General features: G+C 36.1%; 13 protein-coding genes, 1 long non-coding RNA gene and 1 pseudogene across 15 annotated transcripts; 8 read left to right on the top strand and 7 right to left on the bottom strand.

Moving 5' to 3' along the window:
* The first annotated feature begins 1,240 nt into the window (after positions 1-1,240).
* Positions 1,241-10,393, top strand: LOC114524087. 2 transcript variants are annotated; one of them, XR_003687071.1, is made up of 3 exons: positions 1,241-1,357; positions 4,248-4,398; positions 10,368-10,393. It is a non-coding gene; the product is annotated as an uncharacterized LOC114524087 (long non-coding RNA). The 2 variants fall into 2 exon arrangements; XR_003687072.1 differs by lacking the exon at positions 1,241-1,357 and adding an exon at positions 4,086-4,147.
* Positions 10,394-10,403: 10 nt separating this feature from the next.
* On the top strand, positions 10,404-17,208 carry LOC114524086. Its single transcript, XM_028545202.1, has 9 exons — positions 10,404-10,439; positions 10,557-10,709; positions 11,013-11,117; positions 11,724-11,844; positions 15,584-15,622; positions 15,729-15,767; positions 16,297-16,350; positions 16,590-16,618; positions 17,121-17,208. Exons 3-8 carry the CDS (start codon positions 11,046-11,048, stop codon positions 16,595-16,597), a joined length of 333 nt encoding a protein of 110 aa, XP_028401003.1. The 5' UTR covers positions 10,404-10,439; positions 10,557-10,709; positions 11,013-11,045; the 3' UTR covers positions 16,598-16,618; positions 17,121-17,208.
* A 2,600-nt stretch (positions 17,209-19,808) lies between these two features.
* Positions 19,809-23,382, bottom strand: LOC114524012 (zinc finger and SCAN domain-containing protein 12-like). Its single transcript, XM_028545114.1, has 7 exons — positions 23,249-23,382; positions 22,640-22,744; positions 22,121-22,427; positions 21,275-21,514; positions 20,743-21,177; positions 20,304-20,496; positions 19,809-20,124 (listed from the first exon to the last, which is right to left on the bottom strand). The coding sequence occupies exons 1-7, from the start codon at positions 23,369-23,371 to the stop codon at positions 19,971-19,973; spliced, it is 1,557 nt and encodes a 518-aa protein (XP_028400915.1). The 5' UTR covers positions 23,372-23,382; the 3' UTR covers positions 19,809-19,970.
* A 429-nt stretch (positions 23,383-23,811) lies between these two features.
* Positions 23,812-25,140, top strand: LOC114524013 (zinc finger HIT domain-containing protein 3-like). Its single transcript, XM_028545115.1, has 5 exons — positions 23,812-23,931; positions 24,085-24,116; positions 24,353-24,436; positions 24,606-24,683; positions 24,754-25,140. The coding sequence occupies exons 1-5, from the start codon at positions 23,861-23,863 to the stop codon at positions 24,912-24,914; spliced, it is 426 nt and encodes a 141-aa protein (XP_028400916.1). The 5' UTR covers positions 23,812-23,860; the 3' UTR covers positions 24,915-25,140.
* On the bottom strand, positions 25,127-31,677 carry LOC114524014 (annotated as a pseudogene).
* Positions 31,678-32,243: 566 nt separating this feature from the next.
* LOC114523936 lies at positions 32,244-37,610 on the bottom strand. Its single transcript, XM_028545002.1, has 8 exons — positions 37,438-37,610; positions 36,566-36,891; positions 36,021-36,161; positions 35,289-35,617; positions 34,694-35,107; positions 33,574-34,335; positions 33,197-33,485; positions 32,244-32,648 (listed from the first exon to the last, which is right to left on the bottom strand). The coding sequence occupies exons 1-8, from the start codon at positions 37,547-37,549 to the stop codon at positions 32,244-32,246; spliced, it is 2,778 nt and encodes a 925-aa protein (XP_028400803.1). The 5' UTR covers positions 37,550-37,610.
* A 4,573-nt stretch (positions 37,611-42,183) lies between these two features.
* Positions 42,184-44,170, bottom strand: LOC114523935 (interaptin-like). Its single transcript, XM_028545000.1, has 3 exons — positions 43,058-44,170; positions 42,281-42,937; positions 42,184-42,189 (listed from the first exon to the last, which is right to left on the bottom strand). Exons 1-3 carry the CDS (start codon positions 44,168-44,170, stop codon positions 42,184-42,186), a joined length of 1,776 nt encoding a protein of 591 aa, XP_028400801.1.
* Positions 44,171-49,169: 4,999 nt separating this feature from the next.
* Positions 49,170-54,073, bottom strand: LOC114523934 (uncharacterized protein MCAP_0864-like). The gene is made up of 3 exons (XM_028544999.1): positions 54,059-54,073; positions 49,737-51,551; positions 49,170-49,403 (listed from the first exon to the last, which is right to left on the bottom strand). The coding sequence occupies exons 1-3, from the start codon at positions 54,071-54,073 to the stop codon at positions 49,170-49,172; spliced, it is 2,064 nt and encodes a 687-aa protein (XP_028400800.1).
* Positions 54,074-67,308: 13,235 nt separating this feature from the next.
* Positions 67,309-69,594, bottom strand: LOC114523933 (probable serine/threonine-protein kinase DDB_G0281745). Its single transcript, XM_028544998.1, has 2 exons — positions 69,560-69,594; positions 67,309-68,215 (listed from the first exon to the last, which is right to left on the bottom strand). Exon 2 carries the CDS (start codon positions 68,191-68,193, stop codon positions 67,309-67,311), a length of 885 nt encoding a protein of 294 aa, XP_028400799.1. The 5' UTR covers positions 68,194-68,215; positions 69,560-69,594.
* Positions 69,595-74,335: 4,741 nt separating this feature from the next.
* LOC114523932 (probable serine/threonine-protein kinase DDB_G0271682) lies at positions 74,336-77,331 on the top strand. The gene is made up of 4 exons (XM_028544997.1): positions 74,336-74,443; positions 74,845-74,893; positions 75,442-76,622; positions 77,140-77,331. Exons 1-4 carry the CDS (start codon positions 74,336-74,338, stop codon positions 77,329-77,331), a joined length of 1,530 nt encoding a protein of 509 aa, XP_028400798.1.
* A 7,717-nt stretch (positions 77,332-85,048) lies between these two features.
* Positions 85,049-86,578, top strand: LOC114523931 (probable serine/threonine-protein kinase DDB_G0271682). Its single transcript, XM_028544996.1, has 2 exons — positions 85,049-85,993; positions 86,381-86,578. The coding sequence occupies exons 1-2, from the start codon at positions 85,049-85,051 to the stop codon at positions 86,576-86,578; spliced, it is 1,143 nt and encodes a 380-aa protein (XP_028400797.1).
* A 1,464-nt stretch (positions 86,579-88,042) lies between these two features.
* On the bottom strand, positions 88,043-89,770 carry LOC114523930 (probable serine/threonine-protein kinase SIS8). The gene is made up of 2 exons (XM_028544995.1): positions 88,352-89,770; positions 88,043-88,273 (listed from the first exon to the last, which is right to left on the bottom strand). Exons 1-2 carry the CDS (start codon positions 89,768-89,770, stop codon positions 88,043-88,045), a joined length of 1,650 nt encoding a protein of 549 aa, XP_028400796.1.
* A 5,295-nt stretch (positions 89,771-95,065) lies between these two features.
* LOC114523929 (trichohyalin-like) lies at positions 95,066-111,869 on the top strand. The gene is made up of 24 exons (XM_028544992.1): positions 95,066-95,224; positions 96,098-96,181; positions 96,610-96,690; positions 96,795-96,886; positions 97,287-97,389; positions 98,464-98,521; positions 98,842-99,155; positions 99,590-99,650; positions 100,281-100,551; positions 100,989-101,115; positions 102,636-102,693; positions 103,012-103,292; positions 103,727-103,787; positions 104,403-104,722; positions 105,072-105,132; positions 105,764-106,077; positions 106,511-106,571; positions 107,202-107,472; positions 107,930-108,032; positions 108,619-108,676; positions 108,964-109,280; positions 109,705-109,765; positions 110,054-111,546; positions 111,672-111,869. The coding sequence occupies exons 1-24, from the start codon at positions 95,066-95,068 to the stop codon at positions 111,867-111,869; spliced, it is 5,007 nt and encodes a 1,668-aa protein (XP_028400793.1).
* Positions 111,870-116,284: 4,415 nt separating this feature from the next.
* On the top strand, positions 116,285-118,855 carry LOC114524105 (probable serine/threonine-protein kinase DDB_G0281745). Its single transcript, XM_028545222.1, has 2 exons — positions 116,285-116,975; positions 118,650-118,855. The coding sequence occupies exons 1-2, from the start codon at positions 116,334-116,336 to the stop codon at positions 118,842-118,844; spliced, it is 837 nt and encodes a 278-aa protein (XP_028401023.1). The 5' UTR covers positions 116,285-116,333; the 3' UTR covers positions 118,845-118,855.
* Positions 118,856-119,589: 734 nt separating this feature from the next.
* LOC114523928 (tyrosine-protein kinase transmembrane receptor Ror-like) lies at positions 119,590-123,003 on the top strand. The gene is made up of 5 exons (XM_028544991.1): positions 119,590-119,621; positions 119,763-119,918; positions 120,639-121,412; positions 121,819-122,098; positions 122,548-123,003. The coding sequence occupies exons 1-5, from the start codon at positions 119,590-119,592 to the stop codon at positions 122,926-122,928; spliced, it is 1,623 nt and encodes a 540-aa protein (XP_028400792.1). The 3' UTR covers positions 122,929-123,003.
* Positions 123,004-128,233: the final 5,230 nt, after the last annotated feature.

The raw sequence follows: 128,233 nt of genomic DNA, 5'->3' as shown, positions 1-128,233 counted from the left end.
CTGGACTCTGTCGAAGCGAGCGTAATTCACCTTCCGGCGTTTCGGTGAAATTATTTTGCATCTCTGTGATTTGATAAACAATAGAACGGATGCAATTGTCTCACTTTCACACAAAGCTTGTACATTTTATCGGTATCTTGTCAAGTATATAGTCACACAGTAGCGTAGCCAGCCTGTCGATTTGTCCCGCTATGCTAATATTTTTATGTTCACTGACTGTGAAAACAATAGATTTCTAAAGACATGAATAATCATAATAACTCGAAATTTACATAGCGGGACAAAATCGTCAGGCTGGCTACGCCACTGTAGTCACAAGCGATAAGCTAGAGCGATTGGAACAGCTCGTTATACGATGTCAACAACCTGCCAATGTGTCAACAAGCTTGAGCGATCAGGCACACTCTTTTTCCCGTTGAAATGAAAGTGCATGCAATGCTTTGCTTTGCTTTCACCCACTTCGGATCACTAAACTTGCGCGAATCACCTCGTCTACCGAATTACACTTTCTCAGTATAGAAAACAAATGTTTCGGTAAAACAATCCTTTCTCTATCGGGATGAATGAGAAAAAAACCATCTCTCTTCAAAATAATTTATTTCACTGTAAATATTACGGTATGTTTTGTGAGGGTGAATCTCGCAATAGAATAATAGTAGAACGAAATATTCTGGCCTGTCAAGTCTAATTGACCGTTTGGGCCAACCTTAATAATGAATATAGAAATATACTCAAGGAACTCAAAAAAAGTATTCAGATCTATTGTACGTGGTCTGCCAACTACTAAGGCATGCTACAGATACTGCAATGCGATAATTCAGATAATCTCTAACGGTTTTCATACGCGTTTTAAAGCCTGGTTTTCATATGTTATAATTGATCGGCGATGTTCTATGGTCTATTGTCGGTGATGAATGAAGTAAATAATATTCTTCGATAAACAAAAGGATTTTATGCACCAATGAGCACCGACAATAGCCATCGCCGATGAATTACGACACATGAAAACCAGGCTTAAGGACTCCCAAATCATTTATCAAACCGCAAAAGAACTGGCGAAAATGATGAAAGGCCAAAATCAGAAATCGGTGCAAGTGAAGTCTGACTAGTCGGTGTAAAGCACTGAAAACAAATCAAAGACAAATGAAATTTTCGCTATCAAAATTTAATGCACATCAAGAGATTGAGGTAGACCGACCCTTGACTGTAGCCCATAACTGTCTACATGTCTACGAAAGCCAAAAACAAGTGAATCGCGATTGGTCCAAATTACTATAAAAACGTGAAAGAAATTCTTGCGATATGCCATTACTGCGAAACCTTGAAAGTGTTAACAGTCCCGTGCACATAACAAAAGGTGAGTGAACAAAGTCAATCGATTGTTCCGATATTGAATATTGTAACTAATATAACACAGTTCATAATCAGTCGACCATCAATTCATATCTTTTAACAAACGCGTTAATCCTTTTCTGTTGTTTCAAATCAACTCTGAAGAGCTTTTTTTGTAAAGGATTTGTTTCTCGAAGAGGATAAAACCACTACCATCGACTTTGGGACGCCAGTCTTTTTTCATGCTCTTTATTTTTTCTCGTCTTAATTGTATTAAAAAAATGGAACAATTTGAAAATTACCACGCTTGTCAAAAATGTTCGCAACGGTTCAAAACAGCAAATACTGCAGGAAATTTTCATTTTTTTATTGCGCGTTGGTCTGACGAAGGGTAACTGGTTACACAACACCCAAAATATTGAACAACATGTATAAACACCGAACATTGTCTTTTCCATTTTTCTAATATTTATCGACAATGCTTCACTTGGGCGCGGTTGAAAAACAAGCAATACACCTAAATACAATATTAATCAAGTGGGTCAAAGGTCTTCTGAAGTGTTGTCAGAAAAACATAGTGTTAATAGACTTAAGTCCAAATATGTTTAGATTGGGTGTAAACTGGGTATAATTCGAGGTTAATGCGATCATCCACCCCAATAAGTGAGTTACGATTTTTTTTTATGAAAACTGTCAAAGAATAGTTGTCGATTTAAATATTAGGGAGATTTGGTTAGGGCACGTCGTCAAAGACGAGAGGAAAATGTTGTTATCCACAAAATTCTACGAGTTTGCCTGCCATTTCAGTAAAGTGTTTCAAGTCGTTCAACGCTTCGGTAAATCTCTCTGGTATTGCAATGAACGACTATAAGCCTCCACCAAGTTATGAAATCTACTTGAAATGCAGAGAAAAATATTTAATAAATAATTCTATAAGTTTAAACAACACATTATAATTCCTTGCATCACTTGAGAGTACACCGTCTGGTGTTGAATAATACTAAACATGTGTCTAGACAATTTGTCTTCCATTAAGCTGGTTAAGAATTGTTTACAAAGGCTCAGGAATGTTTTAATTATAAATATTTGCCCATTTTAATATTGAAAAGGAGAAAAAATTGGGTTTAAAAAAGCGCTAACTTTTTAATTAACATATATAGAGAAGACAACAAGTCTGGATCGAACCAAAAACTATTGTGATTTTTCGATTTCATTACAAGAACATCGCCCCGATATATCCCTGCTTGCCGCCGACGACGATTTTTCAAATTGAATTGAAACATCACAACAGAAACTGTCCACATGTTCAAGCCTAGTCTCCATATGGCGCTGATAGCTGATTTCCATTGTCGGCGAAAACTGATATAGGGCAAATCTTTTGTTTTTTAAGCCATTTGAATGATCTTATCGCTCTAGTGCGACTTGAAGCTAGTGAAAAACACAGTGGACTGACTTGTGTATGTTCGAAAATTAAACGTGCCTATGCGTTACCCAATTTTGAACCGTATAACATTTCAATATATTTGTGATTCCTGCGCTCTGAAAACTGTGGAACATCCAAATACATAACAGACTTCATGAATTCAGTCAATAGGAGATCGAATTTTTTATCAAAAGTATTTTTTTCACCAGTCTTATTTATTCATCATCAATCCAAGTTTGCCAATCAGTTAGCCTGATAACGCAACCGACAGCGATAATTGATGCATGTTGGGTTGCATGTATGTACAACGATTTTGATGTTTCTAGTTTGCAAGTCGGTTAATGGCAACACTTCGAGCCTTTCCTAATGCGACTTCTACCTATACAGGTTATGCTATGATCTAACCACTCTAGTTTACACATTGCTTTAATGCTTTTCAATTGGGTTTGTTTGGTAATTCACTTTCAACCCACCCTTATGTCGGTACTTAGGTCATCATTGAAATACATATACTGCTAGTCTGACTGACTGCATGTTGAAGTACTGGTAGCCTGTCTGACGGTTGATATAACCACTAATTGGCTGGCTATAGTAACTTACTGCTTTCCAGTCGATTCTATGCAGTGTTTAAATTTTAAACCTCTTCAATGTCCCGATAATTAAGAGTTAAGTTATCGAGTAATGCTAACCTGACTGACCACAATGTAATACGGCTAGCTGCGAATTGCAAGCATGACTAGTTTAGGCATTACTACCTACCAGTGCTTTATTCATTGTGCCTCACTTTAAACATTTCTTAATGCCGATTACCCATATTTACTTTTATATTCAGAATGCTGCATGGTTCTAATACCAGCCTTGGTAGAAAGTAGTTTCTGCTTTGCCATGCTTTATTTAGTGTTTCATTTCAAACATTTCTCAATGTCTGTTGGTCACAAAAGTCCGGATAGTTTGACAGACTTTGTATTGTTCGTAGTATCATATTAACTAGTTAAAAAACTCTGACCCGGTACATTACAGTTATACATATGACTGCTGTAGAAAGTCAAAAGTGAGTGATTCACACTGAAGTGCAATGGTTCACCCATGTGCATTGTAACCTAACCTTTGCGAATTTTAACGAACAGTTTGTTTGGAAATAAGCATGTGTGAACACAATGTAAATATGCATGAGTGCTAAAATTAAATTTTAAAAAATATAAAAAATGTTTTAATCCTACATCGCCACAACCAAATATTTTTGATGGAACACTTAGTGTCGTGGGATTGAACTTGAGGGATTAGTTCTCTCTTATATATATTTACAGCGCGTATTAACATATCGAGGTTACATCACAAGACGCGACAGAAGCCATATCATATAACTTTCAACCTTCAATCTTTTCCAACAGTGTAGGTGCACATCATACGCCGAACATTTAAATGTTCGCAATTTATGCAAATTAGTTGCGAGTTGGAGCAACCAAATTGACGTGTATCTTATGTTTTTCAGCTTGCCCATAATGGACTCTTCAAAGGTGTTTCTGCTGATTTTCCTCATCGCGAGAGTTGCAATTTGCGTCACTCCTGATCCAATGATCGCCCGGCTAAAATTTCGTGCCGAATTAGAATACAAAGAGATTGAGAGCCTGACAAAAGAATACGTAAGAACTTTAGCAATATAAATTACCGCGTTAATTAGCTATTTTAGCGTGTTAGATAGTGTTTTTGTCACGGCAAGGGTATAACATGTGCAGCGAAGAATGGTTCGGTCAAATGTTCTCAACAGCAGGTATGTTAGGGAAGCCTCGAAAACCAGCAAATTCAACGGGGTTTTTGTTAGACCAAATAAAAATCTGCAAAGCGTTTATACCAAAATCGCACGCTGGTCTGCATGCAAACCCAAGTTTAATTAAAGTTTAGACCTCTCGTTGTATTTACATTGTTGATCGGATAAAAAGCTCAGCTTTATGTGCGAGATAGCTATTCTCTATAAATAACCACCCGGAATTATTTAGGTTTTAAAGATATTTCTTGTGTCATAATACAGGATATATACATGCGACTGTTTTGTATATGAAAAATCGTCAATGAACACGGCGCTGTTATAATCACCTTAGGCTATCGTACGTCATGCCTAGGGTCTAAATTACCCATGGTCGAATAATTTAAACATTTTAGGACACAGATATAACGTAAGGATATGTTAAAATGAAACTAGGTCAGTAAACGTCAGGTTAAACCGTTTGGTGGTATGTAGGCAGATTGCAAGCGTTGATCAAAAATGCATGCGAATTTTCGAGGCCCATATTCATTTCATGACTTTGTCAGAATAAACGACATGGCGTTGAAAACCGATTTGGTGACCTCTTCACCTGGCTTAAAACAAATAGGCTCACTGCAAGTTTTAAATATAGTTCCTTTTAAGGTCGGACCCTCGGGATTTTTTGTCTTTGTCAAATACCTGTAGCGAGCTATACAGTCCTCCATGCATGCAGCGATGAATAACATCGTTTGAACTTCCTGCTACCGAAAAAATATAAGCGCGAGTTTATATCTTCCACGAAATTTCGACCAAAAATATCATTTCTATTTCTCAAATCCAGTAGTTTGAGAAAATCCAAGCTATATAAATGACAATGATATTAATAAAAATGACTTTTTAATAATGTACATATATATATACGCAGTCCCTATTACGGTTTATCTATGTACCAAAGAACAAATATATGGATGTTGCTTTCTAAGGTTCAGTTTACATTATCAAATTTTCTGTGATCACAGTTGGAATTTTCAAACGTCAAATCCTAAGTCTCAAAGTATTTGGTAGAAATATTCAAGGAAACAAAAACAGGGAACTGGGAACTTTAATTAACGCTGAGTAAATTCATCGTGGTACTCGCTTCAAAACGTTTCAACTTGGTCTTGGGATTTACCAATGTAAATTTTCAACTGTGAACGCAGGAACTTTGACACTGGTGTAAATCGAACCTAACGCTACAGACAAAACAAGAAAACACTGTATTCAATTATTTTAAATAAATTTCTTATTTTGCATGAGAAAGGCGATGTTGGATATTTTCGAATTTCTTTCACGGCATAAGTGCATGATAATACTGCATGCATGCGGTGAAACACAACAGTTTTTCATGATTTAAATACAAACGGCAACTTTATCGATAAAAAAACAAAGGAGAGGCTTTAAAGAAGCTCAAATCAGTTTATAAGGTCTAAAGATATTCCAAGAATAATAGAGGACAATATGCATAGAGAATATTATCAGTAAAAATATTGGGAGTAAATATTGTTGAGGAACTCTTATCCCTGTAACCCATTTTGGTTTATTTAAAAAGCCTACAATATATAGACAGTCGCTGGTTTTTGCCAACACGGCGGTATTGGCGCAGATGCATTTAAGAGTCAATGTATCAATCTGGGGTCGGTTGTATCAAGCCCGTTTAGCTTAAACGGCGGATAAGTTTAAAATAGAAATCAAGTCTATTGTTTTATTCAACAAGCAAACAAAATGTTTTTAACCTTAATACAAAGACACTGTTTACAACTACATATTCAGCGCATAATATTCAAGTTGACTCATTCAAGAGAGATGTAAGAGTGTTATTTAATTTTGACTTATCCGCCGTTTAAGCTAAACGAGCTTAATCCAACCGACCCCAGCAAAAGACAAGATAAAATAACTAAAATTTGGCTACTCTCCATGTACCACTTAACCCATTAGCGATCAGGGAGAGCCTTGTGTAAATGGCAAGTATAAAGGCTATGCTCATACACACCCTGTCGAGATGCGGCAGACATATATGCGATATGGCCAAATTATCAACCATTGATTGTATCCGTGTATACAACAGGGGACACATACTCCAGAGGTGATTTCCGTTCGTTTTTCTTGTCATATGAATTACTGAGCGTCAACTTTTACGCGTTTAACGGAGCAAAACGAGCAATTCAACGAGGATATGTTTTGTTGCAAAAGCCACAAATTCGGGCTAGAAAATGATCGAAAGTAGGTCATTTTTGCAACGATTCACTTTGACCTTATAGCCTAAACGAGCTTAGCAACCATGAATGTTGTCAATCTGCGCGGATAAAAACACAAATCACTATCGGATTAACGATATAATTGCCCACTTGTGAATTGTTAAACACTGTTTTGTTGCAACAACGTCTTTTCGAATTTCCAGATAAGTCTATATCGCCTTTCGAATTGTTTACCGCGATAAGAGAGGCATGTTTTTATCCATGTAATGTTCAACTGGATGTTTCCAGTCGCTCGATACAATTGCACGAGTTTTCATTGCAGTGCGCAGTAAAAAATCTCATTTTATTCATTGAAATTATCAATCAAAACATGGTACGGATTTAAAATGAAAATGTATCTTAAATATAGCCAGTATTTTTGTGACATTATTATGCGGACAGTAAATATTGACGATTTTAAATATTTTTCATGTAAGAGGTTTGAGAGTCTCAAATTTCAAGGGTTCTCCCTCTTTCGATTGACGTCGGAAATTGCTTTGGGCTATAGCATGTTGCTAGTTACGGACAGTCATATTAAAGCTGAATATATAGTCTAAACAAAAAACGCGAAAGGCTGAGTATAAATATTTTAAAATTTATACCAACCTTCATATAATGTTACCTAATGCCAACTACAACAAATGGCATTTTAATTCGACACGGCGATGTCAACGTTTTGAAAACAATAATACCATCACAGATTATAAGATTTTTGCATTCTGCGCGTAGATGATTTGCATATTTAACGCGGAAACCTCGAGATGTTTTGCACAAGTTCGAACACTCGACGAACGAGCGTGCGAAAGCCGCAAAAAAGAGAGAGAAATATATACACTTGTTAAATAATCTAAAATGTCAATGGAAAATTTATTGCATGAGGTAACCCGGTGCTATTTTCGACCCAGACAAGTACATCAGGCAATGATAGCGTTGAAAGGAGTGAATCAAAGCAGTAATTCGTTCTGACAGATTCAATTGTCGACCGGTTTACACTTTGCACCGGCAATAACCACAAGACATTCTGCACGTTCTTCGAGAGGTCGCTAATGCTGCTTCGCACAACACACACGTGTAACTCAGCATGTCTTAAGACTCTTCTCCACTCATCGCGAAATGAACTCGCAAACTCGCTCCTAGTGCGTGCAAAATAAACTGTCGAGCATTGTAATAAACTGTCAAGCATTATTATTGGACGAAATTACTCGCGACGAGGTTGCCAGTTGGTTTTTGCGATGAGCGATTGAGAGCCTTTAGGGAAGTTTTCACTTCAACGTGCTGTAGCGACACGTACCTATCATTCTTTCCTTGGCACTCGGGTAGAGGTAGAACTAATGGCTTTGAAACAAAGAAATACGCTACGGTACGAATGAAATAGAAAACAGGCCTTAGTTCAGTATAATTCGAGATCGTCACTGAGAAAATTAAAAATTTTTTAGGAACTAACTGCGATGAAACACTATTCAGCCATATCAAGTATTTCAGTGTAGCTTTTTTTAAAGCTGTTTTGGATATCGAGGTTACCGCTTAATCACGATTCAAAACGCTATGTTTATGTATACCGACTTTTCGGTGGAACGAAAGTTTTCGCTCGATTTTTTAAAAATTCCGTCTTGTGGAAAACCGCCCTATGGAAAAAATCCGGTCAAAATAAACATAATTGGAATTTTAGCCTCTTAAGTGGAGCTATGGGTTGAAAGTTTGATCCCTAAAGATCTGTTCACACGATCCAATTTTGTTGGATCCAATTGACTTTTGATGGATGTTTTATAAGCTGTTGACTTGCAGCAAATCAACTAAAGCCAATGCAGTACTGCTTTATCAATATCAGACTACATACCATACGTCAGAGGTGTTGGATCCGACAAAGTTGGATCGTGTGAACTAGCCTTAAATACTCCAAAGTCCCGAGAAACGCGTGTGTCGAATCTCGCAGCTGCGTTAGGAATACGCGTTCTAGTTTCCATCTGAAAACTATGGGATAACGCATATGAATGCACAATTCAGTTAGCCTACTGTTTCTGGATGGCTGTTTTGTTCAAAGCCTAAGAAATAAACTCTCTCTATCAAACCAGTGAGGATCTCTGAAACAATCCTGCCAACTCGATCAATAGCTGTCAGAAAGTATGATTTACGGATTTGTATAAGCGCCCAGGGTTCCAACCGGCTTTAGAACAACCGGCTCCAGGTTTGAAAATGTCGGTTGCTATGAATCTCAGTTCTGAGTCCAATCAATTAAAAAAATTGCGTGATCTGGTAGTTTACAGCTAAGTGGTAGCAGTCTGTATTCACACGCATGACTACGACAAAAATTAGCTCCAATCCTCCGGTCGGAGATAGCGCTCTTTATCATTCAAACGGCTACAACCGAGACATTGGGATCAAGCCATTAATCGAGCCTTAAGGTGCAAAATTTGCAACTTACAGCTATAATTATAGCAGATGTAGGCGTGTAGCTAATGTGCACTCAATTAACAGCCAAGATATGCATATTCTAATTTAGCACTTTTGAAAGTGATGAAGGAAACATTTTAATTGTCTAAACACTCTTTTAAATCTATTTATATTCTATTGTTGACTCTACCGTAATTGGACCCAGGGCGCCATTTACGTAGTCCATAGGTGGGAGAATAACTGCTTTTGACCAAAAAAGGTAAAATAGGTTTCTTAAAAATGAAGGGCCATGATGGGTTGGATTATATAGGCAGACATTATAGTGCTGACGTATTACACATCAGAGGATTGCTAAGATTAAAGTCACCCTATGGGAGTTCTCAGGCCTAAATTTCTATCCCATTTAGTAAATTACGTGGTCTATTTCAAACCAATATATTGGTAATCTAGTTGTACCGGGTGTAAAAAGAGTGAGCTCAAAGCGGGTAATTTTTTCATGATTTGAAACTAAGCTGTCGGGACACACAACAAATTTTGCTCGCCCACGCAAACTGTATGGCGCTTTCAAAGGCATTGATCAATATTCTTTTGCGCTCTACCATCAATATGGCCGAATTGCAAGTCAAGAACTAATGTTCTTGAGAGAACTAATGACTAGTAATGTTCTTGAGAGAACTAATGAACTTCAAGAACTAATGTTCTTGACTTGCAAATTTCTGATTTTTTTCACAGCGATGTTTTTCTTGCAGGCCGATTGTTAGTTGCGATTCTCTACTTTGGATAGTTGTGCTTTAGGATATAAGTTACGGGATGTTTCTATTAGATACATCAGAGCATTCAGTTCACTCGTTCGCATCTGTCAAAATGAGAAAATCTTATCTAATCAGTCATAGCAAAAAGCGCCTAGGTAACTGGGATGGCAGACCTTTAAATAAGAGTAATTAATTATACCTCAGACAAAGTGAACTGGCATTAGTAATTTTAAAAAACAATTAAAAACATTCCTTTTTGAAAACGCTTTTAACCTTCAGTAGAATAGGATAGCTTTCAGTCTTAGTAGAAATATTTAGAATATGTATTTATGACATTGTACAGCGCTTTGAATATCTATATAATCAAGCGCTATATTTAAATAGTAAATATTATTATTACCTGTCACGCAAATTATAATAACTAATAGATATCTTTTCACTGTTCATCGCAGGGGAACTTTTGTACTTGCGTGGACCCGAATCACGACTTGCACGAAAGACACTCCGTTATACAAGGAACAAAGGTTTGTTATATGAGTTTCTGAGCCGGATGCAATATTTCAGAGAGTTTCTGCCGCACACGCGGTGCTCGACGAATTTGTGCGAATGTACCTCACTAAATTCTATTTTTGCTTTTATAGGATCAAATTCTGAAACAGATCAGTCACTATGCGTACTTTTACGACAATTTACTAAAAAATATCACAGATAACGAAAAACGGACAGCCACCAAAGGAAAGTTGAAAGACATACGGGATTGGCTTTTAACTACACACAAACGAACTGAAAAGCTGGTAAGTATAGTTACTCGTGTTAAAAGACCTTAAACTTTTGATGTATTTAAAAGCCGCAACCATTGTATAGGCTGTTTGATTTATTTTACATCATAATATCGCGTTTGCAAGTCAAGGTATACGCATGCGCAATCAAATAGTTATCGTACGCAATCTGATGTGATGCAAATCTACGCTATTTGTACCGATAATTATCTTAATGTCCCCTGCCCCAGGCACTGAAGATCATCGCGTTTTGCAAATGTTAACAAAACTGGAAAACAAGTATTAAGTAAATCCTTTTAACACACAATTCGTTCTTAGATACACGGCCAAAACAGCACCGGCCAAGATCCTATGTCGTATAACGTTCCAGGGTCGAGTGTTGTGAAAATCCGTATTTCAAGTTGGTACAATAAAAATATAAAGGTACGTTGATAGAAAAATACGTTGTTTTATATTTAATAAAGATGATGGCGGTACATTAAAAATTTTTTGCATATTGAAATCAGTTAATTTAAGGACAATTTTCGTAAACAAAGGCATAAGGCCTTTTTTCCACTCATCGCAAAACCAACTCGGAAGCTCGCCGCGAGGGTAGAGTCGCAGCTCCTCGCAAGAATGATTTTCACTGGCTGAACTTTACAATACATTTCTGTTTCAACCAATAGCATAGCTTCGTTCTATAGAAAGCATAGAGAAGCATTATCCAATTGGACAAAAGCTTCCGAGCGCTGCGACATGTGTTTGCCTGTAATTAAATTCAACCCAAAGGCATTTTCATTGGATGAAAACCCTCGCAGCGAGTGCGCCATTGCGATGAGTGGAGAAGAACATTAATCTAACAAAAAACTGAGATTTGTGACATGTTAACATTAACACGGTATTTTTGCAAAAGAAATTTTACAAAATTCAAGCGACAAACTTTACTGGACATTACTGAACATTGAACAAATTAAAATTTAATCAATTGTCGTAAACGTAGCTAAATTCGCAATATTTTTGGGGAATTGACATATATTTCTGGTATTTTAGAGAGCAACTAACTTGACCGCAACTACCCGCAATGACATGCTGGCCTATATCACACTGTGTGCAGTGAAAGTTGCCAACAAGAACATACGACATGGTTTGTTCCAACTTTCCGGCAGTAAAGGTAAATGAAACAACCCGAAACTGAAAACGTAGTACTTTTAGTAGAACTATCTTAGTAGAACCTTTTAAGAATAATACAAAAGGGTAGAACCGGATATAGCCTGAGGCATCTAATTTGAGGTCTCGGAATACGCATGCGCAATCAAATAGCTACCTTACGCAATCTGATACGACGCAAATCCACACTATTTGTACCGATAACTATACCCAGCTTGGTAAAGAATATCGTGGATTTGCATGGTCAGATTAGAAATATTTTTGCAAACAAAAAAATACCGACGACGTTACGCTTAAAGCGAGTCTATTTATTTATAGAATATTTATTCCTGTGTAGCAAATTTATTTTATAGAAGTATCTATTTTTCTGTGTATTAAATTTATTCTGTGGTACCCATGTGTGAAGTGGATCAATTCAGTTTTGTTGTGGCACATATGTGTGTAGTGTATGTGGTAATATTTTTCTGTGATTGTTGTGTACGTGTCAACGTCAATCCACTGTATAAAGAAGAGTGTATGTCGGGTGTTTATTTAATTGTCGAAAGATGTTACCTCGGTTCAACCATTAAACAAAGACGTAGTTTTGGGAGGTCAGCGGAAAAGGAGAACTGACAAACGTTCCAGTTAAAGCCGGTACTATTTGAGAGATGATACTGTATACAATTTATCACAAATGAAAGTTTTCCGGGTTTGGAGAAAAACTCTTTAATTCCATCAGTCCAGAACTCGTAAATTAGAGTTATATTTCAGAATAAAAATTTGGGAACTGAATATTGACTATATAAGTTATAACTTTATAGTCAAATCTGTTTTTCAAATTAAGTATCAAATGAAATTAGACTATATAGAAAATAAATGAAAAGTATTGTATTAGTATTGTGTCTGTGTTTTGTATGTCACATGTTTTATGACATGTCGCAATGTAATTCTGGTTGTAGTTGTCACAATATTTGTTGAGTTGTCGTCCATGCAATGTTAGGAGCTCTAAAACATGCACCACGACAAAGCCAATGAAAATAAATGTTAATTTATTCCTAATGGACCAAAGAACTCCCTCCCTAGTTCTAGTCGTAAAATAGAATTATTTAATTCAAAACAATCAACAATTATTCGCCGAAAGCGAGGTGATTATCGGGAAACAATCAATCGAGACGAAAACGAGGCGAATACTCCCCGATAATCGGCACCAAGCCTAAGGCGAATAGTTGTTTCAGTATTTTTGCACTAGTGAATTGACACAAGAACTGCATTTGTTCGCTTATCTCTTTGTAAGAAAAGTCCACAAAACGCCTAGCCGCCATTTTGAAATTTGTTACATTCATCTGAAAGTGAATATAAAAGCATAATACGTCAAATCAGACCAATCAGAATGTAGGATTTGATATATTCACTTGGGAAAAAATACTAAGCATTAATGCCGTTCTCAGTTTTTCCCAATATCGTCTCTCGTATTCCTGATATTCAATTTTCGAACGTACGCAAATTAAGCGTGTCTGGACGTTATCTTACTTTAGAATAATAAATTTATAACAAACTTAGGAATCTTACGAAGCAGAACTGTGTAGGACTACAGTAATTAGAAAATAGTTACTCTTAATTGAGATTGTTTTTTAAAAATTTAAAGGTTTTGGAATGATTACCACTCGACCTGATAAGCCAAATGTAGCACTTAATTCTTATATACTCTTCATGATGGTGGCATAAAAAAATTATTGTTTGAAATACAGGATTTACATGTAATTACAACTGTTTGTTTAACTGCAGATACCCAACGCCCTTTAGATATATACTTGAGAAATAAGCATTCGGCATTTCCTAAAAGGACGATATGCACTGACCACTTAACTATTTTCCCGCCAACAAAATAATTGTATCAACAATTATTCGCCGAAAGCGAGGTGATTATCGGGAAACAATCAATCGAGACGAAAACGAGGCGAATACTCCCCGATAATCGGCACCAAGCCTAAGGCGAATAGTTGTTTCAGTATTTTTGCACTAGTGAATTGACACAAGAACTGCATTTGTTCGCTTATCTCTTTGTAAGAAAAGTCCACAAAACGCCTAGCCGCCATTTTGAAATTTGTTACATTCATCTGAAAGTGAATATAAAAGCATAATACGTCAAATCAGACCAATCAGAATGTAGGATTTGATATATTCACTTGGGAAAAAATACTAAGCATTAATGCCGTTCTCAGTTTTTCCCAATATCGTCTCTCGTATTCCTGATATTCAATTTTCGGATACCCAACGCCCTTTAGATATATACTTGAGAAATAAGCATTCGGCATTTCCTAAAAGGACGATATGCACTGACCACTTAACTATTTTCCCGCCAACAAAATAATTGTATGCTTTTACTTGTGTACTACAATTATCGGCAATATTTGAAAAAAAATCGGCGGTTTCTATCAGAGATGCACATAATTTTATAAATGTAATTACTATTTTTTGTGCAAATGACGTTACGTCACCTACGTGTAGCCTAATTTCCAACTGAAATCTAAATATCTTGGAAGCGAGAGAGAATATTGAAAAACTGGGAACAATAAATATCAAGGTTCATTTTGAAATAATGTGACATTTCCACAAAAATTAAGTGTAAGGTTCATTCGTTGAGGAAGCACATTAAAAGCTTATTTCTAACTGCAAATTTTAGGTCTTGTGTAGTGCGGTCTGCATTTTAGGCCCCTTTCAATATGGGCTGCACAAAACAAATGTTTTCATCTCAATTATTTCTTCACTAACATGCATATATTATACGTTTTCCACATGTCGTGTTGCTGTCTAACTTATGCTTTTGTTTCTTTATTTCTATCTTTGTGTGCTTTTTGATGCGAAAAAAATCGCACAGAATACATTAAAGATTAATATATGATCTATTGATATATAGGTGCTGTGTATTTTAAATGTGATCGGTTCATTCGTAGTCACATGACTTTAAAAAAATGCAATGTTTCCCGGGAAACAAGAGAAATTGTTGCCCGCTTCTTGTCATAACAAAGTAAAGTGTGTTTTTTTAATGAAATTGTTGTTTAACATGTATGCTTTTGTTCTTATATAACAAAACACTTAATGTATACAACCTCGGGAAATAGTGAGTTTTGTTTTCCCTCGAGTCTTAATGTTTCCCTCGACTTCGTCTCAGGAAACATTCAGACTCTTGGGAAAACAAATCTCACTATTTCCCTCAGGAGCATACATTAGGTGTATATTGATATTACATTACTATCTCTGTGATCACCAGACTTTACTCGTCAGGAGTAGGGTAGTATACCATTTCATTATCGAGGAAATGCGCTATCACTTTGCAAACAGATAGTGACCTAGCTTCTACTTCAAAACCAAAAGAATGAAAATCAGTATAGCTTTTATTATAAAACTAGACGCGAAAATGTCATGTATAATTCTCCCTTTATTAGACCCCTTAATCAACGCACACTCAATGTTAGAAACTAACTGAATGTTAGAAACTTACTAATGGAAACATATAGCGAATATAATCAGCTGCAGGAAAACTGCCTAATTCATGAAATGGGTGTACACTGTCACTATTTTTAAGACCATCTTTGAACACATGAAATGCTAAGTTTGAAACTGACAAACAGAGAAAACAATAAAAAAATCCTTGTTCCCAGCGTCATTCTATCATTCGTACTCCATGAAAACATTGTAAAATCGTCGGGCGTTATAGGGCGTCGGGCGCTAAAATATTAAATGTGCGTTTATTTTTTCTGTAGGAGCAAACTCGGCGCCAACGGAGAACTGGTTTAACAATGGTGAGTCCTTCAATTTACGTACCATAAAATGCAACAGTCAACTCACCACAAAAGAGACCCTCGATATTTTCTTAACATTTCATGCACATTTTTTTTTATCTTTTAGGAACAAAGAAAATATTTTCAAGAAAAAAAAACACTAGAGGTACGTTTAACAACAATAACTACGTATATTCGCTGAAAAATCATTCACTATTATTACTTATGTGATTAATTTGATATTGGTGTGCATCGGAGATAAACTTTTCATTGTAACTATTAATAGTGATTAACTTGACATTGACGTGTCTCTGGGATTTCGTATTCTTGCACAGTATAAGGTTTACGGTACATGAGTGCTATAGGAACAAGTCAAATTTGTTAGTAAAAGGCAGTGAAGATTTTTTTATCTGAGACCTGAATATACAAATAAATAAGAATTTACTATCAAACCTTGCTTTATATAATGGAAAAGAAGATGGCGTGAAGATCGCGTATAATGGAGTACGGCGTTTAAATGAAAACGAAAAAACATTTTTCTGCGGATTTCGTTTCATCGCATAATGTATTATTCGTGCGGGTTTCGCTTTTTTCTTGGACACCCAGTACAATAGACCATAACAGGGTCAAAATCATACATAATCCTGTCTAACCACGGATGAATAAGTGAATATCTCATTTTTATTTCACCATAGTTTCTAAGATGAAAATCAGTAAAGTCAACTCGATGACAATTGGACAAAATACTGGTATGGCTGTTTCAATCTAAAGTCGCTTATAAGTAATTTATAAAGTTTAGATTTTGATTACAATTAAGAACCTTTAAACCCTAGAATTTACGTGCATCGAGTGAAGTGCCAAAAATCACAATTGATTTACAAACAACAATATATACATTATTGCAACGTAATCCTTTTATACATTCATTCATTATATTAGTCCAATTAAAATGTTATATAAACGACTGATTTGAAATTATTTTTTATAGGTAAATAAACTGGGCGATGTCATGTAACGGTAAGCTCGCCAGATTAGATTAAGCCAAATTGACGGCAAAAAGATATATAGCAAAATTTTGGCCAATATATGATACATAACTACCGTTTGACACAGTTGTTCCAGACAAACGTACAATCTTTTATGATACGATTATTAAATACCTTACAACATCACCTTCTGAACTAAAACGACACGGCCCCTCGACCTTAGCAATGGCGTAGCAACGGTGAATATAGAGCATTCGGGTAAAGCGCTTGGCGTCTATGGTGTGTTAAATATTCTTCCCCTGTCATTTTAAAAAAAATTTTGGGGAACATGATAACAATCCTTCTGAAATAAATTGAAAATTCAATTGATTATACTACAGCAGTTATCATACTTTCTTCCTGAAACCCACTGAAGAAGTTCTGTAACACAGTTGTTGCCTCGCCTTGCTAAAAAATTGTTCTTAGGTCTTTACACTGTTTGGAATGTAACCGCGATATTTTTTTTCATTATTTTATATTCTCCGCGATTTCAGGCAAACCCAGGGAGAAAGTTCAACTTTAAGATTTGTGTTATTGTTTGTTTGTAAGCTTTAGAAAGCCATGATATTAGGACGAACTAAATAAAATTTAGTTCGTGTAAGTTACATATAATGTAGCCTAATGGTTTTCCAAGAAAATCATTATCGTTGTTAAGATATAAGATTAAAACGTATACCAGAACTGGCTTGTTTATACATGTTTTGTATATTTGCAAAGAAAAAGTAGCAACATACCACCAGCAACATTTTACTATGTTTTAAAAAATATTAGAAAAAAACCTCTTGATTTCCAATTTGCTAACTTTAAATGCAAATCATGCAGGACTGTTCTGAGATTTATTGATGTATTTTGAATGAGTGAATTAGGTCACATGTGCACCCCCTGTTAACCATACAAATAAGATTGATAAATATGTAAATCAGTTAGAAACACTAGTGGTTGTATTTTTTCCAATACAGTCACTAGTGTTTCTAACTGATTTACGTATTTATTAAAATCTTATTTATTACAAAATTCGTTTCACAAGTTGTTGTATATTAACTTGTGAAAAATACTCAAAAAGGATAAATGTGAATGCAAATCGGTCTAACAAATATCACAACAGTTTTCCGTTCGGCAGGAAAGATAATTTGAGTTGGATAATATTTCTGCAATGATCGAATTCATATGTATACAAAACATTAAACAGCCAGTTTTATGGGTATGTTTTTAGTTGCTATATTATGACAGCTTGCAAAAGCATAAATATATTAAGGACATATAAAATGCAGTGTTTTCGAAGAAAAAATAGTTTGACAAGATTTCGACCCAACGTCAGTTCATCTTCAAGCAAAGCAATAAGTTACAGATTACAGATATTACCATACGATATGTATGGGCGATAAACTTTTCATAAAAATATTGATTCATTAAGACTAACCACGGATGAGATCAATGCATATTTATGCAAAATTACTCAAATGAACGTTTAAACTTCAATCAAGTTAAAGAGATGCTGCAGGTTCATATCTATAAAACAATGCGATATTCACAGCAGAAGATGGCCAACGTTGGGAACGAATATTGTCCATTAATTTTTTTGTCAAATGATAGGATGAAATCATTTTCTTAATTTTAGAAATATGATAATATATAAGTTTATACAGAGTGATGCACCACCGATCATTGGAACTTCCTTTAGCAAAGAGCACAACTCATAGATTTGAAGATAAGGTGGATTAATACACCTCTGACAACTCATTAACTATTACTGTCCAAGAACAGGTGTGTGTAAAAGGTGGCTCCTATCTTGATACACGCTCAATTTTACATTTCCCTAAATAAACAAAAGCGATGGCCTGAATTTTCTGTTGATATTGCAAAACAACTTGCTAATTCAAACATTGCTTTTGGAAGATTTAGAGAAAATGCAAAAGACAAGTGCCAATGGTCAAGTTAGGAACAGTCTCTTTTGCCAATGTACACCTAGATATAGTTAATGAGAGGTATTGTTTACTTCCATCTTGTCTTCAAACTATGTCAATTACTGTTGCAGAATTAAGCCCTGAAAGCCCTAAAAGCTTGTTTTCTAGCCCAAATTTCAATTTTTCGAATTTGGTGACAATAATGATTAGGTTGAGAATGAAGACATTTTGACTTCATGCCCTTAGCCAACATTCTTTGATTTACTGCTTTTGGCAAAGGACTTTTCATTATTGGTGCCTAATTAGGTTGTCATATGATGGCAATTAAGAGAATTTGATATCATGTTTGCTTATGAAGTGATATAGTAGCTTTATAGTTGGAAAATATATCTAATATATATAAAAGTCATGCTTGTAACTTTTAATCACCAAAGATTTAATAAATCATTGTGACATCAGTCACTGCATGCAATTGTTGTTTGGAATTCAGTTTGCACTCAGTAATTCAAGTCATAAATAATTTGGTGCTTTTTACTGGGATATATCAAAACCATTTGATGTAAGGAATAGAATTACCCAATCGATTTGTAAATCCACGATACAAAAAGAGTGGACAATTTTCAACATTTGAACCAAAATGAATTAAAGAATATTTTGTCCAGATTCAAAATAAGATAGCTTTTCCTTTGGCTTTGTGTTACACATCAAATCATACGATCATAGTGTGTAAAATCAAAAACAACTGTATGACTTTAAATAATTTCACCGACGGGCGGGCGACGTGTTGAATTGTCTCCTGTCCTGACCATTAAATAACAGCAAGTCTTCCTGTCCTTTACGTCAAAAAAGGTATGTCAAGCTTTACACAATTTTCAAATGATAAGTGCAAAAAATCACTTAAAAGTTGTTCAAAAGGACGTACGCAAACAAGTTCATTTGCTGTAGTGTTTTAGCTAAAAAGTTTAGCATTAGCCGCCATGTTGAATTCTTTCGTTTGCCGAAACGGTCCAAACCAGCCGCTTAGCGCATCTTTAAATCTAAACCAGTCATGCCGTTGTGTAAACGCTAGCATTTACTACGACAATACTAAATATAAACACATAAAAACACATGCATTTTTATTGTTCAACTACCAATGTAAAAAAATATATAAATTTACCTTGAATTCATTTTCATTTTCCCGCCGAAAGCCATGCTGGCGCCGGTGATAGTTTTGACAAGCGGCTGCATTGCGCGAAACTTTATTTAACACAATCAATTTTAGTCTTTTACCTCGTTTATTTATATAAAAGTTTAAATCACAATGTTCACAGAATGACAGTAACTGCTCGTGTTAACATGACATGGACAAGTCATATAACGATACCATAATCTATTGCTACTCATTCAAGCATTAATTAAAGCACCAGTCAAAACAGGTGTTTGACATGAGAAATTTTGCTACACATCCATGCTTGATTGTTGTACAGCAATAAGCTGGTGTGCAACAACCAGATCAGCAGGTAAAACTATTTCTTGGCCACCTTGCCCGGCCGCAACAGCTGTGATGGTAATTGCTTCGCCCTGCTCTCCGTCACCAGATTCAGTGATGTATCTGCAAAGACATGGTTGATTATTTTTTCAAAAATTCTGGATCCTAATTAATTGATCGTCTTTGTCTTTCTACTCTGAATCTTAATAAATAGAAGCTCTCAAAAATATCTCCAAAAAAATATTGGGGAGAGAGACGACCACACCCAAGAGTCTTCCCCTGGTTCAAAATAATTCACTTACGCATCATGTAGGCTTCTCTCGGCCGCAACTTGTTCCCTGTTTTCAGTGTCTTTGTTTTCAGCACTATCTTCATCACAATGTTGAACAAGATGTGCGTTGCTGACCATAGTATGTTTTACTGCACCATTTTCCAGACTATCATCGACCATGTGACCATCGTCATCAACCATGTGACCACCATCATCAACCACACCTTCAAAAACGAAAAAAATGTCGAGGTTTTGTTAATTCCAAAATGTAAGTTTCTAAGAATGCCTAAATGTTTAATACTTCATATAAAAAGGTAAATGATGTTACTTTTTACAGAAATTAATAAAAAATTATGCATTCTGATTGGGTTACTGAAAATGTAAACAAATTTGCTGATTGGTCTAAAACGAGATCACTCCTTTTACCTATGCATGTTTTGCAGAAATCGTTTTGGGAGAGTTCAACCTACCTGTACCATCTTCATTTTCAAGCTCTTGCTGTTCCATGTCAAGACCACTGCTCTCATCGCCTTTTTTCAACTCCTCTAACGCGATGGTTCTGTGATGAACAGAAGCCATATGAAGTACATATGGATCGTCCTCACAGAACGACATATAGCATACGTCACAGCGATGTCGGATGTCGATGTTATGTCGTTGACGCATGTGGGTGATAAGCGGAGCGGTCTGCCTGAATGCGCGCGGGCAGTGCGGGCAAGGCCGCGGCTTCTCACCAGTGTGCGTCATCGTGTGCCGACGGAGAGCCGAACGGTCGCCAAAGGCTTTTCCACACGTTTCGCATTTGAAAGGTTTTTCACCCGTGTGCGTGCGCATGTGCACTTTGAGGTCAGTTGATCCTCTAAACGCACGGTTACAAACCAGGCAGAAACGTGGCTTCGTAGCACCTAGTAAACAATGAGAGGTAGGCTGTTAATGCATTTTATATGTTTGTAAAAGGCATAGATTTTTTGCTCGTGATATATGGAGTGTTTTAAGACAAACCTGTGTGAATTTTGGCATGGCGAAGCAACAGCCACTCTGAAATGAACGACGCAGCACACTTATCACATTCGTATTTCTTCATTTCGTCACGTCTTGCGTGAGCAATTAAATGTTGACGCAATTTCCAAGACTGTGTGAATTTCTTGGCACACTGATCACAGCTGAAATCCTTCTTGCCATCCTTGTCATCAGACTCCTCACCATCATCACCCTCGTCAGAGATGTTGTTACCATCATTCCCTGCAAATTATTCATAACATTTGATTATGTGAACCTCAATCAATGACTAAAACAGCAAGCTGATGTAAGGATGTTGGGAGGTGATTGTGCAATGTTTGAAATGCTCAACAAGTAGTTTCACTAAGGATTATACTAGGGAGCTTATATTGCAATAAGTAGCTTGGTAACCATGCATAGCTGATAATTTCTTAATAGTAGCTTAAAGTATTAAGTGGTTACATTATGGGTGATAAAGTAATGCCACACTGCTCCCCAGTTATTGCTGTGAATCAATCAGCATTTGATAATTACTGTTTTTAGGTTTTTGTTTACACATATAAATTGTATATAATAAAAACAAATGCTTAGCTTACATTTTTAAACTATGAAATATTTGCTTAAAATATGAAATATTGCTTAAAATATGAAAAACTGTTTGAATATCAAACAGAATATTGGTTTGCTATGGTTCGATCCAAATGAACATGAACTAGAGTTTGTATCCTAATTTGTGTCCAACATTGATGTGAGCAGAGCCAACGCTCAAACTTGACAGGATATTACCTTTGAATTAATCTAAAATATTTTGTAAATAAAACACATTTGAAGAGAAGAAAGTTTATATACCTTGAGTGATGGCTGGAAGTTGAGAGGCATTGCTGGTTGTGTTCACTGGAGTGACTGTTGTAGTTGATGATGTTGTTGGCAGTTGTTGTTGCTGTGACATACTCTGCTGTAACATTGACATTATTGCGTTACTAAACATTGGCGAGAGGTTTGCCAGGTTCCCACCAGAGCCCAGTTGAAGCGAGCTCACAATAGAATCTGTACTTTGAGAGCCATCATTGTTGATTACAGCCAGAACAAGCTGTCCATTGCTTGTGTTAATGATAGGGAACTGTGTTTGCAAAGGCTCTTCCAAAACTGCTGTGAACTGTAAGAGTTTAAGTAAAGAAATGAAATACAAATGAACTAAAGAGAGCATTAGTATACTGCTCATTAAACAGGTACATAGTCTGACTCTGCCTCAGAAAATTGAGAAAAAATCATCTGTTTTCAACCAAGGCAAAATAACAGCAAAGGTTTTAGTTATAGACATAATTGGCATTGAATTATTTTATAATGTTCTTACTAATCCATACTTACAATTTCTTTATCTTCAGCAACATTGGCAACTTTGTCATCAGGGTCAACCATTGCGCCTTCTGATTGAGTTTTAAGATAGGATATCTTGATCTCTTCATCTGGGCTCTGGACAGATATAATTTGGCTACATAAGCTTTATGATAACATTTAAGTTGAAGCCTGAATAATTCAAATTATTTCTCGAATCATTAAGCTCTTCTAGTTCAGTATCAGCGGGCATATCTGACTCATGAAAGTTCCGAAATTTTACCTATAATATTAGTACTATCGATTGCATTAACGTAGAAACACTAAAGTTGAAAGCATCTGAGGATTTATATAGCCAAATTTACAAGCCCCAATACGATAATGTGTACAGGATCAAGTAAGATGTATTCTAGAAGTCGACAAATTACAAATGCAAAAATATTACACCGAAGCATGCAATATACTAGAAAAAGATTGCGTTTAAAATCACAAATGGCATCGACAAAACCATAAAATTACAATTAATTAGTGCAGTACTTGATTTTATACAATCATCGGTACAAAAAACCTTCTTAACGAAGGTGATATGGGTACTTCGAGAGAAATTTAGTGGTCATATTAGGATAATGGCGTATTACATACCTTGTTGGTGACTTTCTTAAATTTGGTCACAGCTATTTCGCTGAGTTCTTTCACTGTCATATCTTCGCCTGCATCGCAAGGAACTAGAATGCGCACCTCTCCGAAACATACTATCACTTTCATCGTGAATTTCGGCTCGAATCCTTCGGAAAAAAATTCAATTTCTCGCAAATCGATAACAAGACCTTCGCAGACACAAAGGGAGGAACGAGACACGCGCTCGAACATCGCGGGGAGCATCATGGGTATTCTTGGGACAATTTCAATAATAAACAATTAGATTCTCATCCAGTTAACTATGTATAGATCAGCGTCAAACTTCCATTTTTCCTCGTTGAATACTTTTGATTTGTGAAATATCACTTGAAATTTTAAAGCTTTTCACAGACAAATTCTGCCTTTTACTATGCGTCCCTGATTTTTTCACGTCCCTCATGTTTTTTTTCAACAAAACGATACTAAGCGATAAAAAATTTCCGTTTCAGAAATCAGAATGATTTCCCTAGACATAGCTTCTAAATTTCAAGCAAGGTGGAAGCACTGATCACTTCGTATTTCGTAAACATAAATATTAGCACGTGGCTATTCAACCAGACGAGAAAATACAATTGGATGATGAAGAAATGCAATGTTTGTAATCTAACCGAAAGCAAATACAGATGTCCGAAGTGCCGGATTTTATAGTAAGCAACTTGATTGAAAACAATTTCGATTCCTTATGGTAACCTGACTGAAAATGTTTATATCATATATATTATTCATATATATATGATTTATGGTACATAATAATCCATATTATGTAAACAATTTGCTTACGTTTGTTTTTTCTGCTTTAGTTGTTCCGTAACATGTTACAAAACACATAAAGGTGTGTAATATGTTTCATGTAAAGTGTGTAATATGATTTATGTAAAGTATTTAATATTTTGAAAACAGATATAATTATATATAGAAGGAAGCACTGCATGCATTACCTACATATTGGTATAATTTTAACATAATATACCATGTGTGTCACGCATATAACCTGCTAAACACACACAGTAACTATTTGCCCATCTGTAAACAGTAAAGTTCTCTGTTATTTAACCTTGTTGTATATAGACAATTCATGTGAGGAATTCAAACAACCCGAAGAGACTATTTTGCGCAATACAACTATAAATGGCAGTTCTCTGATCACTAAAGGTATGCTAAATGATTCACATTTAATAGTTTTGTAGTAATTTCACCATGCCACAGCTTGCTTCTTCATACAGTGTCTATTTAAAATTTTCTTCATGAAAACATAAAAGTAACACACCCCACAAAAATTTGGATGTTGGGTTATCATTATCAAACTCCACCATATTTGTAGAAGTGGAACCTGGTGAACTGACAGATGAAGAATTAGATGTTGAAGACAAAGTCAGTCAGGAAAAGTTGTCTCTTCTTGGTAAGGTGAAATTTTTTTTCAGATGAGGTAGCTGGGCAAGTACTTTGTATTCCTCCCTTTTTTGATAAAGAAAACTCGCAAAAAATCAAGGACATGCTATTAAACAAACATCTGCAAAGAGTTTTGAAGACTATTGATGAAAAAGACAGTGAACAAGAACTTGAAGCTGCTATGAAGCTTCCTCTGTTTGTGGAATTTGCCAATGAATGTTTAAAATTGGTAGATGACTGAAATTTATGACTTATGGGAAAATGGGGTGAGTTTTGACCACCAAGATAAAGTTAATTTGAGTGGTTTACATGATGAAGTGGCAGAATTCATTGTATTATTGTATTACAAATATGTAAATTAACACGCACACTACAATTTTACAATTTACAAATTTGAAAAGTATTTTTTGCTACAAATATCTGTAGAATATTACGTAAACATATTGTAAAGTAAAAAAACTAAATGTCAACTATTTCTATCACTCTATAAAAAGTTTATGTAGTTTGTTAGTTCAAACTCATACTAGTTTCAAGAAACAAACAACTATTTATCGCTAATAGACACTTTCTGAATTTTCCATCCCCACTTCTCGGTTTAAAAATTCACGATTCGAAAAATGGGTACTTCTTAAACCTGAATTTAGCAGTCCTAAAAGTTCCATCCAAATGTTGGATTCCCAAACGTGATATGAGTCAACTCCTCTCTCAGTGGAAACGCCGCCCCAGATGCCTCAATTTCGCTCATTTTCTTGCGGGGAATTCACCGGGTACCCTCGGTCTATAACGGATCTCGAAGCGGCGAGATATGAGCAGTTTCTTAGGACAACCCCATGTAAAACAGCTTTATTGAAGTCCTACAAATCTTTTTAAAAAATGGCCTGTCTCGAAACGTTGGAGATCTCTTCCAATTTTTCAGGTAGTTTGCATCTCATCAAGTTACTCTGACAACTCCATATTCGACCCAACAGGATGAGAATTTCCTTCGATAGATTCCTGTGCTTGATTTTCGACACATTCCTGGTCTTTAAACAGTTCCTCTAGCATGAATTCAGGGGAATTCATTTGATTACGATAATCAGTCACTGTAAGCATTGTTGCATCCATGAAGCCTGGCTCTAGTTCACCTTCCCCTGTATCTGCTGCATGTGTTCTTTGATGCTTCAGTAAATCGGTCGACTTGAAAAATCTCCTCTTGCAAACTTCGCATTCATAAGGTCTGTCACTGCTGTGGGTTTTCTTATGTCTCAACACGTTATGTGCTTTCGAGAAGGTTTTCTTGCAAACGTCACACTCAAATGGCTTTTCCCCGGTGTGTGTTCTTTTATGCCTGCTTAAAATACTCGACTGAACAAATCGCCTTTTGCAAACGTCACATTCGTAGGGTTTGTCTCCTGTGTGCGTTCGCTTATGTTTAGCCATATCGTTCGATTGGGAAAAGCGTTTCTTGCAAAATTCGCATTCGTAAGGTTTCTCACCAGTGTGGGTTCTTTTGTGTTTTCGTAAGCCACTTGTATCGTAGAATCGTTTCTCGCAAACATCGCATGCATGAGGCTTGTCTCCGGTGTGAGTTCGATAATGTTTTTGTAAATTGCTTGATTGCAGAAATGTTTTCTTGCAGACGTCGCATTCAAATGGCTTTTCTCCCGTGTGCGTTCTCTTATGTTTTATCAACCCTTGCATTTGGGAAAGTCGTTTCTGACAAACGTCGCATTCGTATGGCTTTTCACCAGTGTGGCTCATTTTATGAGCGGCTAATGCACTTGGTCGTCGATAAACCTTATCGCACTCGTCGCACTCGTGCGATCTTTTTTCTTTTAATTTTGTAAAGTTTGGGGATGTCTTGATGCAAACATCATCTTCATAATCACCATCGTCATTATCTTCATTATCTCCATCAACATCATCATAATCAACATCATCATTATCATCATCACCCTCATCATCAACACCATCATTATCATCAAGATGATGATCATCATCCTTATCACCATCACTATTATCATTATTCAAGTGCTCATGATGTGTTTCTTCAGCGTGACGGGTCTCTTCACCTTGTACTTCATGATCATTTAAATTGTCATTATAGGTTTCTTCAGAGGGTGTATTAACATCAAATAAGTGCTCACGATGGGTTTCCTGAGCGTGTACTTCAGTATCAACCAAATGCTCTTGATGGGTCTCCTCTGCAAGAATTTCATCATCATCCAAGGTCTCATGATGAGTTTCTTTCGCGTGTATTTCTCGTTCACGCTCGCAATTTGTTTCCTCGCATTGTACTTGATTTGAGGTCACGTTTTCGTGACGAGTTACTTCGGCTTGGGTTTTATTTCCCCCCAATTGCTCACGGGTTGCTGCAGAGTCTATTTCAATACCATCCATGTGCTCAACATTGTTTATTTCAGTATCCTTTACACTGTCATCGGAATGGCCATGGGCATGGCGGGTTTCTTCATTGTCAGTTTCATCATCGTGACTTCCAGAGCCATCCAATTGCTTATGATGGGTTTCTTCGCCACTTTTTGCATTGTCATCTAAATGGTCATGGTGGGTTTCTTTAGCGTGAACATGTTCATCATCTATGACCATGTCTTTATTATTACTTTCTGCAGGATGGATTCCAAAATCGCTTAAATGAACGTGACTTTCACAGCCACCTAAATCCTCATGATGGTTTTCTTCAGGGTGCGGTTTATTTGTGGTGTCAAGGCAGCTAGGTCCGGCATGATCGCACTCGACAGATTTCTCGTGGGTGGACGTAACCTGATGCTTCACCAGACCAAATGATTGCAAGAAATTCTTTTTCTTTTTGCAAGCCTCACATTCATGGGATTTTTCCTTTATGTGTGTTTTCTTATGTTTAGCGAGACTACTCAACCTCGAAAATCTTTTCTGACAATCATCACATTCGAAATGTTTTTTCTCGGGTCGACTCTCGTCTCTTCCCTTTTTACGTTTTTTTGCATTTCTGGGTTTCAGAATTCTTTTACTGCGTGCATCAGATTCATTACTCATTTTCTAGGGCAATTTGGTTTGCGCTTAGTTGAAAGACCACGTTTTAGTTGTTTTCCTATAGTCCGTCTCTTTGCAATTTTCCGTTTAGAAACCTTGCGCGCATCAGATTCTTCGTTTTGCTCCTTCGGACACGCTTGTCTATGCTTTCTCAAAAGACTCGACCTTGAAAACGACTTCTCACAAACCTCGCATTCAAACGTACTTTCATCTAGACGAGCCTCCACCCGTCTTTTGCGCTTCTTTGAGCTTCTTGGCTTTGCAGATATTTCAATTTGTGCATCAAAAGTATCTTTTCTTCTTTTTCGTGTCCTTAAAGTTCTTATTCCTACATCCTCTTCATCGGGTGCATCAGATCCCCCAGTTTGCTCTTCCACACAAGTTTTTTTATGTCTTGTCAAAAGACGGCTTTTTGAAAACGACTTGCCACAAATGTCACATTCAAAAGCCTCTTCTTCCAAAAAATCTTCTTCATTTCTCTTTTTACGCTTCTTCCTAACTTTCTTTCTTACCTCATTCTCAGTTTGTTTCCTAGTTTGTTTTCCACATGTTTTTTTATGGCTTGAAAGAAAATCTGGCCTCGCAAATAACTTTTTGCAAAGATCACACTCGAATGGCTTCTCCCCCGTGTGTGTTCTTTTATGACGTACTAAGGTACTCGACTGCGCAAACCTTTTTTCGCAAACGTCACATTGATACGGCTTCTCTCCCGTGTGCGTGCGTTTATGTTTGATTAACACGTTCAACTGGGCAAAACTTTTATTGCACAAATCACATTCGTATGGCTTTTCACCAGTATGCACTCTCCTATGCACCGCCAGGGTGGTCGATTTGGGAAAGGTTTTCTGGCAAAACTCACATTCATGTATTTTCAGGCTATTATTCATCAATTTAGCGTCATGACACTTTTTGTGGTTAACTAAACTACTCAACCTTGAAAATTGTCTATTGCAAAACTCGCAATCAAAACATTTCACTGCGTCGTGAGTTTTTCGATGCTTTTTCAGACCGTTAGGTTGAGAAAATCCTTTCTCACAAACTTCGCATTTGAACGGCCTCTCTCCGGTGTGAACTCTCTTATGAGCAACCAGAGTACTCGCTTTTGTAAATCGCTTCTCGCACATGTCACACGCGTGGGGTTTGTCCCCCGTGTGTCCACGCTTATGATCCGCCAGACTACTTGACTGCGTGAACCGCTTCAAGCAGATATCACATTCGTAGGGTTTTTCACCAGTATGCGTCCGCTTATGTCGCTGTAGACTACAGGATGTCGAGAATCTCTTTCCGCAAATATCGCATTGAGGCTTGTTGTTGAATTCCTGCTCGGCTACTACAGGGGTGATGATTATTTCCAGTTCATGAAAAATATCCCATGCTTCATCCATGTTGTGAAAAAGCACTCAGGAAAATATACCAAGAAAATCCTACCGATATAAAAATTGATATCAAATCCTCTGTAACTTCATCTAATTCGATATGAAGATATCGGGTGATATATTTGATAGAGTAGCTAATGGTAGTATATTATATGATGATGAATAAGAAATATCTATGTTGGCAATTATATTTGGTGGTAAACTGTGGTGGTAAACTGTAAATGGTAATGATATCAAATCCGCTTGTGAATTCGATATGGAGGTATATTTGGTGATATATTAGATATGGTAGTCAATTCTATATGGTATAATTCTTCATGGTGACAAATTCTATTATATATGTTAGTATATATTATATGTGTTAGTATATATTATATGTGTTAGTATATATTATATATGGTAGTATATATTATATATGGTAGTATATATTAAATATGGTAGTATATATTATATATATGGTAGTATATATTATATGGTGGCAAATTTTATGTGGTGGTAAACTGTAAATGGCAATGAATTATTCTGTATACTGCTGAATTTTACATAGTAGTGAATTCTACAATGGTATGTCTTTTCTATATAGCATTTTGAATTTGGGAATTATCAAATGTTTCATTTGCTGGTTGAACAGGTGCACCACAAAGCATGCACAGATTTTCTTCATAATTGAAGTGCGTAATTTCACTGCCATTTTGTATAATCTGCTTATAGCAGTAAACTCTATATGGTGGCGAATTTTATGAATGCATATGACAATCTACAATACAACTGGAAACATTTGACTTTGTAGAAGAAGAATTTCATGAGCATCAGTCACCCATCATTATTTTCTATGGTCTATACCCAGATAGATATAGAACCATATCATCTGAGAGCCGTGTCCTTTTTCAACGTTTTCACAGGGACTATTATAGTTAAATAAAACCACACCTGATTTTCAGTTCCGATTAAGCCACACTAATTCCCACCAGATTGTATTAACTTGTATGGCATCATGTTGGCTTTATTAATAGGCACCAGAAATTTATGTTTATTGTTTTGACTTGACATTTGCCACAAAATTTCTTACAACATTTTCCCTGATTGAACCACATATTAAGTGGTTATATTGATACTCAGATTGCCATCAGACTATGATAATGTTACTCTGTGGAGCAAAATACCCCATGCAAACTGCAAACACCAATGCCATATTTAAACATTTCGAGATGAAAATCAAACTGATAAAATACCAACAGTTTTTTGGACAACACCTTTCCGTTTGTTTGGCTCAGATCAAATCAAATGGAATAGTCATATTAAATCACAAAATGACTATTTATGATATGTTACTGTAAAAGAAAGATTGGAAGGGCGATGTAGCCTCTCTGGATAAATCACATTCATAACTGTTTCAGATTGTATGATATACCATTATAAAGGCTAAAACTGTTCATTGTAAGTGATTTGAAAGCCAACAAGTATGTAATCTGATGCACATACTATTATACACAAGCGAACAAATATGTCATCTCAAATATTTGCTGCAATTTGACTGTTAAACGTCAACCATTCTAGCAAAGTTTGGTCAACTTCTTCATGTAATATTCGGTTATCCATCTACTGGTGATTCTTTGCAATGCATCCTTGTGCTATTGTCCATTTAAATCAAGATATTTACAACATGCTTTGTAATTCTTGGTATAAATTCCATAGTATATCATAGGTATAATAATTACATAAAAATATTCAAAATGGGTTTTACTTTACATGTTGAGAATCCTATTCTACATTCTATTCATTGTGTCAACATCTCCCCCATAACCCCCCATAATCAACCTTGCATCAGTGGTAATAATACATAACATTTAATACTGAAAGCATGTTGCATGACAAGCCCTCTCATAACAAAGAGAAAATAATGATTCATAAACACTGAAATGGATGTCAAACACATTCTTCCATAGACATTTTAAAATGAACAATACATAAGAGACATGAAAGATAAACCATCCATCTAAACATTTACACACCCCAAAATCGCTGAAAAGCTCATTGATTGATACACACGGCTAACACTCATCCATATATTATATTGTTTTATGAACGCGAAAGCTTTATATTTTATCGTGTTTTGAAATGTGAAAGTACAATTTAAAAGCGAGAATTCTTCATGGGCAGCATTTACTACCCTATGAGTGAACTAGAATGAGAAATAGCTTTATTATTGCAGCCGTTGGGTTTCAACATGCATATATTCATCACATCGCGACTATTTACTTCCAAATAAGATATAACAACCTTCGTATTTTACGGTGTAAGATATATCACAATAAATATAAATATTATAAATTTCACACAACGTGATACATACCACTGAATATATTCTTCGAAGTTGAAAAATTCAAGTTCTCCTTGCTGTACTTTTAAGCCGAAAGTTCATAAAAATTTGAATTCACATTTCAGAATACAGAAATAGAAATCGCCGTTTGCGGCAATGGCGCATGCTCAGAGCCAGATATGTCGGCATGAAAATACTAAAGTGGCCAAACATCTTTAACTATGCCTGAATCTGATTGGTTTGTACTGCATGTTCGATGCTCTGATTGGTCAGTTAGCGCGGGAATGACACACGAGTTATTACAGGGCTCGAGGAATAAGACTAAACTTAAGTTTCCGCCTTTGCGAGTAAGCTGGAAGGATGACAATAATTTATAGAGCTGGAGAAATTCGATGAAATATTGTTCCTAAAATGGCTATACTTCATGTATCATCTCAAGGGGGTAATATTTCATCGAATTTTCCAAGCGCATGTTTCATAAATTATTCATCACATCGGAACAACGTGTATTGTACTTTTTATCAAAATTTATGCATTCTGATTGGGTTATTGAAAATGTAAACAAACTTGCTGATTGGTCTAAAACGAAATTCCCCCTTGTTTGGTCGATCTTGCTTTGTGCGAGACACCCTCGCGTGGTACGCGCAACTGATACCAACGTCCAACGGGGAATGACATTTTTGTATGATATAAAATATGAGGGAAACTCGCTAATGTTTAGGTAATGTGCAGTTGGATTTCCTTGCAGGATATTTTGACTAAATTTTAGCAAAGTGGGCTTGGAGATGATGCAGGTTCACCGTGGTCTCCATTTTTCCCTCTTTGCCACAACTGCGTTTCCGGGCGTTTCTAGTTTAGAAAAGTCCTAGTCATTTTCTTCTGTTTGAAGTTTTTCCTGTGCAGTCACAAGATAACTGTAACAGCGTGATGCTGTTATGCGCATGCCTATTTCTCCCGACAAGCATTGATCAATTATATCTTTAACTTCAGGCATCCTGATCTTGCAGCCGGGTTTTTGAGGGCGATATCCGGAGATTACCTTTTCCATAAAATTGTATTTGTTCAGAGGCAATATTTCCGAGAAAACCTGGCTACCATGCCACATTTCCCAGAACACAAGACCCAGACTGTAAACGTCGCTTCCAGCGCTGTATACGTAGCTGTTGGATTGAAGTACTTCCGGTGCTGTGTAAATCATATTATATTGGGTCGGCTCGTTTCGACCGATAATCCCAATGTCAGAGACCTTAACACATCCGTCTGGACCGACCTTAAAATAAAAAGATTATATGAAGAAAAATAAGAATAAGAAAAAACATGTTGGATACCGGAGGAAGAATAGCTGCCCTTTGCAGGCTATCATTTACGTGTTTACGTCGCCAAATGAAATGGGGGGGGGGGGGAAGTCCAATGCCCCAGCTACCAACTATCAACTGATATTGATATATTTATTGCGTTCTTTTCTGGATCTAAATATCCATGTCGACTTCTTATATGGACGGATGAACAGGTCTGTTCACCCGATCTAATTTTTTCACTCCATCCAATTCATTGGTGTATATGGAATGTACTCCGTTATTGATAAAGCAGTATTGATTTTAGTTGATTTGCTAACCATATACTGATATACATTGCAAGTCAACACACTATAAAACACCCATCGAAAGTAAATCGGATACTACAAAATTGGATCGTGTGAACAGACCTTAATATCATTGATCCTTCAGGTTAGAATGTCCATTGAACACTCCAGATATTCACTAGGTCCACCGTCGCCATGGGGAACATACTTAGGTAAATCTACTTTAAAATACTAACCAATATGTTTTCCAGTGTCAGATGCTTGTGGACTAATTTCAGGCAATGTATGTAGGTCAGTGCGTTAGCGATTTGCATCGCCCACTCAAGAAATTGCATGATTGTAGAACGTTTCGTCGCTATGGCGTTAACCGGTGGCGTAAAATTACGGCTAAAGATCACACTTCGAAGATTGTGTTGGTACATGGTCATGACCAATGCTATCCTGATATCTTCTACAGCTTGTGAAGTAGGGTCCTTTAAGATGAAAGCTCCAAGGAACTTGCAAATGTTTTCGTGTTCCAAATCCCTAGACAAGGAAAAGCAATGCGGCATGGAATCAGAATTTACCTATTTGAAGTATAAAAAGGGTGTAGTATGCATATCATTCTATTTACCTTATCTTTGCTTCATTTTTCAGAAAATAATTCGCATTGGCGCTATCAAGCGGTTGTTTAAAAACTTTAATAGCCACGATCGCTGGACTGCCTTCTTCGGAAATACCTGGGTCGATTTTGGTCAAAATACCCGTGTATACTGAGGAAAATTCCCCCAGGCCAATACAACAATGTTCATCCTCACTCCAGTTGAGACGCTCGGCTCTGACCGTTCCGGACCAGATGAGGATACCGAATAAAGATAACATTCTTTGCAATTCCTTACATTTTCTAAAAATGGGCGAGTTTGCCCGCCATACCTCATCCTTCGATCTAGTTTCATTCATCAGTTCCAACGCCATCCTTCTGTTTGCTTCGAGGATTCTCGGAATTCTGGAGACGTACTCTTGCAACATGGCTTCTGCCAGGTGCATCTGTTCTTTAACGAAGACGCGTACTTGATCTTTATTCGCACATCTCGAAGCTAAAAATTTTTTAGACCGTTTTATCAAATACGCCATTCTATCCTTTCGGTACGTGTCCATCCTCATTTTTTCACTTATGCTTTGCCGCGCTTTCTTTACGACATGCAAGGGCATCGTCACAATCAAACTCGCAACACCAACAGTGATCCACAGCGGAGATTTCTTGCCGTTTATAAACTTTGGCGTGACATCGAATTCAGGTCTTTCTCCTTTCTCGGTCGATTCTGAACTAGCTTGTGATTGTCGGGTGTGTATCACTTCCTCTATGTCCTTTATTTCTGCCTCCGCGAGCCGAAATCTACCGGAGAAAAGAAGGAATAGTGACTATTTAAACAATACAGAAAGAGGGAAATGATTCGTAGCTTCAATGTCACGAATCTTGATAAAAGCAAGGGCCCTGATTTGCGGGGGGGGGGGGAAGGGTTCATTTAGGGGTGTTAGGCGACATCTCCACCATGGGCTTCTAAAATTCTAAAAATAGGGGTTCTTCCATGCTGATGATTTAGCAACGTTTTGACTTTTGAGATTTGTTCTTCTTCTAAACTGGTCTTCTTTCACCATGAGATAAACCCTCTAGATCTTTCTAGCCAGATTTCAACGTTTTAGGAAAATGGTTTCTTGGACGATTGGCGACCGCCCCCGATAAAAGGTCTTACTTGGTTTGAAAACATTCGACGAGCTCATCGTGTACTTTAGCGTGGACACCATTCGCTTCTTCCCAATTTGCCAAAAACGTTTCAAATCGTTTCTCTAAAGCGCTGACAATCATGGCTTTCGTCAATATCCACGTTTTCTCATCGCCAGGAATCTCGTCGTCGTACCAAGAGGTAAAACTCGCTTTAAATTCCGGACAAGAAAGATATTCGTAGAGCGCATCAACGAGGATTTCTGTTTCAGCTGCAAACTTCTTCTCCAGCTGAGCAATATCTTCCTGACGTGCGTTTTGCAGCGTCGTAATCTGTCCGTGAATTCCACTCATTCGCTGGATAAGTGCATCGCGGTTTTCTAACATCGATTGATTAAATCCCTCAATCCTGAATATTATTCGATTCAAAACCAGATTCATCCACCTAAGAGAAATAAATATCATTGTTGAAGTCCAAATTTGCCGTAACCGTCGTAAAAAAATCATTTTCTATGATGTAGGATAGTCTGGTCGTAGTTCCTCCCTCGTGTCTCGTAAAATACCCCCTACTTCTTTTTATTGCAAGCATTGCAAGTTCATTACTTTGTTATAATATGTGCACTTACGCCCAATGGTTGATTAGTCTGCTGTTGATTGCTTTCAAAACCATCGACTTGATCCCTTCAATCAAAGCATCGTATTCTTCGCTTCTTTTACCTTGCCTTCGCTTGTCTAGTGCCTCCTTAGTGGAGACGTAAACCGTTTGTTCAAGAGGATTACCGTCTGGCCAATACTGCTTCAGTTCCTGCACAATATGTTGCTTCACCTCAGCCTGTTCATCTTTGTCCACCTGATCCCACTTGTTGGCAACGAAAAGAGCGCACTCGGCCAAATGATTTGAATTCATTTCGTCAGAAGATTCAAGACTTCGAACTTTATCCAATATTCTTACCAACTGAAATGAACAAAGCCAGTATTGATTTTTTGACACAATATCAACACTTATCCTTTTCTTCAAAAAAGACCGGGAACTGGTAAACTTATCCAGGATAATCTCTAGATCTCAGACTTTCGACGTAAGGAAAGTTGGTGTGGAAAGGAAAAAAGTTTGCATTCGGTGAATGGGCCTGTGTTGTCCATGCAGTGAATTAAAAACAGGCGACTATATTATTGTGAACTGGAATCCGCAATGATGTTGGGCTAGCCTTTGTGTTACCTGCCTTGTCAGTTGATAAGTGAAAAATAAATTGGAAGATGAAAAAAGGATATTCAGGAAAACTACGAGATCATGTGTTTCAGTTGTTTTCTACGGTGGGTGAAACAATATTAATTCAAAAAGAAAATATGGCAATACCCACCCTGTCTTTTTGTATTCCACCAGCATTTGTACTATTTATGACATAGATGAATGCAAAAGCATTTGGCAGGTAACTCATCAAAGTTTGATCCATTATTTCGGATTCGCCAACACCTGGGCTGTCGATTATGACAACGCCGACCTACAATATGTGATAACTATTATGATCAAGTGTCTTTTCTAATTCCCACCCCTCTCCCCACTTTCCGCATGATTTCACTTTACTATCAACAACTAGAAACGTATGAAGCCTCTTTAGACCTCCCCACAATAGCAAATTAGATTGCAGTCGCAACCTGCAACCTCGCCACATACACTCATCGCATGCTTTTTTTTCAAACGCTCAGAAATTGCCCGTTGTTCGTTATAACTTGCGTTAAAGCTTTGTATCTTTAAATTGGGGTTGTTTTTAAAAACGTTTAGCTCAAAATTTGTAATTTTACTGCTTTTCAGGCATGTTTACAACGGTTGAAAAATTCCCTATCCGATGGATAGCCGCGTTATCCAGCTTTCATACAACTGGCCCTAGTACTCTTTTCTTCTAACCTGTAACAATTCATTCGGCCAGAAAATTTCCACTTTTTCATACGAGGTTCCTTTCCCCCTGTCCTTCTTCTTGTGTACGTAAGGAGCAATTTGTGCTTTGTAGCTTTTATCACAAACGTCAGGCTCTTTCAAACGCACCGTTTTCGGCGGCAAAGGTGGATAGGATTCTGAATCGTTGCTGGTACCTTTGCCGTGTGCCACAAGTTTGGGATCGATTCCGTATTTTATTTCGCATATTGTAGATGTTGTACTGAGACAGGAGTAAGGAAGCAGCTCCACGCCAAGCAACAAGTTTATCAGACAGCTTTTTCCCGAACTTGTTTCTCCTATAAAGGAGTCAAATTGTCATCTTTCCAAACTTTCCCAAATTTAATCAAACAAATCAGTTGAAGAAGGACTTGGTTTTCGAAGGTCGAATACACCGGTATATAATATACTCGACCTTGGTAATACAAAACTAGTGAAGGTCGAATATACCGAAATATGGTATACTCGATCTTGGTAATAACAATATAGTGAAGGTCGAATATAACGGAATAAATTATGACATACTCGACTTTGGTAAAATTACGGACGAATATACCGGCAATATTTGGTATACTCGAGGGGACTATATATAATTAAATAATTATTGAAGGTCAAATATTCTGGTATATGCCTATATGGTATATTCGACAGTCGTGGTAGAAAAGTTAGTGATAATAGAAATACGGTATATAGTATATTCGACTGGGTAATAAAATATCCACTTCAATTGCGGGTTAATTGTCACGACAATTTCAGTAAGAGGGAAAATACGGAGCATTAAAAAAGAAATTATATCTCAATGGTTGGATTCACACAGGCGGGGAATATTGAGATTATATACATACCAGCCACCAAGATGTAATAATCTCTTTGCTGTAGTCTCTTGATTCGTTCTTCTAACGTTTGCATAACGTCAGGAAAATCTTCATTAATGATTGACAAAACATTATTTTCCATTCCATTGAGGCAGACTGCTGTTTCCGATAACAATTGCTCCAGACGAGTTCTTTTCAACCCATCCTCTTCTTTCGCATCCAAAATTATCGAAAGACCCTGCATGAAAAACGGAAATTGTTACTGGTTCTTCTATTGACGAGTTTGCTTGTCAGTTGGAACTACAGTTAAATTATTAATCACACTAAAAACAAACAGTCACTTGTAGGATAATAATATTTTTAAGTGTTTTAATTGACAAGTTATGCATGCATGAAAAATTGTGAAAATCACGACGATGTGGACGGAAGTATTGCCACTCGTCGCCAATATAGGAATGAATCAATAGTACTCGACTAAGTTTCCTACAAGTTTAAAATATTGTTAGTTTAAGAGTACACACATAGCTACATTATATTTATGTATTATACTATACCAAAATAGCTGAATTCCGCATAGCTAACATTTATATGTACTGATATAATTATTCAAAAGCCTTTGTAATTGATATTATTGGTTTAAGATATCTCAAGTTCAAGTTGTCTCAGCTCAATTCATTTCAAGATATAACTTCTCTTACGGGTTTATGGCTCTTCTTAACACCATACATATGCATTCTGGGCATAATTGACTTCTATCAGAAAAATTGACTCCTATAGTATGCTGATAACGCGTGGTGTATTTATAATTCTTTAAAATCTTTCTCTACAGTGGAATGCTATGAGAGTTTGAAAAACACCTTTGACAATTTCCACTTCTCAAATTTTGATAGATGCGAACGAGTTGCTGATGCTTTCAAATGTAGAATTAAGTAGAATTACCTAAATACAATTAAGTGAGCATTTACAAATATTCACGAATGCATCAATTCGAAGACAAATATCGGATGAAAATTCAAAGGATAAATGGTCTTATGTCTTTCAATGTATACGTCGTTGACATACATGTATAACATGCATCTCTTTGAACTGCATGTTTACTCGCTGTAAGATTTATTCAGAGTCCATACACAAGAGTCATATGCATTGCATCGCATATTACATAACAATTGTGTGGACAATGACGTAATAACTTTGAAGCCAATTTTCATGAAGAGTTATCCTAATTTTGCGAGTAGTATTGCTCATTGGTTCGGCTAATTTATCTAGTTTCATGTATGAGCAATATCATTGGGATCATATTCCAAAAAAGCAAATAAATACCTTTTGAAAGCCATTAAAAGTCGCTTCTCTTGAACCTCCTGAGGACATTTTGTAGACGATTGAGTAATAAAACTAATGTTCGATGTAGTTGTCCATTTCGTGGCCTCGCAATTCATGATATTAATACATTTCAAAAGATTGACACTTCACCAAGACCAAAGTCAGCCAAAGGCAATATCTATTTAACTATATGATATTTTGATTATACCCACTGCACTAACAAAATCATGCAGGAATTTTAACACAGATTGTTGAAGAATGCTACAATAGTCTTTAGTGCGAGTTCACGCTGATAAAATTCTATGGGTTTGCAACACGAGACATAATAATAATTAAATCATCATCTTGAAGTCTATAATTTCTTTATAAAATATGCAGTTCATTGCCTTTCAAATCCGTCTCCGTGGTTCCGTTCATGGGCTGCTTTGTTTATGTAACCTTTTGAGACGAAAAATTTGACGGGATTTTTTTTACTAGCTTGAACGGTCTTCATTGTATAAAACTGCGTAGCGCCGTGTTAATGGAGTTTGTTTAGGCCTACTATGCCTACACTTTGCGATTTGTCGCGTATACGATTCTTACCCTGGCGTACATGTGAATGTATGAACACACGTACAAACGTGACACTTTAAATTCCACCATGAACAAAATGAATGAATATTGTGGCATAGGCCTTCTTTTGCATTCGTCAGAATGATAATTGAATACAACTTATCTCCAGGGGCCGGTTGTTCCAAAGGCGTTTATCTTAAACGGTGGATAAGTTCAAAATGGAAAACAAAATTATCTATTTATTGAACAACTGAGCTGAAATATTTCGATATAAATGGTTTAATTGTCAATAGAAGTACATATTAAATGCATACAATGTAGGTTCAGTCATTCACAAGATCTATGAAAGTATTTTTAGACTTTGGCTTATCCACCGTTTAAGCTAAACGTCTTTCGAACAACCGGCCTCAGTAGTCTAAATAGGCCTTTTGAGAGAAACAGAGCCCAATAGTTAATTTTAGTTCATTGAGCCTTGCCTTTTTCTTTCTAAAACGAAGAGATTGTCGGCAGCTGGTGATCTTAATCAGTCGGCACCCGGCTTTATTATCACCTAATTATTCAACTGAATCGATTAATAACAGGCAGTTTTCCGGTTAGGATTGGCGTTAGGATTGGGGTAAGAATTACGGTTTAGATTAGGATTACGATTATGCTAGAATTAGGGTTGAGGTTGACCAGGTTTTAGGCATAAATTATACACAGGAAAGTACGCATCCAGTTTGGTAACGCATTTTTGGTGCATATTTCATACAAAGTTTACCTGCATTTTTCCAGGACAACCTCCATTGAATTTCCTGCATGCTATCAAAGGAAAAGTAGCATGAAGCAAGAATAATTACAATTGAATATTACTGCAGTTTAAAAGTCCCAAACATAAGCTAATTAATTTAGAACATCTTATACACAATCTTTTCTCAGGTATAAAAGGTATTAACTAGTTTGTTTTTTCCTGAAAAAGAGCAAGTGCATGCGCGTAAAAATTACCCCGGATCAATATTAAGACTTTCATGCAACTATAGAACTAAAACGGCCGCATTTTTATCTTTGTATTATGACAACGGCTGAGCAGAATCAACAAACCGAGCTTATATGTAGACGACCCTTGCTTTTTAGGATGATATAATTTTGCATTATTTAAAAAAAACACGATGCTTTGACAACTTTAGTAGCTGATTTTTATAAGCACAAGCATAAACAAAGAAGAGAAGTATGCAGTGGCGTTATGCAGGGAGCCAAATTACAATATACAAGAACGAGTGCAAAATACATCATTATCAACTAAAGGCCTGTTTACATGGAACGAGTTATTCCGGCTAAGCGAGGTAAAAAGCGCATCACATCAAAGGCTTAACCTGATTAGTCTTTCATTATATGCAGTTTTCACCTCGCTTATAGCCGGGATAACTCGCCCCATGTAAACAGGCCCTAATTCCCTTTTATTATTCGTTTAAAAACTATACGCTCGGTGCAATCTCAGCCTTGTAATAAGACAATTCATTCTTTCTTTCATGGTCCAGTGGTTCAGGATATTTAACGGCCGGCCCGCGATCATTACGTTTCCTGCTGGGGAAAAGTGCAACTGATCACACTGACAGCACTAATTGCGATACATATAAAGATGGTTTATAAAAGGTCGTGTCTATTTTATAGCGCCGCCAACTTAGCAAAAATTTGAATGTGAACTTGAACGATAACCACTGACGATAACTCGGCCGCCATCTTTGAAGCCGAAGCAGTCCCTTTCGGATTGCTTTTGTCTTCACGGTTGACGATCGCGCTAAAAAAAAGGCAACAGAAAAGGACTGGCACTGGTATCAATTTCGGCTTCAAATTGACTTCAAAGATGGCGGCTAAATAACCCTCAGTTATCGTTCCATGGTTTATAAAGTTCGCTGTATGTTATTACTGAATATATTGAAATGAAAGACATAAATTTATGATGCTGTGATATAGGGTGGCACTGATTACATCATCTTTAAAAATTGATAACTTATATATTGCAAAGAAATGCAAAATTAATGTAAGAAAATGTGAAGTACCTTTAACTAGAGTAACATTCTACGATTGTAAAAAAAATGGCGGATGTCTGCGGTCTGAAATGAATTATTACTTCCTTGAGTTTGAAGGACAGACATGAGAATAGAGGCTGTTTTGCTTTGGTTGCCTACACCGCTTCCACTCTTTTTGAAATAATAGATTGCAGGCTCAAGTTGTTGTCGTACAAATGTCGGTGACTACGCCAGCTATGTTTTTTGGGCAAGAGACGAACCCAAATTCTAATTATATCCTTCATTTCCGGTCTTGCCTTAGGGTCTTTTTTCGTACACGCTTTCACAAGCTGTTTAGCATTCTCATATGGAATCTCTTTCATTTGATTTCTTCTATTTTCTGGATCAGGCAGTTCGCAGATGGATATCTCACATACAAGAATCCCATAGCTATAGACATCTATCTGTGTAGATAAAGTTAATCGCATTAATACAAGTCAAGTAAATTAAAACATTCGGCTTCGATACCATCAGAAATTAACCACAGGAAGCCCTCTAATTAAGTGAACGTATGAAAAAGTCGACTTAAATTTTATTACCTTTGGGCCGTGCCTATCTTCGTTACCTTCAGGTGCGGCATAAAGGACCGCCCCTGGATTTGGTGTGTTGCATATATCCATGTAGCTAGCTGAGCCATAATCTGATATCTTCGCTCTTCTAACTTCATGATTAAAAGTGTCCATCCATAACAATACGTTGGAACTGCTAACATCGCGATGGACTATTGTGTTTTGTTTTGAATGAAGGTAGTTAAGACCACACGCAACGTCCAAAGAAATTAATTTAATTTGCTGATAATTCAATCGCGATTGCTTTTTCGCCCGTTCCTCGAGAAAACAATGCAAAGTCATATCCATCAGTTCTGTCACGATTAACAAAATATTTTGATCATTTCTCGTCGCGCATATGAACTGAAGTAAATTCGGATGACGACATTGCGATGCGATATATACCTCGCGTTGGAGAAGTTGCAAGTTACAATCAGATATAATAACTTCGTGGTATTCTCTAACCGCTACTTTGGATCCATGAAAATCTCCCTTGTATACAGTGCCATAAGCCCCTAGTCCGAGTACATTAGTTGAAACCACTACGGCACCTTCTTCAACCCTAGACGTAGCGTCTGATGTCATATTGTCGATATGTCTTCGAAGTTGCTGAATTTCATGCTTCATCCCATTTCTTTCTTCCTGAAGACGCTGTATCTCATTACTCATCTCCTTCTTTTCTCTCTGATGTTGCTGAATTTCATTGCTCATCCCATTTCTTTCTTCCTGAAGACGCTGTATCTCATTACTCATCTCCTTCTTTTCTCTCTGATGTTGCTGAATTTCATTGCTCATCCCATTTCTTTCTTCCTGAAGACGCTGTATTTCATTACTCATCTCATTCTTTTCTCTCTGGTGTTGCTGAATTTCATTGCTCATCCCATTTCTTTCTTCCTGAAGACGCTGTATTTCATTACTCATCTCATTCTTTTCTCTCTGGTGTTGCTGAATTTCATTGTTCATCTGGTCTATACTGTCCCAAAGTTGCTGAATTTCATGGCTCATCTCATTTCCTTCTTCCTGAAGTAGCTGAATGGTAATCTCCGTTCTGATCTTATCATCCTGAAGTTGCATAAATTTACTTTTCATTTCATTCTTTTCTACATCTTTGTTCTTGTTTTTTTCACAAAGTTCATCAATTTTTTCATTCATATTTCTGTTTTCTTGACGAAGTTCCTCAACTCCTTTATTCTCATCGTTGTTTTCCTGACGAGGTTTCGTAGACTCGTTATCGTTTTTGATGGCGTTTGTTTCACGAATTTGTTTGATTTCCTCGTTCTTTTTATTGTTTTCATGACTAAGATTTACAATTGCGTCATTCAATTCGTTGATAGATTGACGAAGTTTCTCTATTTCTATGTTTTTGTCTTCGTTTTCACGATCAAGTTGCTGGATTTTGTCATTTTGGTTTTGGTTTTCTTGGCGAAGTCCCGTAGTTAGATCAACCATTTCCTTAATTTGTTCTTGTAGATGACAAATTTTCTTGTTATTGCAGTTGTTTTGCTGACGGAGTTTTTTAATTTCGGCGCTGTTTTCCACCTTAAGTTGGTCAATTTCGGTACTTTTGCTTATGGTTTCTTCCCTTAGTTGATCAATTACTTTATCCATCATTTTGTTAATTTGATCAATGTTTTCAATTTTTTTACTCTTGTCGTTATTTTCTCGACGAACTTGTTCAATTTCGTCTTTTTTGTTGCTATTTTCTTGACGAAGTCGCATGATTTCGTTATTTTTGTTGGTGATCTCATAACGAAGTTGCTCAATTTGGTCATGGCTTACGCTTTTATATTTACGAAGTTCCTCAATTTCGTTATTTTTTTTGTTGTCTCCTTCGCGAAGTTGCTCGATTTCCTTTTCTTTTTGGTAGTTTTCTTGACGACGCTCCTCGACTTCTTTATTCTTTGTGTTGTTCTCTTGACGAAGTAACGCGATTTCATTATTCATGTCACTATTTACCTGAAAAAGTCGTTTGATTTCCTTGTTATTGTCGCTATTTTCTTGGAGAAGTTGCTCAACGACGTTGGTTTCGTTGTTGTTTCCTTGACAAAGTTCCTCACGGATTTTTTCATTCTTGTTGTTTTGTCCACGAAGTTGTTCAATTTCTTTTTTTCGGTGGTTGTTTTCTTGAAACAGGTGAAGTATCATGCTGTTTTTGTTCAAGTTGTCTTGTGTAATATATTGCATCTCGGTGTTCATGCCGTCATTTTCGTTTTGAAGTTGCTGAATCTCACTGTCTTGGGCTTTACTTTTTTGTTGAAGCTCATTGATTTCATCTCTTATTCGCTTTCCGTCCATTATTTGAAGACGAAATTCTTCGGCCTGCTCTTCGTCTTCTTTATCATGACTTATTACGCATTCTGTATAATTAGAAGGCAAACAGGAATAAATATTATATAAAACATAAAGGAAAGTATACAATGTAGCTGTGTTCTATATGTGTGACATTCACATTGTGACGTTTTAATTCGTGGTTTTTGCCTTCTACCATTTTCGGTAAACAACTAACTACTCGTATGAACTAATATAACCAGGGAGCAGCGTAGCAGCGTCTTCAAACAACTTAGCATGAAATATGGTATAAAAACTGCCTAAAATAGACAACCCCCTCTCGACGTTTCGACCTGAGGGCCTTTGTCAAGGGTCGGTACGTACCTATATGAACAAGCTTTGCTATTAGTTGATGATAAAAATAAAACAAAATGAGCTATAGAAATTGATTTTTAAAAGAACGAATCATGAACACTGTTCACTTTTGTTACAAAAAGCCAAACACAAAACTCGTTCATACTAGGTAGATACTTACTGTTCGTCAGGAGAGTTAGTGTGAAAATAAATAGGGAAGAATAAATGTTTTGTATGTGGAAACGCGTGATAAACACGTGGAAACACGTGGCCCGGATATTTTTAAAGAGACTAAGGGGTTATCGGTGAAAGTGGAAGATGTCTCGGGATAACGCTGCAGGATATGAAAATTCCTAAGTATGACATCCCTAACAGTAACAGCAAAATTGAAGGGATGACGTGTCAGAACTAATTAAGGGGGTAGAACTAATGCTAGGGGTGGTAGAGACAGGGTTTCTAAGGGTGTCTAAGAGGGAAATGTCGGAAGCCTTAGAAAAGACAGTGCCAATAAGTGAGGAGGGATCACCCGATAAAGAATGTTCAGTCTCATCTCCAGACACTTGGCTTGGATAAAATGAACCCAGTTTGAGAGTTGACCTAAATAAGCCGGAAGTACTTGCGAATTGTTTGTGTTGGAACGTCCGGGAGAAAAATGTTCAACTTCAGCTTGGAAGATCTTTCCTCCAAAAAGAGAAAAATTTGATTAATTAAAGATATGCAGAGGAAATCTGTCACAAAGAACCACGTCTTTTATTCTTATAAAAATTCGTTTCGCCAAATTTTGTTCACATTTTTCTTTTTCCTACAAACTATCGTCTCGGGAAAAATGAAGGTAACCATATAAGTACTTGTTAAACTTCGTTGTTACAATAACTTATGTGGAAAGCTGGATTGTGCCTTCGGTTTGTTTACTCGTGCATGTTCAATGCTTTTTATCCGTGTACACGCTGTGAAAACCCTGTTTAATTTTCCATGTAGTTATTACTTTCAATTTTTTATATGGTTATTACCTTCATCTGTCTTTCGTTCATTTCTGACCTTTTTCCTGACCTAAATGAATGATCGTACAGCTTTTGTGACATAGAGTTTACAATTTAACCACCGAGCGCGTACCCAGACGCTTAATTGCCTTCGCCAATATTCATTGCGGCAGAATATAATGAAAACTAGCACTTTTGCTCTCCTGCCTGGAGTAAACTGAGTCCTCTTCTAACAATAAATTAAACTGATTTATGTTAAACTGATGGAGATAACTATGCATGCAGTTTACCTTTGATACATCTACACTTGGTTGGGCTCTTTGACTTGACACGGTTGGTGTTCGAAAAATGGGTCTGAAAACTCGATGCCATATTAAATCCCAGGGCCCACGGTAATCAAGACTATCGCTCCCAGACGAGGCCATGTTTGTATGCTACACAAATAGTGTAGCTTCATTCCATCTTCAATAGTAGACAATTTTTCGTTGTATATCTAAGTATTGCTCTCTAAATTCAAAAAATATATGTGCAAAGATGTAAGGCTGGTTCCCAGTAATCTGTTTTCATACAAAACACAAAACATGAAAAGAAAAATACTAACAAAATTACATTAACAAAATGTACACAAGTATAAAGTAAAACATTAAGTCCACATTTCCCAAGCAATCAACGAAGAAGAATATTTACTCAGATGGGAAAAGTACATTGCGAATGTTTGGGATGGCTGATGCCGTAAATTCTAGTTTAAAAGGAGATGGTGCTCGATTAGAAAAGGCTCTAAATTGTCAGGTCATGTGATTTATGTATAATAATAAAAAAAAAACATTGCAAGTGACAAAGATAGAACAATCATTGGATATATATTGTGTTTTAGAATATTTATCTCACTGAATAGTTATTGACATGCAAATTAAATTGGTCACATTAAAATGGGTATGTATATAGCTAATTTATTTACATTGCTTAAATTTTTCCGCATGTTTTTTTTTATATCGAAAATTTTATTGATTATACCTACACTACATGATATTAATCATATTATATAGAACATATATGAACTAAAAATGTAAACAAACTGAACGAATTGTTGCATTTATATTACGGACTGTAAACAACTTTCAAATCACCATGCAAATAGCATCCAATCTTGGTTTCACTTTCAATTTACGGCACAAAAATCCATAGTTCTGAACATATATGAAGCAGCCTTGTCGCAAGTCTGATAGCTTAACAGTCAACATGGCAGACAGGTTAATTTAATACACTGCTATCATACGACTATATATAAACCCCGATTCATACGGCTACTTCCTATAGTAATAGCTATAGACGAGGGTCTTCATGCATGAAATTCTATACGTTTGCCCTATACGTTTCAAATGTGCTGCCCAAATGTAGCTATTATTTTCGTATAACAAACGAGAGCTAAAAAACTGAGACTCAAGAAAAATGTCTGCACGAATGAGTTATCGTTTTGATAACTTAAATTGAGTAACTCAGTTCGTTCTCGTGTCACGGGTTAACCATAAAGAAGCACAAGATATAACCTTATACCTGACAAAGTTCGTCAACAATGAAACTTCGTATATTTTCACTTCCTTCCGCCTTGTAAAAAGCAAAATCTATCCGTTTTCCATTTTATATTCAGTCTATATCACTCTCAAATGTTACGGCATATGTCACGTATAAAACATGACGAAGAAATAACGCGTTCCTTATTTCTGTCAAAAACAACAATCACAAAAGCGGTTGAAAATCAACAGCTGTGGCAAACTAAACGGCAACACCAGCTGCTTTCAACGAGATTCTTCCATTACGTTGGCGGTGAATATATTTCCCACGGATTCATGCTGTTCTATTTCTTTAGAATTGCTGCTGTCAGATAGCAAGTTTACAATTAATTTAGCGAACGGAGAGATAAAATCTTGTCGCGGGTCGCGGGTTTTTTGTCGCGGGTCGCGGGCTTTTAGAGAGTAGCGTGCATGAGTATATCAGTGTTATTAAAGTTATCTCTTTATATATACCAGAAACTTTTTAGTCAATTATATAATCAAATACGAATCATTATAGATTATATTCTTTAATTATTTCTTAAATTATATTTCATATTCATTGCTCATGATTTGAAAATGTAAATGAATTGTACATGCATGCAAGAATTGTTTAAACAGCATATAGTAGGACGCAATAATTAATGCCTTTTGCGTAGAGATATTTCAAATCCTTAGAAATTAGACTTTGTTTTCAAGTACTGCACGATTAGATAACCATCTATGGAGAATACTGGAGAATACTGCTTCGATAGTAGCTACTTTTCAAGTTTCTGAAGGAAAGATTCGATTCAGCAGGTATGTTCGAAAACTTGTAAAGAGTATACATAAAACTCTTGCTATTTTCCGTGATGTGATGATGCGCGTACAAAAGGCATTAATGACAAAATCATTGTAATTTTAGTGTCTTGACATGGTTAATAATTCAGTATATAGATATTCTATAGTTTCGGTACTGTGATAGATTATTTTTCAACCATTCATATGCAAAAGTACCATCGATTTCGGTACATTTTATTGACAGGATCGACTAATACGTGTTCGAAAATGCTACGATAGAAATGACGACATGCATGTATTTATTATAGCTGATCACCGTCAGTAAATGCAGGAAATTGTGAAAACATATTCCAGTTAGCTCGAGACTTTAAAACGAAAAGCACGCTGTTTTATTTCGATCGGGCGATGATGTATTTCGCGTCTCTCTGCTGTGACAATACATATCCTACTTAAGCAATAATTAAGAAATAGAAAACATTTTCCGCGTTTTTATACAGTTATAGAAACACGCGTGGGAGTTTAGGAGTACGAGAAATAATCTGTTCTCCACGTTATTTCTATTTCTTTTATAATATAACTCAATAAAAAGATTTTGTACAAATTTAATATTTCAATTCAATTACAAATTCTCATTACATTACTGCGCTTGTCACGTTCGGCGGGAAAAGTCCCGTGTTTCTATACACAGTTATAGAAACACGCTTCTCGACCAATCAGCACGCGCGTGCTATAAATGTTATATTATAATCAAAGTCGGTGGTGGCTTGGAAAAACGAAGGTAGAAACATACGATTATTGTTGTAAAATGTCTTAAAAAGGTGAAATGTTCTTAAATGTTTAAACTTACGTTGTTTAAAATCATTCTCAACACTTAATTTCATGTTAAAATGAAACAAAGGTATAACAAACAATTAATAGCGACTACGCTTTATTTAAGAAACAGTTTTAACTAAAAAATGTTGCCTATGTTTGTCTATATTTTAACTCATGTAATAGATATTGCTATACATGCCGTGGTCGTAGCTATATTGAAACACTTTGGATCCTTCTTATAGCTAGTTGATATAAGAAATATTTCACGATTTACATCTTTTAAACGATCAGTCATGATCATGATCTCCGTTGATTACAGTGTTGCATAAATTGAGTACAGTGTTTTGGCTGTAAACTATTCACTCTTCGACTTCGTTGTTTAGCTATCGGTGGCCGAATAGTTTTAAATATATCCTTATAAAGTTAGTAATTGGTTGCTAGAATTCTAGAAAAAAATTAAGAAGAAGATATTATCTATAAGATTTTTAAATTTTTTTGGTTATTTTTCAATATAATGGCATTTACGTTACCGTTACACAAAATTTCACTTCACTTCCGCAAAAAGGGAAAACGGCCCGTGTCTTGAGACTCGTAGCGTTTCCAATGTTCAATCACATCCTGCATCGTTGGTCTTGCTGGTGGTTCAGCTTTCGTGCAGGTCTTCACCAGTTGTTTCACATTCCTGTTTGGAATTCTTTCTCTTTGATTTTCTCTACTTTCAGGGATAGGTAGTTCACAGATGGACATCTCACACACCAGAATCCCATAACTGAAGACATCGATCTGTGTGCGAAAACAAAAATATGCCATAATAAAAAAGAACGGTAAAAAAGTTTTTTACTGCCTAAATTAAACAAGGAAATCATTTCAAGGTTTCGATTTAAGGACCTTTGCCAAAATATCAAGACATTTTCGCATCCATTTTAAGTAGTTTTAAAGTAAATGGTCTATGTTAGTTAATTAAAACTACTTCTCAAGTCTCAACCACGTCACTCTTATCTACCACGTCTCAACTGAACATGATTACCCAGGTTATAAAAAAATTCAAACAAGTTGGCTTTATAGAGGGCACGACAATAAATTGATCTCTGAAGAATTTGGTTCTATTCTCATTACCTTAGGGTCCTGTCTAGCTTGCCCGGCTTCAGGTGCGGCGTAAAGAACTGCTCCTGGATTTTTAGTTTTACACATATCCATGAAATTGGCTGAACCATAATCTGATATCTTCGCTCTTCTTGGTGAACGATTTCCAATTTCTAACAACACGTTGGCACTGCTGATATCACGATGGATTATTGGCCTTGGTTTCTTTGTATGAAGGTAGTTGAGACCACATGCCACGTCCAAGGAAATTAATCTGACTTCCTCGTAATGCAGCCGCAAGGTTAGACGTCCCATATATGTACGTAAATTCATATCCATCAGTTCTGTCACGATTAACAGATGGTTATGATTATTTCTCTCTGCGCATATGAACTGTAGTAAATTCGGATGACGACACTGCGATGCAATATACACTTCACGTTGGAGATGCTCCAGATTATGTGGAGATATGATTAGTTCGTGATATTCTTTAACCGCTACTTTAGATCCATGAAAGTTTCCCTCATAAACGGCACCATAAGCCCCTCGTCCGAGTTCATTAGTTGAAACCACCACATCACCTTCTTCGATAGGGGTTCTAGACATAGCCTGTGATGTCAAATTGTCGATTTGTTTTTGAAGTTGCTGTATTTCATATCGCATAGCATATCGTTCATCCTCAAGACGCCGTATTTCATTACTCATCACGTTCTTTTCTATCTGATGTTGCTGAATTTCATTGTTTATCTGGTCGATACTGTCCCGACGATGCTGAATTTCACCTCTCATTTCATTCTTTTCTTTCTGAAGCTGCTGAATATCAACCTCCATTTTGCTGTTATCGCCCAAACGTAGCCGAATTTCACGGCTCATCTGATTTCTTTCTTCTTGAAGACGATGAATTTCATTGCTCATTGCATCATTTTCTGCCTGAAGTTGTTGCTTCTTACTGTTCGTCTGGTCCATGCTGTTCCGAAGTTGCTGATTTTCATTTCCCATCTCATTATTCTTTCTCTGAAGCTTCTGAATGCTGTTCTCCATTTTGATTTTATCACCCTGAAGTTGCTGAATTTCATTTTTCATCTCATTTTTTTCTGTCTGAAGCTCCTCAATACTGTTCTCCATTTTGGTCTTATTGGTCCGATGTTGCTGAATTTCAATTTTCATGCCATTACTTTCTTTTTGAAGCTGCTGATTACTGTTCTCAATTTTGCTCTTTTCACCCTGAAGTTGCTGAATTTCAATTTTCATGCCATTGTTTTCTTTTTGAAGCCGCTGAATACTGTTTTCCATTTTGCTCTTTTCACCCTGAAGTTGCTGAATTTCATTTCTATCCCGATTCTTTTCATTTTTAAGTAGCTGAATTGTATTCTCCGTTTTGATCTTATCGGCCTGAAGTTGCTTAATTTTACTTTTCATTTCATTTTCCTCGTTCCAGAGTTGCTGAATTTCATTTTTATTGTCAACGTTTCTTTGCCGAAGTGTTTCCATTTCATTCTTTAGCGCCTTCTTATCTTCTCGAAGCTGCTCAATTTCATCTTCCTTACCAGCGCATTCATTGTTGATTTTTTCCACTTCTTTTTCCGTTTGATCGATATCTTCTTCAAGTTCCCGTATTTTCCTGTTCTTACTTGCGATTTTCTCTTGGAGTTCCTTCATTTTATCTTCCTGAAGTTGCTCAATTTTGTTGCTCTTGTCAATATTTTCTTGCCGAAATGTCTCCTTTTCCCTTTCCGTCGTCTCGTTTTTAAGTCGCAAAGTTGCGATTTGCTGGGAAAGTTCTTCGGTTTCATTCCCCTTTTCATTTACAACTTTCTGGAGTTCATGAACTTCTTGTCCTGAATTCTTCTAAAAAAATCATGATAAAATTTCTCGAATCAAAGAAACACAATTTATAAACTATGTATAACATCATAGGGTTACGCTATAAACTGCAATTTATTGGTTTCATTGCGGTCATGATAACCTGAACACCATCTAAAACACGAGTTTCACAGAATCTATGTAGTAATCTAATGAAGTATGTATAATCTAATACTTTTCCAATATTTTAGATCAAAATACTGTCAATTTTTGTAAATACGAGTCCGCAGTCTTGTTCAAAGTCAATAATAATGCAATAAAACAAGGAGAAAATTCAAAATAATTCAACGAAAATGGCGCTCTTAATATAAAAAGGTCCCTTTGAGTCAAAATACCGGTTTCAGTTGAAAATGGAGATGGCTAATCTTTTCTAGGATCGTAATTTGGCATCGACACGTCTCCCGAAGCAAAAATATACTCCGTTGCTGCCCAAATGTAAAAAATAAAAGCATATTGAAAGTTTACAAGCTTCAACGGGGCCTTTTCTGAGTGGATAACGGTTGACAACCTTGGTATGTGTTGATTTTAATGTTTTCTCACTCCTCGAAAGCTCAAGACGCCATTTTTAACTACGATTTGGAAAGTTAACGATGCCCTTGAGGACAGTTAACTTTAACTAGGTTTTAACTGCAGTTAAGGCTAACTACACTTTTATACAACCGGCTTAACTATGTGATTAAAGTTAACTACTTTTTAACTACTTTTTAACTGCAGTTAGCGCTAACTACGTTTTTATACAACCGGCCACTGACGATGACATAGTCGAAGCTATGCCAGTGCTTTGAGCGCGGGTGCATCCATGTTGTTTTTTTATGGGTAAGGGAGGCGGTAAGGTAGTGTTTGTGATCAGAAGATCATGCTCTGCACAAGTCTGGAGGAGTAGTAGACCGTTGCTGTTATAGCTGCCAGCCCCATGCTTTACGATCACATCTTTCCAGGTGGTAATCAATAACGATGAGCTTGTCGAGTGTGAACGTCAAGAGAACGTTTTAAGAGGCTGTCTCCGTAAAAACCGACCGATGATCCAGAGGTAAAAATTGAAAGAAGCTTAAATCTCGATTACTGATAGCTATTTTATAGCTTTGCTAAAATACGATTTTGTGACGTTCTGGCACTCTGTTTTCTTGACGATTTTTAAACCTATTTTTATCATAATGACAGAACCGGAAATTGGCGGCAAAATCAGGAAAAAATTCCCGTAAAACTATATATTCGCTTGCTCTCCGCTTCTTTGAACTTCCCGATAAATCACTCGATTTTGTGAGAATATTTAATTGTTTAACTGGATCGTAATAGCCGTATTTTGTAAAATATACTGATATAGTTATAAAAACATTCGGTTCCAAAAACTGTACTGGAATGTCAAACTATAACATATGCTATTTATAGCAGATCTTTAATACCGAATTTTGCAAAAGTTCAGCGCACCTAGGATTTGTGCCTTGTATGGTTTTTGGTACCTAGGTTTGGAGTTTTCGTTTCAATAATAAAAGTTTGCTGCACAGCATTTTCGTCTTTAAAATCTGTTATAATTTATATTGAATATTTCGGCGATGAGGATATTTTATACTAATCAACGAATCAAAGCACTTTGTCAACACTTGCCAATGTTATCGTGGAATACGTTAAGGAATGTAAAAATGTCTTTATAAACTCTTCTATAAACAAACGCTTACAGTTCTCAGGTGAATGTATACTATTTTGCAAGTCTCTATAAAATCAAAATGAAATTTAAATTGCATAGCTTTGACCCTAGAGCGCGGGGGTTCTGTATATATATAGAGAAACGTCGCGCATTATAACTTTGTGCATAACCTAAGAAATGTTGTGAATCAAACTAAAAATGATGGGGAAAAAACATCAATTACATTATTCAGTGAGGCAGTGCCAAGAATAGGAGGTGTGTATTGCTGACGCTAATTTGTTGACATTTAATTAGCACAATCAATTAATGTCGATTTCAAGTTATGAGTCTTATTACATAGTGTGATAATGTCATGCCATGGAAGGCGAGGAAAGAAATACATGTTCGTTTGCTGAAAAAGTTACCTTCCCTTGTGGGAATTCTCGCGGTTGCACCGAAACTGTTAGGCTTGTAGATTGTTGTGATGATGTTTCAGCACATTTGAGGAAATATCACTTGTCAAAATCTAAAGTTACAGAATCTGAGTTAATTTTAACACGTGCCGGGTATTTTGACATCAACGATGCTCAAAAAAGGTGTATGTGGATATGTCCTAGTCATCGACATGGCTTGGGAAAATTCTGGCGTTCGGCGACACCTTGTCAGCATCCACGTCACAAGCACGATGTGAAGAAAGCATGTAAAGGACGGGAAGTAATCAACCTTGATCGTACAAAGGATATTTTTTTGTTATATGGTGTAGTTGTTCCGCTTGGATCCCGTTAGTATTCTTGTACAAAATATTCAAATTTTTATCCACCCTGTAGTTAGTAAAAACGCCATCGTATAAAAATGAAAGATATTGTACCTGCGACCTTGCCATTATTAGTGAGCTTAAGCAAGTGACGTTTCTGACAACACGTACGGCATGAGCAACGTAAAAAGACTGGGTCAAGATTGTTGATTCGCGAATTCGATTGTGATGAAAAAGTCACTTGCTTAAGCTTACTGTTGCTCACATGTGGTGACGTGGTGAATAAATTACGCGAACTCACCTGGACACTGAAGGGATATTAATATTTGAACAAGCACAATTTTCAATTTCTTGTGTGGGAAATTGTATGCTGATGCATGAAATTTCTACCTTTGCTCTGGCCTCTTACCGTTTTAAATGCATGACGTGGAAGCGCGCGTGTGTTGGTAAATGCAATAATATACTACAGTATTTGGGTTGTCAATGTTTCCCCATTCCCATATGTGTTTATTCAATCATATACCTTATGGTAAGAATTGTAAACGATTATAATGTAGATAGGCCTTAATTAATCCTATAACTTTTTAGCTATTTGTACACAATGCTTAAAAAAACACTGAAAAAATGTCTGGAACTGCAAAGTGGGTCAAATTTGATGGGCGTGCAGAGGCTACACAACCAGGTGAAGAACTTAATGAGGAGAAAGTTCAAGAAGAAAGGTAACTATCGTGCAAAAGGTCAAGCTGAAAAGAAACAAGTTTATTAGCTTTTTTTGCAACTTAGATTGGCAAAGCAAATGGCAAAAATTGCAATTGAAGACCATTTGGAACACTCAAGTGCTGCCACTCCCATTAACGTAAGGCCTTCCAGCGAAACAGCAAAGAGTCCTAACTGGATGCCAAGCTTTTCGCAAGATATGTCAGATTTTGAATGTGATATACCACAGATTCCAAAGACTACAGAAGCCGTGTATGCTTACAACAACGCTATGGAAGACGTTTCCCGTCATGCTCCCAAACATCAATTCACGCCTTTGACGTATCAGCTGAACAAGTCTTGGGAGGATACATCTGAACATGAACGTTCTGAATGCATCGAAAAAGCAGAGGAGGGAATGAAACTTATTTGTGAAATAATTGCTCCCGATGATGGTGAAGCTCTTTTTCAGTCCGTTTGCAATTTGTCGTCAGATAGGAATACCACAGAGCCAGTGTCGGATGATCTTGTCGCGCTAATGACCGCATTCAGAGACGCACCCACTAGAAATCTGAAGACTCAAATACTAAGCATTTACGCTTATGAATACTCTGCTCCCAAATTGCAGAAATTGCATGAACCATATTGTAAAGTAACGATGTGGCAAATAAAGCGAGCAAGGGAACACGCAAAAAATGTTGGCCCGGGGACACCAGTTGAGAAAGTGCATCGCCATCGCGTCCGCCTCGACATGGGTAAAGTTGATCATTTTGTCAGTTTCGTAGACAGGCCATACTTTTACCAAGACACTGCTTATGGTACAAGGAAATTAAAGTTTGATAGCGGTGAGAAAATTATCATCCCAAACGTCATTCGTACAGTGACAAGATCGACGATGATTGCCCAATACCTCGAGTATTGTAAAGAAGAATCTTTTGTTCCTCTGAGCCGAGCGACTCTATACCGTATACTTGAAGTCAGGGAAGCAGCCCAGCAGAAATCTTTAGCTGGCATTGATAACACTGCCGCGGATGGGGCAGAGGCCTTTAGCGTCCTTTCCCAGATTATCGATCAATTGCAAAAAACTGGTGTGGAGAAAAAATGGTGTTTGGATGTGAAGAAGCGACTGAACGATGGAAAGCTTTATCTCAAAACAGATTACAAGGTTCACTGCAATGAGGAAGAAAGTCCTTGTGGCGATCATTGTCGAAGATATGCCTTGAGTGATCCAGATGACAAGCACTTTAGAGAGAAATGTGACCATCAACATTCAGTCATATGCGAGCAGTGTGAAAGTCTATTTGATACATTTCATGATATTGAGAAGATGATTGGTCAACAAAAGGACAAATTCGAATCTGAGGAACAAAAAGAAGACATGCTTTGGGACTTCAAAAAATCCCGAGATAACATTTTTCGTTGGAAAGCTCATGTACTAAGGTCTGTGAACCAAGAACGCGCAAAGCAGGATGTCATAGCCAACTTGCAAAGCAACTCCGTTCTGATTATTATGGATTGGGCAATGAAGTTTTTGCAGTTGAAGCACCGAGAGAAACAAAGTGACTGGTACGGTAAGAGAGGTTTAAGCTGGCACATAAGTAGCGTGGTGTTCCGAGATCGTATTACATCCAAAATAAAAGTCATGTCTTTCGCCCACCTTTTCAATTCCTGTACACAGGACTGGTACGCTGTTACATCAGTTCTTGAAGATCTTCTGCATAATATTCGAAAGCAAGTACCAAATATCTCGGTGGCTTATCTAAGGTCGGATGAAGCTGGTTGCTACCATAATAATTATCTTATTCCAGCTGCAAAGGATGTTGGGGAAAGAGTTGGGATACGTATTGAAAGATACGATTATTCGGAGCCACAACAAGGCAAGGACATTTGCGACCGCATTCTTTGTCCTATGAAGCAAGCCATTCGACAACACTGTTGTGAGGGCCATGATATATTGACTGCATCGGATATGAGGGAAGCTCTCCTCAAAAAGAAGATAAAAGGCACAAGTGCCTCGGTTAACATGGTAAACGAAGCAAAGAAAACCATAGAAGTTCATAAGATTGACCAAATCAGTTCTTTTCATAACTTCAAAATTGAAAAAGATGGAATACGAATGTGGAAAGCGTTTGGAATTGGTCCTGGAAAGTACATTAGTTCTAACGACATTTATGTTAATCACCAACAACCAACTGAACTTGAAACTCCTAGCAATGAGGATTTCTTTAAGTTTTCGGATTTACGAGAACTAAAACAAAAGGACGGAGAGGCTGGGCACAGCGGCGTTTTTGAATGTTCTGAACTGGGATGTATGGCGATTTTTGACACATTTTCGGATTTACAACTCCACCTGGATGTTGGGGTTCACTCAAGCGACTATAGGAACAGCGAAACAACATATGATACTATCCGACGACAGTGGGCCGAGAAACTTTCGTCTGTCGTAGAATCAGATGTTATTGGTTTATCTAGCAAAGTTACAAAATCATCCAGTGAAAAGCACTTGTTCCAGAGAGAAGGATGGGCGTTGGCCAAGGGAAGAAAAGGATCTGCGCGATTTGAAGAACACGTGCGTGCTTATTTAACAACGAAGTTTGATGTTGGCGAATTAACGGGAAATAAGTCTGACCCAGAACAGGTTGCTGTCGATATGAGAAATGCAAGAGACGAGCGTAACATGCGCCTTTTCGAAAGAGAATGCTGGTTAACAAAAACCCAGATTCAAGGATTTTTCTCGCGTCTTGCTGCTTCCCGCAGAAAACGCCAGGTCGCATCTGTGGAATCGAATGTTGGTGAAGACAGTGATGAAATTCTGGATTGTTTGGCGGAAGATGCGCGACATACTGATTTGATAAACGAAATAGAAAATAGTCTGAACTTAAAACACCCTATTATTTATGATATTTATGATTTATGTTGCTACGTTCGGGTTGATAAACTGAACTCTTTCAATGTTCCAATGCTTAAGAAGATGTGTGCATACTTCGAGGTCGCATTTCGCTCTACGGACAAAAAGGCTGATCTTCTAAAAAAAATACAAGAGATTATTTTTTCATGTCAGTGTTTTACGGAAAGATGACATATATTAGGCAATTTTCTTAATTTTGACTTCAACAGAAACTGATGAAAATAAAAGTTTTTCTCAGACACCTATAAGTTGTTTGATTTATCCGACTTACAACACTATTAAAACAGTAAATTAGCAAATAGTAATTAGTAAATAGTAATATATATATATATATATATATATATATATATATATATATATATATATATATATATATATATATATATATATATATATATCGACTTGGAAATTTTTCCACAGAAAAACTGTAAGCGTTTGTTGTAGAAGAGTTTATAAAGACATTTTTACATTCCTTAACGTATTCCACGATAACATTGGCAAGTGTTGACAAAGTGCTTTGATTCGTTGATTAGTATAAAATGTCCTCATCGCCGAAATATTCAATATAAATTATAACTGATTTTAAAGACGAAAATGCTGTGCAGCAAACTTTTATTATTGAAACGAAAACTCCAAACCTAGGTGCCAAAAACCATACAAGGCACAAATCCTAGGTGCGCTGAACTTTTGCAAAATTCGGTATTAAAGATCTGCTATAAATAGCATATGTTATAGTTTGACATTCCAGTACAGTTCTTGGAGCCGAATGTTTTTATAACTATATCAGTATATTTTACAAAATACGGCTATTACGATCCAGTTAAACAATTAAATATTCTCACAAGATCGAGTGATTTATCGGGAAGTTTAAAGAAGCGGAGAGCAAGCGAATATATAGTCTTACGGGAATTTTTTCCTGTTTTTGCCGCCAATTTCCGGTTCTGTCATTATGATAAAAATAGGTTTAAAAATCGTCAAGAAAACAGAGTGCCAGAACATCACAAAATCGTATTTTAGCAAAGCTATAAAATAGCTATCAGTAATCGAGATTTAAGCTTCTTTAAATTTTTACCTCTGGATCATCGGTCGGTTTTTACGGAGACAGCCTCTTAAATGACTTGAACATGTGATTATTGTACTTATGCAAATTATGTTATTTGTTTGTCGTAGCGAACATTGAAAGGAGTGGAAATAACTCAGTCGTAAGTGTACCTTTTCTGAGTCTGTATGCTTTGGAGTAGCTATTATGGGAATTTATTTGTGTTTTGACATTTCGTTATAGTCGAATCGCATTCGCGTGTTTACAATAAAGATGATATTTCAATTCCGTGGGTCTGTGAGATATATTAGATTGTAACTGAAACGAATTCGAGACGCCGTAGACAGTGTTTGGTACAACAAAGAAAATACATATTTTACAAACGTAAACAAATATCCTGACAATTTTACGGCCATTCAAATTAAACAAACCTTTTTTGGTAAAATTAAGATATCATCGCAAGGTTCTTCAACTGATCCTTTTTCTTCTAGCCTTTGCTTTTTGTTTACTTCTTTGCCTTGTTTGATTCTGTTAAAAAAATAAAAAATAGCTCATTAATTATAGGAGCCCTAATTGGAACTAGGAAGCCCATAGAAATCCCCCCTTAAGAACAAACCAGCACCAAAACTATCTACAATGCATCACAAGGCAATTTTAACACCCACCCTCACAGCAGTTAATAAACTTTTTTTTCTCATTTTTATAAGTTTTGTCACAATGTATATTTTACAAGTTAAATACTATAATAATTCGTAACACTATTCGAGCTATCCTTGCATATTAAGGGAATTTTTTGCATGAAAAAACAAATCTGTTGTAGAAAAAACATGTTTTACAAACGTAAAAAAAATATGTCGATAGTTTTACGGCTATTCCATTTCGCATTTCGCTTTTCATGAAACATCATCCACATATCAAAACGCTCTAAGAAAATGCAATTATAACCACCAGCTTCAATACATGCAGACATGTACCTTTTCATTATTGCTTCCTCCGTTTTATTGACTTCATCCATATTCATTATCTCAATCTCCATTCCTTCCACTGTTACTCCAATCAGCGAAAATTCCTTCAGCAAACACTCTTTTAGTCTTCCAGATTTAAAATCATCCAAAACCTCGAGAAACCTTTCATCTGTAAAACAGTGAAGTGGTACAAGAAGACTTCCTTTTTTAAACTTTTTAAATTCTTGGTCATCTCGTTCATCACCAAAACCTCTCTTCGTAGCTTTCTGGAAAACCGCTGGGTTAATTATCTCCAATGCATCGATAAGTTCACCAAGAGTAACATCAGCGATGATCTTCATATCCGTAATTACTTGCACATGCTTGGCGGTAATACGGAACACAAAATCACCTCCGTCACTGCTCAATCCGGAACACAGGGCATTAATTGCCAAAAGTTTCTCCAGCCCAGTTACTGTCAATGAAAATATTGGATTAAAAGCAGTCGTTGAATTAACATTTTAAGTATTTGTATAAATTGTATTCAAAATCTAGCCCACGGTGTATTAAATTTAGAAATATTACTATGTAAACTGTGGGATTTTAAAAAGCTAATGATAGATTTGAAAAACGCAGAATAGATTAGGACAAGTCGCCGGCATGTAAGTGTAATGAAATGGTGTGACGAAGGTTAAAAATATGTAATGAAGAATTTAATTTTACAAAAGGGATTATTAGTGAGTCACTAGATGTGTTATTATAGCGATATACAAACAGCAGTTGGTGAAATTTTTAAAATTAATGTTTTAATACCTGTCTTATTATCTTTCTTACTATCCTGGTCCTTAGTATTCTTTTCAATCTTATCAAGTTTTTCTAAAACAGATTCTTGAAAGAGATTGCTTTCATCAATATGCGTTGTTATCATTGCCTCTAATTTTTCTTGAAGAAACTTATTGCTTCCCTGAAGATCAGCCATAATTTTTTTACTCAACTCATAAAATTTTTTAGTTGGAAAGTCTTCCTCCTCAAGAATTCCAATATCATCAATTTGAGATGTTGAGAATTTAACTGCATCAAAAGCGTCCTTAGCGAGTCGGACATAATTATCGAAATCATTTTTTGTTACTCTTGACTCGGACATGTGACATAAAGTGTTTCTAAGCAAGCGAACTTGGTCGATTGCTAAAGCTATCGTTTCATCATGGTTTCTTGTAGGACTAATCAAGGAGAGATGAAAAGAACTGGGTTTCTTCCTCTTTATATATTGATCACTGAGTGTCATGATGGTTGGCGTCTTTTTGGTGGTCGGTGAAGTCATGGAGACTCCAAAGCTCTTGGAGTAAATAGTTGCCTGAAACAACGCTGTACAATCCCATTTCTCGAACGAATCACGGATTGGTATTTTAGGTGCCCCCCCTTCGCGTGCCAAAAAAAGTTGTCGTACTTCGGGTGTGTCGTCCCACTCGTGGTAACCTGGCAATGGCGCAATCTTAGTGTCCCACAATGTCACAAATGTCGAACGTAACATTTTTGGAAATTCATCGAGGACGATGGACGCAAATTTAAAGAAATTCAATTCTTCCTTTGAAAAAGGTTTTGCTGCCATTTAGATGTTACTTCGCAGTGCAGACCAAAGGAACGGAGCAAATTCTTTTATTCCTTCAGCAAAAAAAAACACTGTTGCCAGAATCATTTATAATGATGACAGGATTTATTTCGTCTATTCCATATATATATATATATATATATATATATATATATATATATATATATATATATATATATATATATATATATATATATATATATATTAAATCCTGAACTAGAAAAATTCGCCGGTTCTATACAGATGGAAAGAGCATCCTAAAATTAATAAAAAATACAAAAAATATCGCGGTGTAAAATCATAGGCAGCCCAGGAAGCATGCGAAAATTATGTATGTATGTTTATAATTATATTATATATATGTTTATATACTATATATATTATATAAGGTTGTCAACTCTACGAGCTCTGACGAAATATACGGTGTAAACAATAGAAAAATATACGCACAAACGCTGATGAAAACTAAAAAAATGTTAAATAACGAAACTATGGTAGTTTTCCTCAATTCTCATGAAAATTTTTTGTTCAAATAGAGTAGATAAGTGCGAAAATATAGGCAATTTATAAAGCATTTGCGATATGATATGACTTTTCAGGTCAATCATATTGCGTGTTGTATTTAAAAAAACATGACGAGTACCAGCACCCTTGGCATCCAGCATCGAGACAAGAAATTTTGGCAGCAAATGCTTTAAAAATTGCCTATATTTTCGCACTTATCTACTCTATTTGAACACTTTTTTTTCATGAGAATTGAGGAAAACTATATCATTGTTTTGTTTTTTAACATTTTTTTAGTTTTCATCAGCACAATCCGCACAAACGCGCGTATATTTTTCAATTGTTTACATCGTATACTTCGTCAGAGCTCGTAGAGTTGCCTACCTTATATAAATATATATAGTATATAAACATGCATACATAATTTTCGCATGCTTCATGGGCTGCCTATGGCGAAGTTAGCAAACTAGTATTAAGTTAGCGTTTTTGAACGTAATATACTTGTTTATACAAAATTTACCAACTTCGCATGCTGATATTCTTCACATTTTACAATCTTTCGCTTCCAATGATTTTGGGATGTTCTTTCCAGCTGTATACCTCAGAACGGACGAATTTTTCTAGTTCAGGATTTACGCCCGTATTCTAAAACCTGACTTACACTCAAACTCATCGAGTGTGAGATCTTTTAAGATAAAAATCTTCTCATAACGTTTCAATGGCGGTATTTCCAGCCGAATAGGGGCTTGATTTTCAGTGATTTACTTTATATCTTTCCATCTATTCAGAAAAAAACTTTCTCATTGATCAGCATTAACAAAAATTATATGTCACACTCGATGAGTATGAGTGTGAGTGAGCTTTTTGAATACAGGCGTTAGTTTGAATAAGGAATAGTCCAATATCACCTCATTATATCAAGGTTTACATAGACAGAAACGTTTATTGTCCCAATAGAAATGATATCAGTAATCCATGTATCCGTAGCATTTCAAGTTTTAATAACAAACATATATATATCAAATTATCATCGTCGCGTTGTCCGGGAGCAGAGCACCGTGCGAGGGTACTAATTCCGCTGGGAGATTTATTACACTCCATTTATTACACAATCGTTTTGCAAATGGACGATTTGCGCCTTAAACGAATTTCTTGCCTCGGCTTTAAAAAGGACATTTTCTAAAAGGGCTTACTAAAGTTAGTAAAACTACCAAGTTTGGCTGCGAATTGTTGTAAATTACGGAAAATATAGCTATGCGAAGTTGTCAATTTTTGTATACTTTTGTATTACGACCGGAAGTTTGTAACTAAATTAGTTAACCAAACTTTGCATTTGCACTAATTTAAGTACGCTCTTTTTAGCTGTGGTGATTTATTTTCTTCTTTTTACTTCGATCAAAAGTTAGTCTAAAGCGCAAGTGGTCCATTAAGGCATAAACGACTACGAAAAGCTATCACACCATTGCTAAAACTTCGAAAGGGTTTATATGCGGGTAGCCTTATATTTGTATCATATCATGGATTTTTCATACGGCTGAATTGCGTTGCAGTCAATTATGTCGAACATTCTTCACGGAACAAATTTATCTTACAGCATACAATTTACAGTACTGTCCAGAAATAACCTAACGCTGCGGTCCGGTTGCAGTCGACCGATAGAAACCGCAGACGCCCGGAAGGGAAAAATACGATCGCGGTTGCCGTTCGCTCCGAACGGAATGTTATATGAACGGCTAAGAACGACAAGACAATAATCATATCGAAAACATCTTAAGAAATGTCTGTCAGACCGAGTTAGACCGAGGTTCAAACCTCCGTCTCACCGCGGTTCGACCGAGGTCTGCTATTTACATTTACTGATGTATTTTTCGTGTTCAAAGTTATTTCTTTTAATTAATCTCATGGAGTCACCAGCCTCTTTAGTTATACTATATAGAATTAAAGGGTTTAAAGGGTCTTAATAATAATATTTTCGGTCTTAATATATAGAATTGAGTCGGATTATGTCTAGAAAGAAAGATGATTGGTGTGATAATTCGTCTGTGTATTAATGCGGGTATAACCATACAGTTTATAGCATGAACTAACACAAATTCGAACTATCTGGGAACTTCGCTCTTCGATCTTGCCCGTCCAGACAGACAGATTATTCGATTGGTCAATCTTTTTGGTCTGTGAAACTGCGTTGATTTTAAAACCATGCATAGCAGGTTACTTCACATCCGCATGGTATAATATAAATGTGGTATAATAACTGCCTTAACCGACAAAAACATTCATCGTTTCGCGAAAAAGCCTTCGTCAGGAGATGAGTCGAGAAGTGTTACGGTGTATTTTGAGCGGTTAACTGTTAATACCACATTTGATGCGGATTTTTTAGAGTGAGACGCTGCCACTTTGCTCCTTTGATATATTCACACGTAGCCGTAACATTCAACCTTGAAGTTAGCATATGACTGAAAACTAATGAGTAGCCAAGGTATGGTTGTACTTACCAACTTAATTAAGAACGCCAATGCTATCATCTGTCTGCTGGTTCGCTTGCTGTTGATATTGGAATGGTGAGTGTATATACATTTTGTTGTATTTAATACATTAATTGATTTATATGAGCTAAATAGTTTCTATTTAAGTGTAGTTTTACTGCCCAGCTGGACGTCGTTTTTAAATTCCATAGATCAAATCAAGCATTCCCTCGTGTTGTAATTCACAGCGGAATACTCTTGCAAACGCTATCTTTGGTGTTCCTTATGGTGTTTTGGTTGGTAAAAATGCATCGATCGATTTCTGCACATTTATACATTTACACACATATATGTAAATGCAGTGAACTTCTGTATGTTGAATTTCAATGCTTTTTAATTAAAGTACGATATGCTGTCTATATACTATATAGCTACCACCTTGTTTGTTTATGCCAAGACCTAGCATTTGTCCACTTTAAATCGACTCTATATCCACCCTAAATCACTCTTAATCATTTTTAATAATTAAACTATATTCCGCCTTTGTATGCAACTGTGGCGTGTCCATTTAATAAGGAAAATATATGGATACCTATTGTCCATTGTCCACTCGTGAAAATTTAGAAATTGTAATTGATTGTAACGAAAGCATTGGAACAATTTCGTTGCGCGTTTGTCTTTTTATTCGTCTTTAAAAACGTTAAAATATAAAATTGCAAATCCTTACGTACTCCTTAAGTGCAGGCCTATTTTTAACAAAAGCACGAATTCCGGTATTTCCAGAAGTGAAAGTCATGTGACATATGTCCGTATGTAAGCATTTAGTTTATTGACATTTTTTAACTTCTATACCTTTTAGGCTTTTAAACTTTAAAATACGATATGCTGTCTGAATATCGAACAACATTTAGGTTCGCAAGGCTAAGGCATCCAAATGAATATGAACTGTAGTGTTTATGTTCAGAAGCTTTGTATTGAAAAGACTGGCACGTGCGCGGCACGCCGGGGTTACGCCAGAACAGGCATCTTGTTGTATATGTTATGTTGTAATTGCTCAAGTGTTCGTGTGTAATTTAACTCCGTCACAAAACGAAACCAAAGAGCAGGTATAAAAATAATGAGGATGACCCTATCGCTCAGTTGACATGCAAGGTTTCTGTTCTTGCCATAGTGAAGGTTAAGTGGTTAACTATATGAAATACAAGTAATATACAATGTATACCAGGCGAAGTACGTTGTTAATGAAACCATATACCACCTTGTTTATGCCAAGACCTAGCACTTGTCCACTTAATATCGACTCTATATAGCCACTCTAAATAACTCTTAATCACTTTAAATAATGAAACTATATTCCGCCTTTGTATACCACTTGCACTTGTCGAATTTATATCGATTTTATAGCCTCACTGATTACAAAGGCAGCAGATAAACGGATATAGCAAACTAAACGGCAACACAAACTGACTTTAAACAGTTTTCTGCTTAATGATTTCGATTAGAATGACGTGAATATTGCCACGGATTCTTGCTGTTATGAGGTGTGCGGAATTTCCTGTGGTCAAAGTTTACATTATTTTCCCGAAAAGCAGGTAATGCGAGTGTAGACTGTGCTTTCACAATAGACTGGAGTGATCATTAGATACACGTGCAGAAGGAAACCAGAGTTACTGCAAGGTGGTACTTTGAGATGAATTTTGGTTTGAGAAATCGGTACTAAGAAAGATAATTTTTCAAATTTATCAACGGCAGCGGAGAAAGCATTTTGTGAGTGAATTAGAAAATTCAAATTAAAAAGAGGCTGTCAGTCAGTTGAATTGCGGTAGATTTGTTTACATTATTGAGCCATGTCTGTAAATAAAATATATTATATGATGTTGGGACCATCGATATCCGGCTCTATGCTTCAATTACCATATCTTCAATTTACCAACTGGTAACCGTCGAAATTTGCCGTTTTTTCCCCATCATTCTAGCGAAGATGCGAACAACACCGCACTTTTACATAATTATACCTTCAAGAATTATGCACATTCCAAATTATATTTTGTACGCTTTAAATATGCAAGAATGCTTTAAATTAAAGAAATTAAAACTCTATTATAATTAGAAAAATATTTCATTACAGGTTGAAACTGAAGATGTATTGAAACTTACGAATTAAGTTTCTATTTTTGAACATTATTGATGTTTGTTCAAATGGAAAATAGAAAAAATAGAAAATAGAAAATACGGTTGCATGCACGTATCGAAATTACGTTCAAAAGTCCTTATTACTTAGCTTCTGCCAAAAACGATACTGGCGGCCGGCGTTTTTAGACACGGTGGGTTGCCAGTTCTCAATTAAATCCTGCATTGTAGGCCTGTCTTGGGGTTTTGATTTTGTACAGGATTTTACCAGCTTTTTGATATCTTTGTTTGAAATACTTTTCCTTTGATTTTTTCTATTCCTGGGATCAGGCTGTTCGCAAATTGCTATCTCACAGACCAGAATTCCATAACTGAAGACATCGATCTATGTGGAAAAACGAGAACATTACCCTTTTAGCTGCTGAAAAAAACAAGGAAATTTTTCAAGGCTTTGCCTTATCGACCTGCGTAAGAAGAGCGAGTTATTATCGCCTGGTTTATTTGAGAACAAGACTGCACATGCTTCGAAATATTCTATTACATCAACCACCTAGTTAAATCGTTTGGTTTGTGTAGGTAGAACGAGTTCTTTGGTACACATAATGTACAAAACGTTTGTGGAAAACGCACGTAACAAATGTATTCTGTCCTATATCACCTCAAAAGGACTCGTTCACAAACATGGGTGACTTGTAGTTCATCTCATTTAAAAAAAATAGGTATAGCATTTAAACCTTCAAATCCGATTTTATGGTGATTTAAAATATTTCACTAACGACGGGCGTAAACCTCTTGAAGACGCGTCTACCAAGTGTAAACACTTTTCGATACGTCAGGTATACAGTATATTTACTTACTCTTATGAAGAAAAGAAGACCCTTAGGTGAAAACGTCATGAATTTTACGTTTCTATTTTAGGCAGGCGATGGAGCAATTATGCTGCTGAGTGTCATTTGAAAAAGCAGCCACGATGCGACTCGATAAAAAAGCCGTACGATCGATTATTCCGTCAAAACAATCCTACGAAGCCATGAACGATTGTCATATGCAGCAGCATGACAATGAGTCATTAATTTAGTTCTATTTTTGTTACCTTTGGGTCTTGTGACGCCTGGCTTGCTTCAGGTGCGGCGTAAAGGACCGCTCCTGGATTTGACGTGTTGCACATATCTATGAAGTTAGCTGAACCATAATCTGATATCTTCGCTCTTCTTGGTGAACAATTATCGATCCATAACAATACGTTGGCACTGCTGATATCACGGTGGATTATCGGGTTTGGTTTCATTGAATGAAGGTAGTTGAGACCGCAGGCCACGTCTAAGGAGATTAATTTAAGCTCCTCGTTCTCTAGGCACGAACCATCTCTTGCACGTCCCTCAATATACGCACGTAAAGTCGTATCCATCATTTCTGTCACGATTAACAAACGATTTTGATCATTCCTCGACGCGCATATAAACTGTAGTAAATTCGGATGACGACATTGCGATGCGATATATACTTCACGTTGAAGAATTTGCAAGTTATAATCAGATGTAATAACTTCGTGGTATTCTTTAACTGCTACTTTGGATCCATAAAAATATCCCTTGAAAACAGCACCATAAGCGCCTTTTCCGAGAACATCGTTAGTTGAAAATGCCACAGATGTTTCTTCTATGTGGTAGCGAGACTTAGCATCTTCTCGAAGTCGCCGAATTTCATTATTTATCTCATTCTTATCTTTTTCAAGTTGGTGAATTTCATGGCACTGGGCAGCAAGATGTTCTCGGAGTTCTTGAATTAAATCGCTCATCTCGTTTCCTTCGTCCCGAAGTCGCTGAATTTCATTGTTCAAATCGCTGTTCTCTTGTTCTAGTCGATTTCGCCGCAATTTTCGTTCTCTCATTCCGGAAAGAAGTGGTAAGCGCCATACACCATGACTGGGTCCCTCATTTTGTGACCCTGACATAACGTCCGTGGTATACGACGGTCTAAATGAAAACATCAGCATGCATACAAAATTCATGCAAATATATTGCTTCGGTCATATATATTTGTTCTTCACACAGTAATACAGACTTTAGAGCCTGTTTAAAGTGTGTGTGTGTGGGGGGGGGGAGACTACAACTGAAGGAGGCCATGATGCCCCCTATAGTTTCTTCTGCTGTGCGATCCATCTAATAATGAGATCATGGTCACGGAATCGTTGAGGTGTCCAGGTTCGTTTCAAATATTTCAAATATTTTGGTGTTCCTCCACCTTCGAATTACGTAACGCTTTTTCGCACGTATAATTCTAATTTATACAAAATTGGCCAATTGAAATTCGAATGGCGATACTTTTCAGACTTTGCAACATTTTGAAATCTGGATTTTTAATTTCTTAGTTTCAAATTTAGTTTTATAGTTAGAAGCTATCTAACTTTCTGACAAATATATTTTTTCGTGTCATAATTAATGGCTAAAAATCACCAGATAATCCTGTGTTAAAATTGCCCATGTTGTGTATGGCTAGCGTGGTTAAATAAATTTTATGAATGAATGAATGAAAATGAAAAACCACATTCGATTCTTTCAATTCACCACTGAGAATTGAATAGACAATCTTTTTTCCGCGTATACACGCATTAAAACTCAAATAAATTTAAATTTGCTTCATTTTCCCTTTAATCAGGCAAATTTTGATTTTGATCACTGATTTTAATTTTAAGAATATTGCTGGTATGAACTGAAGAAAGGTCTGTAAAGGTATGTTTTTAATTTTATTTCGTGTTTTTCTGAGACACCCTGTAGAGGGGCGATATAGCTGAAATACGCGAATTAATCAGAACAAGATATACACTGGTAAACCAAAGAAGACCTGTGTAGTTTTGCTTGTTTTTTTCACGTCATCAATGTATTTAAAATGATTATGTTCAAATGAGGATAAAAAAATCTGGTAAAAAATTGCCCAGACAGGCATCAGATCTATTTGTTAGTTACTCGCTGTTATTCTTCTGTTAATTAAGACGTTTTTCAAACATTATAGAAACATAATTTTGTCGATAAACTCATCTTTTACTCTCATAAAACGCATTGAAAAGACTGGCACGTGCGCGCCTGAGTTACGTCAGAGCAGGCATCATGTTGTTTATGTTATATCATATTTTTAGAATTGCGCAAGTGTTCGTGTGTAATTTAACTCCGTCACAAAACGAAACCAAAGAGCTAGTATAGAAATAATGTTTTGAAAGCGAACGAGGATGACCCTATTGCTCAGTTAACATGCAAGGTTTCTGTTCCTGCCATAGTGAAGGTTAACTATAACGAAATACAAGTAATAAACAATATGCATACCTTGCGTAGTACGTCGATAATGAAACTATATACCACCTTGTTTATGCCAAGACCTAGCACTTGTCCACTTTATATCGACTCTATAGCCACTCTAAATCACTTTTAATTGTGAAGAATAACGTAACATAAAAGAATAACCCGAGAGAATAAAAAACAACCCGTTTCAGATCTGTCAAGGACAGCAATTAAAAAGGCAGCAAACTAAACCATGCAGTGCTTCCACAACTATTTTATGGAAATTTCCTAAATGCTTTGTTGTTTTCCTTTTTTTAAGGACATTTTTTTCCCAAGCTCTTGAAATATTCTTGCAAATTCCTTACAAAATAGTACTTTTTGATACGTCCCTATGTCCAAAATATCCCCTCAAATATTACACTTAATTCATTGACTGAAGTGCACCCTACTCGAAAGGCAAGATCGATTCTATCCACCTTTATTAAGCCAAACGTTCACGGTCTTTCCCTTTAATTTTTTCCATTTTTGGGATCAGGCTGTTCACAAATTGCCATCTCACAGACCAGAATTCCATAGCTGAAGAGATCGATCTTTGTGGAAAAACGGGAACATTATCCCTTTAACGGATTAAAAATTAAAATAAAAACAGATTTACCATGGCTGAAAAGACAGCCACGCTGGAACTCGATACAGAACGATGAGTCAACTCTGATTTAGTTCAGTTATACTTTGATTACCTTTGGGTCTTGTGAATTTTGGTTTGCGTCAGGTGCGGCGTAAAGGACTCCTCCTGGATTTGATGTGCTGCACATATCCATGAAGTTAGCTGAACCATAATCTGATATCTTCGCTTTTCTCTGTGAACGATTCTCGATCCATAACAATTTCATTATTTATCTCATTCTTATCTTCTTGAAGTTGGTGAACTTCGTGGCACTTGGCAGCAAGACGTTCTCGGAGTTCTTGAACTAAATCGCTCATCTGATTTCCTTCGTTCCGAAGTCGCTGAATTTCATTGTTCAAATCGCTGTTCTCTTGTTCTAGTCGATTTCGCCGCAATTTTCGTTTTCTTATTCCGGAAAGAAATGGTAAGCGCCATACACCATGACTAGGTCCCTCATTTTGTGACCCTGACATAACGTCCGTGGTATACGACGGTCTAAATGAAAACATCAGCATGCATACAAAATTCATGCAAATATATTGCTTCGGTCATATATATTTGTTCTTCACACAGTAATACAGACTTTAGAGCCTGTTTAAAGTGTGTGTGTGGGGGGGGGGGGGGCATACTAAAACTGAAGGAGGCCATGATGCCCCCTATAGTTTCTTCTGCTGTGCGGTCTCTCTAATGATGAGATAATGGTCACGGAATCGTTGAGGTGCCTCTAGGTTCGTTTCAAATATTTCAAATATTTTGGTGTTCCTCCACCTTCAAATCACGTAACGCTTTTTCGCACGTATAATTCTAATTTATACAAAATTTGCCAATTGAAATTCGAATGGTGATACTTTTCAGACTTTGCAACATTTTGAAATCTGGATTTTTAATTTCTTAGTTTCAAATTTAGTTTTTATCGGGGAATGGTTCATTGGTAAAATAAAAATAAATAAAATAAATAATGCAGCAGTTAGCATTACAGAAAATTTTAACATAGGTCACTGGATAAAAAATAAGGAGATACACTGATTCACCACTGTTTCATTACGTCAATAATTGATAAATTCAGTTGACCTTTCATATTTAAACATTGCATATTTGGCCGGTATGTTGCGAAAATGCGAAAATCCGCTTACGTTGCAAGTTTTTAATATAAGCATGCACAAGTTCCAGCAGTGAACTTCCGTATGTTGAATTTCAATGCTTTTTAATTAAAGTACGATGTGCTGTCTGAATATCGAACAACATTTAAGATTGCAGCGCTTCTAAATGAATATGAACTGTAGTGTTTATGTTCATGAAGCTTTATATTGAAAAGACTGGCACACGCGTTACGGAGTTAACGCCAGAGCAGGCATCTTGATGTATATGTTATGTCATATTTTTATAAGTTTCCGCGTGTAATTTAACCCACAAAACGAAAGCTAAAGAGGTAGTATGGAAATGTTTTGAAACCGAACGAGGATGACCCTATCGCTCAGTTAACATGCAAGGTTTCTGTTCAGGTTGACCATAAAGAAATAAAAGTAATATACAATACATACCTGGCAAAGTATACGTCGATAATGAAACTATATACCACCTTGTTTATTATACCAAGACCTAGCACTTGTCCACTTTATATCGACTCTATATCCACCCTAAATCACTCTTAATCACTTTTAATAATGAAACTATATTCCGCCTTCTTTATGCCACTGTGGCGTGTCCATTTAATAAGGAAAATATATGGATACCTATTGTCCATTTTCCACTCGTGGAAATTTAGAAATTGTAATTGATTGTAACGAAAGCATTGGAACAATTTCGTTGCGCGTTTGTCGTTTTATTCGTCTTTAAAAATGCTGAAATATAATTCTTGCATTATAAAACTGACAAGATTGCAAATCCTTACGTACTCCTTGAGGGCATGCCTATTTTTAACATAAGCACGAATCCCAGTATTTCCAGAAGTGAAAGTCATGTGACATATGTCCGTAATGTAAGCATTTGGTTTATTGACATTTTTGAACTTCTATATCTTTTAGGCTTTTAAACTTAGTACGATATGCTGTCTGAATATCGAACAACATTTAGGTTCGCAAGGCCAAGGCATCCAAATAAATATGAACTGTAGTGTTTATGTTCAGAAGCTTTGTATTGAAAAGACTGGCACGTGCGCTGCACGCCGGGGTTACGCCAGAGCAGGCATCTTGTTGTATATGTTATGTTATATTTTTATAATTGCGCAAGTGTTCGTGTGTAATTTAACTCCGTCACAAAACGAAACCAAAGAACTAGTATAGAAATAATGTTTTGAAACCGAACGAGGATGACTCTATCGTTCAGTTGACATGCAAGGTTTCTGTTCTTGCCATAGCGAAGGTTAACTATATGAAATACAAGTAATATACAATGTATACCAGGCGAAGAACGTTGTTAATGAAACTATATACCACCTTGTTTATGCCAAGACACTTGTCCACTTTATATCGACTCTATAGCCACTCTAAATCACTCTTAATCACTTTTAATAATGAAACTATATTCCGCCTTTTTATGCCATGCACTTGCACTTGTCGAATCTATTTATTTTTATTTATTTATTTATTGAAATTCGCCAATTGTAACAATCAATTGGCAGGGACACCACAACAGTGTACACCAATTACAGTGGGCCCTTATATATATATCGATTTTATAGCCTCACCGATTACCAAGGCAGCAGATAAACGGATAAAGCAAACTAAACGGCAACACAAACTGATTTCAAACAGTTTTTTGCTTAATGATTCCCATTAGAATGACGTTAATATTTCCACGGATTCATGCTGTTATGATTGCGCGGACTTTGCTGTGGTCAAAGTTTAGAATATTTTCTTGAACAGCAGGGAATTTCAGTGTAGACTGTGCTTTCGCAATAGACTGGAGTAATCATTAGATACACATCCAGAAGGCAACCAGTAAAGTGAAACTACCTTGAAATTGGTACTAAAAAAGATAATCCAGAGACTGTTTTCTTGTGGTACTTGTGTCATTGTGTGTGTTTTTCCTTCCCTACATCGTTGCCAGAGTTTTCGCTCTGCCAACACGAGAGCAAAGTTGCCTGGTACGGCCTGTTGACGCATTACCGAGATTATAAGTGAAACCAGGTCGAATTACCTGCGAACAGGCTGTACATTAAAATAGTCACCCCCATAACCTTATGAGTGTTTAGCGTGACGTTCTCAGCAGTGCAATAATTGTACAAATATCTTTATGCTTTGGCTGCCAGGTTACTTTTCCTAATAACTCATTGATTTACCTCTGTCTAGTTTTAAAGTATAATATACACGTAATTCTACTAAACTATTATTTACATGCATAGCTTCATACTTTATTTGCACACACAAACTCTAATAACCCGGTTAACTAACCCTAACCCTAACCCTAACCCTAATGACAAGTCGATTTTCAGGGGTAGGCAGTCAACCGTATTTCTCCATCATTCTAGCGAAGATGCGAACAAAATACGCTTTTACATAATTATACCTTCAAGAATCTTGTACATTCCCAATTATATTTTTTTCCACTTTAAATATGCAAGAATGCTTTAAACAGCACAGTGTGAAATCAAAATTAGCACTGCCTTTTGTGTTGAGGTATCTCAAATCCTTAGAAATTAGACTGTGTTTTCAAGTTATGCATGATTAAACATTTATCTGCAGAGGGTACTGTATTTGTAGGTAGCATCTTCGACAGTGCTTCTTAAATCTTTAAAGGAAACTTTCAGCCAGGTATGTCCCTCGCTTTTGCTATATCCAGTGTATAAGGGATGAAACATGTACTTCTGTAGGTCAGTTTGATAGTGAAACTCACGGATTTTGGTATATGCTGGTTTTATGATTGATTTAGAATCTTGTATAATATCGAGACTTTGAAAGATTACTTTCAACAAGCAAACATGCATGGTTGAATGTTTTTATTTTAAGGTTTAAAAGCTATGCCAGGCATACACGTTTCAAATACTAGCCTATACTATAGTAAAACGCGACACTAATGCAATTAGCCGACGACCGCCTGTAAAGGCAGGAAATCGTGTAATTAAAACTGTATTTTAGTTTAATTAAGTATAATCTCTTCGTTTTTCGAAAACTTATAGATCAAGCGGTTATCTCGGAGTAAACAGTGAAATTAACAGTATGTCTTCGCCAGAAAATAGGCCGAAGGGTATACCGTCAAGCAGGATATCAGGTTTAATCAATCGTTTTAACGACGTGCCAACAGGAAGTGATGGAAAACCAACTAAGGTCACTGCTTTTACAACATTTTATTTTAGTGAAATATTTAATACTCCATAATAACAATTAGAACCAGAACTTAAAAACCAGTTTGAATATTTTAGAAGCAAGTTGATTCCAATGCAATACAGCTTTTTTGAAGATCGACTTTCAAATTTTATCAAAAAGATAAATAGGCTCAACATATCAAACTTGCATGGCCTCTGTTTGCTGATCTCTTGATAAATAGAGGGGTGCTTCTAAAAACGTTTCGTCGGTAATTTTTAGTGAATGTGTATTTTCTCAAGCAACTTCTCTGTTTTTCCGTTTAGTTTTCCATGTTTTCTTACGTTTGTTCTTCACCTCTTTCGCTCTTTTATTGTTTTAGTGTTGTGTTTAGTTTTTGAAATAAAAGTGAATCTTTGTTTTAGGATTTGGAGAAGAAAAAACCTAAGCCCAAACCAAAACCACCCATTCGAGGTAAAGTTATAGTTAACTTCCGGTGCAAATAGCAAAAAATATAGGCACACATGATGAATTATATTAGAAAAATATAACGAGAACGTATATACTTTTCCCAAGCAGTCCTGCGTTTGAAGGTATAGCAAAGTATAGAAGATACTTTAAACGTATATTTTGGTCTATAAAAACCTTTATAGTTTGATATTAAATTATGTCTATCGTAAATTCGCCCAATTTGGGCATGGCTCACGCATAACCGGTAAAAGTTCTCTGTTTAGCCATTAACCCTACAGGGGCCGGTTGTTCGAAACGCGGTTGTTCGAGACGGCGGATAAGTTCAAAATGGAAAAGAAAATTATCTCTTTATTGGACAAATAAGCTGAAATATTTCGATGTAAATAGCTTAATTTTCAATGAAATAATGCATAAAATGCAGGTTCAGGCATTCACAAGAAGCATGAGGGTATTTTTAAACTTTGGCTTATCCACCGTTTAAGCTAACCGCCTTTCGAACAACCGGCCCTCAGGTTCCCAAGGTTTATAAAATTGTGTATTATTATACACAGCAATAGAAAATGGGAAATTGTTGAATGAAACGTTTGTAACCTACCCTGAAACGGAGATACGGATATTACGATGTTTTGTAGGCGATCTGCTTCGTCAGCTTCAACAAGAGAGAAGTGAGATGGCAACCCCGATTCAACAACGTAAACAAGAAAAAACTGAAATGGCCAACGAAATTGAGAAACTTCAACACGAGAAGAGTGAGATGGCAAACCAGATTCAACAACTTGATAAAGAGAAAGCTGATATGGCTATCGAAATTGAGCAACTTCGAGAAGAGAGAAGTGAGATGGCAACTCAGAGTCAACAACTTAGTCAAGAGAAAACTCAAAAGAAGAACAAATTTGAGCAACTTCAACAAGAAAATAAAGGGATGGGAGCCCAGATTCAACAACTTAGTGAAGAGAAAACTGAGATGGCCAACGAAATTGAGAAACTTCGAAAAGAAGACGCTTTCAAGGAAAAACAGATTCGCCAAAACAAGGAAGAAATTGATGGAATGAGGTTTCGAATTCAGAAAATCCAGGACGAGTCTAAGAAACTGAAAGAAGAAAACGACACCATGAAAATTGAAATTCAACAACTTCAACATAGCAAAACGTCAAGCTTTGTAACAGAAAGTGGGACAGTAATAGTTTCAACTGGTGTTGAATTAGGAAGAGGTGCTTATGGAGCGGTGTACAAAGGAAATTACCACGGAACAGAAGTGGCAGTTAAGGAATTTTATGAAATTCTTATATCTCCGCATAATATGAAATTGCTTGAACGAGAAATTAACATCGCAGCACTATGTCGTCATCCCAATTTACTGCAATTCCTATGCGCAACGAAAACTGGTAATAATCGATTGTTAATCGTGACAGAGCTGATGGACACTTCTTTGCGCTCATTACTCGAGGAACAAACAAGAAAAAAATCGCGGTTCAATTATCAGCAGATTAAATTAATTTCCTTGGATGTCGCACGTGGTCTAAACTATCTTCATTCAAAGGAGCCAAGCCCAATAATTCACCGTGATGTCAGCAGTGCCAACGTGTTGTTAATGATCGAGAACCACGCAGTAAGAAAAGCCAAGATATCAGATTATGGTTCAGCTAATTTTATGGAAGCGTGCAATACAAAATGCCCAGGAGCAGCCGCTTACTCCCCACCTGACGTCGAACAAGGTCAACATAGCCCAAAGGTAAATAAAGGAACATAAAATATTCCAAAAGTAGTACAATCTTCGAGTATTTCATTTAAATAACGGAGGTGAAAATATTGCATTAAAAATATTCCATTGAATATATATCACGCAAATTACCCAATTCTTTTATTAAGCTATGTTTTCCTCCCTGTCATATCCTTAGCGAAGATTTGATATCTGCGGTAATTATTTTCAATTGCCCCTAAACGGACGAACTGGTAAATTAGATTAGACTGTTAAACTGTTGATTGGGCAATAAGCAATGTTTAACGACCTCTGAAACGCCCACCGAACGCAACTACGACTAGCTTTATTTGCATGGCGATACATGCAGAAATTGGCAAAAATTTTATTGAAAATACTGAATCAATATATGAGAACAATTAATGTAAATCAAATTAAGGTCGTCCCCTGACGCCCGTACTCAGAACATATATGTTTGTCCGTATTTTTAGATGCAATCGTGCCTTAGTATTAATATACATATATTATACTATCTTCCTTTATGTCACAGATTGATGTATTCTCTTATGGTTTACTGGTGAGCGAGATGTATACTCGTGAGCTTCCCTCTCCACGCGAAATAAATAAAAAATTACGGAGAATTAAGGATGCTGATATCAGAGATCTTGTAAAACAGTGCACATCTCTGGATCCAAAGCAAAGACCAACAATGCAACAAGTAATTGAATATTTACAACAGTGACAATAGCTTGACATGGTTTTGAAGACTATTAATCGGAGAACTCTGCACATGCTACTGGCTGAATGTTTCTGCACTCTGCATCAGTGATTATTAAATAACCTCGAGTTGCTCAGATACACGTATACGAATGTATAAAAGTTTTAGAGGTTTTGCAGCCGACTACGTTAACACATTTCCCAAATTTGCATACTGTCTGTGACTCAAAAAACATGCACTTGCGTATTAAATTTTCTAGCCAGATATAGCGCATTCCTTGCATAATTTAGATGCATATAACTATGTTAATTTAGAGACATATATAAACACTGATATTTCCCTACTTTTGTTAGTGAAAAATAATTGTATCTGAAAACCAAGTAAGTTTGAGTTCCTTCTATGTAGCTATATAAGGAAATATGATACAGTGAATAAAGGTGTGTTCAGGTGATTCAATTTTGTCAAATGGATGTTTCATATAGTCTGTGTCTTGAAATTTATATACGCAGATCAACTAAAGCCAATTAATGCAGTTCTGCTCTATTAATGACAGATTTCATTCCAAACGTCAGATATATGAAAAATTGGATCGGGCTATAGACTTGAAGTATACTGCAAAATAGCAATTTATGCAATACGCGATCTAAATTAAAAAGGAGATCGAACCATGTAGTAATGAAAACTACGATTAAATTGTTTACATTTTTGACCCCATGCACTACTAAATTAGTTTGTATCCATAACATCGTTTCGGCTCATTTTATGCCATTATGCTGTCGAGGTAGCACGAAATTTGGGTTTGGAGTTTTTACATCATTTTGACCAGTATGGCATAACGGACTGCACACTTTAAAAAGTGAAGTTCCTAAGAAAATATTCATTGTACAATAGAACAAGATTACAACAAGAATAAGTTTTTCATTCCACACATAGTTATGAGACAGTTCGTAATTACCTATTTTCTAGCAAAAACGACGAACACAGCGGCATGTCTGTTCACGAAACAAAACTCTGATTATTTCTAAATATGCAAGAATTGTTTAAACAGCACAGTGGGGCGCATAAATTACCACTCCCTTTTGTGTTGAGGTATCTCAAATCCCCAGAAATTAGACTGTTTCCAAGTATTCTATGACTAGATATGTATCTACGGAAAGTGCTGTAGGTTGCAGCTCGAAAGTCTTCCTCAAAGTTCTCAAGGTTACTTTCATTCAGGTGCGTTCGAGGGAACTAAGAAGGTAACTAGCTATATTGTAAGACGAGAGTGTAATTTTAAATGAATTTTAAATATGGTTTGTTATTCAGTATAAAACATAAAGGCATAACTTCGACGGCACTAAGAAGATAACTAGCTATATTCTTTATTAATTTAAAGTACTTCTGCAGGTTTTGAGGCAAGGCTGTAATTTGAAATGAATGTTAAATATGGTTTGTTATTCAGTATAAATCATGAAGGCATAGCTTCGTCACTTCGAAAAATAACTGTTTATCAATTAATACGCAGACATGATCACTGATTTACTGCTGTTTCAATGCATGGCATGGTGAGGCTATGAGATGGCACACGTTTCTTATTTGCTACTAAAGTGCGTGAAATCACAGTTGTGAAATGCAATAATGCCTGTTAGTTGATGCCGACCGCCCTTACAAGCAGGAAATGCTTAAAATCCAGTTCAGTTATAGGAAGTATAATTGCATGTCGTCAGAAAATTCCAACGGGTCCACGATATCTAGTGCTGAACTTAGGTATTACGAGAATGGAACACCATCATCTCGATGATGATATATTTCATATTTATGTATATATTATCATTGGGCTATTTTAGTAATAGGTAGAACTAATTTAATGCGATTATATAATGCAGTATACTCTCAAATTCGAGTTACATTAAAATACCAATTATGTTATAGAGTAAGTTCAAGAACCCGAGAGAAAAGAAAATTTTTCAAAACCAAATAATCACAACAAAACACCAATGTCAAAATACCTCAATTTACATCTTTACAAAATCAACAGAATCCTTGCATTTCCTGCAACCTGATTGGCTAAAGTAGCAAGCGGAATTTGCGATATTTGACCACGTGGGGTCACAGTCACTGATCTGAAATAAGACATCTATAGAAGGCAAAAGTGAAGCCGGAAGTGATCCGGCTGCCACCCGATTCAAAGGCCCCACTTTCGTATCATTTAATATAGATTTCTATCACAGAACCGTAGTTTTTTGCGTTTTTTGCTTTCTTCACGTCTCTATCCGAGCCAATTTTACAATCACAAACATAGAAGCATACAAGAAGAGATTTGAGCAAAAATGTTATGAAGTCGAAATATTCCAAATTTTTTGCTCAAATTTCTTCTCATATGCTTCTATGTTTGTGATTGTAAAATTGGGCCGGATAGAGACGTGAACAAAGCAAAAAATGCGGATCACTTCCGGCTTCACTTTTGCCTTCTGTAGATGCGTTATCCAGTCTTATTTCAGATCAGTGGCCACAGTATATTGCTTTATATATTTATCACATGCTTTCCGTTTTATATCACAAAAAGAACAATATAAAACCCTTTGTTCCAAGGCATACCCTAGAAGCTATTTATAAAAGTCTTATGCAGCCCTACTTTGATTACTGCTCGCCCCTTTAGGATACTTGTGGTAAACTGCTGAGAGACAAGTTGCAAAGATTTTAGTTCCGTGTAGTAAGAGTGGCTTAACAGTAACAAAATATGATATTTCATTTGGTGTCAAGTCAGTATTAATGTACAAGATACAGAAGATACTTAATGAGCACACTGCGCCGGGTCTTCGAGAGTCCTTCGTGAGAAGAGAAATAGATTAAACTAATTATCACCTCCGAAGTACTGCAACAGGCATAACACTGCGGTTGCGGTTCGGTTGCGGTCGACCGACAGAAACCGCAGACGACCGTCGGAAAATTCCACCTAGTGGAAACTGGAACTTTCACTTAATATATTGCCTTATTTTTAATATTTTTTATAGTCAAATAGAGCAGATTTTTGCAATACATTCCTGATTATTTCCTATGGTTTATAGAGCTGTTCTCTGTGAATAATTACAAAATTGACCTTATGAGTTTGCCAGAGGTTCAAGAGGAACGTGGAGAGCCAAAGGTGCTTGATTTAATCAACTTCTTCAGCGGAGCAGCCATCAGGCGCCATCCACCAGATGGCGAAACAGCTGAAGAACTACCGATAGGTGTTGAGGTAAATGCAGCCAAATCAGTAACCTCATTTGAATTTAGCATTCAGATTAATTGAAAACAGCTTAAAATCCTTATATAAAAAGGATCTATAAACACTTTGAGAAGGTCAATGGACAACACATGTAGTAAATAAAAATTGATATTTGAAGTGCATGTTGGCGTATAGTTTTGAACGAGCGATGACTGTCCCTGGACGATGGCACTACCTATCTTTCTTCAGCTTCTATAATCTATACATAAATCTTGTACTTGGCCTTTACAATTTTGTATTTTCAATTGTATAAGCAATTCACGCAAGTGGAAGGATCCAAGATTTGGCATTGTTATATAAAAAGAACTATCGTGGAGTAAGTTTTTGAAAAACAGGAAAAAATAAATTAAATGCCAAAAACCAATAACCGCCCAAGACATAAGGACTATTCCACGATGGGAACAGAATTCTATTTTGTACGTTTGTTTATGGAAAAAACCCATAAGTTTAGTTTTTCAGAGCTTTCGGTCCGCAAACCCGGACCATGATCAGTGCAAGAGGACTTGCCCTCTTCTATGATGGTATTGTGCTTTTCTATTTCGATGAAAAAAGCATATATGGTGGTCAAGATTAGCTTGGCGAATATGCATGACTCTCGCATGTTGCTCAGGGTTTGCTTAATTCATGGATGCTGTTACTCCCCATCCCTGTGCAACAACAGGAGATTTGCAAACAATTTACAATTATCACCCGAGGGTGCCACGGTGGAAAATTTAAATTTTTGAAGTTTAGGACAGTAACAGGAAATATTGAACCACGCAGTCGCACACGTACAAGCATACAAATCTTTATCACAAAACATTTTGTTCGAACTGTCATTACCGTTACCATTACCATTACCATTACCATTACCATTACCATTACCATTACCATTACCATTACCATTACCATTACCATTACCATTACCATTACCATTACCATTACCATTACCATTACCATTACCATTACCATTACCATTACCATTACCATTACCATTACCATTACCATTACCATTACCATTACATTACCATTACCATTACCATTACCATTACCATTACCATTACCATTACCATTACCATTACCATTACCATTACCATTACCATTACCATTACCATTACCATTACCATTACCATTACCATTACCATTACCATTACCATTACCATTACCATTACCATTACCATTACCATTACCATTACCATTACCATTACCATTACCATTACCATTACCATTACCATTACCATTACCATTACCATTACCATTACCATTACCATCACCATTACCATTACAAGTATATATCATTGTACTGAAGAAGAGCTGTTATTTCTCAATTTCATTTAATGGCAGGTAAATGATAGGAATTCAGAAAATAACGCTAGGGACGACATTCGGGATACGTTGGGAACAGTGATACTGGAATTAATAAGGTAGGTAATCTCGTTGTTTGCATTTGAATATTTAGTAAATCAAGACTTGAAAAAAATACTTCTTCTCCCAAGTCGAATTTAGAGAGATCTTTCACAGTATCACACGCTCCACATTATAATTACTTCTTAGGACAAATTATGTTAGTTAAATTAGTTCACACCTACTGAAGAAGTCTATCCTGTGCAGCAGATATCTGAGTTTTATTTGTATTATTTATTTTTATTTATACACATGAGAATTACTCACAAAACATTTGATACCTGTTAGTTAGGCCAAACAAGGCCAAGGTCATATTTTTTATGCGTTTTATCAGCGGAAAATTTATTCAAAATTTATAAGCATTTGTGCTACATCTAACTTTACACTCCATTTTTTAGAACACAACAAGGCGAAGAAATAAACGAAAAGCAAGAGTTCCGATCAGTTAGGGAGTCGTCTAATAATATTAAGGAGTTTACGATCCACGACGCGGTTAGCTCGTCGTCGCTAGTAAAATATTTTGTTTGAATTGTATTACGGAAAATTAATTATTCTGGCAGGACTTTGAAATAATCTTGTGAAATTTATGGATAATTAATGAATTTTATACTCGGCCGAACCAGATTTCGTGAATTAGGTTACATACACACCCTGTACACCCCATACAAATAAGATTGATAAATATGCAAATCAGTTAGAAACACTAGTGTGGATCTAGTGTTGTATCGGAAAAATAAAACCACTAATGTTTTGACTAATGATTTGCATACCTTTTAAAATTTTATTTATTACAAATTCATTGTATATATATATATATATATATATATGTATGTATAGGTTATCATATGAGGGGCGAGGTGATATCAGTTTTATCGCTTGAGGGACGATATCATAAATGTCACGAGTGAGCGCAGCGAACGAGGGACATTTATGATATCGTACTGAAAGCGATAAAACTGATATCACCTCGTCCCGAGTGTGATAACCTGTTTATCACATACTTCTTTTTCTTCTATAAAGCAATCGACATCGGTTGAAACAAACCCCGAACTGCTCGAGTCAGCCATCTTTGTTTTGACAGCGGCAAATGCAGTGGGACAAAAAGCGATATCAGTGACAAAAAGCGATATCAGTGACAAAAAGCGATATCAGTGACGATATCGTTTTTATGTCACCCTGTTATCGCCCTGATAAAGGCACAAGTATGTGATAAATATATATATATATATTTAAATATTACATACAAACGTTTCCATTGTGCTTAGAACTTCCGATGTCTAGATGATGCAGTTTCATTTAAGCTATCAAACAGCTATCACGTTGCCGCTGCTTTCATGTCATCGAGAAGCCGTATTAGAGGGCGTCGTTAGAATGACAACGCTGTCATTGGACCACAAATTATGCATACCTATTGTCTCGCGTGTGGAGTTCTTTGTTTTGCAAGCGGTTCGTCGAGCTGCTGCGTCGTGAATCGTAAACTCCGTAATTTCGCGACTTTATCAAACATTTGCAGTACTTAAAAAACAAATGATTATAGGGTGAACATGCAATGAAATTTTGAGTGTTTTGAGGAATCCTTGAAAACCCTTATAAACATTGTTAAATTCCCTGTACCAGTCTAGATCATTTGGAAACTCCTTTAGTGTCATTTTTATAAAACTATGTCACGAAGTGCTGTACATATAAAATGTGTTTCTTTGATTCCATAAATTTTTATGTGTTTCTTTGATTCATGATTTTTTTAGGACGCTAATGAGGAAAAAAAGGGAGATGAGAAACAGGACAAATCAAAAGATCCTGAAGGTAATTTCGTATAGAGAATCGCTTAACCTGCTGAATATTGTTAAGTTAGGTCACAAGTTGACAATAAAGTGGACCCAACCAGACGCTTTCGATTCAGTAGCGGGTATCTCATCATAAGATTCTATAGATAAGTGAAAAGTAAAAATTAAAAACAACAGAAAAATGAAAGCTTTGTTACAAAAATTCGTGACACATGTCCGTTTATCCACTACAAGAACAAAAAAAGGAGTCACAAATATTTTTTTATTCCCAGGCCCTCAAGATAAGACACAATACCCACAGGGGAGCCAATTACGTAAGCCAGAGATTAAACCAAAACCGGAAACCCTCAAATCAGGCAACATTCGGAGCAATTATGGAAAGGAAACTCCTAGAAAAACTCATGGAGAGGTAAACCACTTTACATTTTGGTCCATTTTTATTAGTTAGTGTACAAACGTATGCACTTTTTCAGAACAACCGTCTTTGAATATTGTGATATCGCCATGGAAAATGACATAAGGAATATTGTTTTTGTATTAGTTCATTACGTTATTCTTGAGACAAATGTTTAAATGTAAATGTTTAATGGAACTGAATAAGCTAATTATCGATTGAAATGTGGCAAAGGCAAACTTTTTAGATTGTTTATAGTAAATGTACACAAGGCGTTAGGCCTGAGTTCACCGCATAAATATTTCGAGATTGCAAGATATTGTCGTCACTTTCACTATGTTATATGGAATTATGTAATAAGCTGTAGAAATTTACTATAAAACTTCTTTATTATAGCTATTAAATCAAACTATCAGTGACTTTCAACAAATTAACCTTGAGATAAGCGAACAACTCCAACAAGGAATACGTACGATGGACTCCAAGGTTGAACAATTTTGTCAAGACATGAGAAAAAAGGCGAAAGATATTGACCAACTTCGACAGGAATTGGAGCAACTTCGACAAAACAAAAGCGGGATGGTGGCGCAGATTACACAATTAGAACAAGAGAAAGTAGAAAGTGAAAACGAATTTGAGCAACTTCGTCAAGAGAAAAGTGAGATGGTGGCGCAGATTAAACAGTTAGAACAAGAGAAATTCAATTATAATAACTTGTAGGTACACCACGTAAGTATTAAATACTGCAAAGCTTTCGGTCCGTTAACCCGGACCTTCATCAGTGCAATCAATGATGAAGGTCCGGGTTAACGGACCGAAAGCTTTGCAGTATTTAATACTTACGTGGTGTACCTACAAGTTATTATAATTACTAAAGTCGCCATGCAATCATACAAGAAAATTATATAAGAGAAATTCAATCAAGCTAACGGAATGAAACAACTTCGACAAGAACAAAGTGCAATGGCGACGAAAAATAGAAGATTAGAACAAGAGAAAGTCAACCAAGCCAACGGCATGAAACAACTCCGACAAGAAAAAAATGCAATGGCGACGAAAAATAGAAAATTAGAACAAGAGAAAGTCAACCAAGCCAACAGAATGAAGCAACTTCGACAAGAGAAAAGTGCAATGGCGGTGCAGATTCAACAATATAAACATGACGAAAGTGATATGGCCGACGAAATTAAGCAACTTCAAGACGAAAATGCTACTCAGAAAAATATTATGCAAAAGTTGGAACAAGAAAAAAACAACATGAAGATCGAAGTCCAACAACTTCAAGATATCACAAAGTCCAGCTTCATAACAGAAAGTGGGACAGTAGTAGTAACAACTGGTGTTGAACTAGGAAAAGGTGCTTATGGAAAAGTGTATAAAGGAAATTGTCACGGAACAGAAGTGGCAGTGAAGGAATATTTCCAAGTTGTTCTAAATCCGCATAACATGAAACTGCTGGAACGAGAAATTAACATCGCTGCACAATGTCGACATCCAAATTTGTTACAGTTTCTATGCGCGACAAAAAATGATCAAAAAAATTTGTTAATCGTGACAGAGCTGATGGACATTTCTTTGCGCTCATTACTCGAGGAACAAGCAAAAAATGAGTCGCGGTTGGATTATCAGCAGATTAAATTAATTTCCTTGGATGTCGCACGTGGTCTCAACTACCTTCATTCAAAGAAACCAAGCCCAATAATTCACCGTGATGTCAGCAGTGCCAACGTGTTGTTAATGATCGAGAACAATGCAGTAAGAAAAGCGAAGGTTTCGGATTATGGTTCAGCTAATTTTATGGAAGCCTGCAATACAACATTTCCAGGATCAGTCGTTTATGCCCCGCCAGAAGCCAGACAAGGTCAACATAGCCCAAAGGTAATGAGTATTAAGTATGGTTTAAGTAGAATATTATATGTTATATAAAACTGGTTCAACAGACAATTTAATTGGCTAATGCACTTGCGTCTTGAGGCGATGATGCATGCTACGAGATTCGGAATTTTTGCGTAAACTGCCGCTTGCGAAAAAATGTTAATTAATTTAAAGTTAAAACAATTAGCTTGTAGGAACACCACGTGAGTATTAAATACCATCCGTTAAACCGGGCCTTCGTCAGTTCAATAAGGAAGACCCAGGTTAACGCTTTGCAGTGTACCACCACGCAGCATACAACATACCACGCAGTCGCAGAAGCCAGTTGTATAGGCTTATAAAAAGGTAGATAATTGAAAGTATATCTTCTTCCCTTAAATCATCCTACAGATCGATGTCTACTGCTTCGGTTTATTGGTATGTGAGACGGACACTTGTGAGCTTCCCGACCAAGCAGGAATCCAGAATCAAATAAGAAGAATTCAAAATGCTGAGATCAAAGATTTGGTAAAACTTTGCACAGCAAAGGAACCGCGCCAAAGACCGACAATGCAAGAAATAATTGAACATTTGCAACAAGTGATATAAATAGGGACCTTTTCCATGGATTGATCATAAGAGTAAGAAGTGTAATTTTATTTTAATGAAACGTATACTATGCACCTTATATTCTGTTGATATAGATCTATATAATCTCAGTACAAAATATTGTTAAAATAATAGTAATTCATAGCGATTTTGGAATGAAAACATTACCTTTAGGCGTTCAATTTCAAACTATTATTGCAAGCATTCCGAGAACCATATACCTACACCACTGTTTGCACGTTTGTGTCACTTGATAAATGGTAAAACGCGATGATCATGTAGACTTGCCAAAATAAATCAACTTTATTAAAGTTGTGTAGCTTTTGTATACGTATCAAAATAAATGTCTAATGCCCAGGTCGCGTCGAATGTAATTCAAATCATAGGGTGCTTTCCTTTATACGGTAAAAACGGCCAGACCTGTCCTGTTGTATTTCAGTACAGACAGATTACTGGAATATTTTTTTTTGAACGATCTACTCTATTTCAATTCAAAATACGACCGGTCTGACTATTTTGGCCCCTTAATGGAAAGCGCCCATAGACGAGTTGATAATGAAGTTTATCATCTCATGAGGCCTGGTTCTCATATGTCGCCGACGGTTGGCGATGTATTGTTGTGGTCGGTGACGAGGAAAATTTATTCAAAATAATGAGGACTGAAGTTGTACGCTACTCGAAAGCGAGATGGATTAGAACTTGTCTTTAATAAGCGAAGATGATTGTTTTAGTGAAAACTAGACAGAGAACGGCCGGTATTTCCAAACGTTTTGTTTATTTGCAACAGAGAATCTTGCCGGACAACAATCGTGAGGATAGAGACGATTATTCCTCGCTATATTCACAAGCTCGTAGGTAGTGAATAGCCAATTAGAATGCAACATTCGCAATAGTACTCGACTAATTTTTTACCAGGAATAAATAGGTTATACAGCAACAAAATCTGTAGAATTTTTAAAATGTAATAATGGAAATTGAAACACATAATAGGAATTTAAATTTCAAAACATTGTAAAATATTGGTTAAATATGTGGCTGTTCTATTATTCAGGTGTTCATCTTCTACGTATTTGTATCATTATCTTTATATATGAACTGATACCAGTGTTCTAACAAGGAAAAATTAAGATGCGATTGAATTATGTAAAATTACGAACACCTGCATCGTTAAGTGCATGGCATTAAAATGTACGACAAGCTTTGTTTTTCCCTAGGTATCATGCGCGTACCACGTGTATGCTTAGGCCCGATTTACACTACTGTCGAAGTTTCTGTGATCACAGTTGCAATTTTGCATTGTTAAATCCAAAGTTTTGAACATTTTGTACTGAATATTAGGATGAAATAACAGCGGAGGTTGTGAGCTCCTCCGCAAAACAGGAAAACGCAAAAAAATTCTTGACTATAATTATCATCGTGCAGAGAAAGACCCTCATTTGCCCACAGTGACCAGGTCTGTTTCCCTCATCGGCGAAAACTTTTCCGTTTGAAGTTATCAGCTAAGAGACGTTTCCAAATTTCAATTACTTCCTGCATTGCTGGCCTGACTTGCGGATCTGGTCTAGTACAATTTATCACCAATTGCTTGACGTTATCGTTTACTATTCTTTCCTTCTGATTTCTTCTATCTTGAACATCTGGTTGCTCACAAATGGAAATCTCACACACTAGAATGCCATAGCTGAAGACATCCATCTGCGTAAAAAAAGAATATTATATCCAACTTATAACATTCAAATATTAAAGTCAATCCTACCTGCATATTTTCATTACCTTAGGATCTTGTTTGGCTTGACTTGCTTCAGGGGCAGCGTAAAGGACCGCTCCAGGATTTGGTGTGTTACACATATCGATGAAGTTAGCTGAACCATAATCTGATATCTTCGCTCTTCTTACTTTTTTTTTCTCCATCCACAACAAAACATTGGCACTACTGATATCGCGATGGACTAATGGATTTGGCTGTTTGGAATGAAGGTAGTTGAGGCCACATGCTACGTCCAAAGATATCAGTCCGAGCACCTCGAACTCCAACCTCGAACTATCTTTTGCATGTTGTTCAAGAAATGCACGTAGAGACACATCCATTAATTCTGTCACAATTAACAGACGATCTCTAACATCTTTCGACGCGCATATGAACTGAAGTAAATTCGGATGGCGACATTGAGATGCGATGTTAATTTCCCGTTGGAGAATCGTCAAGTTAAACGGGGATAAAATTATGTTGTGGTATTCTTTAATTGCTACATTTGTACCGTGAAAGTCTCCCTTGTAAACAGCACCCCAAGCACCTCGTCCTAATTCATTATTGGTTGAAAATTGAACTGAACCTCTTTCTATAGTGAAGCGTGACATGGCATTTTGTCGAAGTCGCTGGATCTCGTTACCCTTGTTAGCGTTGTCTCGTCGGAGTTCTTCTAATTCATTGCTCAACTCATTCTTATCTCCCAGAAGCTGCTGAATTTCATTGTTTTTACCATCAATTTCTCGTCGGAATTCTTCCATTTCATTGCTCATCTCATTCTTATCTCCCAGAAGCTGCTGAATTTCATTGTTTTTACCATCAATTTCTCGTCGGAATTCTTCCATTTCATTGCTCATCTCATTCTTATCTCCCTGAAGCTGCTGAATTTCATTGTTTTTAGCATCAATTTCTCGTCGGAATTCTTCCATTTCATTGCTCATCTCATTCTTATCTTCCTGAAGCTGCTGAATTTCATTGTTTTTACCATCAATTTCTCGTCGGAATTCTTCCATTTCATTGCTCATCTCATTCTTATCTTCCTGAAGCTGCTGAATTTCATTGTTTTTACCATCAATTTCTCGTCGGAATTCTTCCATTTCATTGCTCAACTCATTCTTGTCTTTCTGAAGCTGCTGAACTTGACAGCTCTTCACGGTGTTCTCTGTTCGAAGTTGCTCATGTTCACTTTCCAGATCAAAGAATTCGTGCTCGATTTGATTTATCATGGTGGCCATACCTTTGTGATTCTCTTGCAATACTTGTTCGTTTGTGTTGTTTAACCTTATATTCTGCTGCATTTTTTCATTTTTCTCGCTTAAGATGTCGTTCTCCTCTCGAACTCGCCGCAACTCGCTACGACTTAATATATCGATATCGGTAAGCAGCTTTCGGAATCTAGCAAACTTTCCGATTTTATCAGAACCAGCATTTTCTGCAAAAGCCATAACTGTTTACATGGAGACAACACAATTTTAGGATCTGAATGAAAACATTACAAAAATATTGTAAATTGTTTTATTTGCTATTTTTTTGAAATTGACGCAGTTATTTGTTTTATATGAAACCAAAAAAGATCACCTGAATGAGTTATTTTTTTATTAAGTAAACATATTGCAAATGATGCATGTATAATATTACATTAATAAAGAGTTATATAAATAGCACTAAATTTCATAAAATAATCTTGCATACTCGTCAAATGTACGGTAAGTAATAAAGGAATGTGCAAAAAGTGGTAAGCCCCTCCCATTGCTAATCGTGGCAGCTTCCCGGCGTGCAAAAAACTCCACCATCTACCACATATCCTACTACCTGAAAACAGACCATTTAACACGCAGGGCTTGGTTTTTGCGTGAAGAAATTTGATTTGCTAACTAATTTGCGAAGTTCTGAAGACAATCAATAACCATGATTTCATAAAGAGAACAGATTAATTTATCGACCAACAAATGCCTCCAAATGTTCTCCTAGAGAGCGTTTAAGCTGTGTGTGAGCAGTCAAGCTCAAGAGAAATGAATCATTAGTACTTCCATCTTGCAACGATTGAAGTGTTATAATATTAATTGCGAATAATCGAAAATTATATTTATACCTATGAATTCTTGTGGCAAAAATCAATAATTTGTGACACCTATATCAATTACTTTCGATGTCATGCTATGTGTTATATTTTCATTCCATTGGCTTTCGCCGTAACGCATTAAACATCATTGAGTTAAACGATTTAATTTTTACACAACAAAAAAGAGAAACGATTAAACTTTCTAACAGGTATATTTATTCGTGTCATTATGGCTAGAAATAGCCAAATAATCGTGTGTTGAAAATTGTAGGTCGAAAACCGGCCCATTTTTTCCATCGCCTTGGATTGAACAGAGAATCTTATTAGCGCATCGTGTTTACCGTGCATTGAAAGGATTAAGTCCTCAAATTCAATAATTTCATTTCGTTTTTCAAGACACCCTGCAGAGCGGATAGTTAAAATACGCGAATTAATTAATCATAACACATTTAAAGCCATCTATCCGATCTGCCTGTTGCTGTTATTCTTCTAGGGCGGGTTGTATAAAACTGTTTAACTACACTTTGCATAGTAAAATCCTAGTTAACTCACAAAAACACAATTCAGATTGGCCAATTCTTGATGTCCTTAAGTACAGTTAAAAGTTTACTAGTCTTTCATACAATAACTGCATGGCCCCCGTGAAGTAAAACGTTTCTGAAATATTATATAAACATAATGCTGTCGATAAATTCATGCGTGTTATTCCCATGTAACCAGTGCTATTATTACTTCTACACAAAAAACCCCAACCGCTGTGTAGGGAATGTTGTATTGCACAAGACATGGATACATCCATGCATCTACGCGCGATAATGCAAGAGAGAAACAAGATTCAAATTGAAACCGTTCTCCCTGATTTAATCTTACTTTTCGGAAAATAAAACATTTATTAAAGTCACGTAATATTGAGAATAATTATGAATTCAACAGTTCGTGTTATTAGCTCTAGCTTTGCTTCGACGGAAAGCGAAATCTCGTTCTTGCTAATTTATATTACCCTCCATGCACTGCACCGTCAATTTTTTTTACTATCACGTCTCACAAGCTATATATAGTATTATTTATTCGCAATCACAATGCAATAGTACTAATAAAGCGTAATACAGCTGAACCATCTCGAGATTATTCAAATACAACATAATAGTTAAAATACCTGAAATTCGTCAATGATGATCCAATTCTTGAAAATTGTTCAATTTAAGTTTCTACATCACTCTTATTCATGACACATAAGTCATATAAAGCATGTTAAAAGATTCCCTGCCCTTATATTCTCTCGAACCATTATGCAACTACTGTTCGATGCAAAAATTCCAAACTATGGAAATGCAGAGTAGTTACCATGATTTCACGGGAGTGTTCATTCAAGCATTTATATTTCCGCCTACACTACATTTGTCTATAACTCGGGAAAATTCGGATAGTAGCCATGTTTATTAACAGTCCACATAAAAAGAAGTTATAAAAAGAAAATACAAATATAATATTTTTGCTATCTTTTTGGGAAACTTCGATTTTTGGCACGTGCGGGAAAAAACTTTGTATACTTCAATAACAACTATAGCACAGCGGGATAGAAAAATTCCACTGTCTTTTACACTGAATTATCTCAAATCCTTAGAAATTAAATTATGTTTCCAAGTATTGCATAATTAGATATGTATGTTTATAACATAACATTTAAAGTACGCGCGTGCTGATTGGCGAGAAGCGTGTTTCTATAACTGTGAAGAAACATGGGACATTCCGCCGAACTTGACAAGCGAAATAATGTAATGAGAATTTGTAATTGAATCGAATTATAATATTTGTACAAAATCTTTTTATTGAGTTATATTATAAAATAAATAGAAAACATTTTCTCTGTGTTTCTATACAGTTATAGAAACATTTGTGGGAGTTTGGGAGAACTCGAAATAACGTGAAATAATCCCACTGATTATTTCTCGTTCTCCCAAACTCCAACGCGTTTTTCTGTATAGAAACACGGAAATGTTTTCTATTTTTTAAATAGATACTAATGCAGGTAGCAGCTTCGACAGTACTTGTCGAATGTTTGACATAGGGAATATTTAGTCAGGTATGTAGATAAATTTATTTATCGATTCTCTTCGGCTCTTAACCTCCATCATACTATCATCCCAGCTATGCACCACTGAGATATGTCAAACGTCATGTTTTATCTACCTGTGTGTCAAATATCGAAGAGCTTTATTCGTTCGAATTTAAAATTGTTCTATCACAAATGTTGAAATTCGATGTTTAATAGGACGTATATATAAGACCGATTATAAGACCAAGTTATAACTTCTTCGCATTTCTATAATTTATAGGGGGGATATTTCTTGGCTATAGTTGTAGAATTCACAACATGTCTTCACCAGAAAAAAAGACGAAATGTAAAAGCACAAAGATGTTGAGTTTAATCAGTCGTTTTGACGCCGGTCCAGCAGGAAGTGGGAACGAAGCAGACACTGGACACTATTCCCCAGATAACGAAACATCTGAAGAAATAGCAACAAATACCAAGGTAAATACTTGTACATCATCGGATATTATAAAAATACTTTAAATTCCAAGCATGCATTTGGTCAATTATAGGCGATATGTACCGATTTAAATTACTGGTCAATTTAACGACGTCAAAAGTCTAAAAATGTATTTGAAGCATTTTACTTATTAATTTACAGCTTAGCCTAGCTAAAAATGTAAAAAAATTGTCGATTAGTTTAAAACAAAATTTCTCATTCCTGGTGTATATAAGATATCTCAATTAATGGGATCCTAAAACTGGACTCCGTTCTAGAAAGGAATTCGTATTGAAAGTGTTGGTAATGGTTAAATAACATTGGGGAAACTTTTTATATTTTTCGAATGACGACCAAATCGTGACATGAAATATGAAGAAATTTGATTATATAGATATACAATGGAGGACTCAAACAGCGAACCGACCATGTCATCACACAAATGTTATCCCGCTGGTGTAGTAATTAATTTTTAAGAGCCATGTTGATATAACTCAATGGGAACACGTAAATTTCCCGTCCGCTCTTTAAAGTTGATATAAATTGCTCTGGCCGCACCGATGAGTCGGCTCCTTCAGATTAATTTGTATTTTCTATTTTGTATAGGAAGAATTCATTCAAGCAACGTTTGAAAAGCAAGTTGGAAGAATCCAAGATTTTAAATTCTATTTCGAGAGGAACAATCGTGGTGTAGGTTTCTGAAAAACGTCTAGAACAAAATATTTAAATGCAGGCTATCAGACTAGCTGCATGTGTGTATACTTGCAGGCTCAGGATATACTTGAAGGCTAGATAAAAATAGCTCAGTAAAATATTAAAAAGTTTAACAATAATATTCAAAACAATTATAAACTATAGCTGAATTATTGTGTTTGATGACCACATCAGGATATATTCCCAAAAATACTTTCTACTCAAGCCGACTATATAAGTTGAAAAAGCGTGAACACTTTAATCGAGATTTGTTTATGAATTATCAACTAATTAATTTCATTTTGATTAATTTACAGTACTTTAGTTGCTACATAAAGTAAAATCGCACTGAAGTCTTGAAATTTATACGTCTCCTATCAATACTTAATATATAGTTAAATGAGAGGTTTGCAAACAGGGAATATATGGTATAATTCATATAATAAAGTGGAACATAACCTACCCTCGCAGGTTACGAGTTTGTTTATTCGAACAGTTCTTTACAAAGTCCACGTAAAATTTCATATTTTCACCGGGTGTGACGTCATACCGAGGGATATTAATTTTTTTGGATCGGTATCGAACTTCGAATTCACAATTGCAAAAACAAATATTATCATGCGTTCAGTAGATTCGCCACATTAAACGAGGAAGAATTAAAATGTGTAGTAAAACAATTATTGGATGAGGTTTTTGTGATATGCAGAGTTATCAAGATCGAGGTAACATAGTATTAACGAATGAAAAACCTTATTTAATAACAACATCCAAAAATACATCAATTGTTAATACATAAATACATTCAAATGAATACCGCTTGTTAACCACCGCAGGCTCACTTGCAGATAACTCAGTTATCTGCTAGCAGTAACTGAACTTTGCGTGATTGCGCGATTTATCTGTCAACTATCAGCCAATCAAATTGCTTTTACTGGTATAATGTATAATAACAAGAATTATTCAGACATATATAATTCTTGATATATGCAAAAACAGCTATAGCACAGCGCGACAGAAAAATCCCACTGTCTTTTGCACTGAATTATTTCAAATCTTTAGAAATTAAATTGTGTTTCCAAGTATTGTATGAATAGATTTGTATGTATAGATAATACTGCAAGTAGCAGCTTCGACAGAACTTGACAAATTTCTGACATAGGGAATATTTAGTCAGGTATGTAGATAAATTTATTTATCGATTCTCTTCGGCTCTTAACCTCCATCATACTATCATCCCAGCCATGCACCACTGAGATATGTCATGTTTTATCTACCTTTGTGTCAAATATCGAAGAGCTTTATTCGTTCGAATTTAAAATTGTTCTATCACAAATGTTGAAATTCGATGTTTAATAGGACGTATAAGATCGATTATAAGACCGAGTTGTAATTTCTTCGCATTTCTATAATTTATAGAGGAGATATTTCTTGGCTATAGTTGTAGAATTCACAACATGTCTTCACAAGAAAAAAAGACGAAACGTAAAAGCACAATGATGTTGAGTTTAATCAGTCGTTTTGACGGCGGTCAAGCAGAAAGTGGGAACGAAACAGATACCGAACACTATTCCCCAGATAACGAAACATCTGAAGAAATAGCAAGAAATACCAAGGTAAATACTTGTACATCATCCGATAATATAAAAATACTTTAAATTCCAAGCATGCATTTGGTCGATGCATGCAAATTATAGGCGATATGTACCGATTTAAATTACTGGTCAATTTAACGACGTCAAAAGCGTAAAAATGTATTTGAAGCATTTTACTTATTAATTTACAGCTTAGCCTAGCTAAAAATGTAAAAAAATTGCCGATTAGTTTAAAACGAAATTCCTCCTTCCTAGTGTATATAAGATATCTCAATTAATGGGACCCTAAAACCAGCCTTTGTTCTAGAAAGGAATTAGTATTCGGAAAGTGTCGGTTAATCATTGCCAAAACTTCTTATATTTCTTGAATGACGACCAAATCGTGACATAAAATATGAAGCGAAGAAATTTGATTATAGATATACAATTGAGGACTCAAACAGCGAACCGACCATGTCATCACACAAATGTTATCCCGCTGATGTAGTAATTAATTTTTAAGAGCCATGTTGATATAACTCAATATCAAAGTTAAAAGCTACTTTTATAAAACATATGAACACGAAATTGTTTCATAGTTTTGAAATATCACAACGTATTGCGCAATATCATTTTTCCAAATATAATTTTTCCAAATCACGAACATTTTAAACTTCTCTATAGAGAAGTTGTATACAAACATATGATATAAATTGCTCTGGCCGGCGTGGCCGCACCGATGAGCAGCTCCTGTAGGTTAATTTGTATTTTCTATAATTCGGGAGAATTCGGATAGTAGCCATGTTTCAAATCACGAACATTTTAAACTTCTCTACAAACATATGATATAAATTGCTCTGGCGGCACCGATGAGTTAGCTCCCGCAGATTAATTTGTATTTTCTATTTTGTATAGGAAGAATTCATTCAAGCAACGTTTGAAAAGCAAGCTGGAAGAATCCAAGATTTCAAATTCTATTTCGGAAGGAACAATCGTGGTGTAGGTTTCCGAAAAACATCTAGAACAAAATATTTAAATGCAGGCTATCAGGCTAGCTGTGTGTATACTTGCAGGCTAGATAAAAATAGCTTAATAAAATATTAAAAAGTTTAACAATAATATTCAAAACAATTATAAACTATAGCTGAATTATTTAGTTTGATACCACATCAGGATATATTCCCCAAAATACTTTCTACGCAAGCCGACAATATAAGTTGAAAAAGCGTGAACACTTTATTCGATATTTGTTTATGAATTATTAACTACATATTAAAGTAAAATCGCACAGAAGTCTTGAAATTTATACGTCTCCTATAAATACTTAATCTAGTTAAATGCATGAGAGGTTTGCAAACAAGCTAGGAATATATTGAATAATTCAGATGATAAAGTGGAGAACATAACCTAAATATTCTTTTTCGCAGGTTACGGGTTTGTTTATTCGAACGGTTCTTCCACAAAGTCCACTTGCGGGTAAAATCGAAAGTGGCGATCAGCTAATAAAGGTATTACTTTATTCATTTGTTTTTATAAATAATGCATGTTAAAAAAAATGTTAATATTAGGCCAAAGTTGTTCTAATTTATCATTATAATTGCCATGCATGCAGGTAAATGACACAGATGTCAAAAATTCAGAAAGTGTCGCTTTCAATCGGATCTTGGATAACTTATCTGGAACAGTGACGCTGGAAGTCTCGAGGTTAATTTTAACCCATTTAAATTTGCCTTGTATATATTTAGTAATTATTATACATAATGTATAATTTGTATGGTTTGCAAAATGGCGGTCGCCACAATCAGAAAACCGGGACCCAATTCTTCGAATCTTCGTAACATATCACTTTAATATCCAGTAAAAAAGCTTAGGTTGACCAAATGGGGATAACCTTAGGGATAATTTAAGATATGTTTCCTCTAAAAATATGAAAAGAAGAAAATATGATCTGTATCTTGATGATTGTGGCAATTTCCCTCGAGCACGCACACCAGCTATATAGGAACATTATGCATGTTGATTTAAAATAATTGACCGAAAAGCAGAAATCATACGAGCCAATTTTGCGAATTATATGCAGCTAGTTTTTCACTGCAATTAATAGAATCAGTCAAGACAAAGAGGTGAACGAAAAGGAAGAGTTAGAAGAGAAGGAATTGGTTGAAAGGATGCCTTCTAATACCGCGACGATGATTATATCAAGAATTGTATGTTTATTATTGTATTGCTATATCATATATGAATTTTGCAAAACATTCTTACGAGACTTCCTCGGTAGCTGCGACTTTGTATATGATGAGAGTCAAGGGAAGAAGCATGTAATAAAAGAGCTTGTGCTGGCAAAACACAGCAAAAATGTAGCATAACTTTGGTTATATATATATGTATGTATATATATATATATAATATATTATATATATATAATATATATATATATAATATAATATATATATAATAATATATACACCCATTTGCAAAAACGTTGGCCGCAGATAGATAGATAGATAGATACTCGAAGTCTAATTAGAAATGCATATGACTAGATTTGCATGGGATTTCAATCATATTACACAAGATATGCAATTCTAATTAGATTTCGAGTATCTATCTATCTATCTATCTGCGGCCAACGTTTTTGCAAATGGGTGTATATATATATATATTATATATATATATATATATAATATATTATAATATATATATATGTGCTTTTTTTGCTCTTAATTGAGCCATGTGTTCACTTGTGGATATATATGTGTAAGGTGTATTTTGTTCTTCTACACAAGCATGACCAACCGCGCAGTTGGTCATGCTTGTGTAGAAGAACAAAATACACCTTACATATATATATATTAATATAATTATATATAATATAATTATATATTATATATATATATTATATATATATATATATGTCTGTGTACATGTGATTTTGGGACAACCAACATTCACCTGTTTTTGATGGTAAGGGTGATGTTACAATTTTGGGCAATTACACCAAGAATGATATTGCACGGATAGGCACCTGGGGTATTTTTGCATGCAAAATAACTCAAAATAAGTTCCAATGGACACATTCCTATTAAAGGTTCTCAAAGTAAAGTATTCTGCGCAGGCTACTTGTTGTTTTGCCCAGTTCCCGCGCCATCTTGAATTTATCACATGTCACGTCTCCGCGATAGGTTAAAAACGGCATCTAATAAATTACATTAGGTAAAATCTACAGCTGTATTTTGCATAACATAATAAAGAACATTAAAACTGCGTAACGATACCTTTAGGACGCTGAGAAGGAAAAAAACCGGGATGAGATCGAGGGCGAACAAAATAAAACCGAAGGTAATTTTTGAAATTTCGCATGAGGAAATCAAAACTGTTCGTCCTGTAGCAGAGTAATTTTGTCAGTTCTTGAAGAAAAAATTAATTTTACTATTGGTGTAGAGCGCAATATAAAAAAACTCACGCAGAATATATTCAAAATACCACAAATTTGCAATCATGCAGTAAAGTGTTATCTATAGACCAATAGGCAAGAATTAAACTTAATCACCTTCCCAAGTGTTACATCTGCTCAAAATCTCTTTAAACATTCTTTCCATATCCTTAACTGGTGCACTTTACGTGGAAATTATTTGAAGAAATAATTGTATATTTGTAAGGAATGGAAGGTAATATTGAGAAAGCTTCCGGGAGAGAAATAGAAGGAGCCCGACGACAGGAAATAACACCAGTAAAGGAAGATAATGGTAAACAAGAAAACGTTGATAGTGAAAGTGTCATGCAACGTCCTCAAGATGGGAATGCTGAAGTGATCACTAACGTGATACGCCCTGATGATGATGTAAGCCTGAACGGAGACAGAAAGGAGGGAAAAGGAACGCAGAAAAGGAAACCCATGCCAAAACCAAGAAGTGTGGGCGATGGATTGTTTTGGTTAGAGAGAAGAAGACGTTCTAGAGCAATTGGGCTAAAGGTAAACGACTTACTGTACATATTTCGCTTTATGGTAACATAGACTAACACGGGTATATGAACTATTCATATGCTTATATGTTGTACAGTTCAAGCGGAACTGTTCAAATGTTTCTGTGGTTGTAAAAATGCAGGTTTAGAACACTATACATGCAGCTACAGCATGTATATTTTTTTGCAATTCTAGGAAACATGATTTACCTATACACCAGCATTCACTGAGAACGCCAAAATCTGTGCGTTTTAAGCAGGCAAAGAAACTTTTTGCAAACATTGTATTAAACATTCGACACTTATGCCCACAATTTGTGAGAGAATTTAGGGAGAGAGGATTTTCATATTTAAGTTCTTGCATTTGTTTTTTATGTTTATTCTCTCGTTCTTCCCTTTATTCGATATTGTACTTCTCTGTTTTAAGAAATAAAACTGTTTTAGGAAGCTAGGGAGAAGGAGGAGCACAGGCAAGAGATTGAAGGCGAACAAAATGCTTTTAAAGGTAAGAGTTACAACTTCGGGTATATATGTCTCTGGTTGAATGACCTTCAAAAATATATAGTCAGGTATTTCAAATCTTTGAACACATGCACATAAAACACCAAAACGAACATCGTATTGATTTATATGACACTATGAAACAGATTTTGGTAAAGAAACAAGCCTTGCATGTAACAATAAGTAAGCATATTACACCTAATCCTTCCACGAACTCTCCATTCATCATCAATGTATTTCATGTATTGAAATGTATTGTAGGCAATCAGTAATATATTTTTTGTAATACATGAGATCGAGGGCGAACAAAATAAAACCGGAGGTAATATTTGAAATTTCGCACGAGGAAATCAGAACTTTCCGTCCCGTAGCAAAGTAATTTTGTCAGTTCCTGAAGAAAATATTTACTATTGGTGTACAGCGCTTTATAAAAAAACTCACGCAGGATATATTCAGAATACCCTAACTTTGCAATCATGCAGTAAAGTGTTATCTAGAACGACAGGCAAGAATTAAACTTAATCACCTTCCTAAGTGTTATATCTGCTCAAAATCTCTTTAACATTCTTCCCATACCCTTAACTTGTGCACTTTACATGGAAATTATTTGAAGAAATAATTGTATATTTGTAAGGAATGGAAGGTAATATTGAGAAAGCTTCCGGGAGAGAAATAGCGGCCCGACGACAGGAAATAACACCAGTAAAGGAAGATTATGGTAAAAAAGAAAACGTTGATAATGAAAGTGTCATGCAACGTCCTCAAGATGGGAATGCTCAAGTGATCACTAACGTGATACGCCCTGATGATGATGTAAGCCTGAACGGAGACAGAAAGGAGGGAAAAGGAACGCAGAAAAACATCTTGGATAACTTATCTGGAACAGTGCCCCTGAAAGTCGTGAGGTAAATATGACCTCATTTACATTTGTCTTGTACATTTAGTACTTATTATACATAATGTATAATAATGTATAATGTATAATTTGTATGGTTTGCAAAATAGCGGTCGCCACCATCAGAAAACCGAGACTCAATTCTTCTGATCTTTATAACATATCACTTTAAAATCCAGTAAAAAATCAGCTTGGGTTAACCGAATGGGGATAACCTTAGAAATTATTTAAGATATATTTCCTCTTCGTTCAATAATTTATATGATTTTTAATGTAAAGTTATTAAAAAGAAGAAAATATGACCTGTATCTTGATGATTGTGGCAATTTCCCTTGAGCACGCACACCAGCTAGAAACATTATGCATGTTGATTTAAAATAAATGACCGAAAAAAAAATTCATTTCAGAGCAGAAATCACACGAACTAATTTTGCGAATTATATGCAGCTGGTTTTTCACTGCAATTGATAGAATCAGTCAAGACAAAGAGGTGAACGAAAAGGAAGAGTTAGAAGAGAAGGAATTGGTTGAAAGGATGCCTTCTAATGCCCCGACAGTGATTATATCAAGAATTGTATGTTTATTTTGTATTTCTATATCATATATGCATTTTGCAAAACATTCTTACGAGACTTCCTCGGTAGCTGCGACTTTGTATATGACGAGAGTCGATGGAAGAAGCATGTAATAAAAGAGCTTGTGCTGGCAAAACACAGCAAAAATGTGGCATAACTCTGGTTATATATATATATATGTCTGTGTACATGTGATTTTGGGACAACCAACATTTACCTGTTTTTCATGGTAAGGGTGATGTTACAATTTTGAGCAATTACACTAAGAATGATATTGCACGGATAGACACCTGGGGCCGGTTGTTCAAAAGCAGGTTAAATTTAACCCTGGGTTAGTGCTAAACCTGGGTTAAAATCCTTAACCCTAGGTTAGCTAAACCTGGGTTAAAATTGTGTTGTTCAAAGCAGGGTTAGCGGTAGGGTTAGTTAACCCAGCCTTACCCAGGGTTAAAATATTTAACCTAAGATTAAATGTATTTTAAGGACTAAATTGGATATAAGAACGTTTTCGATTGGTCAATAAACGAGCGTCAAAACTTTACCCGATGAGGATATATTGTCAGTCAAAAGTTTATATGCCGTGAGGGCAAGGTCACAGGGACGTTGTTTTGAATAGCAATTTCCGTGCATGGAATTTTGGAAAGATTCGAAATGAAAGGCCATTTTGTATGATAAACAATGTCGATGTGAAATAAAATTAAGCAAATTATAAACAATCTATTTTAAAATTTCAGGCACTCTTTGATTATTCAAAATTCAGGAACAAACGTAGCCTTACCACTTGCTGCCAATCAAAAGAATCGAATTTTGGCATCCGAAACTAATATTTCGATTACGATGCTTCAATTTGTATGGTTGTATTCATTTATCGTGTATTGGATTGAAGCGAAGATAAATAAATCAATACATCAGCTGAAACCGAACGAAGTCAAACTTTAATAATTCTTTGCTGTCGAAATTATTCGTAAAACCTTTCAAAAGTGTTTAATTCATGACGAATTATACGTGTTTACGTCTTTCAGTTCCTTATTCATCCATTTTGAATCGAAGTTAACCCAGGATTAAAAAGTTAACCCACCTAGCTAGCAGGGTTAATTTTTTTATCAATTTTAACCCAGGGTTAACGCTAACCGAGCTTTGTGCAACGCAAATCAACCAAGGTTTAAAATTTAACCCTGGGTTAGGCATTTTTAACCCTGGGTTAGCGTTAACCGGCTTTTGAACAACCGGCCCCTGGGGTATTTTTGCATGCAAAATAACTCAAAATAAGTTCCAATGGACACATTCCTATTAAAGGTTCTCAAAGTAAAGTATTCTGTCCAAGCTACTTGCTGTTTTGCCCAGTTCCCGCGCCATCTTGAAATTTATCACATGTCACGTCTCCGCGATAGGTACGAGTCTGAAATCGAGACCTTCCATATCAGTTAAAAACGGCATTTAATAAATTACATTAGGTAAAATCAACAGTAATTCGCATAACATAATAAAGAACATTAAAACTGCGTAACGATACCTTTAGGACGCTGAGAAGGAAAAAAACCGGGATGAGATCGAGGGCGAACAAAATAAAACCGAAGGTAATATTTGAAATTTCGCATGAGGAAATCAGAACTGTTCGTCCTGTAGCAGAGTAATTTTGTCATTTCTTGAAGAAAATATTTACTATTGGTGTACAGCGCAGCGCTATATAAAAAAACTCACGCAGGATATATTCAAAATATCACAAATTTGCAATCATGCAGAAAAGTGTTATCTAGACCAACGGGCAAGAATTAATCTTAATCACCTTCCCAAGTGTTATATCTTCTCAAAATCTCTTTAAACATTCTTCCCATACCCTAAACTCGTGCACTTTACGTGGAAATTATTTGAAAAAATAATTGTATTTTTGTAAGGAATTGAAGGTAATATTGAGAAAGTTTCCGGGAGGGAAATAGGAGCCCGACGACAGGAAATAACACCAGTAAAGGAGGATAATGGCAAACAAGAAAACGTCGATATTGACAGTGCCATGCAACGTCCTCAAGATGGGAATGCTGAAGTGATCACTAACGTGATACGCCCTGATGATGATATAAGCCTGAACGGAGACAGAAGAAGACGTGTGGGCAATCGATTGTTTTATAATAGGTTGGAAAGAGGAAGACGTTCTAGAGCAATATTAATTGCGCTAAAGGTAAACGACTTACTGTACATATTTCGCTTTATGGTAACATAGACTAACACGGGTATATGAACTATTCATATGCTTATATGTTGTACAGTTCAAGCGGAACTGTTCAAATGTTTCTGTGGTTGTAAAAATGCAGGTTTAGAACACTATACATGCAGCTACAGCATGTATATTTTTTTGCAATTCTAGGAAACATGATTTACCTATACACCAGCATTCACTGAGAACGCCAAAATCTGTGCGTTTTAAGCAGGCAAAGAAACTTTTTGCAAACATTGTATTAAACATTCGACACTTATGCCCACAATTTGTGAGAGAATTTAGGGAGAGAGGATTTTCATATTTAAGTTCTTGCATTTGTTTTTTATGTTTATTCTCTCGTTCTTCCCTTTATTCGATATTGTACTTCTCTGTTTTAAGAAATAAAACTGTTTTAGGAAGCTAGGGAGAAGGAGGAGCACAGGCAAGAGATTGAAGGCGAACAAAATGCTTTTAAAGGTAAGAGTTACAACTTCGGGTATATATGTCTCTGGTTGAATGACCTTCAAAAATATATAGTCAGGTATTTCAAATCTTTGAACACATGCACATAAAACAACAAAAGGAACATCGTATTGATTTTACATTTCGGTAAAGAAACAAGCCTGCATGTAACAATAAGTAAGCATATTACACGCAATCCTTCCACGAACTCTCCATTCATCATCAATGTATTTCATGTATTAAAATGTATTGTTAGGCAATCAGTAATATATTTTTTGCAATACATGAGATCGAAGGCGAACAAAATAAAACCGAAGGTGATATTTGAAATTTTGCATGAGGAAATCAGAACTGTCCGTCCTGTAGCAGAGTAATTTTGTCAGTTCCTGAAGAAAATACTTACTATTGGTGTACAGGGCTATATAAAAAAACTCACGCAGGATATATTCAGAATACCCCAAATTTGCAATCATGCAGTAAAGTGTTATCTAGACCGACAGGCAAGAATTAAACTTAATCACCTTCCCAAGTGTTATATCTGCTCAAAATCTCTTTAAACATTCTTTCCATACCCTTAATTCGTGCACTTTACGTGGAAACTATTTGAAGAAATAATTGTATATTTGTAAGGAATGGAAGGTAATATTGAGAAAGCTTCCGGGAGAGAAATAGAAGGAGCCCGACGACAGGAAATAACACCAGTAAAGGAAGATAATGGTAAACAAGAAAACGTTGATGATGAAAGTGTCATGCAACGTCCTCAAGATGGGAATGCTGAAGTGATCACTAACGTGATACGCCCTGATGATGATGTAAGCCTGAACGGAGACAGAAAGGAGGGAAAAGGAACGCAGAAAAGGAAACCCATGCCAAAACCAAGAAGTGTGGGCGATGAATTTTTTTGGTTAGAGAGAAGAAGATGTTCTAGAGCAATTAAGCTAAACTTTAAGGTAAACGACTTACTGTACATATTTCGCTTTATGGTAATTAACATACACTAACACGGGTATATGAACTATTTATATATGCTTATATTGTGTACAGTTCAAAGGAAACATGATTTACCTATACACCAGCATTCACTGAGAACGCCAAAATCTGTGCGTTTTAAGCAGGCAAAGAAGCTTTTTGCAAACATTCTATTAAACATTCGATACTTATGCCCACAATTTGTGAGAGAAAGTAGGGAGAGAGGATTTTCATACTTAAGTTCTTGCATTTGTCTTTTATGTTTATTCTCTCGTTCTTCCCTTTATTCGATATTGCACTTCACTGTTTTAAGAAATAAAACTGTTTTAGGAAGCTAGGGAGAAGGAGGAGCACAGGCAAGAGATTGAAGGCGAACAAAATGCTTTTAAAGGTAAGAGTTACAACTTCGGGTATATATGTCTCTGGTTGAATGACCATCAAAAATATATAGTCAGGTATTTCAAATCTTTGAACACATGCACATAAAACAACAAAACGAACATCGTATTGATTTATATGACACTATGTAACAGGTTTCGGTAAAGAAACAAGCCTTGCATGTAACAATAAGTAAGCATATTACACGCAATCCTTCCACGAACTCTCCATTCATCATCAATGTATTTCATGTATTGAAATGTATTGTTACGCAATCAGTAATATATTTTTGTAATACATGAGATCGAGGGCGAACAAAATAAAACCGAAGGTAATATTTGAAATTTCGCATGAGGAAATCAGAACTGTCCGTCCCGTAGCAGAGTAATTTTGTCAGTTCCTGAAGAAAATACTTACTATTGGTGTACAGCGCTATATAAAAAAACTCACGCAGGATATATTCAGAATACCCCAAATTTGCAATCATGCAGTAAAGTGTTATCTAGAACGACAGGCAAGAATTAAACTTAATCACCTTCCCAAGTGTTATATCTGCTCAAAATCTCTTTAAACATTCTTTCCATACCCTTAATTCGTGCACTTTACGTGGAAATTATTTGAAGAAATAATTGTATATTTGCAAGGAATGGAAGGTAATATTGAGAAAGCTTCCGGGAGAGAAATAGAAGGAGCCCAACGACAGGAAATAACACCAGTAAAGGAAGATAATGGTAAACAAGAAAACGTTGATAGTGAAAGTGTCATGCAACGTCCTCAAGATGGGAATGCTGAAGTGATCACTAACGTGATACGCCCTGATGATGATGTAAGCCTGCACGAAGACAGAAAGGAGGGAAAAGGAACGCAGAAAAGGAAACCCATGCCAAAACCAAGAAGTGTGGGCGATGGATTGTTTTGGTTAGAGAGAAGAAGACGTTCTAGAGCAATTGGGCTAAAGGTAAACGACTTACTGTACATATTTCGCTTTATGGTAACATAGACTAACACGGGTATATGAACTATTCATATGCTTATATGTTGTACAGTTCAAGCGGAACTGTTCAAATGTTTCTGTGGTTGTAAAAATGCAGGTTTAGAACACTATACATGCAGCTACCGCATGTATATTTTTTGCAATTCTAGGAAACATGATTTACCTATACACCAGCATTCACTGAGAACGCCAAAATCTGTGCGTTTTAAGCAGGCAAAGAAACTTTTTGCAAACATTGTATGAAACACTCGACACTTATGCCCACAATTTGTGAGAGAATTTAGGGAGAGAGGATTTTCATATTTAAGTTCTTGCATTTGTTTTTTATGTTTATTCTCTCGTTCTTCCCTTTATTCGATATTGTACTTCTCTGTTTTAAGAAATAAAACTGTTTTAGGAAGCTAGGGAGAAGGAGGAGCACAGGCAAGAGATTGAAGGCGAACAAAATGCTTTTAAAGGTAAGAGTTACAACTTCGGGTATATATGTCTCTGGTTGAATGACCATCAAAAATATATAGTCAGGTATTTCAAATCTTTGAACACATGCACATATAACAACAAAACGAACATCGTATTGATTTATATGACACTATGAAACAGATTTTGGTAAAGAAACAAGCCTTGCATGTAACAATAAGTAAGCATATTACACCTAATCCTTCCACGAACTCTCCATTCATCATCAATGTATTTCATGTATTGAAATGTATTGTTAGGCAATCAGTAATATATTTTTTGTAATACATGAGATCGAGGGCGAACAAAATAAAACCGAAGGTAATATTTGAAATTTCGCACGAGGAAATCAGAACTTTCCGTCCCGTAGCAAAGTAATTTTGTCAGTTTCTGAAGAAAATATTTACTATTGGTGTACAGCGCTTTATAAAAAAACTAACGCAGGATATATTCAAAATACCACAAATTTGCAATCATGCAGTAAAGTGTTATCTAGATCGACAAGCAAGAATTAAACTTAATCACCTTCCCAAGTGTTATATCTGCTCAAAATCTTTAAACATTCTTCCCATACCCTTAACTCATGCACTTTACGTGAAAATTATTTAAAGAAATAATTGTATTTTTGTAAGGAATGGAAGGTAATATTGAGAAAGCTTCCGGGAGAGAAATAGGGGCCCGACGACAGGAAATAACACCAGTAAAGGAAGATAATGGTAAACAAGAAAACGTCGATAATGACAGTGTCATGCAACGTCCTCAAGATGGGAATGCTCAAGTGATCACTAACGTGATACGCCCTGATGATGATGCAAGCCTGAACGGAGACAGAAAGGAGGGAAAAGGAACGCAGAAAAGCATCTTGGATAACTTATCTGGAACAGTGACGCTGGAAGTTTCGAGGTAAATATGACCCCATTTACATTTGCCTTGTACATTTAGTAATTATTATACATAATGTATAATAATGTATAATGTATAATTTGTATGGTTTGCAAAATAGCGGTCGCCACCATCAGAAAACCGAGACTCAATTCTTCTGATCTTTATAACATATCACTTTAAAATCCGGTAAAAAAACAGCTTGGGTTAACCGAATGGGGATAACCTTAGAAATTATTTAAGATATATTTCCTCTTCCTTCAATAATTTATATGATTTTTAATGTAAAGTTATTAAAAAGAAGAAAATATGACCTGTATCTTGATGATTGTGGCAATTTCCCTTGAGCACGCACACCAGCCAACATTATGCATGTTGATTTAAAATAATTGACCGAAAAAAAATTCATTTCAGAGCAGAAATCACACGAACTAATTTTGCGAATTATATGCAGCTAGTTTTTTACTGCAATTAATAGAATCAGTCAAGACAAAGAGGTGAACGAAAAGGAAGAGTTAGAAGAGAAGGAATTGGTTGAAAGGATGCCTTCTAATACCCCGACAATGATTATATCAAGAATTGTATGTTTATTATTGTATTTATACATCATATATGCATTTTGCAAAACATTCTTACAAGACTTCCTCAGTAGCTGCGACTTCGTATATATACATCATATATGATGAGAGTCGAGGGAAGAAGCATCTAATAAAAGAGCTTGAGCTGGCAAAACACAGCAAAAATGTGGCATAACTCTGATTATATATATATGTCTGTGTACATGTGATTTTGGGACAACCAACATTTACCTGTTTTTCATGGTAAGGGTGATGTTACAATTTTGAGCAATTACACTAAGAATGATATTGCACGGATAGACACCTGGGGTATTTTTGCATGCAAAATAACTCAAAATAAGTTCCAATGGACACATTCCTATTAAAGGTTCTCAAAGTAAAGTATTCTGTCCAGGCTACTTGCTGTTTTACCCAGTTCCCGCGCCATCTTGAATTTATCACAGGTCAAGTCTCCGCGATAGGTACGAGTCGGAAATCGAGACCTTCCATATCAGTTAAAAACGGCATCTACTAACTTACATTAGGTAAAATCAACAGTAATTCGCATAACATAATAAAGAACATTAAAACTGCGTAACGATACCTTTAGGACGCTGAGAAGGAAAAAAACCGGGATGAGATCGAGGGCGAACAAAATAAATCCGAAGGTAATATTTAAAATTTCGCATGAAGAAATCAGAACTGTCCGTCCCGTAACAGAGTAATTTTGTCAGTTCTTGAAGAAAATATTTACTATTGGTGTAGAGCGCTTTATAAAAAAACTCACGCAGGATGTATTCAAAATACCACAAATTTGCAATCATGCAGTAAAGTGTTATCGAGACCGATAGGCAACTTAATAGGATAACTTAATCACCTTCCCAAGTGTTATATCTGCTCAATATCGTGCACTTTACGTGGAAATTATTTGAGGAAATAATTGTATTTTTGTAAGGAATTGAAGGTAATATTGAGAAAGTTTCCAAGAGAGAAATAGAAGGAGCCCGACGACAGGAAATAACACCAGTAAAGGAGGATAATGGTAAACAAGAAAACGTCGATATTGACAGTGCCATGCAACGTCCTCAGGATGGGAATGCTGAAGTGATCACTAACGTGATACGCCCTGATGATGATGTAAGCCTGAACGGAGACAGAAAGGAGGGAAAAGGAACGCAGAAAAGCAAACCCACGCCAAAACCAAAACGTGTGGGCATGAGATGGTTTCCTAGGTTAAATAGAAAAAGACGTTCTAGAGCAATTGTGCTAACGGTAAACGACTTATACATATTTCGCTTTATGGTAACATGCATACACTAACACGGGTATATGAACTATTCATATATGCTTATATGTTGTACAGTTCAAGCGGAATTGTTCAAATGTTTCTGTGGTTGTAAACAGGTTTAGAACACTATACATGCAGCTATAGCTTTTTTGTAATTCTAGGAAACATGATTTACCTACACACCAGCATTCACTGAGAATGCCAAAATCTGTGCGTTTTAAGCAGGCAAAGAAGCTTTTTGCAAACATTCTATTAAACATTCGATACTTATGCCCACAATTTGTGAGAGAATTTAGGGAGAGAGGATTTTCATTTTTAAGTTCTTGCATTTGTTTTTATGTTTATTTTCTCGTCCTTCCCTTTATTCGACATTGTACTTCTCTGCTTTAAGAAATAAAACTGTTTTAGGAAGCTAGGGAGAAGGAGGAGCACAGGCAAGAGATTGAAGGAGAACAAAATGCTTTTAAAGGTAAGAGTTACAACTTCGGGCATATAGGTCTCAGGTTGAATGACCGTCAAAAATATATAGTCAGTTATTTCAAATCTTAGAACACATGCACATAAAACAACAAAACGAACATCGTATTGATTTATATGACACTATGTAACAGGTTTCGGTAAAGAAACAAGCCTTGCATGTAACAATAAGTAAGCATACTACACGTAATCCTTCCACGAACTCTCCATTCATCATCAACGTATTTTATGTATTGAAATGTATTGTAGGCAATCAGTAATATATTTTTTGTCTTAAAAGGAAAAGGAAAAGAAAGTAAAGTTATGCAAAAATACACGGAAAAAATAGTCCAACATCTTGGTCAGGAAGAAAATAGTAATGTGGACAAAGTGTTGGGCACTGACTTGGCGAACAATACGGATTGCTGTCAAATTGAGAATAATATCGAGGTGAGTCAGGGGACCATCGAAATAGACCGTTCTGAAGCTGAGAATGCTGGTCTAACTGGTCAAATACAGACAATACAAAATAACGGTCTGGATCTCAGAGTACAACTCTTAGAAAAGGAAAATAAACATTTAGAAAAAGAGAACAGCGACCTAATGTATATTGGCGCACTTCTTCAAGAGGAAAGCCGTCGATTCCCGTTAGCAGGATTCCGTGGATTCTCGGAGTTCCACGACGAAAGACAACTTCGCCGAGAAATACAAAGGAAGGACGTCGAAATTCAACAACTACTTCAAGAGAAAAGGCAGGGAACCAATGAAATTGACCAACTTCGACGAGAAAAAAGTGAGATTGAGACTCAAATTCAGAAATTTAGTAAAGAGAATATGGAAATGGCGACCCAGATTCAACAATCAAGTGAAGAAAAAGGTGCAATGGTGATCCAGATTCAACAATATGAGCATGAGAAAAATGAGATGGCGATCCAGATTCAACAACTTAAACAAGAGAAAAGTGAAATGGTGACACGGATTCAACAATTAATTGAAGACGAGAGGGAGAAGGCCAACGAGATCGAGCAACTGAAAACGGAAAGCGTTACTAAGAATAACAATATTCTACAATGCGAGGAAGAAAAAACTAGAATGAGCAATGAGATTCGGCACCTCAACGAAGAAAAAGATGAGATACGAAATGGTTCGCTAGAACTTCAACAGGAAAACCACAACATGAAAATTGAAATTCAACAGCTTCAAGAAGAGACATTGTCTAGCTTTATCACAGAAAGTGGAACAGTGATAGTTTCTAATGGGTCTGAGCTAGGAAGAGGAGGTTATGCAGCTGTGTACAAAGGAGACTTTCACGGAACGGAGGTGGCAGTAAAGGAATATTATCACGTTATTATTTCCCCGCATAATATGAAAATGTTGGAACGAGAAATAAATATCGCTGCACGATGTCGACATCCCAATTTGTTACAGTTTCTATGTGCGACAAAAAATGATCAAAATCATTTGTTAATCGTGACAGAACTGATGGATATGACTCTGCGTTCTTTCGTCGAGGAACGAAAAGAAAAGTCGCGACTAAAAAATCACGAAGTTAAATTCATTTCCTTAGATGTCGCATGTGGCTTAAACTACCTTCATTCAATGAAGCCAAGTCCAATAATTCATCGTGACATCAGCAGTGCCAACGTATTGCTGAGCATCGAGCATGGCGAAGTGAGAAGAGCCAAGATATCAGATTATGGTTCAGCAAATTTCATGGAAGTTTGTACTACACCGAACCCAGGATCAGCCGTTTACGCCGCACCAGAAGCAACGCATGCTCAACATAGCCCAAAGGTAACCAAATTACGACCCTGTACGCTGTACATTAGATTAGTTCAGTCAACATAAATTTAGGAACCTTGTTCGACAAGACATTAGTTTATTTGTTTATTCATACAATTTTGTTTATATCATGTCAGATTGACGTATTCTCTTATGGCGTGCTGGTTTGTGAGATGTTCATTTCTGAGTTTCCCGATAAAAAAAGAATTAGTCATCAAGTGAAGAGAATTGACAATGATAGGATCAAAAAATTGGTGAAACATTGTACAGCAGAGGATCCACAGGAAAGGCCACCGATGTCGCAAATAATTAGTTTATGGCAACAGATAAAATGATGTGACCAATAATCTTGATGAAACTTAATTTACCTACCACAGGTTGTATAAATATGTTGAGCGATAATATCTAGTTTGCAAGACTCTCAAATCTCAAAAAAAGAAATCACACGAGCTAGTGAACAACAATAACAAACGTTAGAATAACATACAATTTTGACCCGCTAAGAAAATTTCGACCTATCATTCATTGTTTTCACAGTCAATGAACACTGAAATATTAGCATAGCGGGACATATTGTCAGGCTGGCTACGCTACTGCTAAATTAAGAAGAGTTTAGGCACCAAACCAAAGATATTCGAGATTTGAGAACATTGCAAGTTATCTTTTATGGTAGTCTAGTACTTTGTAGCTCCGCCAACAGGGCAGTGCAGAGTTTATGTTGCTCTCACGAATAGCTATCGCGGGCGCACGGTAAGAAATATAGAATCAGGGTGAGGCCAGCGGTTAAAAACCATAAACGAAAGTTTCGCTTCTCACCTGTAAGTTTGAGGGCAGAAAATCATACGGCTGTTTTGGACATAGTCGAGGAGCATAATTAATAATTAAACTATTAATTTGAATATCTCAATAGGATAATTCTTTATAACAAACACTTTGACCCGTTCTCAAGTGCGAAGAGTTTATCGAGGTATCATATTCATACGCTGACGGAACAGACACTAATGATACCACAGTTACCACTTTAAAGAAATGTTTTGGTTATAGGCTGATGATGAGACCGCGAAAGCTTTCTTTTTACTTTTGTATTTGACCTTATGTATCTGCATGTCCGAAATATTGTGTTAGTATTGTGTCTTTGGTCGAACTGGAGATTTCTACAGTTATTTTCGAGAGAATCGGAGAGATTACTCGCTTATGAAAATCGAAGTTGGAGTTCCAGAAGGGCTTATGACCCTCTCTCCCGATATAGCATGCACAGATTTTTAAGTATCCTTTGATAGATGGTGCAATAAAATGAATAAATACTATTTACGGTTCAGTATTGCTGTTTCATGCATAGCGGCGAATACCTCTCTTGACAGAAAAGATTAACATTTGGGTTATAGGTTTATGACATAATGGAACGTTTTGTACATTTGATCTTTACCGTTAATTAACGCGGCAGTCCAAGTCTGGGAAATTCGATCGCATTTCCAAGTATTTGTCACATATATTGTGTTCGTAGTGTAATCATGGTTGACCTGGACGTGATTTATTTCAACAGCGATTTCTATTAAATTTATGGTAAAGCCGATTCGTATATTCTCAGCGAGTCAGGTACGTGCACATTCATCGTGATTAATATACTGCTGTTGTTATTTTATCTCTATCAGACAAGGAATGTCGGTACTGAGGTATTGCTACATGTATCGACATTAGCCTTGTTACCAAATTTCAACTCTTCCCCGGAATACTAGACTTTTTCAGAATTAAAATAGCGTTATATTGCAGCTAAATATGGACAAAAAACCCCACTAAAAATACAGATAAAATTTATACGGATAAAATGAATCATTTCGGATCTGAAGTTTCGTTTGCATATAGTTATAGTCTGATAGATTTGCAACTTCAATTTCGTATATCTTTCCTACTCGCCAAAGCAGCGCAATTCGCGTCGAGTAGCAATGTCTGCGATGATGTAGTACAATCACGCACGACATATATTTATTCCTGCCTCACATATACTGTATAGATCAAGATCAATGATTAAACTAGCAGTATACTGCTTCTCTCATTCAAAATTCTTGAAATCGAAAGTAACTGCCATATCAGTTCAATACCAGGAATTGTAATCGCTGAGGTCTATATATATCTGGAGTATTATGCAGCGTAAAGTGAAACCAAATCAAGTGGGCGTCATTTGCAAAGTGAAAGCTGCTATATTTATATATACAAATGCAGTTATCCTCAAAATAATACGTTTTTCTAATTTTTGGAAGAATGTTTTTGGGAACACATTAATCATCGTGTTATTATATTTACTTTATTCGATAAGCATTGTTAATAAATGGATTTAAATAAGCTTTACGTTTGTATATTTCGGGAAAAAAGGAAACTAATTGCGTTTTAAATACAGTTAAGCCCCGTACAGACGGGCAAGTTTTCTTTGCCAAGTTTTATTTGCTCGTGTGTACGCGAAAAAAATGACAAGTTTTCCTTGATAGGGAGCCTTGTTCAAAAGCTAGTCATACCAGCTTTTCAAGTAGGAAACTGCGCAACAATATCTTCGAGGCAATTGCGCGGTTTTTGAAAGTTTTATCATTTCTGTTTGTTTTGAGATTCCATCGTATACTCATTTTATCATATTGTCGTAAATATACTGAGCATATATATTATCGTAAAACTTGTCAAGGAAAACTTATCAAGGAAAACTTGGCAAGGAAAACTTACCCGTCTGTACGGGGCTTTAGTATTAAAAACGGCAATTAATCTTTCGTTTAAATAGATACATGAAACTGTCTGGAAATGGCCTCGTCAAGAAGCAATGGTTCTAATGAACATGGTCGCGGAGTATCAATATGGCGTCGAATTTCCAGATTGTTTTCGCCACTGACGTCAGTTGCTTTGAATCAAAGAGCTCATACCACTTCAAAGGTATCTTAATCTAAGATGGTATATTCGTTTTTAGCCAATTTATACCCAGTTCTTTTAAACGTTTGGCGAACTGACGTTTTGTTTTGTACCATTTGATACTCTGTGCATTTCATCCATTTGCTCGCAACGCGATGCTAGGATATGTCGAAAAGAGTTCGCTATATAAGATGCTGTATATTTGCATGGTTCTTGAAACGTGAGAAATAACAATAGGTCTGCATCATTCATCTAGAAAACTGAGGAAGAAGACAGACAAAAGCTGAAGAGCGAACAAGAAACAATTAAAGGTAAAAATGATAATTTTTGCTACTGTGAAAAAATCATCGGTAATCAGATGTTGAAAATATTAACAAAACATGAAGACATTGTCTTACACAATCAGCGGACTTGCATCGAGCCGGAAAACTATGTTCATGATGGAGGGGACCACCAAAATTTGTTTTCGTTCCGATTTCCAAATTATGTTGAAACATGTACCAAATGTTGCAATACCAGAATATAAAATATGTACCTTAGGGCTATCAATTTATGTTTCGGTCAATAATACGTTATTTGCATTCTTCTCTTCCGCTTTATGATATAGAAGAAGATCTCATCGACGTTGATATAACAGATGAAGGGCAGAGTGAGGAGCTTCATCTGGATTTAGAAATATTTGAAGATGCAAATGACGAGATGAATGAGCCAGAACAGGAATGGAAACCAGCTGAACCGGAGATACAGGAGGTGAAGGATGAGACTAGTGACCATCGTGTCCGGGAGAATATTGATGTTACAACGAGCATGCAGTATTTGAAAGATCAAGGAATGCAAATAAGAAATAAAACTCGCGAACTTCGACAGGAGAATGCCAAGAAGGATAACAGAATTTTTCAGCTTGAAGAAGAAAGTAGGACCAAAGATGTGAAGATTCAGCAACTTCAAAACGAGCAAGTTAACATGAAGAACGAAATACTGCAGATTAAACAAGGCAATTGCGACGAAAAACCAAAGAAATTCACGAACTGCAGGAAGGAAAGACCAATCAATCTAACGTTATTAAACAACTTCGACAACAAATTGCACAACTTCAACAAACAATCAACGGAAACGAAAATAAGATTAGGCAAATCCAAAACGAAAACACTATGAAAAATAACGAGCTTCTGCAACTTCGTGAAGAAAACAGTAACAAGAATAATACAAACGAGCAACTTCGAAAAGAAAACAACCACAAAAATGACGACATTGAGAGACTTTTTGAAGAAAACAACGACAAAAATAACGAAATTGACAATTTGCGACAACAAAACAAAGATAAAGATGAAGAAATAGGGCAACTTCACGAGGAGAAGAACTTTGCAAAAAACAAAAATAAACATCTTTGTCAAGAAAATAGTATGAAGACTAATGTAATTGGAGGACTTGAACAGAAAATTAACATAAAAAATAACGAACTTGAGCGGCTTCATGAAGAACTTAACAACAGAAATACCGAATTAGAGTATCTTCGCCAAGAGAACAACACCAAAAATAATGAAATTGAACAACTTCGCGAGGAGAAGAAATTTGAGATAGAAGAAATTAAACAACTTCGAGAAGAAAACAAGAACAAAAATGACGAAATGGAACAACTTCGTCAAGAAAACAACAACAAAAATGACGTAATTATGCAACTTCGTCAAGGAATTAACATTAATAACAATCAAATTAAAAAACATCAACAGAAAATCAAGATCAAAAATGACGAAAATGAACAACTTCGACAAGAAAACAACAACAAAAACGACGAAATTGAGCGTCTTCGTGAAGAAAACAACAACAAAAATGACGAAAATGAGCAACTTCGACAAGAAAACAACAACAAAAATGACGAAATTGAGCAACTTCGTCAAGAAATTACCGACATGAATAGCGAAATTCAGCAACTACAGCAGGAACATCAACAACCTCAGGAAAATACTACGTCCACTTTCATGACAGAATATGGAACGGTAAAAATTTCAAATGACGATTTGCTTGGAAAAGGTGCTTGGGGAGCAGTTTACAAGGGAGACTTCTATGGTACGACAGTAGCGGTGAAAAAATTTCACGAAATAATCATATCTGATTATAACAAGCATATTCTTCAACGTGAAATAGATATTGCTTCGCAGTGCCGCCATCCGAATTTACTACAGTTTATATGCGCGACAAAAAACGTTCAAGATCAACTTTTAATCGTAACAGAACTGATGGACACCGCTCTACGTACGTTACTTGAGCAACGAGTCAGAAAAAAGTCTAGTTTTGAGTACCAGGAGATCAAAATTGTTTCCAAAGACGTTGCCCTTGGACTCAATTACCTTCACTCGCAAAAGCCAAGCCCAATCATCCATCGTGATGTGAGCAGTGCTAACGTGTTGCTAACGGTTGAAAACGGTGCAGTAAGACGAGCAAAAATGTCCGATTTTGGGTCAGCCAATTTCATGCAAGTTTGCAACACACCGAATCCAGGAGCGGCCCTTTACTCCGCACCAGAAGCCAGGCGAGCACACCATGACCCCAAGGTAACATAAGTTCTGTTTATATGATAGCTGGGGCGGGAAGTTTACCCGGACTGTACGATGCTCGGAATTCCAGGAGCATGTATATGTATTTCTATAATGTGTATTTCTATGTATTTCTACTTCGCATTCCCAGTTTCGACAAGTGGGATCCCAATTTAAACGGGATGTTTTCTGCCAAAGTGAATGCTCCATCCTGCCTAATGCCACATATTATGCTGACATGCGTAACGTTTATATATAAAGGTTGCTTTGATAACCAAGGGACCGCGGAGCGTTTTTCGTATTGCTGGGGCTCGGCACCGCGCGCCTGCTAGGAGAGTCCGGGAAAATTTTGAAATATACATAGGCCTCTGAAATCGCCGCAAAAGCCTCTCAAAGGATTATTGGAAAATAATACATACTATGTAAAGTTTCCAGCATGTTTGGCGCTCATATACAAACATTAAACAATATAACCATGCTTTAGTTATGATGTGAAATATTTTGACATGGATAACTACGCTGTTTTATTGGTCAAATGCTTGTCCTATGTAAAGTTTCCAGCATGTTTGGTACTCATATTCAAACATTAAACAATATAACCAAGCTTTGGTTATGATGTCAAATATTTTCATATGGATAACCACACTAAATGCTTGTCCTATGTAAAGTTTCCAGCATGTTTGGCGCTCATATACAAACATTAAACAATATAACCATGCTTTGGTTATGATGTCAAATATTTTGACATGGATAACCATGCTGTTTTAATGGTCAAATGTTTGTCCTATGTAAAGTTTCCAGCATGTTTGGCGCTCATATACAAACATTAAATAGTATAACCATGCTTTGGTTATGATGTCAAATATTTTGACATGGATAACCACGCTGTTTTATTGGTCAAATTCTTGTCCTATGTAGAGTTTCCAGCATGTTTGGTGCTCATATACAAACATTAAACAATATAACCATGCCTTGGTTATGATGTCAAATATTTTGATATATGGATAACCACGCTGTTTTAATGGTCAAATGCTTGTCCTATGTAAAGTTTCCAGCATGTTTGGCGCTCATATACAAACATTAAATAGTATAACCATGCTTTGGTTATGATGTCAAATATTTTGACATGGATAACCACGCGGTTTTATTGGTCAAATTCTTGTCCTATGTAAAGTTTCCAGCATATTTGGTGCTAATATACAACTAGTAAACAATATAACCATGCTTAGGTTATGATGTCAAATATTTTGACACACGCTGTTTTAATGGTCAAATGCTTGTCCAACGTAGAGCTGGTTTCCAGCATGTTTGGCGCTTGTATTGCTTGTAAATTTTAGCTTGTAAATTTGAGCTAACTAAAAAATATTCAATTTAAAGACTAATTACGGAAAAATTATTGGTGGGGCTAAAGCCCAGCGAGCCACCCTGCTCCGTGGTTCCTGTAACCGTCTCGCTTGTTTGAACACGAAGCGACAAACATGACATTCTGGCTACAAAATAGATTAAAAATAGCTAAACAGCCCTTAAACAAAAAAATAATTACAATTCCCCGAGGATGATTATGTTTAACGCACCCTTGGCCTTGGGATTAATTATAGTCCTGTAACTTTTATACTGAATAACCGACTTCAAAAGAGTTTTCAGTTTTGATACACTGTGTATCAGTATAATTTATCTTATTTCTTTAAACAGATCGACGTTTTTAGCTACGGTATACTAGTGTGTGAGATGTGCATTTGTGAGCTGCCAAATCAAGCGAAGAGAAAAGAACAATTTGGAAGAATTTCAAATGCTAATATCAAAGCTTTAGTTGAAGCTTGTACGAGGAGAGATTCTAAAACAAGGCCGGCAATGGAGGATGCAATTGACTTTTGGCGGTGTATGTAGTGCAAAAATTGTACTGAGATATGTTATACGAAGTTAATAAATTTGGGTTATAAAGCGTTTAGTGTTCTTTATATTCTTATAAAGACTTACCTTACAATGTGCACAGCCACGAGGGTTAACATTAATTTTGTCGAAAGTCGTTCAAACAAAACACACTTGACATAATTTAATCTTTACTATAGGCTATAGCCTATAGCATGTTGAAATCCTCTTTAAACTGGCTCCAAGATCGTACATTGCTTTCTTTTACCAAGTTATTAAATAATTTATCGTCTAAAGTAGAAGCCATTTGCAAATTGTAAACACTAAATTTCCCGCGTGACATACCGGAAGTACATGCATCGTATCCCGGATGTAATGATGCAATTCAACCGTAAAATATCACAAGGTAGCTGGAGCATAATTTTGCAAACCCCAGAACCAACGTAACGCCACGATCTTAATATCTTGGTGAAAAATTTTTGAGTACTAGATTTATTTGCTGATTGCAATCTGTGTTGAAATTAACTTCGTTTCGAGTTAATTTCTGGGCAGCTATTTTCCTGTTAAAATAAATAAAAAAATTCTACTCGAATACAAGTTCGATGACAAAATTAAATATATATATTTTACAACTGCCCAATTGAAGTATATCAAAAAAACGCGAAGTCCGAGAAAGCCACACTCATACGACAAGGGGGAATTTCGTTTAAAACCAATCAACAAGTTTGTTTACACTTTCAGACATCTCAATAACCTAATCAGAATGCATAAATTTAGACAACTTCCAGTGAAAAGGTACATTATTTGCTATTTTACATGAAGTATTAAAAATGTAGGCATTCTGATTGGCTTTGCCTGAAAAATGTAAACAAATATAAGTCGATTAGTTTAAAACGAAATTGTTCACTCCTTGTTCACTCACATACACTTTTTTAGAACATTTCCACAAAATGGAAAAACGTGGGAGATAACAAAAGGCAACGTGAATAAAGCAATTGATTCCAGATTCAAAGAATTGCTTATTCAGTGGGAAAATGACCATCAAGTGTACTTTGAAATTCACAAGCAGCTTCTTTACGAATTTCGTACAAGGTTTGGCACACTGTGTGTATATCTAAAACGTGATGGTGCAGGAATATTTTCTTCCCACGTTCTAAATAGTTCTAGCTGAAGATATATTCTTTGCTATAGAACTCCTTATGAATCACTTACCAGTTATCATACCATTTAACAACGTGTCTCGCAGTGAAACTGTATATAAGTACGTTGTTTTACAACTGGGGCTGGTATAACTAAGAAATACACGACTCTGATTGCCTAATTCTGTACTTAACTTAAGTTATGCAACTGGCCCTTGCACGAATTGAATGACTGTCATCCATAATTATATCCTTTATCGTAATAATTCATTTAATTAAAGCCTGGTTCACATATGCCTGGGGTAAGCCTGTGACGCACCGCAGGAAAATTGTGCATCCATAATAATTCTCCACCGCCGGTAGCTCGGCGTCACCCCCAACAACAAGCCATTCGATCCTGTCATGTGCTAAATTTAGATAAGGCACAAGTGTATTGTGGGAAAGACTTCTACAGGCACACCGGCGGTGTGTCGGAAGCGTGTTCACATAAATAAAAATAATAAAAATGTGCTACGTACACCGCCGCTTTGCCGCCGACCTGCCTGGAAAGTTGAACTCGAGTCAACTCTCCCGGCATACCGCCGGCAACTCTTGTGCCTGCCTGAGACACCGGCGATAAACCGGCGCTGAGTGTTCTCATATGCCTTAAGAGCACCGCAGACATACTTCGCAGGCATGCCACAGTCATATGTGAACCAGGCTTAAGGTTGAATCTTTTGGAAGAGGAGCTTCAAGGTGTTGACAAAGCGATGCATAGTATGGAAAGACAAGCTGATTATGCAAAGAATAGAAGAAAATTTTCGACAAAAACCAAAGTTATCTTCGGTGCAACGAGCCCTCTTTGGATTCCGTTTGGTGTGGCGGGTTTGGTGATTGGTATGCCTGTTTTAGGAGCAATGGCAGTAAAACGTAAAGTTGATGATAACAAGAAGTTGGATAATTACAAAAAAAATCCCCGTGACTACCTGGAAAAAAGATCACGAAAATACCTTGAGCGACTCTCAAAGGAACACGTGTTAGCATATGCCCAACGACAGATGGAGAACACCAAAAATGTGTTGTCAAAATATGGAGATCAAATTCCCATCCTGATAGAGGCAGGTCGAAAACTGGTGAAGCATTTATCTAATGAGACTCGAACACAGGATGAAGTATTGAGACTTTATGCCCCAATTGAAAAGAAAATTGTTGAGATGATAAACAAGATCACACCCTTGGGAATTGAGCTATGTCCTGAAACAGTGAATACAAATGATCTTGAATGGAAGGAAGAGAAGGAATCATGTTTCGGAGAAGGAGAGTTTTCCAAAGTTTACAAAGGGAAGTTGAAGAATGCTGGCGGAGCAAAATTACAGAATTCAGAAATAAACGTGGCAGTTAAAGTGTTCAAGCAACCATTTGATGATCTAAATACTAGATTCTTTCTGGATGAAGAAGTGAAAATCAGGTATATATGTATATTTGTGTATTAAATATTTTCAAGTGTCAGTGTGTAAATCTTCAATTACATTGAACAATAACAGAACTTGAATTATGTAAATTGTTCAAACAAAACTCTATTAAAGGAGTACAATTTATTATAGAGAAAGATTGAGGACACCTGTCTAGCTGACATAGTCTACGTAATTGTTGTCTTACAGGCAGAGAAAAAATGGTAAAAAAGCTGGCTGGCTTTCCGTACCATCGATTGATTTTCAACTCAACTCATTACGCAAATTTTAGCTCATTTCATTTCGAAATCTCCTGAGAAAGCCACTGGAAAGAGAGACATCAAGATATTTTAGCCAGGGTACTACCACATTTGATGAGAAGGTAATCAAACAACATATATGACATTTTCTTTTTTTTACTAGGGATCTGGAACATAAAAACGTTCTCAAGTATTTCGGAGCAGCCAGAGTTAGTACTCCTCATGAAAGTAACAAGTACAAATTTATATTCGTGATCAAAGCTTGCCAACAAAACCTGCGAAATGTCATTTTCGGAAATGCAACTTTTGCACCTGCGAAATCTAAAAACTCCAATCAAGCAATTGACAAGTTCAAGAAATGGGCAATGGAGATACCGGATGGTTTAAACTACATTCACGAACGAGGACTTACACACCGTCATCTGAAGCTTGAAAATATTTTGGTTGGTACTATGTAGATACATCTTTAACTGCTTGGATTTGCATTTTGACTTAGTAATACTTGGCTAACGATGACTAAAAAGTTGGAATGATGAAACATTTGCATTTGCATGCTATAACGCGAAAACTTCTAAGTATAACTTTTTTAAAGTAATTTACTGCATTATAATAACCTAATCAATGTCCAGCCAAGACATTAAAAAAGTAAAAAAAAATCCTAATGAGCAAGCAGTGTTTTTTAATTCCAAAGTTAATAGTTCTTTTATGAATAATATATTGTATTTTCAAGCTTCCTTGCTTTTTCGGAGTTCGAGTTTTAAAAAATAACTTCATAACTATACATGACATATTTGTCTGGTTGCTGTAACTTAGCTGTGTATATAGCTAGCTACATGAAATATCGGCCAACCATCTTTAAAAATTTTCAAAGTATTAATCTGTTGATTTACAGGAAGATGAGGACGGGACGGTGATAATATCTGATATTGGAATTGTGGGTCAACATCTGGAAACAGAGAGAAGCATAACTTATCTTGCACCTGAGGTATTTGAAGATCAGATGAATTGTACAAAAGAAGCAGATATTTACAGCTACGGCATCATGTTGTGGGAAATGTGGTATGGAAAACAGGCGTTTACAGAACTAATGCCCATTGAAATAGTTGAATTCCGAAAAGAGCTAGCTGATGGGCATCGCCCAAAGACAGGCTTCACGACGATCAGCATTCCAGCAATACATGCTGTCATGGTGAAGTGCTGGGCGACTAAAGTTGAAGAACGGTATTCCGCAAAAGAATGCTGCAGGGTATTTCAGGATATCATAGAAGGCTGAGTCAGCAAGAAAACAATTCGCACGACTAACTATAATTTTAACTTTCCAAATGGGGATAACACATAATGCATTCAACTGAGCGACTTTTAAACTGCAAATACTGGGAAAACAATAAAACTATAGAAATAAAGTAAGCTATAATATAGTCTAGGTGGCTAATAGCAAAATATTTTAAAAACCGTGACGTACGTAGCACTATCCAGCTTTCGTAGAACATTTACATTAATCAGGCGTAGTTTGAAGTATTTAGTAATCTAGCAGCCCTGCATGGTATAGTGGTATATTTATAGAATTTTTGCACGCGGACATTGGATATCTTCTTAAAGTCTGCACTATAAGCTTACTTAATCGGACATATATAGTTGTCATTATAAAAGTCATACAATTCAACATATAATAACGAAGAAACAGATCATAGACATTAACAACTAGGGCGGGCGGGTAAATTAGAAGAAAATGTAATATAATCGCTATCCCGGTGTCCCAAACCATAGATATTCGAATATCGCATGGATCGGCATCTTGTAGTATTTTGTATACTTCAGTAATCTTAAATCCAGAAACAAATACATTGCACTATGCACAACTTACTGAGATAGTTATATATGCGCAAGACTTCTGTATATGAGCATATAATTCCCATAACAGCTCGTGCAATATTTGTTGCCGGTTCTGTTCAATGCCTCTCTCTTCTGTTCAACGACACCGCAGAAATTGGTTTGCATAATTGCATAATTGCATTCATATTTGTATTCTTACAGGCTTCAAATTAGGTGAGCGAAAAGTGTTATAAATGCTCAACAAAATATAACTTGCACAAGAGATTTGAAGCTTGCAAACGGCAAAAACAAAGCGTCTGAACTAATACCCTTGTGCCTGTATAATACCTTATTTCAAAGCTGTCAGATCTTTTTGATGAGCTTTTAAAATATTTCAGAGCACGTATTCAGATAAAATTTGAACTTGTTTTTCAGTAGTATTTTCTAAAATTTGATAGGCAATTTCAGGGATGTCCTCTATAATATCTATGCCTAAACTAAATGTCTATTCTATATGCCACCATTCATAGGCTTTCATTTTATGCCTGTTAAGATACCCTACAGTATAAAATGTCATTAATCATAAGCCTCAATACCTCTCATATAGTAATACATTTTTTATTTAGCATAGAAAACTATAAAGCTATAGAATACAATAAAATTTTTTTTAATGCAGGCAAAACAATTTCATAACAAATTTCATAAATGTCATGAAAACTTTAGTAAAACATTTAGTGTCTGCCGATGTTCAGCTGAGGCGAGGAGATGCATGCAGGTATTATAACAATAAATAAATAATCTTTATAAAAAATGGCATCGCTTGGTTTAATACATGGAATTCATATAAACGGCGTCCAGCCGGGCAATTATGCAATTATATTAAACTGTTTATCAAAATCTTATTTCAGTCTATAGTTTTATTAGAGCTATGTAATGAAATCTGTGTATTTGTTGATCTAATTTATTGGAAAACGAACTAGGAGCCAACAGATGTGATTAGTCCGTAAGTACATCCACAATGAAGCATGTTATATATTTGTTAAATTTAATGTTGTATGCATGAGATACTGTTCTACCGATCAACAAAATGTAGTTCGAGGTGTAGTTGGCACGCAGTTCATTTGATTTATACCAGGAGTAGGTCGCCCTCTTCACATGCAAACTTTACTAAGAAACTACTAATTACACACTCAGTAAAGTTTCCAGACATTCGGTAATGATTGGGAGCGATATATGTCTATTTGACTGCGTATATACATTTATTCATACAGATTATCAGGAGCATGATATATACATTTCCTTTGTTTATTATACTGGATGATCCGTCCTTACTGTATATATTAATCAAGCTACTGTGTTTGTTACAGGTAATGTTACTGCATGCGTGAGAACTGATGTATCCGTTTTAACAATAACTCGAATGTAGGTTCGAACTAGACTGATCTAAATGGAAATTAAAAATGACGTTAGTCGAAGCCTTAATTATATCATCATTCAGCATCGCTTTAGGAAATTCGGCATCGTTTTTTCTCACTTCGGATCTAGAGTTTGTCTTCCATAAACATTGCATTCTTATAGTTTCTGGGTGGTTAGGATAAAGAAATAATGCTTAGTATTTATAAATATACGTCGCATTGCGAGTTTGGCTAATATTTAAGAATGTTCGACATGCTTCACCGCAGCGGTAATAAAACACATTTTAAGAGACTTGAGCTAGCTTCTGATAGACAGACCATTATAATAATTCCTTATTATGATTATTCATCATGATTTTAACGTTTTTGCTTTGGTTTATGTAATAACGTCTAAATTCCTTGAATTTAAAGAAATTGATTTAACTATTTTAAAGTTATTGAAATACAATAATTTTGTGTGCGGGGGAGGGTTTAGTTGAGAATATCCGCTGCACCCTTATATCTGCTGCTTAGGATCATATATTGCTTGAACAATTTGTGCACGTTCGTTAGGGTTTCTTTTTGACGGGCAATCATATCTATCCGTAGCAAGAGGTAGGAATTCTTTCTATATCGTGGGTATTCACTTAGATTTTTCACTATGAACTAGATCGTAACATATATTCTAATAAAGCACGCGTTTACACATTGCGATTTTCCCGCTACGATTCGTAATTAGCCACATGTATTCGAGTTGGCCCTCTTGAAGTAACAGGGTTTTAAAATTTGAAATGCCATCGATTTGTAATACATCGATCAATAGTAATTTCGTCAATAATAAAAAGAAGCGTGTATGACAAATCGCAATGTGTAAACGTTGCTTTTGGGCAATTATTATTTCTTTTTCAACAAAATATAAAGCACGACGATTAAACGTCTTTCTTAAAATTGACTCATTCAATCTAACAGGTCCTTCTTTTTCTTATCTGAAATATTTTGTCTTTGCTGAAGGAATCAAAGATTTTATTTTGTTCGTTTGGTATGTACCATAGAGTAGCATCGAAATGGCAGCAAAACGTTTTTCTATAGAAGAATTGAATTTCTTTAAATTCGCATCAATCGTTTACGATGAATTTCCAAAAATGTTACGTTCGACATTTATCACACTGTGGGACACTAAGATTGCACCATTGCCAGGTTACCTAAAGTGGGACGACACACCCCTAGTGCGAAACCTTCTCTTGGCAAGCGAAGGAGGTTCAACGGACGTGCCAATCAATAAATCGTTCGAGGAATGGGATTGTACAGCTCTCTTCAAAGCTACCATCTACTCCAAAAGTTTTAATACCTCGACGACGACGACGACAATGACCACCATAAAACGTCCCACAATTAAGACGCTGAGTGACCAATTTATAAAAGGAAAAAGTCCCACTTCTTTTCACCTGTCGCTTACCAGTGCAACTGGGAACCAGGATGAAACGATAACTTTAGCAATCGACCAAGTTCGACTTCTTAGAAACACCTTATGCCACATGCCAAAGTCTACAATAGCAAAAGCTGATTTTGATAAATATGTTCAACTTGCAAAGGATGCTTTTGCTGCGGTTGGATTCCCAACATATAAGATTGACGAAATTGGTGAACTAAAGGAGGAAGACTTCCCAACTATGAAAGTCGATGAGTTGAATAAGAAGAGTAGAGATGATCTGCAGGAGATCAACAAGTTTCTTCAAGATGCATTAAACGAAATGATAAAAAAGCAGGAAGACAACGAGCTTTTCCAAAAGGAGGTTTTGCAAAAAATGGATATGCTTTTAGGTATATAGTTATAACATAAATATCAGAAAATAGGAAATAATTTAAGTTTAAGATTCAATAGTCCCATTAGCATGCTCTGGCTCATTAACATGAGATCAATGTATCAGCTACATACCACACATTTAATTGTTTAGTCCTTGGTTTTGTAGAATGCGTTGGAAAGACGCAACAAAAAGGCTATTATGAAAAATACACTACTCTATATTTGTAAGAGAATGTCTTCAAAAAGTCTTATTAGAGACCATGAGATCCACAGAAGCTCGACGGCGCGCGACGTCTATTTCAACTTTTGTTTGACAAGGAAAGCTACGCGAGGAAAGCAAGAATGTTTATCACTAGTGGATTTAGTAGAATGTAGAATAAGCGATTTGATAAGAAACTAGATTTTCTAGACGTGTATAGGATTAAGTTGAGAAAGGACATTCAGCCGAGAAAAGTGGTCTTGAAGGTTGTTTTTAATCTCTAAAATTCTCGGCTTGGTGTTGTTTTCGCTTTAGTAGGTTCAGAGAGCTAAGTTGCCGGGGAGGTAAGGACGGTGACTGCCGTTAGGGTAACTTAATTGACGTAGCTAACCTCGCGTCACAGATATATATATATATATATATATATATATATATATATATATAACATTCACGTTGCTAAGGGGCTGTTTACATGAGCCCGGTTGCCCGAGATTCAACGAAGCGTGAGATGATTTTGAGGTATTAAGGGTATTTGAGCAGATAACATGATCCTGGCAGTCGTATAATCACCACAACAATAGCATGTGCTTATTTGGTGTCATAAAGACTTTTTTCAATATCTCAAAGTCCTCTCACGCGTCGTTGAATCTCAGGTAACCGTGCTCATGTAAACAGCCCCTAAGAAAACGCAATTATGCTGTAAGTTTAACGTTGTTTCAATAACAGTAGCGTTATTAAATTAATTATATATATACTTCTTGGACCAAGTTGATTATACTCTTTGGATCACTCTTTTAATTTTGTTTTATACAGAAAATCCCTTTGTACTGAAGGCGCGCGCGTCGTCGAGCTGTCGCTTCGAAGATCTTAAGGTCTCTATTGTTTCGCGACAGCTAGCGTTTAAAACACTCAGAACCAGTCTACCTAAAGTCGTGCGTTATTCTGGGATGTTTTAGCGGAATCTCTTTTAAGAGATTTTTAGAGCTTTAAAAAGCTCTAAATTCAGCTTTATATACAGAGCATTTCGCTATAATAAACGTTTTAAAATACCAAATGATGGTAATGTCAGTACGCAACTGACGACCATTCTAATTCCTTCTTATCCATTCGCACATTAAACGCAAACAACATTTATATATAAATAACTAACTAATTTTGCATTCAACTTTTCCAAAATTTTACATAAACATCACTTTCCTCTAATTTTCCCCCCATGCAGAATGGTGTGCAATTAAAGAAAAAAAGATCGATGATTTTTGGTCATCAGATGAAATGAGCCGTGAAGGAGGTAAGGTCGTTATCTCTACTGACTCTGACGAAGTTGAAGGGAATAAAAATGAGGTTTTCGATGATTTTCAATCTGGGAGGC

The sequence above is a fragment of the Dendronephthya gigantea genome, unplaced genomic scaffold (assembly GCF_004324835.1).
Source record: "Dendronephthya gigantea isolate DGI-Jeju-01 unplaced genomic scaffold, DenGig_1.0 000029F, whole genome shotgun sequence".
Classification (NCBI taxonomy): Eukaryota; Metazoa; Cnidaria; class Anthozoa; order Malacalcyonacea; family Nephtheidae; genus Dendronephthya; species Dendronephthya gigantea.
This window is presented reverse-complemented; position numbering and strand designations above follow the sequence as displayed.

Bases quoted from the DNA above. Each gene is read 5' to 3' on its own strand.
- LOC114524086 (XM_028545202.1), top strand. From the start codon at position 11,046: ATGTCGTATAACGTTCCAGGGTCGAGTGTTGTGAAAATCCGTATTTCA. The intron at 11,118-11,723 runs GTACGTTGATAG...CTGGTATTTTAG, and splicing joins GGTACAATAAAAATATAAAG to AGAGCAACTAACTTGACCGC. The intron at 15,623-15,728 runs GTGAGTCCTTCA...TTTATCTTTTAG, and splicing joins GGAGAACTGGTTTAACAATG to GAACAAAGAAAATATTTTCA.
- LOC114524012 (XM_028545114.1), bottom strand. From the start codon at position 23,371: ATGAAAGTGATAGTATGTTTCGGAGAGGTGCGCATTCTAGTTCCTTGC. The intron at 22,428-22,639 runs GTAAGTATGGAT...AAACTCTTACAG, and splicing joins TTGCTGAAGATAAAGAAATT to TTCACAGCAGTTTTGGAAGA. The intron at 20,125-20,303 runs GTAAGTGAATTA...ATGTCTTTGCAG, and splicing joins GAGAGAAGCCTACATGATGC to ATACATCACTGAATCTGGTG.
- LOC114524013 (XM_028545115.1), top strand. From the start codon at position 23,861: ATGATGAAGAAATGCAATGTTTGTAATCTAACCGAAAGCAAATACAGA. The intron at 24,117-24,352 runs GTGTGTAATATG...TGTTGTATATAG, and splicing joins ATGTTACAAAACACATAAAG to ACAATTCATGTGAGGAATTC. The intron at 24,684-24,753 runs GTAAGGTGAAAT...TTTTTGATAAAG, and splicing joins GGAAAAGTTGTCTCTTCTTG to AAAACTCGCAAAAAATCAAG.
- LOC114523936 (XM_028545002.1), bottom strand. From the start codon at position 37,549: ATGGAAAATAATGTTTTGTCAATCATTAATGAAGATTTTCCTGACGTT. The intron at 36,162-36,565 runs GTTAGAAGAAAA...CACATATTGTAG, and splicing joins GGCCGAATGAATTGTTACAG to GTCGGCGTTGTCATAATCGA. The intron at 32,649-33,196 runs GTTAGTATTTTA...TTTTATTTTAAG, and splicing joins TGACACTGGAAAACATATTG to GTCGGTCCAGACGGATGTGT.
- LOC114523935 (XM_028545000.1), bottom strand. From the start codon at position 44,170: ATGGACGGAAAGCGAATAAGAGATGAAATCAATGAGCTTCAACAAAAA. The intron at 42,938-43,057 runs GTTGAGGAACTT...ATGCAACTTCAG, and splicing joins ACAACGATGAGAATAAAGGA to GATGATAAGATCAGAACGGA.
- LOC114523934 (XM_028544999.1), bottom strand. The intron at 49,404-49,736 runs GTAATGAGAATA...TTTCGCACACAG, and splicing joins AAGCTAGACAGGACCCTAAG to ATCGATGTCTTCAGTTATGG.
- LOC114523933 (XM_028544998.1), bottom strand. From the start codon at position 68,193: ATGTCAGGGTCACAAAATGAGGGACCCAGTCATGGTGTATGGCGCTTA.
- LOC114523932 (XM_028544997.1), top strand. From the start codon at position 74,336: ATGTCTTCGCCAGAAAATAGGCCGAAGGGTATACCGTCAAGCAGGATA. The intron at 74,444-74,844 runs GTCACTGCTTTT...TCTTTGTTTTAG, and splicing joins GTGATGGAAAACCAACTAAG to GATTTGGAGAAGAAAAAACC. The intron at 76,623-77,139 runs GTAAATAAAGGA...TTTATGTCACAG, and splicing joins AAGGTCAACATAGCCCAAAG to ATTGATGTATTCTCTTATGG.
- LOC114523931 (XM_028544996.1), top strand. From the start codon at position 85,049: ATGAAACAACTTCGACAAGAACAAAGTGCAATGGCGACGAAAAATAGA. The intron at 85,994-86,380 runs GTAATGAGTATT...ATCATCCTACAG, and splicing joins AAGGTCAACATAGCCCAAAG to ATCGATGTCTACTGCTTCGG.
- LOC114523930 (XM_028544995.1), bottom strand. From the start codon at position 89,770: ATGGCTTTTGCAGAAAATGCTGGTTCTGATAAAATCGGAAAGTTTGCT. The intron at 88,274-88,351 runs GTAATGAAAATA...TTTTTTACGCAG, and splicing joins AAGCCAAACAAGATCCTAAG to ATGGATGTCTTCAGCTATGG.
- LOC114523929 (XM_028544992.1), top strand. From the start codon at position 95,066: ATGTCTTCACAAGAAAAAAAGACGAAACGTAAAAGCACAATGATGTTG. The intron at 103,788-104,402 runs GTAAGAGTTACA...TATATTTGTAAG, and splicing joins CGAACAAAATGCTTTTAAAG to GAATGGAAGGTAATATTGAG. The intron at 109,766-110,053 runs GTAAGAGTTACA...TTGTCTTAAAAG, and splicing joins AGAACAAAATGCTTTTAAAG to GAAAAGGAAAAGAAAGTAAA.
- LOC114524105 (XM_028545222.1), top strand. From the start codon at position 116,334: ATGAATAGCGAAATTCAGCAACTACAGCAGGAACATCAACAACCTCAG. The intron at 116,976-118,649 runs GTAACATAAGTT...TTCTTTAAACAG, and splicing joins GAGCACACCATGACCCCAAG to ATCGACGTTTTTAGCTACGG.
- LOC114523928 (XM_028544991.1), top strand. From the start codon at position 119,590: ATGCATAAATTTAGACAACTTCCAGTGAAAAG. The intron at 119,919-120,638 runs GTTTGGCACACT...CATACTTCGCAG, and splicing joins CTTTACGAATTTCGTACAAG to GCATGCCACAGTCATATGTG. The intron at 121,413-121,818 runs GTATATATGTAT...TTTTTTTACTAG, and splicing joins GATGAAGAAGTGAAAATCAG to GGATCTGGAACATAAAAACG.